A 125647-nucleotide genomic window follows, 5' to 3' on the forward strand; every position below is an offset into this window, starting at 1 on the left:
TTCAAGATCTTGTTTCTTTGCCCCAAATATTCGGGTTGCTACTTGGTGGGCGCTTCGTTAGTAAGCACTTTTGATCTAGCACTAACTTGTTCTGGCTGTATTGAGTTGAACTTAGTAACTAGGGTTTCCAATACTCAGGTTTTCTAGTAATCCGTAGATAACCAACCTTTCCTTGATTGTCTAGCTTTTGGGGAATTTTAGTATTTCCTGGTTTAGTAAAAATGACTGAATCTTTAGTCGATTAGACTAGTTTGATATTCAGACGTTCTCGTCTATTTTATAGTCCATGAGAGTTATTCTAGGGATAGGCCCACTGTATTTATTTCCCGTTATTTAAACCAGCCGAGATTATTCTCTCATTAGAGTGTTGAGTTAATTAACTCAGGCGTCCATCAAAGTAGTACACAAGTGAGACCTCCATCACCCAGGTCCCCCCCCCCCCCCCCTATGATTGTGGATTCGAATCCCGGTTCGCCCCGATTATGTTTCTAGGTTTGTCAGCACCACACCCGTCCTCGTGGGTTTCACCGAAGTGGTAAACGTCTGAGACCTGCATCACTTCGGGCTTTCCTCCCACATTAAGCTGACACGCCGTGATGTTACTGGAATACTGTTAAAATCGGCGTTAAACCCAACTCACTCACTCACTCTTACATCTGGAAGTAGAAATTTGCTGTGTATCTGCCTCGCAACACCTGTGAATTTTAAAATCCCTTTGATCTGCTTTGATATACATGTCAACGACAAGTGAGGTGAGGTGAAATGGGGTTTATTGCACTTATATAGCGACGTGCATGTACGTGTGTGTGTGTTTGTGTGTCTGCTTGTACTACGGACTGATGCCGATTTATAGTGCTAGCTCACTGAGATACCATGCCGCAGTTTAACATGAATACCCCACTCAGACACAGTATACTGACTCCGAGCCGACCAGTCCTTGTTTTAGCCCCTTAATGCCGAGCGCCAGACAGGGTAACAACAAGTACCATCTTTTAACATGTTTTGGTATGACGCGGTCGGGGACGCGCTCTCCGGGCGGACGCTCTACCACTAAACCACGGAGGCGGTCCAAAGACAAGAGAAGTTACGGTTCCTTCATAACGATAAACACTCGACATTCTCAAGGCCCGTTTGATTTGTGGTAATTCGTGGTAACGCAATCATCCTTGAGTTGTGCGTGCAATGTATCCGAGATTCAAACCCGATGTCACGGATTCAATTCAATAGTTGTCCACCTTGTCGTTGATTGATCGTGTATTTATGTTCAATATTAACTTCCGATAAGATTTACTTTTGCCTGATTAAATCTCTTGATTGACATTGTACTGTCAACACATACAGCAGATCACAGAACATGACAGCGACTTCACACCAACTGAACGAGACAAGATTTGGTTTGGTTTGTTGATTTACGCGGCACTCAGCAATATTCCAGCTATATGACGGCGGTCTGTAAATAATCGAGTCTAGACCAGACAATCCAGTGATTGACATCATGAACATCGATCCACGCAATTGGGATCGATGACATGCATCAACAAAGTCAGCGAGTCTGACCACCCGATCCCGTTAGTCGCCTTTTACGACAAGCATAGTTGCCTTTCACGGCAAGCATGGGTTGCTGAAGACCTATTCTACCCCGGATCTTCACGGGTCGAACGAGACAAGAGCATATTTAATTCAATATAATGAAACTATAGCTATCTTCAGATCAAAGATAAAAAAAAGACTGAAAAATTCTCATACGAAACAAAACTACTCTTGTGCAGATAGCCAACTGAATTAAACTGACGTCCAAAAGAAACTTTACCAACTGAAAATATAAATTTCAGACAAAGTATAATTTTTTCCGATGAAGTCTATCTAAAACACATAACCTAAATACAACAATAGTGTATGCACAAAATGTTAATCGTCTGTTACATGTTTGCGAGATAACACGCTTAAAGGTGAAAAACACGTGCACCACGGACAACTGCAAATGCACGTGCGGGTAAGGGTATAAAACGATTGCAACGGCAAGTCAGACATCCACAATAACAAAAAAACAAGAAGAATTGCGTCAAATCCCACGTGACCTCATCAGACGACTGACTTTTTTTTTGCGTCGAAGAGTTTTTGCGTGTATTGAGGCATTTGGTGGTCACACACGCTACTAATGACTTGTTATTGAACGTGAGCGAATGTTTATGTACTCTGCCTATTGTCCATGATTCTGAAAGCTCGAGTTTTGTACCACACCCAACTTTGGAGGGCTCTGACGTCATTCTCGGTCGCGGTATGATTGTCATTTTCAGTGTTGATTATGTTGATATATTGATCTTCTCAATACACTTTACTTCATGCAAGTATGTTTTGTTGTTTTTGAGCAAGAGTGATTTCAAACTCTGGTAAAGTTTCTTTTGGACGTCAGTTTATTTTGGATTGGAATGAATTAACCCCTGCCTTGTTAGTGTGGTTCAACCTGCGAGAACTATTTTTTATGATCGTGTGTTCTATGTAATAAAAAGATGCAGGTTAGGCTGACAAGCTTGCCTAATATTGTAGGTGACATGTTTAACATTGATCTACAACTACTTTTGTAAGACAATGCGGATCTTACCCATACTAATAGGGGCGGTTGGGTAGCCTAGTGGTTAAAGCGTTCGCTCGTCACGCCGAAGTGAGTGAGTGAGTATGGTTTTACGCCGCTTTTAGCAATATTCCAGCAATATCACGGCGGGGGACACCAGAAATGGGCTTCACACATTGTACCCATGTCGGGATTCGAACCCGGGTCTTCGGCGTGACGAGCGAACGCTTTAACCACTAGGCTACCCGACCGCCGCGTCACGCCGAAGACCCGGGTTCGTTTCCCGACATGGGTACAATGTGTGAAGCCCATTTCTGGTGTCCCCCGCCGTGATATTGCTGGAATATTGCTAAAAGCGGCGTAAAACCATACTCACTCACTCACTTCGGCGTGACGAGCGAACGCTTTAACCACTAGGCTACTCACTCAATCACTCATGGGTATTTGATAAGTGCTGGTGACAACCAGAGTAAGTGATTACATTCCTAATACCGCTCGTGGAATTGGTTACACTGTACCAACATATGGCTGTACCTATACCGGTGAGGTAGGATGCGATCACCTTTCATCACTATTTGGTAGTGACTCATTAACACATGCTTATGATACATTTGGTATCGTCCAATCGATTCAGCTTATTGCAGAGATTTCTTGTGGCTATGAAAAGGGTTTGTGTTGTGTATCAATACTTATCGTTGTGCAAACTCTTATTGAGTGTACTGTTATTTTGTGACGCTCTCGCGAGACTATTGTAGATGTGGCGAGAGTTGTTCCCCGAATAAATCAGTTGTGAAGTGCCCGCCCATTCGTGACCAAATCGTGTTATTCCGGGACAAGCCGAATAGCGACTCGTGTCCCTCTCGTGGCCATTTTTGCGACCGGGTTCCGGCTTAGCGCAAACGGGCATACCTAAAACAATTGTCAATTCGTTGCGTAATGGTTCACATATATTTCCCCAAATATTATATATATTTCAGATGCAATTTAAAGCACATCGGGACGTGCGGAATTATACAGTATGACTGAACACATTTAACTGTGTCTTGGGTATATCTTTAGATGCAAGACATATGTAAAATCAAAAATTATTTCTGAGAGATTCTTTGACGAAGTACTTGAAATCATACGCGCATTCTGATTGGTTTGTCGTATTTTCGCACATAACATTCATCGATAGGGGTACGAGTCTTCTTGCAGGTTACGGAAAGGGGCGAGTGGTGACGAATGGTGCCCGCCAACCGAGTTGTCATGCCTTCAACTCCGGGATAGATTTCCGTAAAGTTATGTTATTAATTTTGCAGCGGAATATAACAGATTGGACGGTGTGTTACCTACGTGTCGAGTACGGGTCATTTTCCCGAGGCAAGAGAGTCCACTAGCTTGTTTCCACCCTTGCCACATCAAGCCCACTTTCCTGTGTTAAATATGATTGGACTATCGCACATATCGATAGTCCAATCAGAGAACGTTTCACAAAATCAACATCCACGACTGATTCACCTTCGTATGAAAGTGATTTATCGCTGCCTGTCTTTGTTGACACGAATATGTCTTTTTCATCTTTTAAACTTCACAACGATTGCGATTGCCTATGTTTTTTTTGTCTCAGGGATGAAATCGCGAATGTTTTCGTTATCTGCTTTTCACGGGTGGGGCAGGATACGCTCACCATTTTGCGAACACCGGGTATTATCACTATTTGATAGTGATCTCAAACACATGCTCATCATATAATCGGAATCGTAAATCTCTTTCTTTTGAATATGGACATGGTTTTGTCGCTTTTATTTCAATTTTGAAAAAACCTTGCAACATTATCCATAAGATACTGGCGTTTTATGTGTGGACTTATTACATTGTATAACGCCCAATGCCACTATAACGAAATTAATTACATAGTTAATATAATTTATACAGATGTTTATCAAATATATGAAAAGATCTGACTATTTCTCCGCCAAGAGCTATATTTATCACATTCAGGAATTTGTGTGTTTTGCATTCCCGGTTTTGTATGGCAATACGATATGGCCAGCCTTAAATTACCGCCCCATCCCGAAACGCCCCATCCAAATCACGTGAGCAGCCAGGGGCTGTTAACTCCGGTTATTCCACCCGCTGCAGCCGAAAACATTCGACATTTTACTAGCGCTTTAATCATTTGCTGCTACAGACAATCACTTCGAATAAAATTACAACAGTCTCTTCAGCCTCATAACAATAATCATAAACAAATTTCTCCCATTTTGAATCAAATTGAAAACACACCCTCGTAAGTCACAGTGATGACATATTGTCTGAAGGTAGTGTCAACGCGCATGTTGACGGGGAATTAGCTCTTGGGGGAGTAAAGAACAAAATCGACATCACTGTCCCGGAACGCTTTATGCACAACATGTAAACAGTAAACAACAATTGCACAATGAGCGGAATACCTGTTCTGACAACACAAACACAGCAATGAGCGGACCTTCCAGCTCAGGCGTACAAGAGGTGAGCGGAGCTCCAGCTCACCTCAGGGCGTTTCCTACGAGCAGCATATCCTGCTCGAGGTCGTCCCTATGCCAGCACTCGGAATACCAAGCCTGACTAACAGCCAAGTAACAGTGTAATGGTAGCACATATATAGTAATGAACAACAATGGAAATACAATGACGTTGTTCTGGACATGGGACTTCTGGGGTTGACGAACCGACACAACTCAGGGGATGAACAATTAAGGCAATAAATGTCATACTATAAATAACAGTAATTAACGGGAAGTGATAAAGTAGCCCAGTTGGCTGTCAGTCAATATACATTGAAATGTTGGTGAGGAATAACAACGGGGATTAGCGCCTAAAACGTAATGACAATTAAGTTATGGAGACATGGCTACAGGGCAATTTGCCTTTGGAGTCAAATGTACTTCAGACAATGGTAGTAATAAATCAGTCGCTATGACAGTAGCATGTTCATACGACACAAATACGCGCATAACACAGAACAAGCTAGCCTCATCACTCCAAAGCTTTCCAATCTGTGTCAGCCTGGTTTTACCTTATATCCACACATTCCATCCCATTCGTGACCAAATCGTGTTATTCCGGGACAAGCCGAATAGCGACTCGTGCCCCTCTCGTGGCCATTTTTGCGACCGGGTTCCGGCTTAGCGCAAACGGGCATACCTAAAACAATTGTCAATTCGTTGCGTAATGGTTCACATATATTTCCCCAAATATTATAAGTATTTCAGATGCAATTTAAAGCACATCGGGACGTGCGGAATTATACAGTATGACTGAACACATTTAACTGTGTCTTGGGTATATTTTTAGATGCAAGACATATGTAAAATCAAAAATTATTTCTGAGAGATTCTTTGACGAAGTACTTGAAATCATACGCGCATTCTGATTGGTTTGTCGTATTTTCGCACATAACATTCATCGATAGGGGTACGAGTCTTCTTGCAGGTTACGGAAAGGGGCGAGTGGTGACGAATGATTCCATCCATCCAAGCTTCACTTCCGGCTGTCCTAGACTTTCCGAGTTGACACGCTGTGCTATAACTGAACAATTGCTCAAAGCAGCGTTAGACCAACTCACTGACTATATCCAATGCTTGGTTATATATCAAAACAAACAGCATGCATGCAGTACTTGCAAGTTTTGGATGAGCTTTCAATTTATGTACTGTTCAAGTTTGGAACGAATTACTTTTCTTCCTGTGTAAAAACATTTGCCTAATTCGCGTTTAATTTTAACACAGAAATGACAAAGAATTCATGACAGGTGGCAATGATTTATTATCGATATGAAATTGTGACATGCAAAACTGAGATGGCTGGCTGGATTAAGAATGAAAATTGCACAGTATATACATAAATGTTTCATCACCAGCATAAACAATCGTATATCACATAAACGTGCTTTGAAGACTGAAAAATATGAAAAATAATCAATTATGTTTAAGATTCACACATGTGGCGAATAACTTGATACGAATATCATTTCTTCATTTTGAATATGAGTTGAACGTGTGTATGAAGTCGTACCATGTAGTTATGTTTGATTTACTCATTTTTTAAAAAATATTTTCTCGTTCCAGAAATTGCACAACAATATTAAATGGGGTCAAATGATTTACACCTTTCTGAATTCCCTAGATATTAAAATGGTCGCCCCCAACACCCCCTTACACGGACATAAAATTACTCAAAATTGTCATTTGTCAAGCGATTAATACTGTAGTTTTTACCTGTGAAGTGCGTATTGAAGTGCCATTTTCTCATGTCTATTGCACGAGTAGGAGAAGCATTTACTTTTAAATGCCAAAACAGGTCGAATTATTTAGAGTAAATATTCACGTTTTGTATTGCTTATGTTAATCTTGATGTATAGCAGCCTTAAACATTTTTTCTTTCTATTTTAGATACTATTGCAGTAATATGGCTGAAATATATGCTGAATTGCATAATAATGGTACAGAAATAACGATTCAACAGGGTTACAAGGCAGCTTATGGTGACACCGATTGTTGACCATCAAACACTTTATAGTGATAAATAAAAACGTGTTTATGTCGCATAAACAACACAAAAACAATATAGACATACTCACATATAAACAACAAATCTTTCATCACTGCCAATGTGCATGCGATACCTTCATGGACAGGTAAGTTTAATTAGCAAGTATGCAATCAGTGCCTTCAGCACTTTCCTTGCACAAACATTTCAAAATTTCAAAACATACGTTTTTATGTATACTGACGGGCAAAAGAAAGTATGCACCCATGTTTGATGGTGGCTAAAAATGAACCCCCAAAAAGAAAATGGTTCCATTACGATGTATTTGATGCGGGTATCATAGTTGTGATTTGTTTGCACCATATAACGTTTTGATAACGTTCGTGATTTCTTTGGTCAAATCCAATTTTCAAGTGTATACTTCCATTTGCCCGGCAGTTTACATTTTAAATGCACACGTAAATAAAAAATTATACAATTCTGGAATGTCTAGTTTGATTGGAATTCACAAAACAGATTCTACAGAAGATGTTTTCACGGCACTTTCAACATTTGATAGTTGCATCCCTCCCATTTTCTTCCAGAGATTTCTTAAGATATTTGTATCCATACCAAAGATACTCAACTATATCGGTGTTATGAACACCGTGCTATTAAAAGCGTAGGAAGAGACCAATCAAACAGGCGATGGCGGATAATGGTGTCAAGTAAGATAGACCAGCGGCACCTGAAAATATTATCATTATATTTCAATACACAACACACAGCGGTAATATATTTGGAGACTCATTACAATTTGATTACAAGTTGATTGTATTCTACTGAGTGACCGAGTATGGCTTTATCACACTTTGAGCATAATTTCATTAATATCACAATCTCATTAAAATCAGATCTAAGTTCTAAGTAGCGATAGCGAGAACTAAGATCTGATTTAATGAGATTGTTAATATCACTGCGTGTCAGCCTGATGTTGGAGGAAAGGCCGAAGTAATGCTGGTCTGAGATATTTACGACTTTGATGGAACACCTCAGCTCGGTAATGGTACTTACAAACCTAGAAAAAAACATTACCAGGGCGAATCTCAGATTCAAACCCACGATCATGGGTTTGTGGTACGCTTAAGGGACGAAACCTTTAAAAAATTTAATCTCGTTGCCGTAGATTTCGCAACCCGTGCTCCATTTATTGATGCAAACAGGAAGTAAAACCATAATTTAAATGCATCTTCTAGTGTTTCTATAGCTTACCAGCGGGAAACTCTCTGAATGCAATGGTCGCTTTGCGAGAAACGACCTCCTTTTTGTCTGCGGAGAGATGACGATATTGTTCCTCAGTGAAAGCATTACCCTGGTTTGCGCTGAACCTGTTCATTTGGGTGGCGGTGAACGACTAAATAAATAGTAAAAGGTATGATTAAAAAGGTTTTATATTACAGAAACGTCTAACATTTTGAAAAAATCCGTTGTTGTAAGATATAGCATGTCTAGAAGTGTTTGTTTGTTTTTTGCTTAACGTCACATTTAGTAATATTCCAGCTATATAACGTCAACGTAAATACAGTAAACTACGGTTATAACGAACTCAAAGGGACTACTAATTTTAGTTCGTTATAACCGTAGTTCGTTATAAGTACATATACAGCATGTCGCGACCAAAAAGTAAGTTCGTTATATCCGTCAGTTCGTTATAAGCGTGTTCGTTATAACCGTAGTTTACTGTAATGGAGCCTGGACCGGACAGTCCAGTGACAGATAATGTGAGCAACGATCCACGCCGTCGGGGTATGATGACCTGATGGTAGGAAGTCACCGAGTCTGAATACCGGATCCATTACGACACCTTCAACAACCGACCCGTGAAGATCCGGGGTAGAATAGGTCTTCAGCAACCCATGCTTGCCGTAAAAGGCAACTATGCTTGTCGTAAGAGGCGGCTAACGGGATCGGGTGGTCAGGTTCGCTGACTTGGTTGATGCATGTCATCGATCCCAATTGCGTGGATCGATGCTCTTGATGTCAATCACTGGATTGTCTGGTCCAGACTCGATTATTGACAGACCGCCGTCATAAAGTTGGAATATTACTGAGTGCGGCGTTTAACAACAAACCAACCAACCAACCAACCTCCAAGTACCACCAAAGATTTCTGATGGCCTATTCTGATACGGAATCCCCACCAAGATGTTCTTCGATGGAAATTGCACAGCGACCTTACGCATTTACTAGATGTGTGTTATGATAGGGCGGACCAAGTTCACCTCTTTCGCGAACACCTGGTGTCACCCCTATAAGTATCCAATGATTTCTGATGGCAGGTGTCGAAACCATAAACTTTTCTGTGCCCTTCAGAAATAGTATTTCGTTTTCTAGGTTATTTTATGATATATTTAAAATATTAAATCGACCTCTTTGAGTTGTTGGAGTTTAAATGTTCATCTACCTGTATGACATCAACTGTGAGATGTGGAATGACTTCTGTGCTTATAACAGCAATCTGTTTGGCTCTCAGCATTCTTATCTGGTTTGCCTTCAGTCCACCTGTTGTCAAAGTGTAAATGTTACATTTCAAACATCTGGAGTGATATCATCCGAAGTTATGATATCGAAGGGAGGTTAAGCCCTTGTTTGTCTCCCGGGGTTAGTACAATATGTCAATTTCATGAATTTTTTTTTTAATCTATAAATTTCAGTGATTAAATGAGTTGGGTTTAACACCGATTTTAACATAATTCCAGTTATATCACGGCATGTCAGCTTAATGTGGGTGGAACGGCCGAAGTGATGCAGGTCCCGGACGTTTACCAATTTGGTGGAACCCATGAGCACGGGTATGGTGCTGACAAACCTAGAAACATAATCGGGGCGAACCGGGATTCGAACCCACAATCATAGGTTTCTGGCGTGACCAAGGGACGCAACTCTGCACTTCGAGCGCCTTAGACGACTGGGCTATGCATTTCAAAGAAGGAATCAATTAATAATATGCTCATCGTTGTCAAGAATCAGGTAATATGAAAAAGGATGATTTATTATGCACGATGGAAGTACAGGAAACCAGACATTTCAAAACTAGAAAAACATGTTTGGCATTTAGGCTTCGTATTTCGTGTCACAGGACAAACAAGTTTCCTTGAGAAGTCCTCGTCCAGAAATGGATACATTTTTATAACATTTCAGCAATAATGCCCTCTAACCTTTTTGCTATCTCATAGGATATAGGAATGATATATACATAAATACTATTGCCACATACCGATGACTATTCCCATATCGGAGATAACGGGTTCGTTCCAACTGCCTACATTTCCACCATAGATTGCTATCGTCTGTCTGGCATAGGCCCGCAGTTGATTTTGGTCACATGACCTCAATCCGCCAATCACATTTAGCGCACCTCTGAAAGTAGAATCCACATAGTTGAGTCTAATTAGTCACAAAATCAGAATCTGTTTTAATTTCAACCTTGATGTCCCAACTAGTTGTTTTGTTAATACTCTGTAACACCTTGTTTGTTTGTTGTTTAACGCCGCACTCAGCAGTATTTCAGCCATATGACGGCGGTCTGTAAATAATCGAGTCTGGACCAGACAATCATGTGATTGATATCATGATCATCGATCCACGCAATTGGGATCGACGACAGGCAAAAACAAAGTCAGCGAGCCTGACCACCCGATCCCGTTAGTCACCTCTTACGACAAGCATAGTCGCCTTTTACGGCAAGCATGGGTTGCTGAAGATCTATTCTACCCCGGATCTTCACGGGTCCTGCAACACGTACCTGATTGCCGAGGATGAGAACAGCAGGATATCTGAGGGCTCGGGGGCACAGATGAAGTTGCCGAGGGAGGTCATTTCTGCTGCTGAAACTCTGCTGATGTCATTAGCCTTGGAGTTGTTCAACCATCGGTAAAATCCAACCCTCAACTGAAAATAAACATTAACAGTTGTATTGGTGTCTACATTTCACAACTTATGAGATGCAATCAGTCATGCTCTTTCTATGAATATTTCAAAGAGCGGCCTGCGTCTCTTGCTCAAAATCTATTTGATCAGGGTTACAACATTCATTGCCTCCGTAAAGCTTTCAAAATGTTCTGTGTCAGACACGTACAGAACATTTCCAAATTTGATGCATCAGTGACAAAAATGATGTTCGATGCAATTCCCTAATTTGACTTGTACGATATGTGTTTTTTAGGTGTTCAATTGACTTGCATTTGCATGTGTTTGTGAAGGGTGCCACCGGTTGGGCAGGACACGTTCACCTTTTCATAAACACCTGGTATCATCACTATTAAATTTTAATAGGGAATCGTAGACACATGCTTATGAGAATAGTCGGAGAGTCCGCTTACAGTAGATATTTCATATCAGTATGGAAATGGTTTTATGTGGTATGAAGCATTACAGTTGTGTAATGTCACTGCTTCAGTGGCCTTGCGTTAACATGGATACAAGGATCAGGAATTATCAGTAGTTGCTGGTATGGTGTTCTAAACGAGTGCACCTCCTTGGCATGGAACAAATACCTGTTCTTGTGAAAAAAGGTGATGTTTTCCTGCGGACGCTATGGCATCGAGGGTGAACAGCTTGATCTGACTCAGCTCGGCTGGCGTGAGGGCGGCCAGGATGCTTCCCGCCTGTCTGACGATCTCTACGCTCCACGTTTTGGGGGGACCATGAACCTAGGGTGAGAAATGAGATTTTAATCCGGTGTCCAAGGGCGAGAAAGGAAGACAGCGATATGTAGAGCAATATGTCCTTTATGATAATCCATGATAATAATAGGTGAGGTGAAATGGGGTTTAACGTCGCGTCCAAGATTATTGCACTTATATAGCAGTGTGTGTGTGTGTGGCTGCTTGTACTAGACCGGACTGACGCCGATTTATAGTGCTAGCTCACTGAGATACCATGCCGAAGTTTAACATGAATACCCCACTCAGACACAGTATACTGACTCCGAGCCGAACAGTCCTTGTTTTAGCCCCTTAATGCTGAACGCCAGACAGGGTAACAACAAGTACCATCTTTTAACGTGTTTTGGTATGACGCGGTCGGGGATCGAACTCCGGACCTTCCGCTCTCCGGGCGGACGCTCTACCACTAGACCACGGAGGCGGCCTAGATGCTGGAAGATCACTTCACTTCTGGAAAATCACCAGCCTGACGCACAGGATCATCTAAACCATCTTTGCTGCATTTTTTTATTTTAATCTGTACATTAATAATAATAATAATAATCATAATCATAATCATCATCATCATCATCATCATCGTCATCATCATCATCTGTAAATAATGATAATGATAATAATATTAATCTGTAAATTAAAATTATAATAATCTGTAAAAATTAGTAATAATAATAATAATAATAACTGTGCATCTTCCGCAGGTATACGGATTACAGGGTGACAATGATTGAAATTAAAATGCTTTTGTGTTTGTGGGATATGAAACCCCGCTTTGTTTGTGCGCCTGGTGACAAGTGAGGCATGCATGATGCGGTGTTTACATATTTTGTCTTGTCCAGCAGAGTTGCGAGCTGAGGTTTCTCCCAACCGCTGATAGATCCCAGAGTCTGCAGACAGTTGGGGAACTCTGTCTGATCCATGGCGGAGAGAGTCGTCACGTCCAGGAAGGCAGCTTTCGACCCGAGGGTCTTAATCTGGTGGCAGGTGGGCCCAGCTGCCAAACATACATTGTAAGGAATGTTGATTTCTGACTTAAGCACAAACTCTTGATCTTATATATCATCACTATGAGTAACGCCATATGATTTAGACATGTGCTCTTTAACACTCTGCCGGACTTCAGGTAAAGTGAGTGAGTGAGTGAGTTGGGTTTAACGCCGCTTTTAACAGTATTCCAGTTATATCACGGCGTGTCAGCTTAATGTGGAAGGAATGCCCGAAGTGATGCAGGTCTCAGACGTTTACCACTTCGGTGATACCCACAAGCACGGGTATGGTGCTGACAAACCTAGAAACATAATCGGGGCGAACCGGGATTCGAACCCACAGTCATAGGTTTTTGGCGTGCCCAAGGGACGCAATTCTGCAAATAGATGAAGATTTGATGAATGATCTGTATCTGGAGCCGTAGAGAATATAACTAAATTTCCTCACTCAATTTGTAGTTCCTTCGTTTTCCAGTGGAATATCTCGGTTAACGTATCAATTAAACAGAATTTTAAATAATGATAAAAGCAGATTTTGAGTCAAATTTCATTTCAAAATATTAAATCCATGTCATTGCATATCAGTTTAATTTTCAGAACCCCACGCAGACTTTTTACGTTTATAGATCCCTTTAGACATGAATTGGATATGACTGACCAAGATTCATAATCAATGTAAAACGTGGAGTAGTCGCAACCAGCTGATCCTGAGATATGGGATTTAGTTAGATCACCTTATCAACCACGTTGCCGTTGTACTAAACAACCTTCGCGCTACGACTGTATGTTAAGGTATGTGAGTTACGATCACCTAAGCGCTACGACTGTCGTAAGTGTATGTTAAGGTAAGTGAGTTAATTTCACCTTAGCGCTAAGATCGCTTTGTACAACGGCACCCTGGTTCCACACTATTATAAGTAAACAATATCTTAATAAGTATACGCGTCTGATAATGGATCCAACCCACGACAGAGAATAATACGGTTGTGTTATCCAATTCACCAGATAATATATTATAACATAAACAAGAATATTCCCTTTCCGGGGACGTAATTTCCGCTAATGTGGATGTTATTTTCCCGAATTTACAGGAATCTGAAATTACAAAGTTCCTTGTCAACCTGTGCGTTCTACTGACTTACCAACGGCCCGTCTCCTCCTTGTCGCCACGTCGGAACTCAGGCTCTCCTGAATGAGCTGCACTACTCTCTTCTCTCCATCTGTTGTCATCATAGTCTCTTCCCTCATAAATCCCTGCCTCCTTCTCTCCATCCTGGCCTCGTCGTTGCGGTTCATGCCCTTGATCACAGCAGAGGCTGCAGCCGCCATCTCGGACTGAAAACAGAACCAGATGGATGGTACATATAGGGACGTTTATACGAAGTGCTTGATGTTAATACATACAAGGGGCGGTCGGGTAGCCTAGTGGTTAAAGCGTTCGCTCGTCACGCCGAAGACCCGGGTTCGATTCCCGACATGGGCACAATGTGTGAAGCCCATTTCTGGTGTCCCCCGCCGTGATATTGCTGGAATATTGCTAAAAGCGGCGTAAAACCATACTCACTCACTCACTCACTAATACATACAATACAGGAAACCCGAAGTGATGCAGGTCTTAGATGTTCACTGCGTTGGTGAAACCCACCTCGTTTGGTGCTGACAAACCTTGAAACATAATCAAGGTCATAGGTGCGCACCTCTAGATCTACACTGTGGACTGGGGCATCTAAGACTACTGGGCTTCCCTTGTTTAATACAGTAAACTACGGTTATAACGAACTCGAAGGGGCCACTAACTTTAGTTTGTTATAACCGTAGTTCGCATAAAAACAGCATAAATATGGCAAATAGTCGGGACCAAAAAATCAGTTCGTTATATCCGTCAGTTCGTTTTAAGCGTGTTCGTTATAAACGTACTTTACTGTATAGTGGAATCATGATGCATGGTCTGAATGGCTGAATGTAACGGAACTACGGCAGCCTTTTCAAAGACCTTGTCTTACCTTACAGATGGTCTTCAGCTTGTCTTCACTGAGGTGTTTCAGGAAAGGTCCCACCTGGGCCAGTCGCTCACGTTTGCAGTTCCAGGACCTGAAATCAGAAATGCATTGTTTCATTGTTTCTTTGTGCACCCCGACCCGTGAAGATTCCGGGGTAGATCAGGTCTTCACCAACCAATGCTTGCCGTAAAAGGTGACTATGCTAGTCGTAAAAGGCGACTAACGGGATCGGGTGGCCAGGCTCGCTGACTTGGTTGATGCATGTCATCGATCCCAATTGCGTGGATCGATGATCATGATATTAATCACTGGATTGTCTGGTCCAGACTCGCTTATTTACAGACCGCCGTCATATAGCTGGAATATTGCTGAGTGCGGCGTTAAACATCAAACCAACAACAATCTTTGTACTCCCTACCCTTCCTCCAAAACACACACACTCTACTACTGCTACCACATCCCCCAAACGACGGAAGAAAATGTTTAGACAACGCTCAGAATAGACAACGGAAATGTTTTTCGAGTACTTACGAGTCATGTTCCTCGACCTTGCTCATGATGGCCTCTGCCTGGAGCTTGGTGAGCGCTGCCCCGGAGAAGCTGCGAATGTTTCTCATCAGGGCAGAGCCTGGCAGCCTCCTGATGACCTTGTCTGGCATGCCCTGAAGAAGACCTCCAAGCTTCGCAACTTTCCTATCGTCCCATTCCGTCCCCATGTCCGTCATCTGCATGGGGGAACCACATTGTAAGGTTGGAGTCAACGGTGGTCGTTTTATTTTAATTGACATGGAACTTTCAATTTCTCAGCATACATATGCATTTAATAATGTGCCAACATCAACATTCCTTTTCAACAACTTCTTCTTCCACTTTTATCCACTCGTGTTGATATATTTGAGACCGAAAGACACTCGGGTGAGATGCTCTATTTCTCCACAATGCATTTTCGCATTTTCAGTTCTGTTTGGTGACATGTTTTGGGTGAGTGAGTGAGTCGGGTTTAACGCCGCTTTTAACAGTTTCCAGTCGGCGTGTCAGCTTATTGTGGGAGGAAAGCCTGACGTGATCCAGGTCTCAAACGTTTACCACTTCGGTAAAACCCACGAGCACGGGTATGGTGCTGACAAACCTAGAAAGATAACCGGAGCGAAACGGGATTCGAACCCACAATCAAAGGTTTCCGGCGTGCCCAAGGGACGCAACTCTGCACAGGCAATCGCGACGCCTTAGACGACTGGGCCACCACATGTTTTGGTCTGACTCTAGTATATGTTTTACTTCAAACACTTTCATATTTGTCAGTGTGCATATTTAACAAATGCCCTTGCAGGAACATATTTCTGAAGACCCAAAACGCATTTTGTTCAGGACATTTTGGAACAAATCAACGAACAAGTTTTTATGGTGAGCCTGGGGCAAAAACATTTTTCTTTTTTTTCTGGGACAAATGATTTAAAAGAAAATCCCAGGCCCCCTAGAATAACAAACGTCTATCCACATGGTACATACTCGGTATTCCTGAGTGTTTAGCATGGATTCTCCCTGCCCCATGAGGTATATGAGCTTCTCTCGGTTGATTTTAGACTTAGCGCCTCTGTTCATGGCCGTGAGGAAGGCCTCTCTGGCAGGCCGTGACATCTTGATCTTGTTGAACTGGGCTTCTGGTCTGGACAGATAGAATATCAAGGTTAGTATATATACATGTCGGAGTGAGTGAGTGAGGGGAAATATTCCAGCAATATCACGGCGATGGGTGTGCTTTGGGAAAGGCATGGGGCGAGCATGAGAATGGGGATGGGGAGTTGATGTTGGATGGGGAGTGGACACGGGCTTCATACATTGTATTCATTTTAAGACTCGAACCTGGGTGCTCGTCGTCGTGAGGCTACGTGAAGACAAATCTTTTAACATCATCAGGAACCCCTTATCATAATTTTCTGTCACTCTCAAGGGATGCAACTCTGCAAAGCGATTAATGGCGCCTCACACGACAGAGCTACCAAATGCCTTTTGTTTAATTTAGAATTAGTACAATGCTCTGTTATTATGCACATTCCACGTAAAAGACACACGTGTTAGACTTGACGAGTTTCACTCACAGGTACTGAAGGAAAGGTGCCACCTGCAACACGTCGGTTTCATCCATCTCCACAGTGTTGCGGTTGTCGAAGTTGAAGGCATTTCTAATCTTTACTGCCATGGCTTCAGACTGGGGAGAAAGAGGGAGTTGGTAAATCATATTTGTTTCTTTGTTGTTTAACGCCGCACTCAGCAATATTCCAGCTATATGAAGGTGGTCTGTAAATAATTTAGTCTGGACCAGACAATCCAGTGATTGACATCGTGAGCATCGATCCACGCAATTGGGATACGATGATATGCTTGAACCAGGTCAGCGAGTCTGACCACCCGATACCGTTAGTCGTCTCTTACAACAAGCAGAGTCGCTTTTTACGACAAGTGTGGGTTGCTGAAGACATATTCTACCCCGATCTTCACGAGTCTGGTAAATCACAGCCCGGATGTTTCACGGAAACTTCACCTTTCAGACAAACACCTCAGCTGAACACATATCGTGTTCTGTGATATGTTCATCAATGACCTTGTCATTGCAATTTAAGAAAACTTGGGCAAGTACGCATGAATAAAATTCTACCCGGTTTGTTGTCCTAACGCTGCATGCCGTGTTTATTTATAACTTAACCAACCTGTGACAGGGAGAGGTCGTCTTCGTGGTCGGCCAATTGGGCGGCGAGGTTGACGACGTTCATCTTGTCATCACGCATGTTGCTGATGTCTTCTTCGGACATACCTGTGACGATGCTGCCGAGTTCGTGCAAGTCGTCAACGTTTAGGCTGGGGTTGAATTCGCGTATCTTGTGGAACAGCGCGGAGGCCTGCGGGATGAAGATGCATATATATATATGAAGGGAAACCTGATTCTCCAAGCTACAGTCGTCTATATCGATGTTTTCACCATAGTCTAGTAGGAACATGTGTTCCCCATGCACCGAAACATATATTTTTTTAACTTACATTTTTGTAATTCTCATAGTGGCTAGTAAATGCATTTTGATGTTCGGCTAAATATTGTCCTATGATCTATATTGGCGGCCATATTGGATTTCTGACAAAACTATATAATCGGCATAACCTTTGAACCAGATATGGCACATTAACAAATGAGACCATTTTTGTGATTGATCTGAGCACAAGAAAGCGATTGATGGGTTTATTTTCATGATTAAAAAATGGTTTTAAAAAGTTGGGTTAATTATAACACGAAAAACTTGAAAAGTTCACTATACTCAAAGACTTGCAAATGTATATCTACATATATTCGAATTACCGAAATGTAGATGCAGAGACAAAGGGTAATCAGAGAACAGAATCAACGGCGACATTTATCACCTGATCAGGTTATAGCCATTGACCTCGTTCCACACAGCGAAGTTAGCGCTACGCCAGCCGTAAGTCTATGTTAAAGTATAGAAGTTACGATCGCTAAGATGTTTTTTGAGAAACGGGGATCAGGGTCCGTCCTTCGCACTAAGATGATTGTAAATCTCATATGTTGTCACGGAACTACGACAGTGCCAAGATCGCGTTCTTAGACGAGACCCAGTTGTGCCTTAACAAGGATATATCGTTCTTTACTAAAATCGCTTTGATGTCATTATTCATTGATGATGCAAAAGTATAATGTAGGAACCAACCAAGCTTCTTCTCCATTTGATGTTGCCGGCGCCGGCCAGGTGCATTTTGATGTCTTGTACGTCGGCTGTTTCAATGTCGTCCATGCTGAGGGCTTCAGCGAAATGAGGAAGAAGTAGGAGTTTGATAGGGAGCTTGTTCTTGTTGGTGGCCATTGCCTGAAGTGGAAAAATAAAATGTTAACATGGCAAAATGCAAAATCGAAATTGGAAATAGTGAATTTGTAAAAACGTGTGATTTCTGCTGGAGACAAAGTATTTTTTCGGGCACTTTTTCAAGACCTATAATTTTATTATTTATTGAATGGGGGAACCAAATATATCTTGGAGAAACCCTCACGACATACTACTTAGGACATACAGCAATGACGGTGGGGTTATGAGGCCAAATAATGTCCTTCCAGCATTTTCTCGTAATAATATTTTTCAAAAACTCCCTTCTCGGTTTTAAGTGATTGGTCCCTTATCCAGACAATTATTCCCCAGGCTAATTGTAGTGATGCATGACTATCGTGATTTAATACGTTTATAACTTTACACAACTGCACAGTGATAATATTTGGCCTACCTTTATGATGAACATCTTCCGTTTCCAGTCGTCCATGTCGACGTCGTCAAGGTCATCCAGAGTCTCGGCAACAACGCTGTCGGGTAAGTCATCAATGTCGTCGGCTCTCATTGCCTTGGCAAGCTTGCCAATCTGCCTGAAGTGGGCCGACGTGAAGTCTTTGAACTGTAACAATTAATGTAGACAGTTTAAAATGATAATTGTTACAATTACGCTTCATTCCGACATAATTATGATAAGTTTGAAATATTACAAAAATATATGATATTATTATTCAATACTCATTTACATTCAATTAATTTATTTTGAAACTACCAACCTCGGGAATACTCAGTTTTCCAAGAAGATCTCCAGCCTGCGGAAAAAGAAATCAAAATCTGTCATACTCTGTATGTCTATCATAAGAACATTTCAATGTTTAGTTTTTTTTTAAATGATTAATTAGTAGTATTTCTGATTCAGAGCAGGTTAACACTGATTTAGAGAGACATGGGTGACCCTGACATGGTGACCTCATTTTGTTTCTAGGGGTGTGTCAGCACCATACCCGTGCTCGTGGGGTTAACCAAAGTGGTAAACGTTTGAGACCTGCATCACTTCGGGCTCTCCTCCCACACCTTGCTGACACGCCTTGATATAACTATAAAAAGCCAGTGGCTCGTACCTCTGTGTCATCGAAGTCGATATCCTTGATGGCAGTCAGCGCCCCGTCTATAACTGTCGAAGGGAGATCATCGAAGAAGTCTCTTCCACACCCAGCCATGATAGGACCCAGCTTCAGCAGTTTCTCCTGGGTGATGTCGCGATCTTCATCCCAGTCCGGCAACTCGCGGAGCTTCCTGCAGATCGGATGAGCCTGGAACATCCCGTACGACTATGTGTGTGACTGTCTTTCTATCAAAATCGGCGGCATAGATAGTATTAAAATGTCATCAGTCAAGCAACAGTTAAAGTGTTAAACTCGTTAAATGAAGGCGCTTAATTATTTAAATATGTATGGGCTGAATCGAGTGAGATTCCCACAACAAACAAACGAACATATATATCTTGCAACTAGTTATGGTGTTAACCACTGTTTTATTGCTTGATATTGCTGCCATTCCTAAAAGACTAAAGAGTTCAAAATAATTGGCCAGTTGACCAATCAGTGAACGATATCAGATTATTGACATAGCCCGTGTAGCTCACCTGTATATAACTATTATATTTGATAGCATGCATTTTAATTCCTGAACATGTTCTCGTCACTATGTGGTTGAGATAATGCTAATGCGACGTCATATTCATTCATTCATTCACGCACGCATTCACGCACTCATTCACGCACTCACTCACTCACTCATGTGGCTCACCTCGTCGTACTCGAATTTAAGTTTGGACACGTCCGGCAGAGCTAGCAGGAGGGCGCCGGAGTCCAGACCACGGACCATGTTTTGGTCACTCTTCATGAATGGAAGCATTCTGGAAAATACATTCATTTAAATCATGCAAACTCTCTGAGACTTTAATAGGATAGGATGTAAACTCGGTAACTGCAGCCTGTTTTGGCACACATATCCCTTTCGTCAAGTCCAATCCTATGAACTATAATGCTGGTGTACATCATCTTTGGATAAAGTGAGTATGGTTTTACGCCGCTTTTAGCAATACTCCAGCAATATCACGGTGGGGGACATGTGAGGATTCGAACCCGGGTCTTCGGCGTGATGAGCCAAACGCTTTTACCACTAGGCTACCCCGACGCCCCCTTTGGATAAAGTATTTTCTATATTAGGCTTTAAAATGTAGTTGTTTTTTTAATCATAATCTGTACTCGATTAAAATCCCGGATATCGCTTGACTATTGCTTTAAGAGACGTAAAACACAAATCACTCACTATGTTTGAAAACAGAAAAAGAGCACATGTTATCCAGAGTGTACCACTTAGAGCCTTGGCTTACCTTCTGATGTCGACCCTTGTGTATTCTGATGGGTGTTTCTGAATTCCTTTCATCATCAAACGGCCAATAGTCAGACTCCTTGGATCATCGTCATCAATATCAAGGTCAACATCATCCAAGTTAGCTTCAGCGAGCTAGAAAAGTAAAATGCGACTGAAACATTCGTAACATCACAAGCAATCACATCTGGAGGCAACTGGGCTGAAACACCCGTAACATCCCTACCAGTGAGATACGAAGGCAACTGGGGCTGAAACACCCGTAACATCCCTATCAGTGAAATAGAAGTCAATTGGGGCTGAAACAGCCGTACCATCTCTGTCAGTGAGATATGGAGGCAACTGGGGCTGAAACATCCGCAACACCCTATCAGTGAGATATGGAGGCAACTGGGGCTGAAACAGCCGTAACATCCCTTTCAGTGAGATAGCGAGGCAACTGGGTCTGAAACATCCGCAACACCACAATTAATGCTTTTTTAAGAGGTTTTGACTTGGAGATGGTGGACGTCCCAAAATGATTTGTGAAAAACATTATTGTCCATCCTTTCAGAGGAAAATATACAACCGAAAAAATAGTCCGTCTCTTACAAAAAATCTAATCGATACTTCAAAAATATGTTGATATAGCCAGAAATACATTGAAGCAAGTAACGTGAAAGAAGCTAAATACTAGAAAACATAAAGGAGATTACATTTTCAGGCTTGATGTCATCGAGGTCCTCCGGGTCAAAGGCAGCCAGGCCGGCACCTACTCGAGCAATGTCTGCTGAGCTCATGCGACTTGGCACCCTCCATTTTGCTATCCTCTGCCTCAGCGCACCCTGCATGGCCGGACTTCCTTTATTCCGCATGACCAAGCGCCCAAGGTCTTGAAGGCTGGAAATCAATGTAACAGTTGATTAGTTGTCATTTCAAAATATTTATTGAACTGGACATGGAATAACTCGCATAGATTCAGAAACAATTGTTGCAGTTTTTGCGAGTATCAACATGTAACGTGGTTAAAAAATAATTACTTGTAACATGTGTCAAACACCTATCAGTACCGGAGGACTAGGCTCCGGCAAATTGGCAGTCCCTCAAACACCGCTCTTAATGTATGCTAGTTCAAATCCTATGATGTATATTAATCTAGCAGTAAATGATTACATAGAGGCAGTTTGACACATTGTATCAGTAACAAAATATAGAGTTATGAAAATGGACATCTGACTTCTGAGCAGAGTGCGCCGTTAAAGGAGGACTCTGCTTCGTGATCTGGTGTCCATTTTCGGTCCATGTCTTGATGTTGTAATTGGATACTTGTGTCAAACTGAGGCATTGTCTGTGTGTAATTGGGTAATCAACTGCAAGTGATATACACAATAAAAGTTGAATTTTGAAACGAATCAAACTTGCGAGCAATGCCATAATGCTACACAGCCGGGCAAATGAAAGTATACACTTCAAAATTGGATTTGACACAAAAAATTGCAAACGTTATCAGTTGCCGAAACACTACAAAGTTAAGGTTCAAAACACAACTATGCAACCCTTGCCCAATACAGGTTCACACAGTCGAACAACAATTTCTGTTTTTAGCCAACATCAAATATGAGTGTACTTTCTTTTGTCCGGCAGTTTACATGTTTGATTCTATGGAACGACGATCTGAAGATCAGGTATTAATCTGACAGAGCACGTTAGCAATGTAGATCTGTACACGCAAACCAATAGCTATTCGCTTAAAATCTTCCCAGAAAGATAAACATCGATACATTCGACCCCATTCAACTTCTCTGCCATATCAAATTTGCTATGTGCAGCAATGGAGTTGTAATATTAATTCATTGCATATACCTTTCCTAAATTAGAAGAAGATTTCAAGATTATTTAGAAAATGTCAGTATGTTAATTGGTAGTGTAATACTAGAGTAGGATTATTGCGCAGAACGGGATATATAGACCTGTGTTTTAAGGATTCTTATACTGGTAATCTGTTTTTGTTGGATGGTTTAGAGGAATACACCGGCATAACACAAGATGCAAAGAAAACCAGTTTGTCATTTCATGAGAATAGCTCTGAGGTATCAGTTATATATTACGTACCTGGACTCAAAGACGTTATCCGACAGACCCTCAATGACGTCATCGTCGAAAGTATCCGGTGCCAGTTTGAAAGCACGGTCAATGTCAGTTTTTGACCACTGGGCAAATGGACGCTTCTTCATGTGCTGCATCAGTAACATCTGATGTGGAAGATCAAGGTCGTCCTAAGAAAGAGAAAACAAACCTATATTCTGGACCTTTCAAAATAAAACAATAATACTCTCGTCACTAAGGAATTCCATTTATATGACATTATATGACCATTCAGTTACATTATTTGTCTGAAGCGATGAGGGGGCTAAGTCTGGGCTGTAGGGTGGGTGATTTAACTTACAGCCCAGACTTAGCCCCCAGTGACTATTTCCTGTTCCGGCAAATGAAATCTGCCCTACGTGGAAGACGCTTCCAGGATGACGAGGACACAGAGGCGTGGTTAGAGGGCCAATCTGCGGATTTCTATAAAAGTGGTATTAAAAGTTTGAAGGACAAATGGAATAAGTGTATGGAGGTGAATGGAGATTATATTGAAAAATAAAAGTGCAAAAGATATTCTGCGACTTGGTCTTGTATTGAAGTTGCAAAACTTATTGAACGCCCCTCGTATATTCGTGATGAATAAGTAGCCTATTTACAGTAAACCTGGACAGTAATAGCCGTACTTGGGAGTGAGGAAGCGCGATATAAGCTGAGCAGAAAAAGTAACTATACCTCTCAGTTGATTTGATCATATGTTTGATTTTCAACTGAAAATATCTTAAGTCAGTTGTATCTTAATAAAAAAATGAATGTTACTGGTGCTAAGTTAGCTTTCAAAAATGACTTCTATTATTAAAAACATAATTTGATTTAAAACTTTAAAAAATAATACACAACTGCTGAAAGGATTCTTTGATATCTATCTTCATTGTACCAATTTATTTTTACTCCAAATTAGCAAGCCACAGATTACTTAAAAAGAGTTGCAGGAATGAGTGAGAGTTAAATATACGTAATCAAAATTAACAAGATTTCTTTCAATTTTCAATTACAAACTTGGTATACTTCCTTTTGCCCCTCAGTTTAAATACCAAACGTCAACGCCAGAGAATAACAATTCTCGATTATCCGACGAAACGGATTCCTTTGGACGAAAAAGGCAAAAAAGCGCACGCAACTAACACAAACAAACATAAACAAGTATGTGTTGGGCTTCCTGACACCGCATAGCAAAACGTCTGCCATGCGACGTCGGCAAGTAAACCAAACGTCCAGATAAAAGTTTAAGGAAACTTACATCGTCATCGTCATCGTCATCGTCGTCATGCCGGCCATCATTGTTGATGTCATCCAGGGCCTCCACACAGTCCATTCCAACACTCATCAACTTTTGGAAGCTTCGGAGAGACTTCTTGGAGAACATACGACACATCTGGTGTTTGGTGTGGTTATCCAGCATAGGGGCGAAACACTCCAGGGTGAAGTCCTGCACAAAGGATAACACATAGTTCTGGATCACTTAGAATACGGACATAGTTACTTCTGCTGTGTGAAGGGGCGGTCGGGTAGCCTAGTGGTTAAAGCGTTCGCTCATTACGCCGAAGACCCGGGTTCGATTCCCGACATGGGTACATTGTTTGAAACCCATTTCTGGTGTCCCCCGCCGTGATATTGCTGGAATATTGCTAAAAGCGGTGTAAAACCATATTCAATCACTACTTATGCTGTCAATTCATGTAAATATCTCTATTCATGAGTTCACAGCGGAAGATGCAAACATATATTCATGAAATCCCAGAGATGGAGTTTCAGTCCTCAATTCCTTTTCTTGAATGGTCACTTCATGGTAGACCGCCTCCGTGGTCTAGTGGTAGAGCGTCCGCCCGGAGAGCGGAAGGTCAGGGGTTCGATCCCCGGCCGCGTCATACCAAAACACGTTAAAAATGGTACTTGTTGATACCCTGTCTGGCGTTCGGCATAAAGGGGCTAAACAAGGACTGGTCGGCTCGGAGTCAGGATACTGTGTATGAGTGGGGTATTCATGTTAAACCTCAGCAAGGTATCTCAGTGTGCTAGCATTATAAATCGGCATCAGTCCGGACTAGTACAAGCAGCCACACACGTCGCTATATCAGTGCAATAATCTTGGACGCGACGTTAAACCCAATTTCACCTCACCTCACCTCACCTCACCTCACCTCACCTCACCTCACCTCACTTCATGGTAATCTAATGTTTGGTACATCTAGTTAGCCTGGAACTTCATATTACGATAATGTTCATGGGCATGAATGGCAGTATCAATAATATCAATGGGGCTGCATTCAAGGGATAAATGTATTCTTACAGATGGAGATATTAATATTAAGTCATCAAAAAATGTGCTTAACTGTATGCAAATATTTGTGTCGATCCTTCGTTATGCACCAAGTAGTTTGGTAAGTAAATACATCGGATATTTTTATGAAAGAGAATTTATGGATGTCAACTTCTTTATTGTGAGGAACACGTTTCACATGATGAAGGAGTAAGCATGTATTCCGAAACGTTGTGTTCCTCATAATAAAGAAGTTGAAATCAATACATTCTCTTCCTTATGTGTATCACTTCTAAATGTCTTTCAAAGACCTGATATTTTTATGTTTTTACATAAATAGGTTGTTTTTTCTGACGACAAGTTAAAGGCGTGAGGCAAGTTTTAGAGTCCACGCAAGTGTTTGTATAAACAGGGTTTAAAGTTTGAGAATTGATTTGAACTTCTCACCGACATCTTCTCTATAATTTCACTGGGTTCTTCATCCGGGCCCTCCATGAAATCTTCTCCCGTATCAACGTTCTCTGTAATATCTGCGTCTGGTAAAAGGTCCGACATTTCGTCGGAGAATTCCTGAATCTTCTCCTGACTCTGGAAACACGGGTTGCTGGCGAAGGGTTGGGGAAGAGGGTCAGGGTCACCTTGACCTGAAAATTATAACTTGGTGAGTGAGATTGTTGGGTTTAACGAACAGGATTCAAGTTATTTCACGGCTCGATGTGAGAGGAAAATCTGAAGTGATGCAGGTCGTAGACGTATACCAATTTAGTAAAACGCACGAGCCCGGATTGGTAATTAAAGCCCAGACATAATCAAGGTAGGTTCGTCTTCATAGGTTTCTGGCATGTCTAAGGGACGTAACTCTGCACAGCACATTGTATAGCTTGAAACGACTGGGGTTCAGAGGATAGTAAGATAGATAGATAGATAGATAGATAGATAGATAGATAGATAGATAAATATTCCAGCTATATGACGGCGGTCTGTAAATAATTTAGTCTGGACCAGACAATCCAGGCTCGCTGACTTGGTTGATGCATGTCATCGTATTCCAATTGCGTGGATCGATGCTCATGATGTCACTCACTGGATTGTCTGGTTCAGACATGATTATTTACAGACCGCCGTCATATAGCTGGAATATTGCTGAACAAACAAACAAACAAACAAAAGTAGTAGTTGCAGTAGTAGTAGTAGTAGTGAGTGAGTGTGTGAGTATGGTTTTACGCCGCTTTTAGCAATATTCCAGCAATATCACGGCGGGGGACACCAGAAATGGGCTTCACACATTGTACCCATGTCGGGAATCGAACCAGGGTCTTCGGCGTGACGAGCGAACGCTTTAACCACTAGGCTACCCGACCGCCCCTAGTAGTAGTAGTAGTAGTAGTAGTAGTAGTAGTAGAAGTAGTAGTAGCAGTAGTAGTAGTAGTAGTAGTAGTAGTAGTAGTAGTAGTAGTAGTAGTAGTAGTAGAAGAAGAAGAACTAGCTGCATAAGTAGTTATAGCTTCAGTAGAAAAAGGTTATCAAAGCAGCATCAGTATCTACCTCTCGGATTAGCGTTCTGGGATCGTCTCAAGTTGGCCAGCTTTTGACCAAGGTTCCTGAACATGTTTTTAATCCCAGCTGATTCGGATCCCTGTTGGCCGTTGGGCCCGTCGAACATTTCCTCAAACCTGTCAGTTAACCTGTCCAGGCCGTTCCCTGTAAGTTCGGATCCTTCGGGGAAATTGCCTCCGGGGATATTCCAGGACCCATCTTTTCCATTTCCATTGTCACTTCCGGTGTTGTCGCCATCTTCCTTAGGGGATTGTGGGTCGTCTGGTTTGGCCTGCTGGTGGTCATGGTCGTGGTCATCGGCTATAACTGAGGATAACAATCATATGCATAATCATAAGTAGGGTGAGTGACTGAATGTAGTTTTAAAGCGTAGTGTAGTAATCGCACGAGAGCAGAGGTGTGTATTACAACTCAATTGTAGCATCACTACACGATGACGCACAATCTGTTATATTACCCGCTGGGAAAGCAACATTTATTCCAATTTTGACCACCCGATTCACAATAGGTCACCTCAACAATGTAAAATAGTGTACTAGTCACACGACTAGCGACCATTAAGTGGATTACAGCATTCTGATTGGTTTGTCGTATTTTCGCACATAACATTCATCGATAGGGGGAAGACTCTTCTTGCAGGTTACGGAAAGGGGCGAGTAGTGACGAATGAGTCACCAGGTGTTCACGAAAATGGTAAGAATGTCCTGCCCTACTGGTAACACCCACAATTCACACAATTTGCATAAAAAGTAAGTATTTATTGCTTGACCCCGCACAGCAGTACTCGTGCCATGCGACGGCGGCCTGTAAAACAAACCAGACAATCAAGTGATAGATTAAACAGAAAATCCAGTGACACGATACTGCATTACTGAGTTTGTTAAAAATAACAGAAGCGATATATTTAAGGGCAAGTAGAGTCAACCAAGCAACTTTACAGATTTTAATACTTTAGGGCATCTTTAATCACAAGTGTTTGACCAACATTAAATGTGAAAATCGGAAACAGTGTGAAAAAGACGATGAAGTGAACGATAATGCATTTACTGATTTTGTTGAAAAAAGGATATGATAATTTTGAATTACGACTTCTGTGTACAAGTGTAGAGATTCTGCTGATTATAGGTACAGAAAAACGTTTAATTATTATATACGTTTAGCAATACAGTGTGGGGCTGTTTTAATGTCTCGGCCCAAACTTTTCTTTTGTAGTTGACTGAACATAGATTAATGCTAGTGAGCTTATGATGAAACTCGGGGTCGACAGTCCACCAGCAGAAACATCCACTCAGTCCACGTACACTACAAATACCAACACTAATCACACTGAGTTCAATTTTTCATCTGATAAAACTATATCCGTCATTGTACATGCTACTTGCGAAAAACAACCATACTTTGTCAGCATCCTGTTTATAAGTATGTGACATGTACTTTTATGTTTCCATGACAACACAATGAATGCGCTATAAACATCCTACACAAAACATGACAGTTTCTTGGGCACGTTAAAGAACATATTGTTTTCTCCACGGCCGCAGTGTCGTGATGTCTTTAATGATGAGTTATTTAAATTTTGACAGAGTATAGGAGAAATATTTTAAAATATATTCACGATCATTGTGGTACATATAACTAAAAAATAAATCCACAAAACGTCCTTCATAGGCGGATCCCCGATAGATTTAAGTAATGGATCTAATTTTTGAATTCTAAACTTAACTTCTGTGGAGGGCTAAAATTTAAAAGGTATGTGTTGATTTCAGTCATAAACAAAATCACTTGTATCTCCATGTCATTGCGAGCCATATGTGGTGTGACCAAAAAAAGAGGGAATCTGTTTCGATTTTTTAAAACAAAAACCATCCCAGAGAGCATCCCCTTCAAGAATTGAATAGTACAAAGTATGAGCAACGAAACATACAAATGGAGCAGCGGTAATTAACTGATCAGTGCAATGTTGTCATCACTGAGTCAATCAATGTCGATTTCACCGTGAAATGTACAACTATGAATCAACCATGGCACATGACACCGTACGCTAATTACCTAATTACCTCAGTCACGGAAATACAGTCATTATCCGCCTGATCTACATACACGCCCAAGGGGTATTCCTCAGTGTTTCCACACCGACGTAGGGAACCTCATACACATGGCCATAACTCTTAGCAGTAGGTTATGTTCAATTACGCAATGGCGACATGAAAGACGTCATCTATGACCAATTGTATGAACAACAAAACCACCCTAAAATTACGCCAAATCCCTACAGAATAATACATGTTTTGTCTTAGCTTCAGGTAGTTTTAATTTTCCCCTTTTGACAAACAATATTTTCTTTAATATATATCGTCTTTCTCAATACCTCCACCCTCAGGACAATCAGCCCCACCCCGGGGATATGGCTCACTAACCGAAGTCATTGTTCTCCTCAACGCATTGGAGGTTACGACGTTTTAGGTTGCCATGGGAAACGTCAATCACGCCTGTCATAAATGACAGGCCATGATGGTCATAGACAAAGAACAGCGTATCAGCTGTTTATTCTAATTTTTGAAATTTTGAAGCGTGATGCTGTTTTTTATCTCAGGTAGCACACTGACTTTGCAAAATCGTTCAACTATCTGAATTCTACATAACCGTCCATACGTTTCGATGTATACTTATACAAACAAGATCGAGCATAAATATCATAATTTATTGTGCTCGTCTACTCTAGTCACCAAATTTGACATGAAAATGTTTCCTTTGGTACCTAAATAAAATCTTCGAAATTTGTTCTTTTTGTCATTAGCCGTGAAGGCGATAAGTCCCTTCTGCCACGATGAGTGAGTGAGTGAGTTGGATTTAACGCCGCTTTTAACATTATTCCAGTTAAATCACGGCGTGTCAGCTTAATGTGGGAGGAAAGCCCGAAGTGATGCAGGACTCAGACGTTTACCACTACGGTGAAACCCACAAGCACGAGTATGGTGCAGACAAACCTAGAAACATAATCGGGGCGAACCGGGATTCGAACCCTCAATCATAGGTTTCTGGCGTGCCCAAGGGACGAAACTCTGCACAGCGAATCGAGGCGCCTTAGACGACTGGGCCACCCGTGCCCCCACTGCCATGATGGACACAAGCAACCCTTATATCTCAAGCATTTGTGACAACCCAAGAACGCTTGTTTTTTCAGGATAAGACGAGTGACAGTTCTTAGGACATGGCGGACAACATAATCAGTTGTATTAGTAGCTGTACACCTAGCTACATATAACATCGCCCAATCAATAACATACTAAGCAATGTTATTAATCATATATGTAATCTCTCGGTACGTGTAATATTAGCTGTATAACCATGTCCTACCCAGTAGTTGATTACCAGCATCTCTACCAAAGATTAAAGATTAAAGACCACCTCCGTGGTCTAGTGGTAGAGAATCCGCCCGGAGAGCGGAAGGTCCGGGTTTCGATCCCCGGCCGCGTAATACCAAAAGACGTTAAAAGGGGCTAAAACAAGGACTGGTCGACTCGGAGTCAGTATAATGTGTCTGAGTGGGGTATTCATGTTAAACTGCGGCATGGTATCTCAGTGAGCTAGCACTATAAATCGGCATCAGTCCGCACTGGTAGAAGCAGCCACACAAACACACACACGTACATGCACGTCGCTGTATAAGTGCAATAATCTTGGATGCGACGTTAAACCCCATTTCACTTCACCTCACCTTAAAGATTAAAGAAGTTTAACTCAATATTTTCTTTGATGCTACAGCTTCTAAATGGGAATTTGTCAGTCATTATACTTGTATTAATATTCTTTAAGAATAATAAATAACATAAACCTATTTTCATTGTACGTAATCTGAAAATAGCACGATACAGGTTTAGTTTGGCGAATTGACCTTCAGTCATTGACATAGTTATTCTATCAATTTTTCTCGCAGTTGATGACTGCGATGAAAACATACAACACCCTAAAGATGTCTATATCGGATTAGTTGTAAACATGTCATGGAGCGTTCCTTGAAGCATGGCCACGTAATGAACATCTATCACGAGTTCAATCGAGGAGAATGTGTGATTGACAGATAATTAATCACTGTGTCCCGTGTCAACCATGTTTGGTATGCAGGCGTTCACGTGCTTTGAAATAAAACATGATAATAGAGATTTCTCACAAACAAAATAATTTGATGCTCAAAATGTATAGGCTTAACGGCTGACTGAAATATGATCAACGGTTACTGTGTATACTCTGGCCGTTTTGGGATAAATAATGGGGCTAGAAAAAAGTAGAAATTATGCATTTGTAAATAAATACTGTCCCAAAAAAATTATTATTTCGAAAATCAAAAGATGGAATGTTAGTATACATATATTATACATTATATGAAAAATAATTTCCTTATATAACTTTCGACGGTCCACTGCTTTCTCCAATTCAAAAGGTTAAATATGTGTATCTGGATTTAAATGCATAACCGTCTTTATTACGTTTAAATTGTCGCTTATTTCCATTCAAAATCCAGTCAAATGAAGCCCTTAGAGTCATATTACTATAAGACACAGTTAATGGCGACGCTGTAAAGCCAAACCTTGTAACGTAACGTAACGTTACGACTTAAGGTAATATGACATAAGGTAGCAATTACGATGCAAACAGTAAACGACCAGGGACATTATTGACGTCGTTGATCTACGTTGATTCTCAAAGTCATACGTTAGCATAATCAAAACAACATGGGGTGGCTTTGACATTAAGCACCATCTCGCCATTGGTTGAAATGCGTTGTTATAGTTGCCCAAGAAACAATGCGGAATGTTGGGATGGAGCCTCATGTCACTCGGTAGCGATCGTATTAAAACTGCAATGAACTTAATGTCTTTTTAATTACCTGACGGTTGTGTGAGTTTGGATATTCCTTGACTGCAGGAATTAACAAGGGGAAAATATCACTGAATGATGCGTTCATAAGAACCAAACAAATTAAAAAATAGGCCATTGCCTGGTATTGAACTTCTTTTGTACCCCAATCGAGTTCAGGTGAATGCCAATGAATGATACATGGAAGATAGGATGGGCGATTATACGTACATACATATCATACTAATAGCTCACAATACAAGTTACAGGTATACTTATCTTTAAGATGTACATAAATCACTATTGTTGATTACAAACATATCTATTTCAAATAATATAATTTCTTCATCGCCATGAGAAACTGTAATTTGGTGTACACATCCTCCGTGCGGATCGGTTTTATCTGTAATCGACAATTCGTGACTGTGAACGCCACCTCAAAACACGTTTTACTATAAACGTCTCTTTAAGGGAAACCCGTAATGCGGCTGGGGTCACCAAGCAGGAACTGAAGGCGATTGCAAAAGGTAAATGTGAAATTGAAATGATATATGTCAGTCATGAGTGATATATTTGTGAAACAGACATGACAGTGACAGGACATGTCTATCACGGGGAAGACTAGGGTATTGTACCTAACACGGGGAGACCTTCTTCGTTAAAGATTTTTATGCATATGTCCGACGTTTGCACGACACTCACTGTCCAGGCGGTATTTGTATGTGTCATAACTTCACGATCTTATTTACAAAACAAATATTGCTACCTACATTCATGACAATACTTGGCATAACGACAATATAGATAAGTTCTTTACACACTGTAAAGTTCTAAAGTTTTTAACTTTTATACAAATAAAAATATAAAGTGTATTACACATACTATCAACCTACAAAGTAACTACTAATTTAAAATATACATTTTGAAGATTATTAGTCTCAAGCAAACGTTAGACTATCGTGCCAGTTATGATAATGTTTCCTTTCAAGAAACAGGTTGTTACATAACAATGACCGTCACTCATCTTTGAGCGACAGGCACACTCGTAAACCAAAAAACAGCCCACTATTGTTTATTTCTTAGGCAATAGAAACGTGTAATGGGAGTTTGAAGCGCACAATGTTCTAAACATGACATCAAAAAAGATTATGTGTAATTGACATAATTACAACAATGAATGTATGTATTTGGGATTCACTACATAGATACCATTCAAATACATTGACGTGACATTGTCTGATATCAGTTTTATAAAATTGTCATCTAAAAATGAAAAGTGGTCACTTCAAAAAAGCTTTCCTGTTGCAATACATTCAACTCACACTCGTATTCACAATTTGCATTTTAGTCTCTTTAGAAAATCGTGTTCTGGATGATGAATGAAGATAATAACGCAGATACACTGTGTTGTGTTACATTTGAAACTGAAAATATGAAAAGACACTTACCATTATAGGCACCTAATAATATCACTATTACGAAAACCCTGTGAGACTTCATACTTGGAAACACTGTGTAAACTGAAGGATGACGACCCAAGAGCTGCACTCATATACGACCTGAATGTCCTATGGGTCATGTGACCGTTTGTCTACGCATGCGTGATGACTCAGGAAACGCTAACATCGTGACAGGTAGCCGAGTTTATGTCACTTCTCATTAATCACAACGAATGTGTCGTCTTTGTTGTCTAGTTCATTCATTCAGTTATCCATTTCATTGTTTACATCGTCAATATGTGCTCAGTGTAGTACATTAACATCCAAAACCTTTTAATTTTAGATTAATGAAATACCTTTTGCCTTATAAATGTTTACGTTAGCATATATACACATGCACAGTTTCTACTAAATAAATCTTTTATCTTTAATATAATCTTCCTGCTGTTAATCATACCGCAAAGGATGTCTATTATGTATCGCAAACATACATGTGAATTTTAATTTCATTTTAATATGAAACAGCGAAATAAATAAACCAATTGAAGAAATGTGTGTCTTTAGTTCCAAAGGGACAGTGTCTGGCGGAGAAATATGTGTATCAGATATTAGCAGCGCACTGTCTAACGTCATATTATGTTCCTATTAAAAGATAAGATCCTACATAACCTGACATACACATTCCTGTTATAAGCTAAGATCCTATAGAACTGGCATCACGCATTCCTATTGTAGATCAATATGGTGTTGAACCAGCATTATGCATTCCTATTACTACGTTTTCCTATTATAAGATAGGATCCTATATAACTAACATTACGCATTTCTATTATATCATAATATTCTATAGAACTAGCATCACGCATTCCTATTGTAGATCAGTATGATGTTGAACCAGCATTATGCATTCCTATTACAAGATAAGATCGTACAGAACCGGCATAACGGATTCCCATTGTAAGATAAGATCGTATAGAACTAGCATTACACCTTCCTACTTCGAGATAAGATATTATAGAACTGGAACCATGCATTCCTGTTATATAACAACATCATATAGAATTAGCATTACCTATTCCCATTATAAGTTCTTAGAGAACCATTTTTACGCATTCCTATCATAAAACAAGACCGTACAGAACCAGCATTGAACATTAATATTATATGACAAGATCCTGCAGAACTAACATTACGCAATCCCATTATGAGATAAAATCCTATAGATTTAGCATTACGCATTCCTATTATATGACAAGATCCTATAGAACGAGCATTACGTATTTCTATTATAAGATAGGATCCTATATAACTAACATTACGCATTTCTATTATATCATAATATTCTATAGAACTAGAATCACGCATTCCTATTAAATATATGACAAGATCCTATAGAACAAGCATTACGTATTTCTATTATAAGATAGGATCCTATATAACTAACATTACGCATTTCTATTATATCATAATATTCTATAGAACTAGAATCACGCATTCCTATTAAATATATGACAAGATCCTATAGAACAAGCATTACGTATTTCTATTATAAGATAGGATCCTATATAACTAACATTACGCATTCCCATTATGAGATAAAATCCTATAGATTTAGAATTACGCATTCCTATTATATGACAAGATCTTATAGAACGAGCATTACGTATTCCTATTATAAGATAGGATCCTATATAACTAACATTACGCATTTCTATTATATCATAATATTCTATAGAACTAGAATCACGCATTCCTATTAAATATATGACAAGATCCTATAGAACAAGCATTACGTATTTCTATTATAAGATAGGATCCTATATAACTAACATTACGCATTCCCATTATGAGATAAAATCCTATAGAACGAGCATTACGCATTCCTATTATATGACAAGCTCCTACAGAACAAGCATTACGTATTTCTATTATAACATAGGATCCTATATAACTAACATTACGCATTTCTATTATATCATAATATTCTATAGAACTAGCATCACGCATTCCTATTAATTATATGACAAGATCCTATAAAACAAGCATTACGTATTTCTATTATAAGATAGGATCCTATATAACTAACATTACGCATTCCCATTATGAGATAAAATCCTATAGACTTAGCATTACGCATTCCTATTATATGACAAGCTCCTACAGAACAAGCATTACGTATTTCTATTATAACATAGGATCCTATACGACTAACATTACGCATTTCTATTATAATATGATATTCTTTTGAACTAGCATCACGCATTCCTATTAATTATATGACAAGATCCTATAGAACAACCATTACGTATTTCTATTATAAGATAGGATTCTATATAACTAACATTACGCATTCCCATTATGAGATAAATTCTATAGATTTAGCATTACGAATTCCTGTTATATGACAAGATCCTATAGTATTAGCATTACTGATTCCTGAATCACCGATCAAGTTTACTGAACATGGCATTTGATGTCGAATCGCGTTATGTTTTACAAGTTTTGTATTCGGTCCCCGCTGTAGTAAATGTGAAGATATGTTGTGCTTCCTGTTTACTTAAAAATACATTCATCTTTTGATCAGCATCAGCAATATTCAAGCTATATGACGGCGGTCTGTAAATAATCGAGTCTGGACCAGACAATCCAGAGATTAACATCATGAGCATCGATCCACGCAGTTGGGATACGAAGGCATGCATCAACCAAGTCAGTGAGCCTGACCACCCGATCCCGTTAGTCGCCTCTTACGACAAGTATAGTCGCTTTTTATTGAACATGCAATGACTTTTCGGCACGAATTAAGGGCCGAGCGGCGAGAAACATGGTTTTGAATGTTGCACACGCATAAAATAATTCATATAAATTGATGTAACCCAGATAGGTGATACTCCAGCATAATGCTGTATCCTACATGTTCTAGCACAGATCAGAATGTCGACAATGACAGCACAGAAAGCGTACTGTACAAGCATATGGTCCATCCAAACGACACACTATTACCAACAAGAATATGTTTAATCGTTCAACGGTGTAGATAAAGCACGAGTCATGATCGTCGGTCTCTTGTTGGTTGTTACGCCTTTCACTTGGACTTCTTTCATCCGTCGTCAGTTCCATTTTCACACATGCGTATTTATAACACCATGTATTTTCATGCTGCTTTCCAAATTGTTTTCATCGTGCATGCATTGGTCTGACTGAGTTTCCATGGAAACTAGTCTGATAGACTTCCGATAATTGTTTGAATGCGACAAATACTCACTGAATAAGTTGCCATGGAAGCAAACATACCAACGTAAATGAATTATGGAGTTTACGATAAAATGGAAAATATGAGTCAAGTATTGACAAATAGATTAAATCTATGTCCTATACTTTTTAATTCAATTGTCCGATTTAGTTTTAATGCTTTATACGTCGAGCACGTGTCTTTCATAAAAAGGAATGTTAAGCGTCCTGCACAAGACATAATCTAAAATGCTTGAATAACGCCTTAGATAGACTCGTATCACAAACACTTCATACAGTTTATTGTCCGAGGTCTAACGTACATACTTTTGTATGTTTCAATGGTTCGCGTTTCTTTTGGCGATGAGTACATAATCATTATCATTAGGATGTTGGATGTTCGAACACATTTCTTTTGTCATTTTGCCACCCTTCTTGCTGATCTGTTCCTTTACGCATATGAATCGGAATTTCTGTTCGGATTGGCAAAATCAAAATAAGGGAATTTGGCCAAGAAGTTTAACGTAAGCTTTAAGTGTGAGCTGATATCGTTCAATCATGGTCAAACAGCCAACTTGTGTGATTAAGGTTATAACATTCAAGGCCTCAAGCAAAACTTTCGAAATTTTTATAGTGGACATGTGGAAATTTCCCATTATGACGCATCAGGAACAAAATGATTTCCGATGCCATTTCCTATTTTAACTTGTATGATTTTTGTAGTTTTTCAGGCGAACAATTGTTTTGCCTTTGCATCTGCTTGTGAAGGGCGTCACCGGCGTGGCAAGTTATTTTCATCTTTTCGCGAACACCTGGTATCATCACTATTTGGTAGTGATTCATAAACACGTGCTAAAAACACGTGTAGGAATCGTAAATGAACTCTGCTTTTGGTAGAGATTTCTTAATATTATTGAAATGTTTTATGTCGCTTTTATTAGTTCTTGGTATGTCCGATTAGCGAAGGGACTGTAAAGAATCGATTACCGCAGCATTACATCCGACCACGACGTCCAATTTTGCCCCTGAGGTCCAGGTTTCAGAACTGGAGGTTCGTTCACGTCACAGGTAAATCCAGGTATCATCTTGACTGTGTCGTTCAACGTTCTGCATTCGGTGGTGGGAGCGTATTGGTTAGGGATGGCATCACTGCACATAACAGGATCCCGTTAGTGGTCATCAATGGCAATTTGACAGGTGCACGTTACCGTGACGAAGTTATCCGTCCTCACGTCCTTCCGTTCCTTCCCATGGACGTCACATCACTTTACAGCTGGACAATGTACACTCTCACGCTGCAGACAAGGGACCGTCTGATGATTGTAATGATTAGTCCATGTAACATAAATAATGCTACCGTCAATACATGCTGACAAGGGGCCGTTTGATGATTGTAATGATTGGTCCATGTAACATAAATAATGATACCGTCAATAAATGCAGACAAGGGACCGTCTGATGATTGTAATGATTAGTCCATGTAACATAAATAATGCTACCGTCAATACAGCCAGACAGACAGACAGTTTATTCAGTAAGAAGGCCATAGGCCCATAATACAGACACTGGTTGATTGCATGAACTACGCATGCCAAGGAGGTGGTCGATTTAAGTTGCTCTTAGCCGTTGGACTTTATATAGATATAAACATGTGCTATATACAACATCAAAGTTTTCTGATGAAATAATTTCAGTAAAAGATGTTACGGTTTGAAACTTGATATACTGTTTAAGATACATATTTCTTAGGGCTGAATAACGCTCACATACAAGTAAAACATGAAATTCATCTTCAATAAAAGATATACCATTTTCTATACAATATTTACATAATCGTTCAGTGTATGGGACATTTGTGTATCTCCCCAAGTCAACTGCAAGTTTAAACTTGCTACATCTGAAACGAGTCATACATATTCTCAGATGTACTGGTATGGGGAGTGTAAGATATTTTTCTACATTTAACAGGGATTTTAAATGTTTATAATAATACATGCAGGCAAGGGACCGTCTGATGATTGTAATGATTAGTCCATGTAACATAAATAATGCTACCGTCATTAATATGCCGACAAGGGACCGTCTTATGATTGTAATGATTAGTCCATGTAACATAAATAATGCTACCGTCATTAATATGCCGACAAGGGACCGTCTTATGATTGTAATGATTAGTCCATGTAACATAAATAATGCTACCGTCAATACATGCTGACAAGGGACCGTCTGATGATTGTAATGATTAGTCCATGTAACATAAACAATGCTACCGTCAATACATGCTGACAAGGGACCGTCTGGTGATTGTAATGAATAGTCCATGTAATATAAATAATGCTACCGTCAATACATGCTGACAAGGGACCGTCTGATGATTGTAATGATTAGTCCATGTAACATAAATAATGCTACCGTCAATACATGCTGACAAGGGACCGTCTGGTGATTGTAATGAATAGTCCATGTAATATAAATAATGCTACCGTCAAAACATGCAGACAAGGTGCCGTCTGATGATTGTAATGATTAGTCCATGTAACATAAATAAAGGTACCGTCATTACATGCTGACAAGGGACCGTCTTATGAATGAAATGATAAGTAACGTAAATAATGTTACCGTCAGTACATTACGACAAGCTTGAGGACCGTCTGACGATTGGTAGTGAATAGTAACATAAGTAATGTTACTGTCGGTAGTTGTTAACAGTATTCACTGACGTCGTGCAGTGTCGTCTTTATGATGATAACATGTCTATTGTAACCAACATTTCGTGTCGAGGATCTCAATGCACGTAAGTTTGACATTTTACAAGGGCAACTCGCGGGGCGTAGTTTCACGTCTAATTCTGGTGAACGGTTATGGCTAATTAATCTTTGCAATTGATAAAAACAAGCTAGCATGATGAAGCATTTGCTTTCAGGTAGGCCTTGCGCTATGGCTAAAGGTCAAGGTTTTCACCCTTGCCTTTCGTTCATCTTGTGTTTCTCATACAAAGTTTAAAGGTCTAAGTATAATACCATAACTTAATCTAACTTCTTATGATGTTTACAGTACTATTTGAACCGCCTAAACTGTAAAAGTGAACAGTTGATCAAATTGATTTTTATCTATCCCGGATACAAGCAGGATTCAGAGAGATGAGTGTTGTACATATGATAAATCACATCACAATTTGGCGTCAATGTGGATTACCTGTGTCGTGAAAACTATCCGCGGGCTAACCTAGATCAGCACAGACTCCACAGAGCCATTAATCAAATACAGAACAATTGTGTACCATAACTCGGACTCAGACCAAAATCTAAGAAATACAAATTGTATCAAACAAATAATTATCATTGCCTAAACTTAGGTGTTTTTATAGTGAAATTAAAAAAAACCGTTTGTGACATAGAAGAATGTCAATACAAGTACGGCTGAAAATGGCATACATTTAAACTAAACTGACGGACAAAAGAAAGTATACACTTGAAAATTGGATTTGACCAAACATTACAAACGCTATCAAGACATTACTAGGTTGACAACAGTCGCTAAGACACTGCAAATTTAAGGTTCAAAACAGAACTATTCTACCCCAATCAAATACATAACCATTTCTTGCATGTTTTGCCTGACAGTTTAGTTACGCGAAAAGAGTAACACTAAGATCAGTCTAAAATTGTTTGTCGCACGTCAGTCAGTACCTGCAGGTCTTGAGGTCCGCATTATGAGCAGTTTCAAATCTTTCAAATGATTAACTGTTTCCATGGCAATATTCCCTTTTTACAGAACATCAGCTGTAAACAAGTAAACTAGATGATGTCAAGACTCAGCTTACTTCAGGTGTGTTATGTTTTATTTTGAAAACAGTCACAGGGGTCAAGCGTTGTCCATGCCAACCAAAGGTTGGTTGGTAGCAACTACCATTTTCTCACTTGACAGTTAAAAATGTGATTTCATCCGAGCACATGAAGCATGGTTTAGCAAGTTTTTAGCCCTTTTATTGAAACTAGATTTAACTTACACCATGCGCGTCAGGATTTCCGGACCTCAATCGTTATAGTATATATATTCGACACTCAATAACAAGTTCAATATTTCTATATTTTTGGTGTCATCTTGCGCGATAAAGACGGGTTATCGTTTTTCAGCGTAAAAACGACATTATTATTTTATAGCACAATTTTACCTTTAATAGGCTTATTTAGAATTTGTATCAATGTAATACCTTTGTATGAGGAACACATTCTGAGATATTTAACAAAACAAAAACTGTACGAATTGATGGTAGTTGGCCTCGTGAACAAATTTACTGTCCAGGTTGTTGGAATAATACTGTCTGGATAGTATGTATAAGAAAGTTACATTGATTTGAACACATTTAAACAGCAGTGATATCAAAACGGTGCTGATGAAAACATTGTAGGACGTTTTGTTAGTCCATGTATTCTCTTATAGTATTTCAACTGCCTTGTTTTGCCCGAAAATAGCTTTAAACGTTCTCATGTGGTTTAAGCAATAACGCACATTCGCTCTCTTGTTAAATAAAGCGACAAAAGACATTTCCATAATCATAAAACATATCTTCTAAAAGCAATGTCCCTTGTACCATTCCGACTATAATATATTACGTTTGTTTGTTTGTTGTTTAACGCCACACTCAGCAATATTCTAGCTAAATGGCGGCGGCCGATCATTGTTTATGAATCACTATCAAATAGTGATCATACGAGGTGTTCGCGAAAAGGTGAGCGTATCCTGCCCCACCGGTGTCATCCGTCGCAAACACATACAAAGGCATCACATCTGAAAAAAATCTTTTTTGTCGCTGATGCGTCAAATTTGGAAATGTCCTCCACCATAGAATTTTGTGAAAGCTTTGCTGGGGCCTAGAATGTTGTAACCTTGATCAAACTACTTTTGAGCAAACGTTGACTGTCCCTCTTCGTAGAATGAGCATGCTCGATGTTCGTCATTACTTGTGAAATGTAGACACCAAATGCTGGAGCTGCTCGACTATAGCTCGACATAAGTCGTCCCTCTTGTCATAGTGTTTTGTTGATAGTGGTTGTGACTGGTTTTTTTTGTCACCCTGAATCTCTATGCATAGATCTAAATATGAAACATATGAAGCAGGTTTACATGTCTCTTTTATTTCTATATCACCTGGGTAAATCACTTGTGTATTTCACCATTATTGAATGATGTTAGATCATCGACACACATCCCGGTTAGAATTGCCCTTCAGCAACCCTTGCTTGTTGTGAGAGGCGACTAACAGGATCGGGTGGTCAGGATCGCTGACTTGGTTGATGCATGTCATCGATATCGTATCAACGTAGTCAGTGTTAAACCGACCACCATCAACTCGTACATATTTTGATTTGTTAAATATCTCGGAATATATACATCATAGAAAGGTAATACATTGATACAAATCCTAAACTAGCCTAATAAATATACAATTGACATCATCGTGTGCTGGCATGAAGTAATTATGACGATTTTATGCTGGAAAGCACCTCGTTTTCGACTCGTCGCTATCGCGCCAGATGGAACCAAAAGTGAAGTAAGAAATATTGAACTTATTATTGAATGTCGTATTCAAATTATATTTGACGATTGTGGCCCGGAAGCCCTTCGGTATATGATGTGTGTTAGATTTAGTTCAAATTATTAAGTTAAAGGGTTAAATATTTGCATTTCCCCAAAATCACATTTATTACTTTCCAGCGAGGAAATGGTACCTGCCACCAACCAATATTCGGTTTGGCAAGGACAGCGCTTACCCCCTGTGACAATTTTCTCCAGATTTAATTTCAAAAGACAACCTTTTACCTTATTGTAACAAAGCATCGCGGTTTGAAACTAAGTCTAGCCTTTTCTCCTTTTTAAAGACTTAAAAAGAAATAACTTTCAACCTAGGAAGATAGTTTTATAGCTAAATGCGGTCTAACCTTGTGTTCCCATGTTTTTTCAGGTGAACAATTGACTTGCCTTTGCGTGTGTTTGTGACGGGTGCCACCAGTGGGGCAGGATACGCTCACCTTTTCGCGAACACCTGGTATCATAACTATTCGATAGCAATTCATAAACACATGCACATGATATAGTCGGAATTGTACAATCGACTCTGCTTTATGCAGAGATATCTATTGGATATAGAAAGGGTTTTGTCGCTTTATTTATGTGTCTTAATATACTATAACCATCACCAAGCTTTATTGTTTTGCAAACAGGATGTGGTGAATTCAACCAACAAAAAACGATATTGACCATGGTTGTTATCTCACTACTGAAACATAGGTCAGGAGCAAGGTCCTTGCTGGAGAAGTCTTTTGTAAATGTATCACTATTGCCTTACTATATTTCATATATAGTCACTGCACGTGGGGAATTTATGACGTCAATATATATACATGTACAGACGTGCTATTTGTCTGACGTCCACTTAATCATCATAGTTACTTATAAACAGGTGTATCTTACTAATGGAAATGTTGATGGACCTAACCGACACCGTGACCCCAAACGTCTTCCTTGGGATGTTTTGAATATTCTTCTGTATTCGGGCTAATATACAATTGTTGGGTACATATGCGTACATTTCAAATTTTGTTTTTCTGGAAATAGTATCACTTACAGGTTTCACTCATTTTTATTCCAATATATTTAAGTGTGTAAAAACAGTTATGCTGCTTATAGAAAAAAACAAGAATTATTGTAAATGTACGCATGTAACATACATCCCATAAATAATTGTCATTTGAAATAAATTCAATTAATTAAATGATTAAAACGGAGACTGATAAAAAAAATACGCGAGGACACAATTTCAATTGATGATTGAGCGCAGGAAAATAGAACACAGACCGACATATATATCTGACGTCATCATGTCCAGCTGTGGTCAACAAACACGCATGACCAGCTTGGGGAGTGTTCATCGTTGCCATGACAGATCACCTATCAGGGGAGAATGTAGTACCTCCATGTAATGACGTTGCTCTCCATCATCAAGCAGAGTCATCGTGATAGCATTCTCACGGCAATTTCGGTTGGAGTAACCGAGGCCACAGTGAGGTCAACACAATAATTCTTCCTTCCTCATCATGTCAACTGCGGCTGTGTTATAGAGATACATTACAATTGCATGCCCGTGGCGCGTTCGGTTGGTGTAACTAAGGCCATGGTGAGGCCAAAGCAGCCACGACAACTTTGTGTTCGTAATCGTTAATTGTTAAATGAATTTAATACCGTAGTTTCTGTGAGTGTGTCCGGTAAGTGGTTGTAATAAATGGTCGAGATTCGTTTCACGAAATGCTACTTAAGACTAATATTTCTTTGTTTACTTAATGCGTCATTGACACAGAGAAGCCGTCTGTTGACTAGTGACAATGTATGGGTGACGGTAGTCTGTCTTAGGGACCCTGATACAAATATATCAAATACAGCCCATGCAAGTCCATAATGTTTGGCAAGTCTAGATTACTGCAGTATCAGGCGAAAATGAACAGACTCTCAGGGCTCATTTTAATTATATTTTTATGAAGATAATTTAACAACTGTTTGTATTCTGTGCGATATGTTCATTTCAGAGACTAGATGTAAGTCTAGGGTGACGGGCACTGGTACTCTACATGATCCAGCTTTGCGGTGTGGGTGACAAGGCTGGGGTATTATACTCTCTGATTTTGAAGGTATCCACATTTTGACTGGGAGTATATATCGAGTTATCCATTTACCCAATGGGAGCGTCAAAATAACACAAAAATTGTAGTAGTATTCTGTCAGAAACATAATCGTTCAGAACGAAATATCGACTTTACCGTGTTCCACTTTAGTGCCATTAATTATAGTAATTCGTTGAATGTGTTGATTATGTATATTAGTTGTAATTCTGATGAAAATTAAGAAAACTGTGGACAAAAACGTATTTTTTTATATGTTTTGTTACTGCATCATTAGGTTTTGCAATGATCTTACATCATTAATAATGTGAAATAAAATATATATGTATTCATATATAATACATGAAAATATTTAATGTCAACGCCAGTGAATAACTAGTCTCTATTATCCATCCGCCAAAACAGAATTCATTGGGCGTATAAGACAAAACTGAAGTGAAAATGACATGAATGGATCACTGAACTTCCCTACCAACAGCATTTATTGCATGATAAATCTCTATGCAACACCGAACAAAACATTGCCTTCATAGTTTTTAATAAAAGCGTTTCCACAATGATTTTAAATTCTTTATATTATTAAAGTTAAAAAAAAGAGACTAAAACGTGAGCGATATTCATTATTCTGGGATATTATTTGATGAGAAACTTACGGAAGCCTTTTAGGGCCACTTGTGTTGTTGTTGTTTGTTTTGTTGTTGTTGTTGTTTGTTTTGTTTTTTTTGGGGGGGGGTCAAAAAAATTAAATTCAACAAAGTATCTTGAAATTTCAAATTTCAAGAGGGGGGATGGGTATGTTTCCCTGATTATGGGTCTTGTTTTGTCAGCACCATGGGTCGTTGGTTTCATCGAAGCGGTTAACGTCTGAGACCTGCATCACTTCGGGCTTTCCTCCCACATTAAGCTGACACGCCGTGATATGACTGGAATACTGTTAAAAGCGGCGTTAAACCAAACACACTCTCTCACTCAAATTTCAAGATGGTAAGTTGAAATTTCAAGATGCTGTGTTGAAATTTCAAGATAATGAGTTGAAGTTTCAAGTTAAATATCAACTTATTATCTTGATATTTCAAAAAAATTACCTTGAAATCAAATCCTTGAAATTTCAACTTAGTACAAATTACAACTAAGCATCTTGAAATTTCAAGATACTAAGTTAAAATGTCAGGATAATAAGTTGAAATTTCAACCTATTATCTTGAAATTTCAAGATTATCCTGAAATTTTATCTTAGTGTGTATCTTGAAATTTCACTTTCGTATCTTGAAATTTCAAGAAAAAAGATTTAAAAAACAAATGGCCCTAAAAGGCTTCCGTAGAAACGTCCCTCCCGCCAACAAGAAAAATGTACAGGGATGAATAATGCTATCCGGTTTATTTTCAGACAGCAGCGTCTTTAAATAGACAGGTACATATTGTTTATTGCCAGGAGTTCATTTCGTGTCACGCGCCGCGTCATAAAATGTCTATATTTAGACCTCTGACGTCACTGATTAGAAAGCGAAATGGAATGTTTTGTTAGTTCGTGATGTAGTCTGTTACTCTATTTAAATTGTTAACGGAACTGAATATTTATATCAATATGTACACTGTCGGATTCTGTCTGAAGTGTGTCAGAGCGCGATTCGTAACATGCACGCAAGGCTCGATAAGTCAAGAAATATACGTTTCATTTACACTGATGTCGCCTTGGCATATGCTTGGACATTTTAATCAAATTTATTCAGGGACGTATCGAAATTATTACGTTATTGCGAATCGATGAGACACGTTCTGTCAAATAGTCATATTCTGAAAGGGACAAAATCCGATAGGACTATTTGTTTGTTGTTCAACGTCGCACTCAGTAATATTGCAGAAGTATGACGGGGGCCTATAAATAATAGAATATGGACCCGACAAACCAGTGATTGATGTTGTGAGCAACGTCCGGATCCGAGGTCGGGGAAAGATGTCACTCAATCAAACAGATCACCGAGGATGACCCTTCCATCCATTAATATAAGTCGCCTGTTATAACCAGGCTACAAAGGAAGGTTGCGGAAGCCCTACTCCTATCAACAAATATGGCGTGTGAAAAAATATTTTACGGTAAACAAAAATGGCGTGTGAAAAAATATTTTATTTTTCAAATTGTAAAAAAATAATTACACTTTAAACAGAAGAATATCACAGACGTGCTTGTTTCGGTAAAGAGAATTGTAACTGTTATTCCGGATTCACTGTACAAATGGTGAAAAGTTATGCATGTATCACGCTCCTGAAGCCATGGTGCTTAAAGTTACCCGCCCTTCATCATACGGACGAACGCAATGGTAAGTTGATAATGCCTGCATTACTGGTAAAAAAGAGTGGACAAAAATATGTCCTTGTCGTTATTGACTGACAACTTTGTTCAAACATATATACAACATGGCATTATTGAAATATGAGATTTCACATACATCTCGTAAAGGTCACGAGAATCAGCCCCAGGGTCACGAGAATGTAGCTACAGCGACTGGAAATTCCTGCAAGACAAAAATCAACATTGAAAAGAAGATTAACTATTTAGTGGGTTATTGTACTTGGGTTAACCCGCTTTTAAACAGTGTTTGGGTGACTAGTATATCACGGCGTGTCAACTAGATGAGTGAGACGAGGTGAAATGGGGTTTAAAGTCGCGTCCAAGATTATTGAACTTATATAGCGACGAGCATGCACGTGTGTCACTAGATGTGCGAAGGAAGTGATGCAGGTCTGAGACGTTTACCACTCAGGTGTAACCCACGAGCACGGGGATGGTGCTGACAAACCTAGAAATAGAATCAGGATTAATCTAATTAAGTTGCGTTTAAGGCCGCATCGAACAGTAGTTCATTTATGTCACGTGTCAGCATGATGTGGGAGGAATGTCTTGGAACAGACTCCCCATGAACATTTTTGGCAAGCGCCTGTCCCGGGTATTCACACAAACCTTAACCGTTGCGGGGCTTCTCCAACAAGCAAGTTTTTGTTTGTTTTGTTTTTTAACGTGTACAGTTTTACGTCTCAGTAAGGCAATAATCCGCTGTCAACCTAATCACATTACTTGACGCACAGGCATCTTTCTTGTTTCATTGTATCAAGTGTTTTCACCTTTTCTTCCTGGCTAATATTTGTGTTTTTCAAAATGGAAATTCAAAACATTCAAGAACATTATAACCTCGTTAACTCGAAGTCCGGATCATCAAAACTATGTCGTGTTATCCGTAGTCTTACAAGTACACAGGCTGAGTCCATAAAAGATAGAAGATGTTGCCGAGACCGTAAAATAGTATAATATTGTATTAATCAATATCAGGAGTTAAAGAGTTTGAATTAATCTAAATTGTATTACTCGACATAAGCATCTTTTATTTATTTTAATTAGTATCAACCGTATTGAGCTGACAGAGTTCAAGGTATTTAACTTGCCTTATTCGATATACGGAGCTAAAACATTTCGAGTTACTTTTAATTGTATTATTCAATATTAGGAGCTAAAACATTTTCGTCAAATATGAAGTTTTTCCTAAACCTGAGCTTGTGCTCGGCACTAAGATACACTGACTCTCCATAACAGTCCATACCTCCGTCAAAGGGACTGGCGATCACACTGATATCCTCCTCTTGTAGGGAAGACCTGGAGTTCAAGGAAGACAACTGAGTGGGGCCCAACTGTGCCTTCTGTTCCTCAGTCACAACATTAGCCTGGTCGCTGCTCAACAGTTGAAGCTCACTGGCGTCAAACACCTAGGGCAGACAGATTATAATGTTAGGTTCCAAACTGTGATTTATTAAAAGTGGATTCGGGACTCTTATAAAGGCGGGGTTCAAATACTTAATTTCAGTGTTGGCATGGGCTGTTCAAATTCTCAATGTACAGTTCCGCATCCTCGATTATCCAGCATATATGTCGCCCTTCTATTAGATATATCATACCATGCAGATGTTATACACTGGATAATCGGGTATGCAATAATTGAAGTAAGGGTGGCCTCCAAATGGTATGTCAGCTTAACAACACTGAGCAAAGGAGATATTCATAGGTTGAAACCATATTGAGAATCAAACCCGATCTTCAGCTTTATCATATAATGGGTAGGTTTCTCGGCAGGATAAAGCCAACGGATAAAAACGATATCCGTTGGGGTCATATGCGGATAGAGATGCAAATATCAAAGGTCAAGTAGGGACTACTTTCACTGTTTATAAACAAACATGGCGTCGCCCTCGTCATTCGGCGATCGAGTCAGAATTAACCATCGGGAATCTGGATAAACTACAGTCTACAGTCTTCTACCGGAATAAGTCTATTTTACAGTGTCAGCCCATGCTGCAGTCTAACATGAATACCCCATTCATACGCAATATACTGAATCCGAGCCTATCAGTCCTTGTTTCAGCCCCTTAATGCCGAGCGCCAGGCAGGGTAACAACAAGTATCCTGATTAAACGTCCATGGTATGACGCGGTTGGGGATCGAACCCCGGACCTTTCGCTCTGTGCGGACGCTCTACCACCAGACCGCGGGCAGGTAAACATTGTATAAAACCAGTGCGAGTCTGCCTGCCTGGTCCTAGATTCATTCGTGAAGGTCACTAATCCATGTGACCCGTGATCCGGTCTTCAGATGCCCATGCTTGTCGTAAGAGGCGACTAACGGGAACGGATGGTCAGGCTCGCTGACTTGGTTGATGCATGACATCGTATGCGTGGATCGATGCTTATGATATCAATCACTGGATTTTCTAGTTCAGATTCGATTATTTACAGACCTACGTCATAGAGCTGGAATATTGCTGAGTGCGGCGTTAAAAAAACAAACAAACAAACAAACACTAATCCATGTACCACAATACAAAGTCTGGGGGGATCCAAGGGTTCCACAGATTGTATTTGATAAAATCCACAGGCGCTAACACATCATGAATAAGCACTTGTATGGAGACTCGAGACAGTCCGAGTAAATCTAATTCACATCATTCAAAACCCACGTAGTCCGCAAATCTAACCTCACAGCAAATGATGTCTACAACACGAAAGAATTTAAAAAACACACCAGATATTTTCATCAGACTTTAGATACACTGTCCTTAATTTAGTACCTAAATTTGACACTAGCCACTGATTACAACATCTAGGCCTACACCTTGAACGTTTCACAAAGCGACTGTAGCGCTAAGTCCGTGTTAAGTAAAAGAGTTACGATAGCTCTGGCGCTGCGACCGCATTGTGAACATGATCATGAAGTCCCCACTGGTTTATACGGAGGCCTTTAGGGCCATTTGTTGATAAGTTGAAATTTCAAGATACTAAGTTCTAATTTCAAGATACATACTAAGTTGAAATAAGACATTTTAAGATTATAACTTGATATTTCAACTTAGTGTCTTGAAATTTAAAGATAATGAGTTTAAATTTCAAGATTCTAAGTTTAAATTTCAAGAAACATAAGTTACAAATTCAAGATACTATTAACTTGAAAATTCAAGATACTATTAACTTGAAAATTCAAGATACTAACTTGAAATTTCAATATATCATCTTGAAATTTCAAGATCATTACCTTGAAATTTCAACTTAGTATGTATCTTGAAATTTAACGTTAGTATCTTGAAATTTCAACTTAGTATCTTTATGATATTTCAACTTAGTATCTTGACATTTCAAGTTAGTAGCTTGAAATTTCAGGAAAGAAATAATAAAACAAATGGTCTTTAAAGGCTTCCCTAGGTTAACGTACCTCGGCAAAAACTTCGGCCGGCATACTGTTGATCGCCTTTGGTTGTAAGTTGCTGATTTGCTCCGAGGTCAAGGTATTGAGCGACGTGGACGGTACCCCACCTGGAATCAGTCAGTGAATAATACACTAAGTGTACAGCTGCGTTATCTGATTTACTAATTTATTCAAGGTGCAATTTTGTTAAAATATCAATCACCATTTCGTTTTTGTAAATTCACCATTATCCAAAGCTTTGGTCCTTTTCAACGCCTGTGTAACCCCTTGTTGCTAGATTTATATGACACGACCAGAAACGTGTTGTTTATAAAGTGATGGTGATGTAAACGTGTGTTTAGTTGAGACGATTCCGTCTTTTGCTGCAAGACAAAAACTAGAAAAATGGTTCCTGAAATCGTTTGGACCCATTTTAACCCTACATGCACACTTGGTGTTGTACAAAATACAGACGTGTTGAAAAGAATAAAAGTCGGATTCTTATTCATTTGAACACATCAGATAACTTGCCAAATGATTTCTTTTTAGCCAACTCAATGAAAAAGGCAAAGCTCTAAACTGCTTTTTTCATGGAGTTGGCTAAAAAGAGTCCTTAATATCTATTCCCATCCTTCGCGATTGTGTTGTGTACTATGGAAGCGAAGTCACCCACTCGGCTCGTCTCAGTCCAACATTTAGGACCTCGGCTTACACTGGCATAATCCATATTGGAACACGTCTCGTGCACACGACACCTAATATGATATTCAAATTTTGTTCGTATTCGTTTGTCTTCAAATCAAAGTGCATATATGATATATTATAGAACAGAATAACCTGTTTCACCTTTGCGATGTATGCGGTGGGATCTGGCGTTACACTGTTTACTGATAACTCATGCAATATCACAACACCACTGCCGCAGGTATTGTGCAGGTAGCGGAATAAGCCGAGTGAATCCGGGTGTATACTCACCCATGCAGACACCCATAGCATCCACGACATACGGGTCAACGGACGCCCAGTCGTTGCCAACAGAGGCTGCGATCTTGGTGCCAAAAGCTTGGAGCTGCTCTTTGCTTAGACACGCAATGTGACAAAGGTCTTTGGCAGCTTTGCTGAATAGAAAATATACGCGATGAGAAAACATGTTCCTGTGAATATCAATCAATATGGCTATGACACTCAAGGCTTCTGGGATAACAGCGTATTTCTCGATTAGGTCTTCAGGACTAAAATCTGTTAAGTTTATTTACAACTTACGTGAATCTATCGATTTATCCTTATTTAATTTCCGCGAAAGTGCACACAAGAGCATAATATTAATTGAATGTGTTTGTCTGTTTGTTTGTTTGTTTGTTTGTTCAACGCCGCACTCAGCAATAACCCAGCTATATGACGGCGGTTTGTAAATAATCGAGTCTGGACCACGCAATTGGGATACGATGACATGCATCAACCAAGTCAGTGAGTCTGACTACCCGATCCCGTTAGTCGCCTCTTACGACAAGAACAGTCGCCTTTTACGACAAGCATGGGTTGCTGAACACCTGCTCTACCCCGGATGTAATTGAAAGTAGACATACTTAAAGTAAAAATAAAAATATTATATACTCCCCAGTCAACATTTCAATTTTTCTTTTAAATCGTCCTTCGGTTCCAAATAGACGTGGGGTGGTTGTTAATGCGTTCGCTCGTCTCGCCGAAGGCCCGGGTTCGCTTCCCATATGTGTGAAACGCATTTCTAATGTACCCGGCCCCGCCGGTATTGCTGGAATATTCCTACTAGCTACCAAGCCGGACCCCGTCCACAACCCCCGACCCCCGACCACCACCCACATTCAACAAGACACCCTGGCTTACTACGCCTCATCCTGGTTCAAAGCGTCGATCTGAGCAACAGTGTAGCCACACAGTAGGTTCCCCATCTTCGACAGCGTGCTAGCTGTCAACGTTGACGTATCACTGATGCTGTTGTCAGTCAGGTAGGAGCTGACTATATCCGTCCTCTATGCAGATCAAATGCTTTATTAAACGTATGGTTGTATACTAAGTTATACAGATATTATTTGTACTTTTGCAAAGTAACACAAACGTTTACACTCTTATAAACTGACGTCCAAAAGAAACTTTACCAACTGAAAATATAAATTCCAGACAAAGTTTACATTTTTTTCCGTTGAAATCTATCTAAAACACATAACCTAAATACAACAATAGTGTATGCAGAAAATGTTAATCGTCTGTTACATGTTTGCGAGATAACACGCGAAAAAGTGAAAAACACGTGCACCACGGACAACTGCAAATGCACGTGCGGGTAAGGGTATAAAACGATTGCAACGGCAAGTCAGGGACTCAGGGCTCATGGAATCAGGGCTTTCAGACCATACAGAGGACAGCTATTGACAGCGCAACATCGTCGTCTGCGATTGAGATTGGCCCGGACTGTACGACGTTGGCAACGACGTGACTGGCAGAGGGTTGTCTTCACTGACGAAAGTCGATTCTGTATGTTTAGGGCTGATGGAAGACAACTTGTTTTACCGCCGAATGGGTGAACGAACGGCGGCGTATTGCGTGCAGGAGGTCGTACCATATGGTGGAGGGAGTGTTATGGTGTGGGGAGGGATCTGTGGGCAGGAGAGGACACCGCTGGTCATCGTTGACGGAAACTTGACAGCTCAGCGTTAAATGGATAACATTCTTCGTCCAGTTGTCCTACCATTTCTCCAACAGCAGCCACGTGGTGTCATTTATCAGCATGACAACGCTAGAGCCCATACAGCCAGTATTGTCACTAACCTCCTTGCAGCCAACAACGTCAACGTCAACGTCCTGCCGTGGCCTGCACGCTCACCCGACATGTCCCCTTGGACTTGATGGATCATCGTGTTCGACAACGACCACACTCTCCAGCCAACCGGCAAGAACTGATCTTGGCCCTCCAAGACGAATGGCGTCAAATCCCACGTGACCTCATCAGACGACTGACTTTTTCTGTGCGTCGAAGAGTTTTTGCGTGTATTGAGGCATTCGGTGGTCACACACGCTACTAATGACTTGTTATTGAACGTGAGCGATTGTTTATGTGCTCTGCCTATTGTCCATGATTCTGAAAGCTCGAGTTTTGTACCACACCCAACTTTGGGGGGCTCTGACGTCATTCTCGGTCGCGGTATGATTGTCATTTTCAGTGTTGATTATGTTGATATATTGATCTTCTCAATACACTTTACATCATGCATGTATGTTTCGTTGTTTTTGAGCAAGAGTGATTTCAAACTCTGGTAAAGTTTCTTTTGGACGTCAGTTTATATACAAGCGGCAAAAGGTGACTGTGCTTCACATAAAGTGGGTTAAATGTTATGTTATTGCAAATAACAACATCATATTTGGTCATTCGTCGGATCAATGTTTTATCATAACAAATTCATTGACAAACCCATTCATGGTAACAGGAAACAGAGACACGCCCTAAAAAAAGGGTTCGTGAAACAACTCAATTGATAAAGTCAACATCGGGTGTAACCACCATTTGCGTTGATACAGGCCAGGCAGAGGCAGCGCAATGAAGACACCAGATGAAACAGCCTGGGATATGTTGTTCCAAATATCAACCAAGGATTGGTCCACCTGAGCTGACGTTAAAGGCTGGTTCAGGTCCTGTCGTAGACGTCGTTCCATCTTATTCCAGATATGTTCTATGTGGTAGATGACTGGGGTAACAGCCGGCCATGGCAGTGCAGTAATGTCACATCACGGGTATGATCCTGCTGCAAGGTGACATTACGTTCCTGCATTTCCACAAAAAGGTAGACACGGTCTCGAACGATGTCTCCCAGGCAGCGTGGGCCATTTAAATTGGCATTAACAATGATGAGTAACGTATGCCATGATGCCATCCAATACCATTACACTTCCACCACAACTGACAAGGTGAGGTGAGGTGAAATGGGGTTTAACGACGCGTCCAAGATTATTGCACTTATATAGCGACGTGTGTGTGTGTGTGTGTGTGTGTGTGTGGCTGCTTGTACTAGTCCGGACTGATGCCGATTTATAGTGCTAGCTCACTGATATACCATGCCGCAGTTTAAAATGAATACCCCACTCAGACACAGTATACTGACTCCGAGCCGACCAGTCCTTGTTTTAGCCCCTTAATGCCGAGCGCCAGGTAGGGTAACAACAAGTACCATCTTTTAACGTCTTTTGGTATGACGCGGTCGGGGATCGAACCCCGGACCTTCCGCTCTCCGGGCGGACGCTCTACCACTAGACCACGGAGGCGGTGCCCACAACTGACGATGTTTACACCATACTTAGCGTGCCTGAGGGTGACGTGTAAGAAAAAATGGGCAAAATTAGGGTCGGATGGTGTGCTCCCTCAACCGGTTGTGTGCGGTTCTGCCACTCATTGGTCTCAACCCAGGAATTGTTCTAGCTGTTAATGTGGCACTTGGGTATCGATTCCGTAGATGCACCAAAAGTATATATTTGTCTTGTTGACGTGACGTCACACCGGACAGTGGCAAGTCATGAGTGTACCTGCTGTACATAATATTCCCAAAGAGATGAAATTGTGTTTCGATGGACATTAAAATGTCTGGCATCTTCGTTTTGCGCCATTCCTGTTTGCATCATACAAACGGCGCGTGGACGTTATTTTCAGGAAGAGTTGACATTTTGTAAGCATTATTTATGGTTGAACAAAAGTGTTTTAATGAGCACCTGATTGCTGAACAATTATTTGTGCTGTTAACATTCAACAACCGCGTGTGTGAGTATCATGCTCCCAACAAAAACGCAAACATTCAAATTGTGCGCCGTAGATCACGTATGAATCACGGCATTATAGTCGAAGATGCATTTCATTTCAATTTGAGAATATTTTGATTGAGTTTTATACGAAGCAGTTACTTTTTTCCGCTTGTAGATAAAGTCATATCATATTTTATCAGAAAATAATTTTTCAATCATTATTCAATCAGTTCAAGAGTTCAGGACCACCCGATTCTTTCATATTACTATAGTTAATCTGTCATGGCCTTTAATTATTAATCAAAAGGATTGGTGGCTACACGCCTAACGTACGAATTCGGTCTTATTTTTTTAGTCTTCGTAATATAGATAGAATCATATTTTATTGCGATCCTTGTCAGAATATTTTAGCCTGGTTGGTAAGGTTGCTCCAGAGAGGGAAATGAGTATGCTCAATGCATGGCAACCTGACACACACCTCACTCTATTTTCTGGTTAACTTTGTGCTTCGGATTATTACCTTCGAAAGGTTGATGTGATTTATGGCAGCCATGGCTTGTTCGTTGAAGTTGATGGCCTCAATATCCGATGCAGGCAGAGCGTCGAGGAGCTTCCCGCATCCAGCAATATCCCCGTTCTCCCAGGTGGACGGGTCACCTAGACCATCAGCCTGGACACAGAACACAGCTCTGATCAGTCACATGTGATATTATACAATTTAAGACCTTTCAACAGGTCAATATCTGTTTTATGGACTCGAGAAAAACAATATTGGAAAGGTTACAAAAATGGTATATTCATATCTTTATTCTATCTCCCAGTATGCATTTCCTCTTTCTTTTTGATCCAATATGGAAACGTGCTTGAAAAAAGTGTCCAGCTTCTAAAGACCAAGTCACCCGAGCACATCCCAGCATCGCCATAGGCCCCACCAAAACAAATGGGTCACGCTTTGTAATCCCATGCCTAAAGCAACAGTGAGGGCTAAGGATTCGCGACTTGCGGTGATTTGGATGTTGAAGACCGAAGTCTCTACAGACAAGTTATCCACCCTCAGATCGGTTACTAAATCTGGGACCCCAACTAATAAAATACAATAAACTCAGGAGCTAAAATTCAAGGATTTATTCTGTATGTTCACAATACGTACTATGAAAAGAGAGGAGAGGGTACACGCATCGACTATCAGCGCTGTTGTGTAGTCGATAGCTGCTGTTCCAGGACCAAGAGACCAAACTGGTGAAGACAATGGACGCCTGTAGCGGATATTTCACGGAGATAGTGGGAAGCGAAGACCTATCTGACTTCCACAAACACTCTTCCATAATGGTGGAGAGGGTGCAGTTGCTGTGCAAGGCCATGGTAGAGGCGACGAATTGGGAGGTGACAGGAGGAGGCAATCTAGCATGGTAGAGCAAAGCCAAAATGATATCGTACTCCGGGAAACTTCCGTTGTGGCCGCCGTAGAATGTGGGATGATGAACCTCTTCCGGGAGCTCCAAATTGGTCTCCTCAAGGTAGATTCGGAGTGCTCGTACCAGACATAAAGAGATATCCGCAAGGTCAGCAGGGCTCAGGATGGACGCTAGTGACAGGATGGTAAACAAGCGATCTGGTGGTCCCGGAAGCTGATTTTGAGTGATATATTCCCAGCGAAGGCCCAGAAAAAACCTTCCCATTCTGAAGCCTCTCTAACCTTATTAACACCCAGAGCAGCAGTCGCAAGGGACAGGATAAAAATGGTCTTGCAGGAGATCAACTGAAAACCTTGTCAGCAAGCGGTTTATACTCTGCTGGTGTATGATGACGTTGAGATCCCAAGGAGGCGGGCATAAACGAGATGACTGGTCCGCCAACTTGTAGGACCGAATAAGGGACTGAAGCTCAGCAACTGTAGATATCTTCGATCAAGTTGCAGTAGCAATAACGGGTCGCAGCAAGATAGGTAGCCAAAGTAGACCCCTTTAGCTTGCGTGTAGAGCAGGTAAGAGATGATGGAGGTAGTCGGCGTTCTGTTGAGAAGCAGTGGAGGACTTGGTGATGTCACGAGCGCGACGGTAGGCCTCAAACGCTTTCCACTTGCGGTCATTGAGGGTCTCAGTAGAGGAACAGTGAGCCTCTGTGATGGTCTTGGCTACTCCCTTTGAATACCCTTTGCAGGTGTGGCGAACACAGAGATGGATAGTTTCGGGTGATGGGTGGAGCAGCTGGGAGCGAGGCTGAAGGAGTGTCCCGTAGTGGAAGACGGTAGAACCTTCTTTCTGTTAGTTGCATCAACGCGGTGAACCAACAGGGCATGACCAGGAGCAATGTTATGAGACTGGTGGATGCCACTTTCTGCAGGACCCGACGTAGAACAGCGGTGGAGGAAAAGGTGTAGGCGTTGACACCTTCCCACAGGTCATCAGAGCATCGTGGTCCCATGCTTGAGGATCTGAGATGGGAGCGATGAACCGGGAGAGCCTAGCATTGAACCTGTTTGTGAAAAGGTCTGGGCTTGGGTAAAGTTGGCATATCCAACGGAAGATCAACAGGTGGGGATGTCATTCCGTTGGTGATGGTCTGCTGGGTTGGGATAGTGAGTCTCCTATAACATTGGTGATCACATAAAATGTGTCTCGCTCGAACCTGAATGGGAGCCCATCTTGTTGATATACCCGATGGCCAATAGATTGTCCGACTTGATCATGAGATGGGACGCACGAAGGAGCTCTTCCCAATGTGACATGGCAGAATGACTTCTTCGAACTAGAGATTGTTGATATGGATATCTTCAACAGACCAGCACCCTGCCACCTGTAGATCGTGGAAGTGCGCTCCCCAGCCCAGGGTCAATGCATTGATGAAGAGATGTTGGGTCAGGAAGAACGGCAGCAAACAGACGCCGGCACAAACATTTGATGTTAATAGCCACCACCGAAGATGGTAACACTGAGGTATTGCCAGGGAGATTGGAACCTGGCAATCGACGCTCTGAATGTAGTGAGTTAAGAATCACTGGATTGGCCGAGGATGAAGTTGACCCCTCACAGTGAGGATTTGCCCGGATGTCAGAAGGCCAAGAAGTTGTTGCCATTGACGTAGAAGGAGCGGATCATCCAACGGCGTCTTCGACCATCTCCACTGTGGAGGAAGTCATCAAATGCTTTGGACAAAGGGTCAATAAATCGCCATCAAGTTCCATCATGTTCTTCCACAACAAAGCGAGCGCTCTGTAGCCAATTGTGTAATTGCCTGAAAGACTCAAAGCCTTGACGAGGTTAGTCACAATATGTGTCAAGGAGGGAGCGTGATGTTCGAGAAACTGGCGGAGGGAACGGCAAAGCAAGACAGACGATCATCAGCTTAAGTACTACATTGGAGCTGTAGTTTCTCCACGTTCCAATGAAGATCGGGGATCTCAAGACTCCCAGAAGACGAGGTTGGAGAGGGTTGATGATCCACATTGATACTAGCCGGTGCAGGATCAACATCTGGGGGAACAGAAACAGCCAAACTAAGAGGAACAGTTTGTGCAGGAGAATTATCAAGAGGGGATACCAACCATAGCCTGGAACGATTCTGCCAAGGTCACTGCCTACAGGAACGATTCTAGGTTCGGCGCCGGATTGTTAGCCTGGTCAGTAGGTAGCGTTGGGTAGCGGCTGTGTGGATGGAGGGAGTGTCACACGAGGGGTCGGCACAGACGAGGTTGGAGGAACATGAATCCGAAGCGGATAATGACAATCGGGACCGAATCAGAGAATGGCGAACCACATGAGTGACCGATGGTGACGAACATCTTTGAGAAGTAGAGGGAAGTCAAGGCGCGTTGCGGCGATGTCAATCAAAGGGTTGATCCCGATGATGAGAGCAGTAATAATCAGTGCATGAAGAATTTGAACCCTAGAACGTCGATCCCCAAATCGTCGATCCTGAGACAATCGATCCCGAAGTCAGTGATCTTTAGATGAGCAATCCTTAGGAGTCCAATCCTTAGAGTGCCGATCATGCAATCGACTCTTGAAAGTGTGAACCCGTTCTATTAGTACCAGTGGATGTCTTGATTGTCACCGTCGAGTGGAGCGCCAGTATATTTGGTTGAAGAGGAGCGATCGTCATCAACGTGTACATCGCGTGAATGAGCAGGAAATGAAAGCCGACTACAACCGGACGGTATAGGGGCACTGAAGGGGTCGATCGGAGACGTAGTCGAAGCAGGTTCGAACGAATCGACGGGGGAAAACACCATGCGAAAGTCAAAGGTACCTGGCAGTTTCCACGTAGACGTGAACCCGTACGTTACAGGGACGGACTGTTGATCCGGCATAGTAAAGAAGTCGTCGGTAATAAAACCACGGATATGGCAGGCAAGGCGGGTTACTGGGGTGGTTTCAATGTAACGAAGAAGGGGACAGCCGGCTTGGTTTTCGTCTTAGTTTCATAGCAGAAGCTTGTGCATGCGCGAGTCCTTTGATTTCGAGCGCCGGTTAATCTCTCTTCTATGGCACTTGTGTAAATACATGTTAAAGGAATTTTCCATCAGATGTTCACAAGCTTGTCAACACTGCACCGGCCACGGCAGTCACAACATAATTCGTAATCATCATCATCATCATCCCTCAGATTGTAACATAAATCTATACGATGTTGGAGGAGATCCAGGAAAAAACGAATTAAAAAGTATATTCTTTAAATTACTCAGTGCAGGTCTCCACTGTGTGGCGATGAGAAAGAGGATGACGTGGCAGGGGTAATTACGTGACCAGGTGGTGTCGGTGGCTAAATACGGGACTATAGTGCATGACCTATTTGTGTGGGTGGTGACCATGGTGATGTTGGGATGTGTTTGGGTGATTTGTTTTTTAGAAGCTGTAAACTTTGTTCAAACACGTTTCCATATAGGATCGAAAGAAGAAATGCATCGTAGGAGATTGCCCTATTCTCCATTATATAATAATATACAATTATAGACTTTTCAGGAGGCCAATACCTGTTTTTATGTACCCGAGAATAACAACACTGACCAATATTGGGAAAAGAGGGGGAAATTCTCCATTATATAATAACAGGTGTTCATTATATGCGTCTGACGGTTTGGTGTTCAACAAATTGATGATGGATGTGGTGATGACGAAGATACAGAACATGGCTGCTGAGGATATTGAAGAATACGAAATTGTTGCTGATGATGTTTAAATTAATGAGTTCAAAACGTCAACGGCAGAGAATAATCAATCTCGATCATCTCTCGAAACAGATTCCGTATGATGTAAAAGACAAAATAGTGGTGCAAATTACATGAATGGATCAGTGAAATTTATTGATGGCACCAGGGGATCGCGAAAAGAGATTTTCGTAAATAGAGGATAATATCTGAGTGTTCATGTCATACTATGTTTACGACTGTCTAAATTCCGGTATTTAGGCACGTGTGTCCTAAATATAGTATGGCATGAACACGAATATAATGTTCTATTTATTCCGAAAGAAGATGTCTTAATACAGAGACGAATTTTAGTGTTTACCTAAAAGGACAGCAAGTTACAACAGCAGCGGAACCACAATTTGTCCAATTACTTCAGTTATGACGTCGTCTCTAGTGTGACGTAATTCCGACCTCACGTCACAATGAGATTCAAATGACGTCAACAATGTCGTCCGGATGACGGAAACAACACACTGTTGTCTCGTGACGTGATATGACCCTAGGACACATTTGACTTTTATTAACCCCGATATGTTTTCCCACGTAGGTAATAAATGTATTTATCATGCCCAGTAAACTGGTACTATTTTGTGAGGCTTTGTTTACCGCTGTGAGTTTCCCTGCCAGCACAACGAGGACATCGTCGGAGAGTGAGACATTCTGGAATTCATCCAAACAGTCAACCAGGTCAGTAGGGGTCATATCCTGGACGCTGCTCTCAGTCAGGAAGCCCAACTGCCCTTGGAAGTCCTTTAGCACAGTGCATGTGCTGGTACTGGTGGCTGTAATATAACACACATGTCAGCACGGTGCAGGTACATCTTCCAAGGGAAAGGGAGTTAACTGACTGTAAAGGTCCAGTTTCCACCCTTGCCGAACTAGGCTGAAATTTCGTGGCTAGATCTTAGCGCCACCAGTGGCGATGTCTCTTCTTTGTCCCTCCTATTGGCCAATCAGATTCCACCTTCCATATCACTTGCATTAGCTTCAAACAAAATGGCGGTCCCAGTCAAGACGATCTGATCGATGATCCGGATCGTAATTTTATTGAAATGAGTCTTACCTCGCTCAAATCACTTAAGCCCCTTGGTTAAAACATGAAAAGATTTCGCAAATATCTGTCGATGACCAGTGGAGGGTACTAATGCTCTGCAAAACATGTTATCGATCAACATCTGCACGGCGGTCGCCATGTTGTTGTTACGCGAATTTGATTGGACGATGCATAGACTCGTTAGTCCAGCCAAAGTATATCTCCATAATTCCAGCCTAGTTCGGCAAGGGTGGAAACTGGACTTCAAAAGACCACGCATTCCTAACACACAATCTACGTTCACGGGTCTAAAGACCATGCATAACTAACAAACACAACACTCGACGGTCTTAAGACCATGTATAACTGACACCAACATTAACAGACTCACCGGCTCTCCTCTTCCTTACTCCTGGACTGACGGCCTTGGAATATAGGTACAACCCTAGTTTTTCCACGTTGCTCGCATACTCCTGTCTTTGACTTTTGCCTATTTCGTTCTCGTTAATCGTCGCCATTTCATCGAGAAAATTCGAGATCTTGAAGAATATGTTGTAGATCGTATAGATTACCATGTCTGTCTGGTCCTGGACAAACAAATCCATTCAGAATATAGTTACTGTAGCAAACACGTTACACAGAGATTATCATGATGATGAGGAACATGTTTACATGATAGTTAGCAATATTACAAAATACACTGCCGGACAAAAGAAAGTATACAGCCATGTTTGATGGTGGCTAAAAATTAAACAAACAAGAAATGGTTATTCCATAGTTATGTTTTTTATACAGACATCATAGTTGTATTTTGGACCTTAAATTTTCAGTGTTTTGGCGACTGTTTTCAGCCTAGTTACGCTTTGATAACGTTTGTATTGTTTTTGGTCAAATCCAGTTTTCAAGTGTATACTTTCTTTCCTCCGGTAGGTTACATCCAGGGAACCTAAACCAACTGAGTCTTAACCAGATAAACTAGTGGTTATTAGCACGAGCATTCATTCAGTTGCCGTACGAAATTACACAACAATCAGCCAAATCAGCCACTTTTTAACAAACCGAACCCAACTGCAATATATTACGCTGCTCTTAGCATTATTTCAGCAAAATCACGACGGGGACACAGGAAATTTGCTTCAAACATTGTACCCATGAGGGGAGTCGAACCCGGACTTCAGCGTCACGAGGGAACCAATACGCTACCCTATCGCCCTGGAGCTTAGGACATGCACATCCGTCAATAACACTTCTCAACGATACCATTGAGGGAATGTGGGTGGCAGGGGCTGATATTTCAGTTCTATCACGGGGTGTGGGTGTTGCTGGGGGTGTCAGATTAATGTGGCAGGCAAGCGTAAGTTCTTTACCGCTTTGGTGAAACCCACGAGAAAGAATCAGAATCAGATTCGAACCCGCGATCATCGAATTCTAGCACGCCAAATAAACGCACAGCGAATTGTGGTGTCATCGACTTACAATTGTCAAAGCATCGTTGATGATGTCGTCGGCAATATCAGGCAGGAAATGGCCTAAAGCCGTCATCATATCGGGTCTGTCGTACAAGCTGTAGCCGTTCCTGTTGAGATACAGAAGTCGTTATCATCAGAGTCAATTTTCGACCAGGTTCAAGTTATGACAAGTTTTCATTTGGTATGATATAAACAGTTACAATTCTGACACTACTGTATATTTATATTTTCACTGCCGATCAAAAACGAAAAAAACTTGTTTAACTAAATCTAACCCCAAAACCAACAACACCTTCTTCGAGTGAGTGAGGGAGTAAGGCTTACGCCGCATTTGTAGCAATATTCCAGCTACTTTGAGCAAATAAAACCAACAAAGGACTTCACAAACCTATAACTGTTTTCATTTCGTTACGTTAACAACAGTAAACTACGATTATAACGAACATGCTTATAACGAGCTGACGGATATAACGAACTGAAACTAGTGGTCCCTTTGAGTTCGTTTGAACCGTAGTTTACTGTATTCTGTTTTTTCACGCTGATGACACTTACTGTTGAAGATCCTGCTTAACCCTCCTGACAATGGCGGCCCTTGTTGGACTGTCGTAGTGAATGCACCGAGTGACCTCCGTCAGGTACTTGGACAGAGCTGAGGCGGTCAGCTTGGATGCCTGGCTGGAGTCAAGGCCACACCACATGTAGGGTCCAAACCTGTCCAAGTCCTCGTGTTTGTAGCTTAACGCGTAATCGATCCCCTAATAATATACACAGAATGTCACAAACAGATGTGTTTGCTTACCATGTGACACCTCACTGTGCTAGTAATATGATATGGCCTGCAAACAATCGAGTTTGGACCAGGTAATACCGTGATTGATATTATGAGCAACGTTCCACGCAGTTTTGGTACACAGTCAACAAAGACACTGATACACACCACTATTGCACTAGCATAGGTTGCTGGGGACCCGAATGTATCAACTCAATTTGTGTCTGATGGTTCTGCGAACGCGTGTTATATTCTTATTTGCCTGTAATATTGCGCCAGTGTAGGATTTGAGCCGCGGTGTCGGCGTGATCTTAATGAGCTGGAATCTTCAGAATCTAATCAATTGAAATTCAAGATAAATAAAGCATAATGTTAAACATATATGTTTCATACGTACGTCTACTTTAAGCATGACCTTGGTGAGTGACCTCATCTTGGCTGGACTGAGGAATTTGACGTACTCATACTTCTGGCCGATGACCCTGAGAACTGCTTTGAGGGAATTGAGGTTCAGTTTGCTGAGGTCGCTCACACTAGAAGTACACACAAGAATGCATAAATTACTATCACACACAGCGGAATGAGCATCACACTCAGCGGACTTACTATCACACCCAACGGAATGTGTATCACACCCAGCAGAATTAGTGTCACACCCAAAAGAATTAGTATCACACCCAGCGGAATCAGCATCACACCCAGCGAAATTATTATCACATCCAGCAGAATCAGTATCACACCCAGCAGAATTAGTATCACACCGAGCGGAACCAGCATCACACCCGGCAGAATTAGTGTCACACCCAGCAGAATTAGTATCACACCAAGCGGAATCAGTATCACACCAAGCGGAATTATTATCACAGGAGAAAGGAAGCGGCTTTTTAATTATGCAGCTTGGACAGTTATGTCACTGCAATTTAGCTAGATGTGTGAAACCCAGTTTGACGATCAAACACCAAGAATCATTGTGTCGTATCTTTGATCTGGGATGATAACAACTTACCTTGCACGTGCAAAATACATTCCGACTTCCTCGGCAAGCGCCGGCTCTATGCATACTCCCCGGCTGGCACTGTTATCAATGCCGAACACTCTCTTCAGCTTGTCAAGAATGATCTCAATCTGTCAACAGGTGTTGAGATATAATTTTGGCTTATGTTGCTCTGGGAAGTATCGAAGTAAATGGGAAGACTAAGGCAAATAGACCAAAATACACCTAACGTGTAGAATCAAATATGTGTCATCATCAATATTGTATCAACGCCTGACAATCTATCACATTATTTCAAAATATAAAAGAAATTATTGTCTGGCGTAAGACACAAATGGACGAATTCAACTTTATGTAGTTTCTAATATGTATGAAACCAATCATCGTTGGTTCGAATCCCAGATTCACCTGAATATGTGAGGTTTGTCAGCACCATACCCGTGCTAGTGGGTTTCACCTTTGGGCTAAACGTCAGGTCGGGCGTTTCCCCTGCATCACGCTGTGCACGCTGTGATATAACGGTTACTGTTTAAAGCGGTGTAAAACAACTGACTCACTCACATGTATTGGTTTGAGAAGATATTTTAGGCCCGTGATGGCCTGTGATTCCCTAACGCAAGTTAAACAAGACTGAAGAAAGGCAGTTTTGACACACAGACTGTCTTAGGCTGATGAGGTAAACCTATTCGATTACATAACAACTTTAAGGGAACCTTTTTCCCTGACATGGAAGATATGTGGTCCGCCATCTGATTCAAAGCTTTCATCAGTCCGTCGCCTTCCGGTAGATTAATGAAGTCCTCGGTAGATGCTCCTGCAGTGGGAACAATGCTTTGACATTACTGATCTGCATTGCCGGTCGAGCATTAGTGGTCAGCCATAATAGGTCAGACATTTCTTGTCGGGTCTTCCTGGTAAGACATTACCCTTGTTACAAATTATAACAAGAAAATCTCACCAATGTGTCTTATCCATGCTGTTTCTGTATTCTTAAAACGTGTCTTTAAAATGAGGAATGTGTAACTAGATTTAAGATATAATCATGTACATCACGTGACAAATATTAATATCCAATCTGCATCGTACTGGGCCTTGATGCCTAAATTACTGAATAAACTGTCTGTCTGTATTAACGTACGATAGATACAGCAAATGATGCCCTGGCTATTCTAGTTGTTTGGTGAAGTCAAGAGGCTAAAGATTCTATATATTTTATTTTAAATAGTAACGACTAACCAAGGGCAAATACCGCTGGCATTGCGGCGATTTTCTCGGAGCTGTACTCAATGTTGCCACTGGTGACACTCCCGTACGCTTCCGTCACCTTCTTCCACACCATGGCCGCCTGTAAAGGGAGATAATTCAAAAGGCGTGATTAGATACTTTTCGGATTTGGGTTAAAGGTATCCAACAAGCGCTCTTTCAAAGCGCTGATTGTTCCCCCAGCAACTTAGATTATTGTGCTATGTGTAATGTCAATTGGGGTTTCTACACAGGCGTCTTAACTGGAGGATATAAAACTAGTCGTGTGCACAAAGGGAATTACATTGTGACGTTTTGGGGTCACATGTTCCTTTAGGTCTTCCCAGCTCCTTTTGTGTATTATTGTTCCAATGTTGAACCTTGTCCCGATTTTGATCGTCCTTAATGTATCACAAGACATTATTTTGACGTAGAGGTCTCAAACTGTGTGAACGAGAGTAATGGATATCCTGTGTGATATAAATGAGGCAAAGGAAAGGTGAGGAGGCATTCAGACATTAACGAATATAATCGGGGAGTTCCGAATGTAAAAACATAAAGCAGACCTATTGTATTGTTATGGATATATACATATTAAACATCGTGTGGTTTCTGAATGCATGCAGCCTACATCCAAAATGGTGTACTACTGAGGGAAAATGTGTGTATTTTGGCGGTTTTCTTTCGCTGGGCTCGAATCGACGGGTTTTTTTGTGACAAAGTTATGAAGCCGTGTCGTTTTAGAAAGCTGACATTTGATTGGCTGAAAAACCCACGCATCCACTATTGACCTTTTATGAAAATGAAATCCTGACGCAGAAAGTATTGTATCGGAATGACAGATTCCAGATTGGATTCTAGACTGACTAAGGTGGTTTCGCTCTGTAAGAGTTGCGTTTATATTATTAATATAGAAAGAATATTAGCGGAGTACATGTTGTATCGTAAATATCATATATTAAAAATACAAATTGTATTTAGTCAATTTATCAGTTGTGTGATATTTACGATACAGAAACACACGCGGATAAACCCTTGATCACAAATCATTAATGTCATTCTTAAAATAATCCAAGTTAAAGACACTTTAGTTCAGAAATAACTTCGCAACCGCGTAAGAATACAAAGCCTGAGTGAACCGCTTCCAGTATGTCAAATGATTTGCTGGCATGTTTGTTTACATACGAACAAGGAAAGCTGTATCTAAACTAGAACGTTATGCAATAGTTCTTTTACCAAGTAGACATCACATTAATGTCAATCTCATTAAAATTAGATCTTAGTTCTCGCTACCACTAAACAAAGATCTGCGGACATTCCATTGTGGGTCATGTCAGAACGACCTTTCATCCAACCAATCAGAGCACCGCTTATCAGATCATGAAAGTGACAGTTGGAATGTGATTTTTTTTTATCGTGCAACCTCGAAAAAAACACACACAGGGTATTCCGAACGACAGTTATAGGCTTTATGTCTGTATTCATACAATCTAGACTGTCTATTAGCCATTCCAGAATGTTCTTTTGTTCAGTTTTTATTTTTTTAATCGAGTATATGTCAAAATATGTTTCGAAGCGTAATCGCCAGATTGAAAGTCGTGCCGTAAAGCTCGATTAAGCTACCTTCTGATTGGCTGTTGTCGTCTTCATAGTCATTCCACTGGTCGGTCACCGTTCGCGAAAGGTCGGTCTGACGTGACCCGAAATGGGATGTCCTCAGAACTCATTCGTGACCATTCGTGTTATTCCGGGTCAAACTTGTAGGTTACGGAAAGGGGCGAGTGGTGACGAATGCTCAGAACTTTGTTTCGCGGATGCGAGAGCTAAGATCTGATTTTAATGAGACTGCATTAATGTATAGATCCAACTGATGGAAGTCACTATTTTGGGACCTCATTTGCACATTTTTTTTATCGTGATATACATTTATTGATTGATATAACGCATCGATAACAATATCCATTACAGTAAACCACGGTTATAACGAACTCAAAAGGGGACCACTAATATTAGTTCGATATAACCGTAGTTCGTTATAAGCATATATAAGCATATGTACAGCAAATGGCCGGGACAAAAAAAATGTTCGTCATACCCGTCAGTTCGTTATAAACGTGTTCGTTATAAACGTAGTTTACTCTACATGATATATGACTATCACAATTACCACTAATAATGATAATCTTTTGTCAGTTTAGTGTACTTACCATTTCTGTGTCAACAGGCAATGAAGCCAATGACGTTATCTCGTCGAGCTTAATATCAGCTGGGCTGACGTCATCTATCGCCTTCATGAATGTGGAGCCGAACTGCTCGAGTACACTGCTCAGGGAGCCGCTTGCCTCTTTCATCTGCAAGAGGAGACGCATGGAGTATCTGCTCATACGTTATCAGCCATACTTAGTATCTCTATTTCTTTTTGAGTGTTCAACATATTTTTACTCCCTCGGGTCGAATCTCTTTGGTATGTATAAACCAATAATAACCAACTTTTAAATAAGTTTGCATAAAATGCTACTAACACGTCCCATTTTAATTCTGGAAACCCAAAAGTCCAGAAACTCTACGCTCTTTCCCCAGTCTCGGTTAAAGGTATTTACAAAATTAAACATGCCGTTTTCATGGGAACATACCAAGGAAGAAAAAATGAAAAAAAAATTGTTTAAAAACTCAATATTTAGACTATGTCGCCCATGGGCCTGCCCATGGGCCTGCCCATGGGCGAAGTCTGGCCCATGGGCAGGCCCATGGGCAGGCCCATGGGCGAGAATATGTTCCTTTACTTAAAACTCATGTTTTTGTTTCGCAAATACATTTAATGTATTCATTGAAGTATCATGACACAAAATTTAACTCATTTTAACTTAATTCAACGATTTTATAGCGATATTGAAATATTTCCCCCATGGGCGAGAAAAAGGTTTGGCCCATGGGCGAGAATATGTTCCTTTACTTAAAACTCATGATTTTGTTTCGCAAATACATTAAATGTATTTATTGAAGTATCATGACACAAAATTTAACTCATTTTAACTTAATTCAACGATTTTATAGCGATATTGAAATATTTCGCCCATGGGCGAGAAAAAGGTTTGGCCCATGGGTAGGCCCATGGGCAGGCCCATGGGCGAGAATATGTTCCTTTACTTAAAACTCATGTTTTTGTTTCGCAAATACATTTAATGTATTCATTCAAGTACCATGACACCAAATTTAACTCATTTTAACTTAATTCAACGATTTTATAGCGATATTGAAATATTTCGCCCATGGGCGAGAAAAGGTTTGGCCCATGGGCAGGCCAATGGGCGAGACCATGTTCCTTTACTTAAAACTCATGTTTTTGTTTCGCAAATACATTTAATGTATTCATTGAAGTATCATGACACCAAATTTAACTCATTTTAACTTAATTCAACTATTTTATAGCGATATTGAAATATTTCGCCCATGGGCGAGAAAAAGGTTTGGCCCATGGGTAGGCCCATGGGTAGGCCCATGGGCGAGAATATGTTCCTTTACTTAAAACTCATGTTTTTGTTTCGCAAATACATTTAATGTATTCATTCAAGTACCATGACACCAAATTTAACTCATTTTAACTTAATTCAACGATTTTATAGCGATATTGAAATATTTCGCCCATGGGCGAGAAAAGGTTTGGCCCATGGGCAGGCCCATGGGCGAGAACATGTTCCTTAACTTAAAACTCATGTTTTTGTTTCGCAAATACATTAAATGTATTTATTCAAGTATCATGACACAATATTTAACTAATTTTTACTTAATTCAACTATTTTACGGCGTTATTAAAATATTTCGCCCATGTTTTCGTCAGTCCCTTTCAAGCATCAACTAACTGTTTGCAAAGTATATTGTATCATGTGAAATATACTTTATATTATATCATTACATTACTATTTAAAAAGGGCATTTGGTTGGATGTTTCCTTTAGTTCTACAAATTTCACCTGTTTTACATATTGTAGCAATCTTTAATGAACCCGGCCTTACCTCTCAAAACGTTTTGACAGTTTATCATACGAATTCATGTGCGTGTACTCCAATTCATTGGAGTTGTTTTCCACAACATTAAATTTTAGTTAGTTTATATTTCATTTCCCGTTTTATGTCCCGTTGATACATCACACTGGGCAATTACGTGACACTAGGTATGCAATATACAGGTACGCGTGCGCGTATTTTAATGAAAAAAACTATTCGTCTTTTATTGCATAACGTTTGGCTGAATATCTTACATTCTAACGAAATCTCGAAATAATTATTTAATTACATGCGGTTTCGAACTGACCAGTGGGAATTATGTTTTAATGCGATTGAGGAAAACGTGAGTGAATATTGTGACACTAAAGCAACTTTTAACTGCATTGTCACTTTTGGTATGAAAATGGTAACAGTTCAGAAAAAACAACAGCCTTCTTATGATAATTCTCATTAGTAAGTTGTATCTAATTACAGTGTCGGCCTTATTTACAGGTGATTCTACAATACCTGCTCTCGGTCAATTACGATCTACCACACCACGCGTGAATAAACAGTTCTGCAGGTGTTGCGGTGGGCAAATACCTAGCCTGAAAATGTTTATTTTTTTTTAGGATACATGTTTTACAAATGTTCGTTGATATGTGGATATATTAAGCACAAAGACAAAAAAATGTTTATGAAAGATGAATTAGTGCCTTGATATATTCATCGAGATGTGTATCATCGTTTAATGGGGTCATTCAATAAACGTATGTTTGGAGGAGATATCAAAGGAGCCGCCCAATATACACAGTGTCGTCCGGTGAACTACCAACCCACCCTGTCCATTAGAGTTATGTAATCGGTACACAAATATATTTGATGCGGTGTCAGTGCGGAAGGAGTTTGAATTACGTCCGCCACTTGCCACAGAAATCCTCAAAGTATAGAAACAATAAACAAGGTCAATCCGTACTAATTACCTAGTGACGCACGTAACAACGACTGTCAATAGGGAAAATGGTGAAAACAAATTGAAATAGATTTTAATAAAACATTATTGTACTAAATAACTCGCAAAAGCGGTGCCTAAAATTGTTTGACCGTGTTATGTGTGTTGTAAACTGACGAATAGCAAGTAATTGTCATGCTGTACGCATGGTTCCATATGCAAATTCAGTTATACAACCGGTATGAAACTGAGAACTGAGATACCAAGTACAACCTGCATTCACACACGGAAGCAATATACTTGTGTGTATGCCCTCTCCTCTACAAAATCTATCACTAAAGTATCTGCATTGTAATAAATATAGTAATGATAAAACTTGGTAATTTGGTAGGTCTCCTACAGATATGATTTTCATTTTTTTTACACCTTTGATTGATACGGATTACGTACCTGTAGTCTAGTCACTGTCTCTAATGTATCTGCTTGTTAGAAATTTCAAATGTCTTGTTGTAGCACTGTTCCTAAAATACGGCAGTTTCTTTTATCGGGTATAAATAGTTGATTCGTCTTGTCACGCAGTCATTTTTACTTGATCGAATGATTTCCACAAAAAAATTACGGCAGAGAGTTTTGTATTTTATTATATTTTTAGAAGATTTTAGAAGATGCTTACATCACTGTATCTCAGAACGTAAAACTGATAACATTCAAACATGTAATTAGTACACAGTTAATTGTTACATATAATTTCCTGCATATTCCTTTTTGAACAAAAAGCCTACATGTATACTGATATCGGTGTCCACTGTTAAAAGGGTATTAGTGCAGTCAGCCATGGTAAATAGAGAGACAATAATAAGGTGATTAATTATAGTCTGTTGCAGAATATGCGGTATAAGTGTAGTCATTGATACATATACACATTACACATATACAGATGAAATACACGATATGATGCAGTGCAAGAACAAATTAAGATACGGTTTCTATTAAAAATGATTATACGATTTTGGATTTAATTAGCATGTTTAAATTTTCAGGCCAACACGGCTGAGATACAGCATCGGCATACTCAACTGGAGTTGTGTTCTGCCGGTCGTAAGTTCATTGTTTGACTGAGCACACTCGTGTCGGGGTTGCGCTATTTTCTTCTCTTTGTTGGCAGCCTGCCACCGGTCTGAATTTTGAGAAAGGTCTCAGCATGGGACTGTTAATTACTTCTTAATGATGTCTATAAGCTTACAGAATCAGAATCAGTTTATTCTCAGAAACCACAAAAGGTGGTACAAGAGCATATTACAATAAATAATTATGCATATGTACAAAAAGCAGACAAGATGGCAATTAATAACAACATGTGATTACCTAGCATTTTTAATACTAATGGACATTTTTACAATGAATCTCGATAATTTTTTTAGATCCTGTGTGTTTGTTGTTGATAAGAGTTTTACAAATTTTATAATATTTGGCCATTCAGTATAATATGGTGAGAGAAATGTTCGCCTCTCTCTTTTAAAATAATTACATCTGAATAAGTAGTGAAATTCATCAGCAATAGATGGGGAATTACATAATTTACAAGTTCTATTTTCCTTGGGAATATTTTTCCATCGACCAGTCTCATTAGGTAAATTATGATTACAGGTTCGAAATCGTAGTATTGGAATTGCTATTCGTTTTGGCAATAGAAGATATTTATCGAGAACCGGAGTGTCCTTTAAATGTTTATAGTATAAGCCTTTAGAACTAGAATTAACGTCACTTCTCCATTTCTGAAAAAAGTGATCTTTAAGTATTTGCTCTACTTCTGACACTAGCCACTTTGTTGTGCAGATTGACGGATTGTTAAATACATAAGATAATCCAATACTGTCTAATATATTCACAACACATCTAACCCAGGGATTTGTTGATGCAACAGTCTTGTTCCCGTTAATTGACAGATATTGATATAACAGCTGTGAAAGTTTATACACTCCAGTTTGGTATGTTAATTTGTGCCAGAAAGATATCATTCGTTTAGAAATTATTATTCTTAATGGTAGCCTACCTAATTCGCCATATATCATATAACGAGGAGTTGAATTTCTTAATCCTGTGATAAGTCTGAGGAATTTGAGGTGTATTCTTTCTATAATTTCTAAATTTTCAAAGCCCCAGATTTCTGAACCATAAGTTAATATTGGTAATACCATCGTATCAAAAGCTGATAATACACAGTCCAAAGGTAAATTTAAATTTCTTGATTTTTTTATCAGGCAAAACATTGCTTTCAAAGCATTATCACTGAGGGACTTAAGACTTGATACTAGTTTTCTATTCCTGTGAAGTACAATTCCTAAATACGTATAAGTGTCGACAATATCTAGAGTTTTATCAGAATAGTGGAATTTATGTTTCGAATTTTTCGATGGGCCACCACCGAAAATCACAATTTTTGTTTTATTTATATTTACATGTAATTTCCACTCTTCACAATATTCATTAAAAGTGTCCAAGGCTTTCTGTAAACCTTCTGGTGATTCATCAAATAATACAGCATCATCTGCATACAATAGAATTATGAATTGGATCCATACAATTAAGTCTTTATCTTGATCATAGTTGAGATTAACTCCTCCACACCCAGATGAAAGCAAAAAGATTTCCACGTCATTTATGAAAATTGAGAATAATAGAGGGGATAGGTTTTCTCCCTGTCTGACACCTATATTACAAGGAAAGTAACCTGACATTTTATCATCACACTGTATCAACGATTTAATATTTTTATACATATTTTGAACTAACGTAAGAAATCGACCTTTGATGCCAATAGTCTGCATTTTCCTCCACAATCCCACTCGCCAAACAGTGTCAAAAGCTTTAGTAAAGTCTATGAAAGCGCAGTATAATTTTTGTTTATTATTTTTTAAAATTTGCATAAGCGTATAAATTACAAATATATTGTCAGCAGTTGAGAAAGATTTCCTGAATCCTGCTTGGGCAGGTGTTAGAATATTATTTTTATCTAAGAATTTAGTTAAACGGTTGTTTAAAATTCTGGTGAATAGTTTTCCAAAGCAACTAAGGATAGTGATTGGCCTATACGAGTTAGGGTCAAGTGGGTCACCCTTTTTCTTGTAAATCGGTTTAATTATACCCACTAACCAAGGTTCTGGAAGTATACCCTTTTCAAATATCAGGTTAAATAGTTCAACTAACAAAGGGGTTAATAAATCAATACTATCAATAAAATAATCATTTTCTATAAAATCAATACCGGATGCTTTATTTCTCTTTAGTTCTCTTACTGCTATCATAACTTCATCAGGTGTGATATCTCCATTTAAAGTTTCACAGTCATATTGTGTATCCATAGTACACTCCTTCATTTCCGGGTCTTCTGAAGTTGTCTCATTGAGTGACTTAAAAAACTGGTAAAAATCTTCAATTTCAGGACAAATATTGTCATCTTTTTTATCTCCTTTTAACATTTTCCAAAACTCTTTTGGGGAGTGTTTGTGTTTTTCTCTTAACATTTTACCTAAGTTATCTTTATATTGTTTTATATGCTTATCCATACATTTCTTATAAGCCTTAGATTCATATTTTAACAGGCGTTTGTTATAAATAGAATTAAATCTTTTCAAGCGGCGTTTTGCTTTATAAAAACTTTTTCTAGCATTTATACATTCCTTTCCAAACCATGGTTTGTTCATCTTATATTTCTTACCGACACCCTGCCTCCGGGTCCCGAAGGCAGCGCGTGCAGCGTCTATCAGCACGTGCCCGGCCTCTTCAGTTATGTCATTGATCAGATGTGGGTCAGCTTGGCCTTGTCTAGCCACATGTGCTTTCCGAGTGAGAATGTTTACCTTTTCAGCATTTAAATGTTGTAGAAACCTGTTAGTTCTATCTATATTATAACGTTTTGGTCTGGGATGAGTATTGTGTACTGTATTTACTTCGGACTGGATACCTACAGTTTGTTCTTGGAGTACAGTGGTGGCTAAAGAAAAGGACACTGGGCAGTGCACATCTGAATACAGGGGTGAGAAGTCTAAAATGGCTAAGTCAGTAAACAGAGGTAAGCACAAGGGGGAGGCTATAACATAGTCAACTACACTAACATCATTACATGTTATTTTACCTACATTTTTATCCTGTCCCAGTCTACCATTACAGATGAATAAGTTAAGATTTTTACATATCTCTATTATTTTATTACCTGAATTATTAACCCTTGCATTATCTTGATTAGCCCTGGACTGTGGTATATTAAGTTTATCTAATAATTTATCAGGCTCAAGTTCATTACCCATATCATTTATATCAATATCAAATTCCTTGAGTACTTGCTTATTGAATATAGTATAATCACATAGCTGTTTAGTTCTTGCATTGAAGTCACCCATCAAAATAACATACTCACTCAAAGAGAGAAAATAAAGTAAATTCTTTTCAAATTCATTGAATGTCTCACTTGTAAAGTAATTTGAATTTTCCGGAGGTATATATACTGTTCCTAAAAACAGATCTTGTTTGGTGTTACAAAGTGTCTTTGATATTTTTATCCACAGTACATATTCACATTCGTCTTCTGTTATAACTGATATGTAATTTTCCAAATCACATCTTATTGCTACCCCCAAGCCACCTGAACGTCTAATTGCTCCATTCCTATGCTGAAAGTACAGTTTATAACCTGGTAATTGAAGATCATCTAGAGAATCAGTTTTGGTTTCCTGAAATCCTATGATATCCTTGTTTTTAATCAAATTGGTAAATTCTTGATATTCTAACCGCTTTCTGAGGCCACATACATTTAATGAAAGTAGTCTTAGATGATTGTGGTTACTTGCATAATAAACATTATCATTTTCATCGTCATCGTCATCATCACCATCACCATCATCTTCATCAACAATTTCACTGTTATCATCTATACATTCATTAAAAACATCAACATTATCAGCATCGACAGTCATGCCCTCATTTTCTTGTACATTATCAGCATCGACAGTCATGCCCTCATTTTCTTGTACATTATCAGCATCGACAATCATGCCCTCATTTTCTTGTACATTATCAGCATCGACAGTCATGCCCTCAATTTCTTGTACATTATCAGCATCGACAGTCATGCCCTCATTTTCTTGTACATTATCAGCATCGACAGTCATTCCCTCATTTTCTTGTACATTATCAGCATCAACAGTCATGCCCTCATTTTCTCGTACATTATCAGCATCAACAGTCATGCCCTCATTTTCTTGTACATTATCAACATCGACAGTCATGCCCTCATTTTCTCGTACATTATCAGCATCAACAGTCATGCCCTCATTTTCTTGTACATTATCAGCAAAGACAGTCATGCCCTCATTTTCTTGTACATTATCAGCATCGACAGTCATGCCCTCATTTTCTCGTACATTATCAGCATCAACAGTCATGCCCTTATTTTCTTGTACATTATCATCATCAACAGTCATTCCCTCATTTTCTTGTACATTATCAACATCGACAGTCATGCCCTCATTTTCTTGTACATTATCAGCATCGACAATCATGCCCTCATTTTCTTGTACATTATCAGCATCGACAGTCATGCCCTCGTTTTCTCGTACATTATCAGCATCAACAGTCATGCCCTTATTTTCTTGTACATTGGTGACAGTATGAACATTGTCACCAGTAGAGAGGATATCACTTAATTTACAAGCAAACTTATGTTTACTATCACTGATTGGGTAATAATTATAAGTGCGGTTATCAGTGCTGACATGACTATCAGTGGCCACACCCTCAATGTTGTTATTTGTGAGAGTATTGAGAAAAGTACATAAGGGATCATCCTTTTGGAATATAAAACTATTGTCAAACTTGTAGATGTTGGGTGCGGTTAGGACCAAACTTTTTCAGCTCAGAGTGTTAGTGGTCCTGGAACCCATAGTGTCAAACAGGTTCTGCACAAAACGTCCATCACATTCTACTGTTCAGCAACATTGTCACTGAATTTCAGAACTCTGGCATGATATAATAATCAAGGATTTCGAAGGTGAACGAGGGGAAAGGCAGACGCACGTGGATTTACCCTCAGGTTATTATTGTCTGGAGTTCACATTTTGGGGCATTTCATATACTAATTGAACAGAGTTCACCTGCACATGTCCACTTTAGTGATACAGACTGTAACCAAAAATGCAATGAGCCGTAGCTCTTAATCCCTTATAACAACGGTAACAACAACCAGGGTGAGGACACAGCAAGGTTAAACCGTGTCCAACAGACAAACTGAGGTGGCTATCTCCCATCAAGTCAGCTCTGTTTTTAAGCGCATAGTTATGTTTTTACATATTGAAATAAAAGGAATTTAAAAAATCATATTTAACAAACCTACACATTACCAAATACAAAACTTTATAACCCTTTCTAGACTTCGTTCCAATTAACCTGGATCATTCAACTCGCTCGCGAAGGTCGTATGCGACTTTAAAGTGAATACGTCTACAGTGTACAAGTAACTTTTAACTGTATCATATATACTCACGAGAAGCAATTATTTTCGTTCCTAATTCGAATGAGCACATTCTGAGGCTTAATCTGCAAAAGGACAGATAAAATATTTCTTTGTACAATGCAAACGATCGGACGTAGCGGCTGATAATAGAGACAATGATTTAATAATCTGCAATATATCAAGTGTTCTCGTTCAATCTATTGTACATATTGAAGTGATTGTAAAGTTTCAAGGAGTACTAAAATGTTGTGGTATTATGAATGTATTTAGAATATGAATAGCGAAAAACAGTCACCATATCGGATGTACATGTATAACTTGTCTTCCAACACCACGCTTGTGCCGAGGCCCATGGTCATAAAACTAATCGGTCCCATAAAAGGAGCAAATAGTTTCGCAGATACTTCTTGCTATGGTTCACTCCCAATTGTCAGACGACCTAATCATCAGTCAGACCAGTCAAGTGTGACCAGCGTACCTGTCTGGTTTTGGCTCCTAATTACTGAACTGCCCAATACTGTCATACTGTGGGCAGAGTAAGCGGCCTCGTTGAGTGATACAGACTAACCAGATTATGATTGTGTTTGTAAGTTGCGTTTAATCTGTGTCGGGTTGCAGTTGTTTTATTAGTCAAGACTAGGGGTAGTTTTTTCAATGAAACCTTTTAGCCGTTGAGTTTATTTTGCATTCATTTCATTAAATACATTGTTAGGTAGAATAATAACACGTTATATGGATTAAACATCTCCCTAATCTGAGTATAATCTCACATGTACTCTAAGTACCGTACTATATTACTTTGCGGAGACACTGAGTATAATTTTTAGGTGGCATTGTATGCTGTCTGATGACTTTATACAAATCCCTGCATTCAATAGACCCGTGAAGATCTTCAACAAACCATTCTTGGCGTAAAAGGGCGACAGCGCTTGTCGTAAGAAGCGACTACCGGGATCGGGTGGTCAGGCTCGCTGACTTGGTTGATGCATGTCATCGTATCCCAATTGCGTGGATCGATGCACATGATGTCAATCACTGGATTGTCTGGTCCAGACCCGATTATTTACAGACCGCCGTCATACAGCTGAAATATTGCTAAGTGTGGCGTTATACAACTAACAAACAAACAAAACACAAAAAGAGAAAGTGTTAGGTACTAAAACTTGCAATAGATATGCGTACGCTACGTACACACATGAGTCCCATTCGACAGTCTACAACACACGAATAACTGTCAAACAAGTTTGGGTACCCCTTCTGTTCAGGCAAGTTATTTAGTTCGATTAATTTTGTATTAAAATCCTTTTCAATTTGTTTTCATCCTTTGTCCCTATTCCATGCATGTTTATGTTGCTACATCTTATTGCTCATGTTTCCAAGTATTGTAAAACACTTTAATGTTTCTCCTTCTTAATCTAACGTTATAACATTTCCGGTCATTGCCATCATCTAATACACAAGAGATGATACCAAGACATATTTTGTTCCGTTTTATGGTCTATGCGATCTTACAATTGATTTTATTAGTCTTTAAATCTTATGTCTAGTAAATATTTTCACAAACAGGGCTGTTAACTGATATAAGGAATGTGACATCCAGTTGAGGACTGAATACGACGTACGTTAGTCTGGTAACGACATTTCTACAATAATTTGTTGAATAAACCGTTAATACGCCAGTTGTGACAGGGATGATGGTATGGTAGATGTAGCAGACATATTGACAGCCGTTGTTACGAGAGTCACTAGGTTATTAGTACGGCATTGGCCTTGTTGATTGGTACTATACTTTCTGTGGCCACTGGCGGACGTAATTCAAACTCCTTCCACACTGACATCGCACCAAATATATTTGTGTGCCGATTACATAACTCTTACTGACAGGGTAGGGTGGTAGTTCACGCGAAACGGACGACACTGTGTATATTGAGCGGCTCCTTTGATATCGCCTCACAACATACTTTTAATGAAAGACCAATTAAACGATGATACACATCAGGATCGCGGAGAAAATACAAGCATCGTTCGCGTTGAATATATATATCAAGGCACAAATTCATCTTTCATAAACTTTTTGTGTCTTGGTGCTTAATATATCCACATATCAACGAAAATATGTAATACATGTATCCACAAAAATATACATGTACAGGCTAGGTATTTGCCCACAGCAACACCTGCATAACTGTTTATTCACGCGTGGTGTGGCAGATTGTAATTGACTGACAACAAGTATTGTAGAATCACCTGTAAATAAGGCCGACACTGTAATTAGACACAACGTACTAATGAGAATATGAGAATTATCATAAGAAGGCTGTTACGTTTTTCTTAACTATTTCCATTTTCATACCAAAAGTGACAATGCAGTTAAAAGTTGCTTTAGTGTCACAATATTCACTCACGTTTTCCTCAATCGCATTGAAACATAATTCCTACTGGTCAGTTCGACACTGCTTGTAATTAAATAATTATTTCGAGATTTCGTTAGAATGTAAGATATTCAGCCAAACGTTATGCAATAAAAGACGAATAGTTTTTTTCATTAAAATACGCGCACGCGTACCTGTATATTGCATACCTAGTGTCACGTAATTGCCCAGTGTGATGTATCAACGGGACATAAAAAACGGGAAATGAAATAGAAACTAACTAAAATTTAATGTTGTGGAAAATAACTCCAATGAATTGGAGTACACGCACATGAATTCGTATGATAAACTGTCAAAACGTTTTGAGAGGTAAGGCCGGGTTCATTAAAGATCGCTACAAAAACATGAGTTTTGAGTAAAGGAACATGTTCTCGCCCATGGGCCTGCCCATGGGCCAAACCTTTTTCTCGCCCATGGGCGAAATATTTCAATATCGCTATAAAATAGTTCAATTAAGTTAAAATGAGTTAAATTTTGTGTCATGATACTTCAATAAATACATTTAATGTATTTGCGAAACAAAATCCTGAGTTTTAAGTAAAGGAACATATTCTCGCCCATGGGGCAAACCTTTTTCTCGCCCATGGGCGAAATATTTCAATATCGCTATAAAATCGTTGAATTAAGTTAAAATGAGTTAAATTTTGTGTCATGATACTTCAATAAATACATTAAATGTATTTGCGAAACAAAATCATGAGTTTTAAGTAAAGGAACATATTCTCGCCCATGGGCCTGCCCATGGGCCTACCCATGGGCCAAACCTTTTTCTCGCCCATGGGCGAAATATTTTAATATCGCTATAAAATAGTTGAATTAAGTTAAAATGAGTTAAATTTTGTGTCATGATACTTCAATAAATACATTTAATGTATTTGCGAAACAAAATCATGAGTTTTAAGTAAAGGAACATGTTCTCGCCCATGGGCCAAACCTTTTTCTCGCCCATGGGCGAAATATTTCAATATCGCTATAAAATCGTTGAATTAAGTTAAAATGAGTTAAATTTTGTGTCATGATACTTCAATAAATACATTTAATGTATTTGCGAAACAAAATCATGAGTTTTAAGTAAAGGAACATATTCTCGCCCATGGGCCAAACCTTTTTCTCGCCCATGGGCGAAATATTTCAATATCGCTATAAAATAGTTGAATTAAGTTAAAATGAGTTAAATTTTGTGTCATGACACTTCAATAAATACATTAAATGTATTTGCGAAACAAAAACATGAGTTTTAAGTAAAGGAACATATTCTCGCCCATGGGCCTGCCCATGGGCCTACCCATGGGCCAGACTTCGCCCATGGGCAGGCCCATGGGCCACACTTCGCCCATGGGCAGGCCCATGGGCGACATAATCTAAATATTGAGTTTTTAAACAATTTTTTTTTCATTTTTTCTTCCTTGGTATGTTCCCATGAAAACGGAATGTTTAATTTTGTAAATACCTTTAACCGAGACTGGGGAAAGAGCGTAGAGTTTCTGGACTTTTGGGTTTCCAGAATTAAAATGGGACGTGTTTACTTCAGGTTTCAATTTTGCATTATTCACAGCAGCAGAATTCATGTAGATGTGATGCTTGCATTCAATCGGCAAATACAGATCTGTAAAGAAATATAGGCGCTGAAAAGGTTGCTTTAGCATGAAACAAACCGTCAGCTTTGATGATTACAGGGCAAAGTTGCCCTAGCTTATTGTACCGGTACTGTATAAAATCGACCTTTTGTATTCAATTGTATTTTGTATTTTTGTTCTCAGCTGAGTCTGTCATACTTTCATGCAGAAACACAATAGACAAAGCCTACATCATACATTTGTGTACGTCAAAGTGTCGATATTTCTTATTTTGGGTAATATTTTGACTTAAACTCTACCTGAATTCTGCTTCACATGCTTTGGGGTGTTTTTGGTGGCTGAATGGTATCGAAATATATTTCGAGTTTGGCTTCGTAAACATTCAACAAAGGTAACATTGCTTCTATCTAAATCATACACCCCTTTAAGATATCACATCAAAATCTGAATTATGTTTTTCTTTAATGTAAAGATATGCTTTAGAGATAATGGTACATAGTGTTTGATCATCATATCTTATTAATGGTCCCCATTGAGTTTCCGTCATATAAAACTATACATTATTTTGTATATAAGGTACAAGGAGTGCATGTCAGAGTGTATGAGTGAGTGAGCTTTCAACAGTATTCCAGTTATATCGCGGCATGCCAGGTTAATGTGGGAGGAAAGCCCGAAGTGATGCAGGTCTCAGGCGTTTACCACTTCGGTGAAACCCACGAGCACGTTTTTTGTGCTGGCAAACCAAACATAATCGCGGCGAACCGGGATTCGAACCCACAATCATAGGTTTCTAGCGTGCCCAAGGGACGCAACTCTGCCCAGCGAATCGCGGCGCTTTGATGACTGGGCCGTCCGTGCCGCCGAATATCAGAGAGAGCCGGCTGCGAATTAACCTTCCTGCATGACAACGACGTTATGTAGAGGCAGATGCTCCCCCAACATCATGGCGAAGCCAAATAAGGCTACATGCGTTCTAAACTTCTTTACAACGACGTCATATAGAGCAAGGTGTTCACTAACCTTCCGGACAACGGCGTCACATACTAGAGTTTGGTGTTTCGTAACCTTCCTGACAACGACGTCATATAGAGCAAGGTTTTCACTAACCTACCGGGACAACGGCGTCACATACTAGAGTTTGGTGTTTCGTAACCTTCCTGACAACGACGTCATATAGAGCAAGGTGTTCACTAACCTTCCGGAAAACGGCGTCACATACTAGAGTTTGGTGTTTCGTAACCTTCCTGACAACGACGTCATATAGAGCAAGGTTTTCACTTACCTACCGGGACAACGGCGTCACATACTAGAGTTTGGTGTTTCGTAACCTTCCTGACAACGACGTCATATAGAGCAAGGTTTTCACTAACCTTCCGGACAACGGCGTCACATACTAGAGTTTGTTGTTTCGTAATCTTCCTAACAACGACGTTATATAGAGTTTGGTGTTTACAAACCTTCCAGACAAAGACGTCACAAGGAGCTTGATGTTTAAAGTTAATGTTAGTATGTCCATATTATAAGCATTTATGAAACAGATATTTCCCAAAATATTATTGTCATAACCCATGTTTAAGAAAATTGTATTCTCTGTTGTCATGCAATAAGCAATTGATGTTGGTTAATTGTGCAAAGTTTATGTACAACTCTCAATTTGTTTGACAAAACGCACATCTGTCTCAAAATTGATTTTTGTAATTAATTGTACGTGGGCAAATGGCCTTTCTTCTGAAATAAACTTTGAAACTTTGATGTTTAAAGTTCACTTACCTTCTTGACAAAGACGTCACAAGGAGCAGGGTGTTCACAAACCTTCCCGACATCGACGTCATATAGATTTAGGTGTTCATCAACCTTCCCGACAACCTTGTCACACTGAGTTTGGTGTTTACTCACCTTCCCGAGAACCTTGACTCATTAAGTTTAGTGTTTACTAACCTTCCAGACAACGGCGTCACATAGAGTTTGGTGTTTACTAATAATACCGACAACATTGTCACACTGAGTTTGGTGTTTACTAACCTTCCCGACAACGACGTCAGATAGAGTTTGGTGTTTACTAATATTACCGGCAACCTTGACTCATTTAGTTTGGTGTTTACTAACCTTCCAGACAACGACGTCACATGGAGTTTGGTGTTTACTAATATTACCGAAAACCTTGACTCATTAAGTTTGGTGTTTACTAACCTTCCCGACAACGACGTCAGATAGAGTTTGGTGTTTACTAATATTACCGACAACCTTGACTCATTGAGTTTGGTGTTTACTAACCTTCCCGACAATGACGTCACATAGAGTTTGGTGTTTACTAATATTACCGACAACCTTGACTCATTGAGTTTGGTGTTTACTAACCTTCCCGACAATGACGTCACATGGAGTTTGGTGTTTACTAATATTACCGACAACCTTGTCACACTGAGTTTGGTGTTTACTCACCTTACCGACAACCTTGACTCATTGAGTTTGGTGTTTACAAACCTTCCAGACAACGACGTCACATAGAGTTTGGTGTTTACTAATATTACCGACAACCTTGACTCATTGAGTTTGGTGTTTACAAACCTTCCCGACAATGACGTCACATGGAGTTTGGTGTTTACTAATATTACCGACAACCTTGACTCATTGAGTTTGGTGTTTACTAACCTTCCCGACAATGACGTCACATGGAGTTTGGTGTTTACTAATATTACCGACAACCTTGACTCTTTGAGTGTGGTGTTCACTCACCTTCCCGACAACGACGTCACAAAGTGCGGGATTCTTCTGGCATACCCCGGTCCTGTCAGCCACTTCCTGCAGGTAGACCGAGCACTCCATGAAGGCGGTCGCGGGGATGATATCGGCTTCTGTCTCCGTCACCACGACCAGAAAGCTCCCCAAAGACTCAATTTTGGTACAGTCCCAGGAATCAAACTGGAGACATAAACGTGTGTTATTTTAGGTAGCAAAGTAGTATCGAACATCTAGGTAGACGTTGTAATGTACCGTCACTTGAATGAAGAAGCAGTGTCGTGGAAGACAGCATATACAATTAGTTCACACGTCATATTGTATCACTGTAACAAATATACAGTAAACTACGGTTATAACGAACTCAAAGTGACTACTAATTTTAGTTCGTTATAACCGTAATTCGTTATAAGCGTGTTCGTTATAACCGTAGTTTACTGTATTTGTAAATGAGAGCGACAAAACCTTTACATATTCATAAGAAATCTCTACCAAAAGCAGAGTTGATAGTACGACTCCGACTGAATCATGAGCATGTGTTCATGAATCACTATCAAATAGTGATGATACCAGGTGTGAGCGAAAAGGTAAGCTTATCCTGCCCCACCGGTGGCACCCGTCACAAACACATGCAAAGGCAAGTCAATTGTTAACCTAAAACAACACGGGAAAATATGGTACAAGTGAAAATAGGGAATTGTATCGGACATAATTTTTGTCGCTGACGCCTCAAATAAGGAAATATCCTCCACTTGTCTACCATAAAAAAAATTAAAAGCTTTGAATGTTGTAACAAATCAGTCTGCACCGAAACTGAAGAAATCATAAAACTATGAAGCACAATTTTGTGTCTTTAATAATAATCATCGTAGCTAGTCAATACTGAGCGTGTGGTTTCAAAAGGTGCATATTTTCTTCTCAAAGTGTGTAAAAAGAAAGACATAGAAAAAATAAAATTAAAATAATTTTATGATTTGCAGCTATATTTTCTATGGTTTTGCATGTTTTGATATAAAACAAAAGAAGCGTTTCATACATAAACACATTATCTTATCTATTTCTTCCAGCACAGTATAAAGTGTATACATATACCCCGTGACCAGATAACATGCGGTGGTCAGTAGTACTCACCGGTGCTAATTTTATGATGTCTTTACACTTCTCCCTCAGTGACAATATCTGAAACATTATATACTAATTAGTGTAGTGTTTGTTCTGTGATAACACCATATAAAAATCGGATAAGTTAATAAGCTTGATGTACACGTGTTGAGATTCGCTTTCTTTTAACCTTTTCCATTTAGTAATGAAAACCCATCTCACAGAAATATAGCTTAGACTGGGCAAGTGAATTTGGTTAAAAGCCGCTTTAAACAGTATTCCAGTTACATTGCGTCGTGCCAGCTTGATGTGAGGAAAGCTCGAAATGGTGCAGGTCTTAGACGTTTACCACATTAGTAAAAACCCACGAGCACAGGGTATGGGGCTGACAAAACTAGAAACATAATCAGAGTGATTCTAAGACTCGAACCACGACCACAATTTTTTGGCTCGCCAAAGGGACGCAACTCTTGGACAGCTAGGCGACCAGTGTCCTTTGTTACTTAGAGCATGGCGTCTGGATTCACAGATGTACATTTAGCAAAAAGGTAAAAATGTACATATACCACCGGATAAGGGAAGCCCGTGTCTTTGAGAGACACCCAGTTGTCGCAGAACAGACTTGTAGGAATAGCCTCGAGAATGGACAGTCGCACTCCTCCCATAATGTCCCCGAACAGCGATAAGTGTTCCACATCCCATGTGAATCCTTGTGCCGCTACGTATAACTCAATCACAGGCGCGACCTGTTCAGTGAAAAAGCTTGCTTAATCACAAATATAACATACCGACACCATAAATCGGAAAGAACAATAAATAACGAAGCGTGGTTTATTTCACGATAAAACATTGTTCTATCATGGCGTCATTCATATAGATTCGAACATGCGCTCGCAACTTGTTGACGTCGTAAATTAGGCGACGTCATTTTGAGAGGGAGGTGTCTAGTGAGTTGTTCCCTATATAGATGTAGCTGGACAGCGCAGATGAACGCAATGGTCGAACGATCGCACCCTAAAGTGGGCGAGATATGACAATCGGTACTGGGAGAAAAGGTGCAGATAATCGACGTGACAATTGTGAAAATACCAAACCTAACCAAAATGGAGTTGTCCGACATTGCCGAAGGCTGGATTGTATTCGGGGAGTCATCACTATTTAAATACGGGTAAATGTTTTAAAGCTTGTACAAATAACTGATATCCTTGAAAAGGCTGTACAAATGTTGATATCTCACAGAAGAAATAAACGACGAGTGGGAGTTCTTTGTCGTACAATAAAACGCTGCAGGGAGTGGAAAATAAACCATGTTTTTTTCTCCCTGCAGTGTTTTATTGTCCGTTTCCTAATTGAATGAATGACACCGCGAGGCGATTATATCGCCACCTTTATCACAAAACTGTGAAATTATATTCTTATTGATTATTAAGCAAGTATATAATTAAAGCAAGTAAACCAAAATCCTCTTTTGCTTTCATGATTTGAAGAGTATTGATGTTCCATGACTCGCTAGACAGTCGAATCTTTTGTTATTTTTTTTCAATTGCAACAGAGACATAAAAGATTTCAAGCAATTTACTCCAAATATGACGGGGTAGCTGGTAATAGTAATTCCCCATTAGTGTGAGTGAGTGAGTTTGGTTTTACCCTGGTTTTAGAAATATTCCAGCAATATCACGGCGGGGGACACCAGAAATGGGCTTGACACATTGTACCCAAGTCGTTAATTGAACCCGGGTCTTCGGCGTGACGAGCGAACGCTTTAACCACAAGGCTACCCAACCGCCCCCACCGATGCAATAACATCAGTTTGAAATGGAAGAAGTAGTTGTGCTTTTTTCTTACCCTCAAATACATAAACCACATGTACGGTACCCTTATATGTCAAGTGGTGATTCTGTACACGCTGAGAGTGAGCCAGTGATAAAGTTTTAAGCCATATTGTCCATAAGTAGTTTTATCCTAATATTACAAATATCCACCTATCAATCTATATGCTCACAGTTACTTTGCATGATATGCACAACGGCTTACCCCGATTACAAGTGACCCGTGAAGATTCCGGGGTAGAATAGGTCTTCAGCAACCCATGCTTACCGTAAAGGGTGACTATGCTTGTTGTAAAAGGCGACTAATGGGATCGGGTGGTCAGGCTCGCTGACTTGGCTGATGCATGTCATCGATCCCAATTGCGTGGATCGATGCTCATGATATCAATCACTGGATTGTCTGGTCCAGACTCGATTATTTACAGACCGCCGTCGTATAGCTGGAATATTGCAGAGTGCGGCGTTAAACAACAAACCAACCAACCAACCAACCCGATTACAAGTTATGGAAGGGCCGAAGGGTGTCAGCGTTAATACAAGCAAGGTGCACTTTCACCCTTGTTTATACCAACTGTTCATAGTTAGGTATACTTACTTCTGCCTCAGATATTTTAAGAGGAGAACACACATCTTTGAGCTCAAAATAGATCTTCATCTCATCGTTGCTCAAACTGGCGAAGAATTTGTCGTCCATTGCAAATTTCAGATTCACACACACGAGTCTAATAATGAAAAGGAATTGAGTTAGAGACTGGGTATTGTTTTACTCCGCTTTAAGCAATAATTCAGCAATATCACGGCGGGGGACACCAAAAATGGGCTTCATACATTGTTCCCATGTTGGGAATCGAACCTGGGTGTTCGACGTGAGGAGCAAACGCTTTAACCAATGGGCTACCCCACCCCGAATTGAGTTACATATAAAGAAGGGCAATATTATTATACTCCTGAGATAAATAACACCGAGCAATTCCTGATATTGTTGTTCAAGAAAACCCCATTGGCTAATATAAGATTGATGTGTTGGTCCGTGACAGTTGTCCCCGGAGTGATTGGCGGAGGGAGGGACGGTGGGAAAAATATTACTTATCTGCAGGGGAAAAAATTTACACCCATGTCTGAAGGCGACTTAACATGAAACAAACAAGACATGTTTTTTCGATGCTGATGTATTAGATATGAGTACATATTTGTGTTTTTTACCGTTTCGGCGACTGTTTTCAGCCTTGTAACCTTTTGATAACGATTGTAATGTTTTGGTCAAATCCAGTTTTCAAGTGTATATTTCTTGTCCGGCAGTTATGACTTTTTTTTATAATGCAGCTAATGGGAATATTCCAACTCCTCTAAGTTGAGTGATCCCAAGCGAACCCGGTCTTCCGAGCTGTAACGTTACAAGGCTACTCCCCTCTCCTGACGGGGTGCATGTAACGTTGATGACTAAAGCATTACTTACAGAGTTTTTGTTTGGTCGTCCAGGGTTCCGGATGCCTCAAGCCAGTACGTCTCGACAAGCCAGGCCACCGCATTGAAGAACTTCGTCCGCATAATGTCAGTCTCATTGATGAACATAGCTATGTGGGCAGCCACCTGGAGGAAGGAGTGAGTGAGTTGTGTTTAACGCCGCTTTGAACAGTTCTATTCCAGTTATATCACGGCGTGTCAGCTTGATGCGGGAGGAAAGCCCGAATAGATGCAGGTTTACCACTTTGGTGAAACCTACAAGCACGGTGTTGGTGCTGACAAACCTAGAAAAATAATCGGGGCGAACCGGGATTCGAATCGACAATCATAGGTTTCCGGCGCGTCGAAGGGACGCAACTCTGCACACCGAATTGCGGCCCCTTAGACGAGCGTGCCCCCGCAACCTGGAGGAAACCATCAGAACACTTACTGAAAAACGACAAGTAACAGTTTTAGGTTACTTACTGAAAAACGACAAGTAACAGTTTTAGGTTACCTACTGAAAAACGACAAGTAACAGTTTTAGGTTACTTACTGAAAAACGATGAGTAACAGTTTTAGGTTACTTACTGAAAAACGACAAGTAACAGTTTTAGGTTACTTACTGAAAAACGACAAGTAACAGTTTTAGGTTACTTACTGAAAAACGATGAGTAACAGTTTTAGGTTACTTACTGAAAAACGACAAGTAACAGTTTTAGGTTACTTACTGAAAAACGACAAGTAACAGTTTTAGGTTACTTACTGAAAAACGATGAGTAACAGTTTTAGGTAACTTACTGAAAAACGACAAGTAACAGTTTTAGGTTACTTACTGAAAAACGACCAGCAACAGTTTTAGGTTACTTACTGAAAAACGATGAGTAACAGTTTTAGGTTACTTACTGAAAAACGACAAGTAACAGTTTTAGGTTACTTACTCAAAAACGATGAGTAACAGTTTTAGGTTACTTACTGAAAAACGACCAGTAACAGTTTTAGGTTACTTACTGAAAAACGATGAGTAACAGTTTTAGGTTACTCACTGAAAAAAGGACCATTAACAGTTTTAGGTTACTTACTGAAAAACGACCAGCAACAGTTTTAGGTTACTTACTGAAAAAACGACCATAAACAGTTTTAGGTTACTTACTCAAAAACGACCAGTAACAGTATAAGGTTACTTACTGAAAAAAGGACCATTAACAGTTTTAGGTTACTTACTGAAAAACGACCAGTAACAGTTTTAGGTTACTTACTGAAAAAAGGACCATTAACAGTTTTAGGTTACTTACTGAAAAACGACCAGTAACAGTTTTAGGTTACTTACTGGAAAAAGGACCATTAACAGTTTTAGGTTACTTACTGAAAAACGACCAGCAACAGTTTTAGGTTACTCACTGAAAAAAGGACCATTAACAGTTTTAGGTTACTTACTGAAAAACGACCAGCAACAGTTTTAGGTTACTTACTGAAAAAACGACCATAAACAGTTTTAGGTTACTTACTGAAAAAAGGGCCATTAACAGTTTTAGGTTACTTACTGAAAAACGACCAGCAACAGTTCTAGGTTACTTACTGAAAAAACGACCAGCAACAGTTTTAGGTTACTTACTGAAAAACGACCAGCAACAGTTTTAGGTTACTTACTGAAAAAAGGACCATTAACAGTTTTTTGTTACTTACTCAAAAACGACCAGTAACAGTATAAGGTTACTTACTGAAAAAAGGACCATTAACAGTTTTAGGTTACTTACTCCAAAACGACCAGTAACAGTTTTAGGTTACTTACTGAAAAAAGGACCATTAACAGTTTTAGGTTACTTACTCAAAAACGACCAGTAACAGTTCTAGGTTACTTACTGGAAAAAGGACCAGTAACAGTTTTAGGTTACTTACTGAAAAACGACCAGCAACAGTTTTAGGTTACTTACTGAAAAAAGGACCATTAACAGTTTTAGGTTACTTACTGAAAAACGACCAGCAACAGTTTTAGGTTACTTACTGAAAAAACGACCATAAACAGTTTTAGGTTACTTACTGAAAAAAGGGCCATTAACAGTTTTAGGTTACTTACTGAAAAACGACCAGCAACAGTTTTAGGTTACTTACTGAAAAAACGACCAGCAACAGTTTTAGGTTACTTACTGAAAAAAGGGCCATTAACAGTTTTAGGTTACTTACTGAAAAACGACCAGCAACAGTTTTAGGTTAGTTACTGAAAAAACGACCATTAACAGTTTTAGGTTACTTACTGAAAAACGACCAGCAACAGTTTTAGGTTACTTACTGGTGCCTCACTTCCCTGACATGACTGATTGAACGTGGCTGAGTGTATTGGGGTCGTAGCTATTCAGCCCCTGGGCAAATTTGGGTTCGAGGACAGGCTAAGTGGATCCTGATTACCAAAGGACGCAATTCTGCACAACGCATGCACACGCAGGGTCCAGGTGCATATTTTAGGGCGAAGTCGACGGTGGCCTTAAGTACTGAAGTAATATTTTGTTATACAGGAGTATATCGTCGGATGTAATGGAGATATTGTTTGAGTGGCATTTCTTGGCAGTCGTTTATTGCATAAGGACAATTTGTAACTTTAAACGTTTTCACTTAGCTTGACGTATATTTGTTGTAAACGATGGTCTAATAACCAAAGAAACGAAATAAATAACGGCCTATATAACATAGTGAAAGATTCATTCAGTCTTCACGAGATTACTTTGACAGGTTTTACTGTTACGAGTTGAAAATGAAAACTATTTTGAAATCAATAGAAGTAATTTATAAACCATAAGCAAACGGTACTATATAAAGACTTGAGCTCTGGAAACCAAGTTGGCTATTCGGACGGAAGGACAGCCGACGGTGACTGTTCGGATATCCTAGTTTTTGGTGTATGGGGTGCAATAAACAATAAGGCTAGCAACAAGCTGGGCTAATCCTACTTGTCTTGACAATAATACATACTGTTGACATGGGCATCTCGGCTAACAGTTGCTTCTCGGACAGGTAGATAATATACGGAGCGTACATCTGTAGCGTGTCGGCTGACCATGAGGACAGTGGCTGACCAACACAGCTTCGGATCCGTTCAGCAATTCGAATCTTCACTCCCCGGGTTATGTAGTTGTAGAAGTCATTGTGTACGAGACGTTCCATCTGGGTGCTACATATTTCAATTAAATAAAAAATAATTAAATTAAAATATCACGATATTGAATAAAGCCAAGAGCATATCAGCAATATCAATCGACGGGGATACAAAGCATGGCCTTCACATAAGGTGCCACTGGAAAGACGATCTTCAACCAAGAGCGCTTTAACAACGACAACAAGCTCACTGCAATCTTCGCTATGAGGCATGTAAAACTTTAGTGATCGACATTATCACTTTGGTTGGATCCATCGGCACGTGTTTGGTGCTGACCCTCGAACATCATGATCATGTCCAATTTGGTGTTCCTTTGAGTGAGTGAGTGAGTGAGGGAGTGAGTTGTGTTTTAACGCCGCTTTTAACAATATTCCAGTTATATTACGGCGTGTCAGCTTAATGTGGGAGGAAAGCCCGAAGTGATGCAGGTCTCAGACGTTTACCACTTCGGTGAAACCCACGAGCACGGGTATGGTGCTGACAAACCTAGAAACATAATCGGGGCGAACCGGGATTCGAACCCACAATCATAGGTTTCTGGCGTGCCCAAGGGACGCAACTCTAGATCTGCACAGCGAATTGCGGCGCCTTAGACGACTGGGCCACCCGTGCCCCCGGTGTTCCTTTGAATGTGTCATGAAAATGCTTTTGATCGATTCATTTGTATGCCTTTATATGTGTCATGTGTATACCTTTGGATGTGTTACGTATCTCCCTTTGAATGTGTCATGTATATGTCTTTGAATTTATTTTCCATGCCTTTGAAATAAATCCTAATTTTTCTTAAGTGTAATGGTTATGAGTGGGTGAGTGAGTGAGTGAGTGAGTTTGGTTTTACGCCGCTTTTAGCAATATTCCAGCAATATCACGGCGGGGGACACCAGAAATGGGCTTCACACATTGTACCCTTGTCGGGAATCGAACCCGGGTCTTCGGCGTGACGAGCGAACGCTTTAACCGCTAGGATACCCGACAGCCCCGTAATGGTTATGACTAAGGTATATATCATACTTATACCTTTGAAATGTGTTACGTATGTTCTTTGAAATATGTAATGTATATGTCTTTGAAATTCCATGTCTTTGCAATGTGACATTTAGATCCGACTCTATGTAATGATAGTCTGTTGTTTCACAAACTCAGTTCGGTTTGAATTTAAGAGTGCCAAGCAGAAGTTGAGGGAGCCCTTAACCAAGTAAACGACCGTTTTTTAATGAGTTTTCAACGTGGAAGCTTTTTTACTTGGCTCTGTCTCTACATATAAAAGGTTGTCCCAACGCACATTCGCCTGGGGAACGAGCGACGGAAGTGATAGGAGAGTTATCGCCCTTTGAGACACAACCATCGGCCATTACCTTTCACAAAACGCCGAGCTTTGAACAAGGTCCACATCCTTCTCCGTCAGAGCGTCGGGAACCAACGTCAGCAGCGGGATGTCCCAGTCTGACGGCAAGGGATACGCCTGTTTCAGTTTGTCCAACAGTGCTTTGGCCTTGTACCCTGGCATCCATCGGATAGTCTACAACCAAGGAATGCCATACATATATATGCCTCGCAATAGGAATAGTTATTTGCTTCTGTGGATTGCTCCTATGTTTAATTTCAGAAAGAGAAAAATACTTCTTGAAAACGATTTTGTAAATGATCATTTTGGTTTGATTTTACAAACAATAATGTGGTTTTATTTGCATTGTGAAAACTTGATGATGGGGTGAAGGTTAACGTTGCCTTGAACATCACGTCAGTCATACTTATCATGGCGTGTCAGTTTAACGTTGGAGGAAAGTCCGAAGTGACGGTATTTTACTACTTTACCGTTACATTTAGGAACAAGAACAGGATGCTCACCAAAGAAACTAAGGGATTCGAACCAAGACCCGGGATTCCTTGCACGGCTCAATAAACAGGCGCAAATTAGCACTTTGAATTGTGGGTACTCGAACCATCAGGCTACACGTGCTCCCGAAAGCTACATGACGTTCAGAAAGTAGTCTTTTCGTGAGTTATTTTGCCTTTTTATCTAAACTGAAGTACAAAAGAAAGTACACACCCCACTATTCTGACAGTAAAACAAGACAGGGCAAACTTTATTGTGATTGTAATGTTTAATGTCATTGTTGAGTCATTTTCAAACATGTTTAGAATGGATTTAAAGATTTGTGGCCACATAAAACTTTTCAGTTGACAATAACGTCCATAGGCTGTCACTCATCAAAAATCCACTTGTAGAAATGATGACAGTCCCAGGTATGAAGGCCATGCGAGTGGTCTCAGTACCTCGTATGACCCCCATTTGAGTTAATGCAAGCCAGGACACGCCTTCTCATGGAAAAGGTCAACCGTCGGATGACGTCATTAGGGATCCGCTGCCACTCTTCTCGCAGAGCCTGTTCCAGCTGTGGTATGGTGGTTGGTGGCTGTGCACGTCGTCGCAACTGTCTACCGAGATGGTCCCACAGGTGTTCAATGGGTGACAAGTCCGGAGAGCGTGACGGCCAAGGCAAAAGCTGAATGTTCTGACGGTTCAGGAAGTCCATAGTGAGTCTAGCGGTGTGTGGTCGGGCGTTATCTTGCTGAAAAAGAAACCCCTGCCTTTGCCCCTGCATGAAGGGGATCACCACCGGCTGTAACACTTGGTCCCTGTACCTCTGGGCTGTCAGGGTCTGGTGGAGAATGACCAAATCCGTCTTCTGTTCGCCGCAAATGCCTCCCCAAACCATAACGCTGCCTCCGCCAAAAGGATGAACTTGTTGGACACATGCTCCAGCCAGTCGCTCGCCTCTACGTCGGTAGACTCTCACTCTACCGTCAGCATGGTAGAGGTTGAATCGACTTTCATCGGTAAAGAGGACTCGTGACCAGTCACGACGTTGCCAGCGTCTGACTCTTCTTGCCCAGCGAAGACGGCTGATACGGTGTTGAGCGGTCAAGGTCATCCCACGGAATGGTCGATAAGCCCGGATACCGGCAGCTCGTAGTCGTCTCATGACTGTGTTCCTGCTGATGTGATGACCTTACGCTGTCGACGCTGTTGATGCCATGGTGAGGAACCTGTTGCGCAGGTGTAATGTGCGTATGTACCGGTCTTCTGCAGGGGTCGTCACTCTCGGTCTTCCTCTTCTTGGGCGGTCGGATGTCTGGCCAGTCTGGTTGACACGACGAAGGAGTCTGATAATGGTTTGCCTGGTGCAGGCAAGGGTCCTTGCGATGTGACTGTTCGACGCCCCCACTTGGGACATTCCCACGGCTCTCTCTCGCTCCGCTGCTGTTAAACGTGGCATTTGTCTTGTGTTTTTTTCGTTGAATGTGTAATGAACGATAGAATCCACTGCCTTTTATACTGTTTCTACGCATATTGCACGTGCAAATGGAGAAAATTGCCATTTTCACAATGTGTGCTTTTGTTGCCTATCATAATGTCAAGGTTACGTTTCTGCGATATGCTCTCAATGGTTTTGTTCATTACATTACGATAGCGCCAAAAATGTAACAACTTTTTCAACCATATGCGTAATATATGATATTTTAGGGGTGTGTACTTTCTTTTGTACTTCAGTGTATTTCTTTTGTGTACCGGTCGATATATTCTCACAGTTGTTTGTAGATAAATGCTACAATAATATTCCGGGTTACTGGTTTTCAATGTCAAAATAAAAACTTGCTAATCTAATCGTGCACCTTAAGTTATTTGACTTTTTCACTTTTTAACATAATTCGATGGTTGTAGATTTCCTTTTTCTAAATGTAACAATATGCAATGTGCGCAGTGCTAAATAGGGGTTCGCTGATCTTCTGGTCATTTAATGGTAAACCTTCTTTTATTATGTTTTATATCTACGATATATATTTATCGTGTACCAGGCGAAAACGTATCTAACGCTTTGTGACGTCACATGAGTTTGGTACAGAATAACCTACTAGCTACGAAGTAAAACTAACGGATTATCTGCCCAAAGCGAATTTATTTCAGCGTGGAACTTTCACCAATATTTCATGATGGAACGATATTTAATGATGGTTACATTACGGTAAACTACGTTTATAACAAACTGACCGATATAACGAACTTATGTTTTAGTCCCGGCCTTTTTTTGTATATATGCTTATAACGAACTACGGTTATTACGAAATAATATTAGTGGTCCCTTCGAGTTCGTTATAATCGTGGTTTACTGTACTTGTCTTTTGTTTCTTGGACAAGGTAATGAAAACATAATGATCAACAAAGCAAATCGGTACATGTATAATAGCTATGCGATAAATAGCAAAGAACTATGAAGTGAGTGAGTGAGTGAGTGAGTATGGTTTTACGCCGCTTTTAGCAATATTCCAGCAATATCACGGCGGGGGACACCAGAAATGGGCTTCACACATTGTACCCATGTCGGGAATCGAACCCGGGTCTTCGGCGTGACGAGCGAACGCTTTAACCACTAGGCTACCCGACCGCCCCAAGAAGAACTATGAAGAACCAAGCATATTTTATTTCACGATAAAAAATTGTTCTATCATGACGTCATTTCTGAAGATTGACGCTTGCTGATGACGTCGTAAACTGGGCGACGTTATTGTTTAGAGGGACGTCGCTGGTGAGTTGTTCCCATAGTTGTAGCTGGGCAACGCACATAAACGCAATGGCCGAACGATCGTATTCCAAAGTGGGAGAGAAATGACATTCAGCACTGGGAGAAAAGGTACCGATAATCGACGTGAGAATTGTGAGAATATGTTGTTGGAAACACCAAAGTTAAAAAACCCTGTCATAAAATGGACGTATCCGACATTGCCGAGGTCGGATTATATTCAGGGAGTCATCATTATTTTATGCAGGTAAATATTTTTTAAGCTTGTTGGTGAGGTGAAATGGGGTTTAACGTCGCGTCCAAGATTATTGCACTTATATAGCGACGTGCATGTTCGTGTGTTTGTTTGTGTGGCTGCTTGTACTAGTCCGGACTGATGCCGATTTATAGTGCTAGCTCACTGAGATACCATGCCGCAGTTTAACATGAATACCCCACTCAGACACAGTATACTGACTCCGAGCCGACCAGTCCTTGTTTTAGCCCCTTAATGCCGAGCGCCAGACAGGGTAACAACAAGTACCATCTTTTAACGTCTTTTGGTATGACGCGGTCGGGGATCGAACCCCGGACCTTCCGCTCTCCGGACGCTCTACCACTAGACCACAACCTCCTTTACAAGCTTAAAAAACCGCCTCCGTGGTCTAGTGGTAGAGCGTCCGCCCGGAGAGCGGAAGGTCCGGGGTTCGATCCCCGGCCGGTGAGCCACCCACGCCCATATTGCACGAACCTTCGGTTGCTCCCGTGTTGCCGTTACCAACATGATGCAACGTTACAGACAGGCAGGGCGGACCGCTGACAGGCCAAGAACAGGCAGACCCAGGGTGACCACGCCCCATGATGACCGGTACTTGCGTACCTTGCACCTCCGAAATCGCTTCCTGACAGTGACGTCATCGGCGACAAATGCCTTAGGTCACAGGGTTAGTCGACAGACAGTGGCCAGGAGACTCAGGGCTCATGGAATCAGGGCTTTTAGACCATACAGGGGACAGCTATTGACAGCGCAACATCGTCGTCTACGATTGAGATGGGCACGGACTGTACGACGTTGGCAACAACGTGACTGGCAGAGGGTTGTCTTCACTGACGAAAGTCGATTCTGTATGTTTAGGGCTGATGGAAGACAACGTGTTTACCGCCGAATTGGTGAACGAAGGCGGCGTGTTGCGTGCAGGAGGTCGTACCATATGGTGGAGGGAGTGTCATGGTGTGGGGAGGGATCTGTGGGCAGGAGAGGACACCGCTGGTCATCGTTGACGGAAACTTGACAGCTCAGCGTTACATGGATAACATTCTTCGTCCAGTTGTCCTACCATTTCTCCAACAGCAGCCACGTGGTGTCATTTATCAGCATGACAACGCTAGAGCCCATGCAACCAGAATTGTCACTAACTTCCTCGCAGCCAACAACGTCATAGTCCTGCCGTGGCCTGCACGCTCACCCCCATGGAACACCTCTGGGACTTGATAGATCGTCGTGTTCGACAACGACCACACTCTCCAGCCAACCGGTAAGAATTGATCTTGGCCCTCCAAGAAATGGCGTCAAATCCCACGTGACCTCATCAGACGACTGACTTTTTCTGTGCGCCGAAGAGTTTTTGCGTGTATTGAGGCATTTGGTGGTCACACACGCTACTAATGACTTGTTATTGAACGTGAGCGATTGTTTATGTACTCTGCCTATTGTCCATGATTCTGAAAGCTCGAGGGGGGGGGGGGGGGGGCTCTGACGTCATGCGTCACGTCACGGTATGATTGTCATTTTCAGTGTTGATTATGTTGATATATAGATCTTCTCAATACACTTTACTTCATGCATGTATGTTTTGTTGTTTTTGAGCAAGAGTGATTTCAAACTCTGGTAAAGTTCCTTTTGGACGTCAGTTTATATTGTTAAGGCTATTTCGCAAGACATCAGAGGAATTTCAGACACCACTGAGTGATACGCCGGATACCTCCTAGTTTTAATGACCTTACTGAAGGCACAATCACGACAACAAGCGCACACACTATAATAACGTTATATGAATAACAGATACGCCCAGTCGCCGGGACCTGGACGGTTGGCACAATGCTGTTGTTATCGCCTGTTGGTATTTACCGAAACCGACACCACAGCCAGCATTCGTGACAGTAGACACAGATGTTATCAAGGATCTTTTAAGCATGCCTGTCTATACGATCAACTTTGACGTTTTCGGGTGAATGGTTTAGTTATATGTTCACGAGGGCATTTCACCCCACGTCGACGTTCTTCATTACAAAGGTTTCACAATAGTGAAGCAAGACGTATGATAGTGTTTCTGAGGTGAAATGGGGTTTAACGTCGGGTCCAAAATTATTGGACTTATATAAGGACATGCATGCACGTGTGTGTGTGTGTGTGTGTGTTACTGCTTGTACTAGTCTGAACTAATGCAGGTTTTATAGTGCTAGCCCACTGAGATAGTTAAACATGAATACCCCACTCAGACACAGTATACTGACCCCGAGGCGACCAGTCTTAATGCCGAGCGCCAGGCAGGGTAACAACAAGTACCATCTTTAAACGTCTTTTGGTATGATGCTAGTGTTTGTACCAATACTGTTTCACAGAAACATTATATGCATTAAAGATACTACTGTGACTTAACTTCTTGTTATAAATTCTTGTTCCGTTTTTAGTTTGAATTTTATCTCTTATTCGTTTCGAGGTTTGGTTTGCTGTTAGCTTGCAATGTGTTTTTGCATTACTATAGTTTACAGCTATGGACAGAATCTTGAACAACTTGAAATTAACTCAACATGTTTATGTGGCTGGCATAATTAAAGACATTATGCAGGACATGAATACCTTTGTTTTCTTTTTGAGTGATTTATATATTACGAAAAGCTGACTGACCATCCACCACATACCCCAGAGATACCGCAATACTAGATTCCGGAAAGATGCGTTAAATTGCGCCGTCTTTCGTGTTCCAGGCTTAAGTGGGGTCATTGCTTTCAACAAGTTTGTTGAACTCACATGACTGGTCTATAGGTAAATGATAATCGTATCATGCAATTCAGCATTTCTTTCGCAATAGGCGGTAAGCTCAGTAACGTTAGCTAGGATAGTTCTCAAGACGTGTGGGGCAGGACATGCTTTCCCTTTTCGCAAACATTTAAAGTGATCCACTCATATAACTGTCGCCGTTATTTTGCCCTTTAGGTCCAATGGAATCAGTTTCCTCTTTGTTTGTTTGTTTGTTCGTTGTTTAACGCCTCACCTAGCAATATTCTAGCTATAAATAGTCTATAAATACTCGAGTCTGGACAAGACAATCCTGTGATTGACATCATGGGCATTGATCGACACAACTGGGATACGATGATATGCATCAACAAAGTCAGCGAGCCTGACCACCCGATCCCGTTAGTCGCCTCTTACGACAAGCATAGTCGCCTTTTACCAGGGGAGCCCCAAAACATCGGTTCAACACAAAATACACAACCAGAGACAGATGTACGTTTACGAGTATTGTTATATGGCAGTGTATTTTGTTGTTCAACAGTGATTGTGACTGCGTTACATTGATTCTGTTGAGATTCGGTAGACGCTCATTTCATAGTCTTTGGACAGTGATCAGTTGTCAAGAAGTTACTATATTTAGATACAAGTGTGGTGTTTAAACTTCCGGCCCGGTATACCGCGGACGGTGATAGTATGTTACCGAATCTTTTGTAATGTTCCAAGCTGTGAGGGCACTATATGGAACGTTCCAGTTGGTTCTACAATATACGGGAACAAGAGCGTGTTTACGTATCTCTGGCGCTTTTTCATCACATCGGAACCAGCTTTCATGTGAGGATTGCTCACCATCCCTGATTCCCTGATATATTATTTTCACTGACGTTTGCTATCACTACTTTGTATTTGATACTGACAACTTCCATATCATTATATATTGCCATTGAATATTGTACAACCACTCTATCGTGTACTGCCATTGAAATTGCTGTGCAGAAATTTGTGTTGATAAAGCTAGTTAATTTTGAAATACATTTGTTGATTTATACCACTTGTTAGTTGTTTGTTGGTTCCACTCTGGGTTCTTTTACGTACAGATTTCTGGGTTAACATATTGTTTTAATTTGGGAATCGACACGTAAAAGCGTGCATGTGCATAAATATATGCACAACTGTATGAATGCATAAAAACATTCACAAAGACGCACGATCGGGTTCCTTACCTCTCTTCCTTGTCTGGCCAAGGCAGCTACTCCAGCGCAGTACGCGCATCTGTCGAGATACTCTGAGAGGGTTTCCACGGTAACCAATGGCTCCTTCAACCTCGTACAGACGGCTGACAACATGTCCTGGTCCATCCGACTCATCAGATCACACATCAGGTTCCCCTGGTCACAATAATCACTTGAGTCAGTCGGATCTGACACACCCAGATACATTTGTTAAGTTTGTCGGTTTACATTATTCGCAAACTACGGTTGAGTGAGTGAGTTGTCTTTCACGCCGCTTTTAACAGTATTCCAGTTATATCACGGCGTGTCAGCTTAATGTGGGAGGAAAGCCCGAAGTGATGCAGGTCTCACTTCGGTGAAACCCACAAGCACGGGTATGGTGCTGACAAACCTAGAAACACAATCGGGGCGAACCGGGATTCGAACCCTTAATGATAGGTTTCTGGCGTGCCCAAGGGACGCAACTCTGCATAGCGAATCGCGGCGCCTTAGACGACTGGGCCACCCGTGCCCCCAAACTACGGTTGACCTCCATCGAACGAACGTCAGTAGCTTGGCTTTGAACAGTTTCAGTTGTATAGGGCATGCACGGTTGGCCAAGTCGTGTAAAGAGTTGTGTCCCTTGTGTACACCAGAAACCTATGATCCTGGTTTGTCAGCGTGCTCATGGGTTTAGCCAAATGGTAAACGTCTGAGACCTGCATCACACGAGGCAGCCGTCCAACATTTAGCTGACAAGCGGCGTTAAACCAAGCTCCCTCACTCAATCACTCAACTGGATATTGCCTGTTTTAATGTGGGAAGAAATCCCACCTATAACCGGGTATGGTACAGATTTGCACATGTTTCGGCAAACGCATGCTGGCTAAACTTGTTAAGCTTGCTGCGCAATGCAACAGTGGAACCAGTTTACTGACCTTCATAATGAGGTGGATGGACGGCTCCCACGTGTTTATGACGAACAGAAGCGAATAGTAATCAATGGTGTCCCACAGACTCCGGATATTGAGATATGTCTGACGTGACGTGACGTCTAGCTGGTCCCCGATGTAGACAAGACGGGTATGAATCTCCTCCACAGTGAACACACCGATATCATGGTCTAAAATGATAATATATATATATGTAACATCTTTAAAATTGATTTAGTTTGTGGTTGCAATAGTCCAGCTACATGACGGGGGCCTGTGATTAAGTGAATCTGGACGACCACTGCGGCTGATATTGTGAACACCAATCAACCAAGTCACCGAGTCTGACCACCTGATTCACTGAGTTGCTTCGCACGACCAGCGTGTCTGTACATTAAATATGGTTCATACAAGTCACTAATTTCTGCTCATCGCTGAGTCTAACCTGCGTGTAACGTTCACTTGATATTTAAAATACATAAGGTAAAAAAGCATGTATCATTTGTTCTTCGAAATCCCCCAATCATTATTCTATAATCAGGTTTTTGAAAGGCATTTAGAAGTGATACACACAAGGAAGAGAATATATGGATGTCAACTTCTTTATTATTTCGGAGTATATGCTTACTCAATCTTCATTCACCTGATTGAGGAGTAAGCATATACTCCGAAACGTTGTGTTCCTCATAATAAAGAAGTTGAAATCCATTTATTCTCTTTCTTATCATTCTATAATGTTTTTTATTACCAAATTCTAACGACCCGTCATATGAAATGCTTGATACGAGTTACTTAGAAGTTGATGGGTGACAAAGTAAAGATAATTTATGGCGACGTTTCGATATAGGTCCTAGATTGCTTGACAACGGCGCAAGGATCTATGCCGAGAAGTCACCTTTACGGCAAGGATCTATGCCGAGAAGTCACCTTTACGGCAAGGATCTATGCCGAGAAGTCACCTTTACGGCAAGGATCTATGCCGAGAAGTCGCCTTTACGGCAAGGATCTATGCCGAAAAGTCGCCTTTACGGCAAGGATCTATGCCGAAAAGTCGCCTTTACGGTAAATAAAAACGTTGCTCTCCATAAATTATCTCTACTTTGTGATCCGTTATATAACTACAAAAGTACACCCTGGAGGGAAAACACCCCATCTTGCAATCTAGAACAAAATAATCGCAAATTTGAATATTGTTCAAATTGTGATATAAGCATTGAAATTTACTTCAAAATTCATATTTGTAACAATACTGAGAAAAATGCGTTACTCGTCTGAAATGGCAAGATGGCTATCGACAAAACACGGGGCTACCTGTCACCACTTTAACCATTAATTACTTTGATTGCAAATTATTTTGCAGGTGTACAAAGGTGTAAAGAAGCATGTTATCTAAATCAGACACAGCCCAGATGCAATGACAAGCATGAATACTATGGACATAGCATAACTTTTGACACTTATGAAGGACTGGTTGGTTGGTTGGTTGTATAACGCCGCACTCAGCAATATTCCAGCTATATGACGGCGGTCTGTGAATAATCGAGTCCTCACCATAAATCCAGTGATTAATATCATGAGCATCGATCCACGTAACTGGGATCGATGACATGCATCAACCAAGTCAGCGAGCCTGACCACCCGATCCCGTTAGTCACCTCTTACGACAAGCATATAGTCGCCTTTTGCGGCAAGCACGGGTTGCTGAAGACTTATTCTACCCCGAATCTTCCCGGGTCATTGAGGCTATGTTGAAAGAGACATGAGTACTGTCTTTGGTTTGCAGAACTTTTACGATAATTACATACTTGAAGCAGGGTTACTGACTATCAAGCATAAATATCCAGTCAACACACAGTCACATGTTGATTCATATTGTGATAGTAACTCAATCTCCCTACCTGGACTAGCTATCAGTTGATCGTAGAACGTCCTCTGTTCATCTGTGGTAAGATAGCTTCTCACAGTGTTTACGTTCACTGGGTTGTTTTCAAGGAGTTTGTCTGACTGGGTGCCCGTCCCGTAGGCTGTACTGCATCGCAGCGTTGGGAGAGCCTTAAACCGGTTGTAGAAGGTAGTAGCTTGTATCAGTGTTCCTCTCATTTCACCGGCACATCGTCTGACCGCTGGAAGATTGTGTCAAGTTCTTATATTGGGGTGTAATATCTATTTATCTGATGGGATGTTATTTTATAATTTTCAGATTTATTTGCAAAAAGCGCTTCATATTTTCTTTTAATTTCTTTTGGATTACGTTTAAACGAACCGCAAACATGTTAAAGGTATGTTAAATGTGTCGTGATCGGAATGTATACTTATCCATAATATGTCTTTGGACAAACTTCCCATTACAAGATGGGTTTTTAAGATGGGATTTTGTGTGTGTGTGTGTGTGTGTGTGTGTGTGTGTGTGTGTGTGTGTGTGTGTGTGTGTGTGTGTGTGTGTGTGTGTGTGTGTGTGTATGTGTGTGTGTGTGTGTGTGTGTGTGTGTGTGTGTGTGTGTGTGTGTGTGTGTGTGTGTGCTTGTATTAGTCCGGACTGATGCCGACTGAGATACCATGCCGCAGTTTAACACGAATACCCCACTCAGACACATATATTGACTCCGAGCCGACCAGTCCTTGTTTTAGCCCCTTGCAGGGTAACAACAAGTACCATTTTATTACGTCTTTTGGTATGACGCGGCCGGGGATCGAACCCCGGGCGGACTCTACCACTGGACCACGGAGACGGTCTGTGGATATAGATGTAAAATGATTTTCAGTTATGAGCATCGATTTTTGAAATATTCACAAATATTCCGAACTAGTGGTATTGCTTCCAGTTTACATGCACCAATCTGGACTGAGGTAGTTGGGAGCAGAGCTGTTGATGTAGAACAGTAGTTCTCTCTTATGCAAGATCTAATGACACCGAGGCAGGTTTCCCCATACTCAATACCGTCTGATACAGCAGATGATGATAAGGGAAATTGACATGTTTAACAGGGTCCACTTGCACAAAGCGATCTCAGCGCTTAGACTTTCGTAAGCCCATGTTAAAGTATATATGTGAGTTACGATCATCTTAGCGCTAAGATCTCGTTTTAAAAATGGGTCCTGGTTGTCGTAACTGTGGTAACTAGGAGAATATTTCCTCATTGAGTGTCCAAAACATATTAATTGTGAAAGAAGAGGAGCTAGGACAGAACCCTGTGGTACCCCTTAATGAAGTGAAACTTTTACCGGTATAGTCGCCATCATCTCGATGGCCTCACTGCCGCCTATATTTTACAGCCTTAATTAGGTATAAGATGTTTTGATCTACAGTGTCAAATGAAGCTGCACTAAGATAACTAGAGTCATATAGTTGTCTCTTGCTCCAATGATCCAAAGACCCAAAGGCAGCAAGGAGAGGATTTGTGATCCCTTATCCTCTTTTCTACCGGGCATTCTTGTATCATCTCCTTTTCTTCTTTTTACAAGGGGCTACGGGTGACCCAGACGTGTCGACATCACGTTGAACACTTGCGGAAATTACTCTTGCTTTCTCATCTCATGATGATCGCGGTCAGGGGGTTCGAACCCGATTCCCTCGGACTATGATCTTTTAATTACTTTGTCAACACCTTACCCGTTCGCCTTGGTTTCACCAAAGTTGCAATCTCATTAAAATCAGATCTTAGTTCTCGCTACCGCTGAACAAACCCCTGAGGATATCCCATTACGGGTCACGTCAGAGCGACCTTGCGCGAACTTTGACCAACCAATGGAATGACCAATCAGAGGGCAGCTTTCTCGTGCTTTACGGCATTAATTTCAAATTGGCGACTACGCTTCGAAACATATTTTGATTCATTCTCGATTATAAATTTGAAACCTGAACAAAAACACATTCTGGAATGGCTAATAGATGGTCTAGATTGTATGGATTCAGTCGTTAAACCCGTAACTATCGTTCGGAATACCCCGTGTTAAAGTTTTCGAGGTTGCATGATTAGAAATCACATTCCGACTGTCACTTTCATTATTGGTAAGCGACGCTCTGATTAGTCGGATGAGAGGTCGTTCTGACGCGACCCCTAATGGGAAGTCTTCAGATCTTTGTTTAGCGGTAGCGAGAAATAAGGTCTGATTTTAATGAGATTGCCAAAGTCGTAAACGTCGAAGACCTGTATCACAGCGGGCCTTCGTCTCACATCACATCTGACACGCCGTGATATAAGTGAAATACTTTCAAGGCGGCGAATTTCTTGATCTTGACCGCGAAGACAGTTGCAAACTGAATTATATAGCTCAAGTTCATCAGTGTGATCTATAAGGTTTCCATCTGGCTTAATGCTATACAGATTAACGATTAGAGTCTACAGCTAGTAAAAGTTGTGTTTATTTTTTCCATGTCAGATGACTCTTTGCTTGAATAACTGGAGAGAGATCCAGAACAGTTTTTCCACTGTGCCGGGCAGTGACAGCTTTTGTTTGTCGGCACTGCATCATCTATTCATCGAGGTCATCATTTTTTTTCTTAATAGCAATCATTTTTTTAGGATGGCACACATACAGGCCCCACGCTCTACTGCCTGATACTCATTTTACGACTGGTATCTACTGGATATCCATTTTGCCCCGGTGTCCCTAGGAGGCTCTTAAACTGTAAATCTGTATTATACATTATACATTTTGTCACATATACATTTTTTCGAGACTGTATAATTCATTTGCATTTTATTTAATTAGTGGGTGCTTATCTTTGGACAATGATCAATGTCTTTCAAAACAAAGGTCGACACAATGGCGACGGGACGTTTCTCCGAAAAGTGAGTATATGCAATAGAGTGGGCGGGAAACTAGAGCCTACGACTTAAGCAAAAGATGGTGTACAGCACGAAATTTTGATCAAGTTACAAAGTTACAAATCTGGTGTCTAAATCACCAAAAACAATTAACAAATGGACAAGTTGACAATTAAGTTTGTAAATAAATATACTTGATAACGTAATTACACATATAAGTATATTGGTACAATTTGCACTCAGTTACATGGAATACTTTGAAGTAATTTGAAAATGTATTACATGGACACGTATACACGTAAAGGGCAAGGTAAGGATATCCGTCACTTGGATACGGGAAAGTATTGTAACGGTTTAGTTTAATCATATATGTATTTTATTCTCATGAAAAGGATTGGGCACAAGTTATCACAACTTAGAACGCCCTCTCCCATAGATTTACATGTATGCTTATTTACAGTTAATAAATCAAATGACAGAATGGAAAGAAAAGAGACAGAGAAACGTATGTACATTCACATTGTTCACTCAAACCTTTTTGTTTTCTTTATATATTTATGTATATTCCTAAAAACGCTTTCGTTCACATGGTTAGTTTCATTAATGTCATAGATAGCATTTCTTCATTTAATTTGTAGACTTAAAACTGAAAGAAAATATTTTTTTAGAATGCCTGTTACCTAAGAAGTCGGTAACGTTTAAAGCAACACGTTGTTACGGTAAATTCAAGGAACACACGTGCATATGATGTATACATGCAAATAGAAAATGTAAATATTTACCTAAGAGCAGTGAGACTGAAAGGAGAAAGCGAACCATCTTGCAGTGAATGGGTCACTTCTCTCACTGGAAGTGACTGCTTTTTGAGTCAATGACCAAGTACATATGACCAATTGTCGAGTGCCGTCGCTATACACAACAAATACAACGGGTTCATATTCCGCTGGCGTGTTGAATAATCTCCATGACGCCTGTCTTGTTAAGACTGTGTTGCTTACAGTATCGTGACTTGGCTTCAGAAGTCTTTCCGAACAATACATTTTGTGAACACGGGTGTACATTGTCTATGTCGTGCCATCTGTCGTGATCTTTGTAGTTATGTGGGGCGAGGCTATTAGGACGTAAATAAGGATCCCGGGAGAGTGCGGCATAGCGTGAGGGTTGAGATAGGAACCACATCGACGGTGACCGTGGTGCATGTCCACGTACAACTTAATGATATTGCGGTTTTGGTTTCTGTTGCAAATAGAACGTTCAAGTGAGTGAGTTTTGTTTTACGACACTTTGAGCAAAATTCCAGCAATATCACGGCGGGGGACACCAGAAATGGGCTTCACACATTGTCGGGAATCGAACCCGAGTTTTCGGCGTGACGAGCGAACGCTTTAACCACTAGGCTACCCGACCGCCCCTAGAACGGTCAAGAAGACCTGTGTAATTATAGAAATTGTGTCCACGATCCGGGATCAGTACAGTAAACATAATTTTGCTATCATTCATTTGATCTATACTTGTACACTTATTTCGTCAAGTCAGCTCAAATTGGTTGGTTTGGCTTTTTTCGTGATAAAATTGATTTCTATCATTGAATTTTATTTGAGTTTGTTTATTTGCTGTTTAACGCAACAATCGGCAATACTCTACTTATATGACGGTGGTCTGTAAATAATCGAGTCAGGACCAGATAATCCAGTGATTGACGTCATGAGCATCGATACACGCAATTGGGATACGAGCCTGACCACCCGATCCCGTGAGTCGCCTCTTACGACAAGCATGGGTTGCTGAAGACCAATTCTACCCCGGATCTTCACGGGTCCATTAAATTGTGCCAGATATAACAATGCACAAAATGTAACATGTTATAATGCATGTATATGCCACATACTTTTCATGATGATGCTTTAAGAAATAGCTAAGAGATGGGATCCGAATTATGTGAGCAGCATTAACAAAGTCTACATAGTTTCTGGAATCATACACATACACACAAATAAATCCCGGCGTTTCAGTAGAGAGAAAAAAGACTACGAAAATACGTTTATGCTAGCTATAACTAGGTGTGTGTTATCTTAAGGCTTTATGCTTGTCATATATACTCTGTACGTCACTTTCTTGATAACTGTGTTAGAACCTACACAAAAGCGTCGCTCCTTAATCAAATAGAGTAATTGTTCATTCATATATATTATCCTTACGTAGTAGTCCGACTTCTAAATGTCTCTCAAAGAAGTCACTCTTCCTAACCGTTAACGACGACCATTTTCTACGAGACAGCGAGTGAGCGAGTACGGATTTACGCCGCTTTTAGCAATATTACAGCAATATCACGTTGGGGGACACCAGAAATCCATTTTCAACGAAGCATTCATGACGCACTGAACATAAATTCATATGAACTTATTCTTAATAGACATGTGAAATAATTAGACATAATCGAAATTTCGAAAAAGTATTAAATAATTCAAATAATGAGAAAATACACGAAATTTATATTCCTAAAAATCTACCGCTGAAGTGACAACATCAGGCTTTCGTATGTGAAAAACATAGACTGAAAATAGCATTGACTCGAGGAAGGATTTACATTTTATGAGTGCTTCGAGAAGTTTTACATTTTGTTGTCGAAGCAGGTGAACAAAGTGATGTAAGACTTTGCTGTACACTGTATACTTGCTCAATACACATCCCGTGAAAACTACTTTGTCATAGATACACACATATTTCGCAGTACCGATCACAAATGCAATGGTCGATGTTTGAATCTCTGATTGTATGTGAACATATCCATACACTGAAACAAGAAAGAAACACAACGCAAATTCATTTAAGAAAATTGAAAAAACTCCCTTCGTCATGTCCAGGACTGTCATTGTAAAGCACGGCTTCGTTTGTGTACAGTGCAATGTCTGTTACAAGGGGCGTTCAAGTTTTGCAACTTCAATATAAGACCAAGTCGCAGAATAGCTTTTGCACTTTTACTTTTCAATATAATCTCCATTCATCTCAATACCCTTATTCCATTTGTCCTTCAAGCTTTTAATACCACTTTTATAGAAACCCGCAGATTGGCCCTCTAACCACGCCTCTGTGGCAGCCTTTAGGTCCTCGTCATCCTGGAAGCGTCTTCCACATAGGGCAGATTTCAGGAAATAGTCACTGGGTGGCTAAGTCTGGGCTGTAGGGCGGGTGATTTAACAATACAGCCAAGACTTAGCCCCCAGGACAGGTGAAGTTTCCGGGGTAGAATAGGTCTTCAGCAACCCATGCTTGCCGTAAAAGGCGACTATGCTTGTCGTAAAAGGCGACTAATGGGATCGGGTGGTCAGGCTCGCTGACTTGGTTGATGCATGTCATCGTTCCCAATTGCGTGGATCGATGATCATGCTATCAATCACTGGATTGTCTGGTCCAGACTCGATTATTTACAGACCGCCGTGACATAGCTGGAATATTGCTGAGTGCGGCGTTAAACAACCAACCATCCAACCAACAACTTAGCCCCCAGTGACTATTTCCTGTTCCGGCAAATGGATTCTGCTCTACGAGGAAGACGCTTCCAGGATGACGAGGACATAAAGGTTGCCACAGAGGCCTGGTTATGACATTATGAATCTGGAGTTCAAACTATACTGTCAGTGGCGCAAGCAGATGGTCTCACCTCACAACTAGTACTATGCTCGAAATGAACAAGTTTTAAAGGAAAATCAATCAATTTAGAATGCATGTAGGTATTTAAAATAGAAATTTGGGGATATCGATAATGTTCCGGTATTGCTAAACTATCTACAGTAACTAGACACCTGCATCACCCAGTGGTCATCGGTTGCCTTGTTGCCTTGATGTAACACATCTACCCCAGATGACCGGTTCTCGTGTTGCCTTGGTGTCCCACATCTACCCCAGATGACCGGTTGCCTTCACGTTGTTTCCTTGATATAACACATCTACCCCAGATGACCTGTTGCCTTGTTGCCTTGATATACAACATCTACCCAAGATGACCGTTGGTCGTGTTGCCTTGATATACAACATCTACCCAAGATGACCAATGGCCTTGTTTCCTTGATATACAACATCTACCCAAGATGACCAATGGCCTTGTTTCCTTGATATACAACATCTACCCAAGATGACCAATGGCCTTGTTTCCTTGATATACAACATCTACCCAAGATGACCAGTGGCCGTGTTGCCTTGATGTCCCACATCTACCCAGGATGACCGGTGGCCTTGTTGCCTTGATATACGTTATTTGGACGTTTTCAAACCATCGTTTTTCCGTCCAAAAAACGTCGTTATTTGACATCGGAATTTACTGGGAGAGAACGATATCATCAAGCTCCTCCCTTTCTTGATTCACACTGTCAATCAAGCAACAGCGTCTACCGGTATTTCTACTTCTCAAATTTCATTGGTCAGTTCTCGCGTGTTAGATTACAGGCCCCAACAAAAACTGAAATCAATCGTTCTGCGCATGCGGATTATTTAATGCCTTGTCCAGATTTTCCGTTCTGTGCATGCGCGATTTCGCGTATTGTTTCCTAGATTTAATGTCACCACTATTTGACAATGATTCATAAACACATTCCCGTGATAAGTTCGGAATCGTACAGTGACGCTTAAATTGATGGCACGGACTTGATCGGCTCGCATTTCCGATTAACTAATACAATGATAACGGTAATAATTTTAGTCAAAATAATTAGGAAAGCGCAAGGCTCAGGAGAATAGGAAAAGGATTATATGCTTACTTACTTACTTACTTACTTACTTACTTACTTACTTACTTACTTACTTTCGCAAGTTATATAATCGTCAAATACGCAAACGAATATCAACCGGTTTTTAACATTTATTTTTGTAGAATGTGATTTTGGTGTACATTGCCAGATATTATATGCATATATATTTTTCCGATATTGCTTATTTTAATGTTTATTAATAGTTTTAAAGTTCGTCCGCCTAATTGACGCGATTCCACTTTCTCATCTGTACATGACATTTAAGCATTATCCTGTTACTGTAAACAGATTAGTTTCAAATGCGTAGTCCCTAAAACTGTATAATTGTGATAGAATCAAGTAACTCCATTAAAATTGAAGAGGAGCCCCAGTGATATGGGAGATTCCGAGATGAACCTATTCTATGGATATCTTGGCTGCAAACCCAAACTGATCCAAACGGGACCGGAAAGCTTATTGTAAGCTCTATAGTCATATGGAAGTGGACCAGAATTATACAATCTGTTCCGCACGATTGTGTTACTTTTAAGTCAGGAAAAATGATTTAACACGTCCCATTTTAATTCTGGAAACCCAAAAGTCCAGAAACTCTACGGTCTTTACCCAGTCTCGGTCAAAGGTATTTACAAAAATAAGCATGCTGTTTTCATGGGAACATACTAAAGAAGAAAAAATGAAAACAAAAAGTTCCAAAACTCAATATTTACACCATCTCGCCCATGGGCCTGCGAAGATTGGCCAATGGGCAGGCCCATGGGCGAGAATATTTTCCTTTACACAAAACTCATGTTTTAGTTTCGCAAATATTTAACTTGTATTCCATCAAGTATCATACACAAAATTTAACTCATTTTAACTTAATTCAACGATTTTATAGCGATATTGAAATAGTTAGCCCATGGGCGAGAAAAAGGTTTGGCCCATGGGCGAGAATATTTTCCATTACACAAAACTTATGTGTTTGTTTCGCAAATATATTTTAATACATTCCTTCACGTATCATGACACAACATTTTACTCATTTTAACTTAATTCAACGATTTTATAGCGATATGAAATATTTCGCCCATGGGCGAGAAAAAGGCTTGGCCCATGGGCGAGAATATTTTCCTTTACACAAAACTCATGTTTTTGTTTCGCAAATACTTAACTTGTATTCCATCAAGTATCATACACAAAATTTAACTCATTTTAACTTAATTCATCGATTTTATAGCGATATTGAAATATTTCGCCCATGGGCGAGAAAAAGGCTTGGCCCATGGGCGAGAATATTTTCCATTACACAAAACTTATGTGTTTGTTTCGCAAATATATTTTAATACATTCCTTCACGTATCATGACACAAAATTTTACTCATTTTAACTTAATTCAACGATTTTATAGCGATATTGAAATATTTCGCCCATGGGCGAGAAAAAGGCTTGGCCCATGGGCGAGAATATTTTCCTTTACTCAAAACTCATGTTTTTGTTTCGCAAATACTTAACTTGTATTCCATCAAGTATCATACACAAAATTTAACTCATTTTAACTTAATTCAACGATTTTATAGCGATGTTGAAATATTTCGCCCATGGGCAAGCATATTTTCCTTTGCTCAACAGTTTTAGTTTCGCAAATACAATAAGGGATTATAACCATGACACATAATTCAACTCATTTTAACTTAATTCAACTAATTTTTGGCGTTATTAAAATATTTCGCCCATGTTTTCGTCAGTCTCTTTAAAGAATTAACTAATTGTTTACAAAGTATATTGTATCATGTAAAACACACTTTGTATTATATCATTACATTACTATTTTAAAAGGGCCTTTGGTTGGATGTTTCCTTTGCAGAAGTTTTACAAATTTCACCTTTTTTACATATTGCAACGATCTTTAATGAACCCGGCCTTATCTCTCAAAACGTTTTGACAGTTTATCATACAAATTCATGCGCGTGTACACCAATTCATTGGCGTTATTTTTCAACGAATTAAAGTTTAGTTTGTTTCTTTTTCACTTCCCATTTAAGTCTCGTTAACACATCACACTGGGAAATTAGTGACAATAGATATGCAATATACAGGTACACGTGCGCGTATTTTAATGGGGAAAAAAACCGATTCGTCTTTCACTGCATAACGTCTAGCTGAATATCTCACATTCTAACGAAATCTCGAAATAATTATTTCATTATATGGGGTGCGATGTTTACAGGTGATTGAGTGAATATTATGACACTAAAGCAACTTTTAAATGCATTGTCACTTTTGGTATGAAAATGGTAACAGTTCAGAAAAAAAAAAGCCTTCTTATGATAATTCTCATATTCTCATTAGTACGTTGTATCTAATTACAGTGTCGGCATTATTTACAGGTGATTCTACAATACCTGCTCTCGGTCAATTACGATCTACCACACCACGCATGAATAAACAGTTATGCAGGTGTTGCTGTGGGCAAATACCTAGCCTGTATATGTATATTTTTGTGTGGAAACATGTATTACATATTTTTCGTTGATATGTGGATATTATAAGCACAAAGACAAAAAAAAAAGTTCATGAAAGATGAATTTAGTGACTTGATATATTCAACGAGATGTGTATCATCGTTTAATGGGTCATTCAATAAAAGTATGTTTTGAGGAGATATCAAAGGAGCCGCCCAATATACACAGTGTCGTCCGGTGAACTACCACCCCACCCTGTCCGTAAGAGTTATGTAATCGGTACACAAATATAAGATAAGATAAGATAAGATAGTATTTTATTTGCGTGTCACGCAGTATAAAAATACATACATTCAAAGTACAAGACAAAATATATAATATACCACCCGGCCGGTTGGCCTATGAGACACGAGAGATAAAAAAAATAGCTCAGTTTTATATGAAGAGATTATGCTAGTATCGTTTAGTGAGATACTTGTGGATCAGAAGTGCACTACTTACAATGCAAGTTGAAATTTTCTTCTTTTATACATAGCAGTAGCAACTGCGGCTAGGGGAATAGCTAGACTGTCATTCTGCATAACATATATAAATTGGTCTTCTGGGGTTAAACTTCTTAGACAAGTATGTATTGGAGAAAACAAATGAGAAGAGTCATATCGTAGATCAGAGTAGAATTCACATTCTGTGAGGAAATGTACTTCGTGTTCGACACACTGGCGGTCAAATAACCTACCTACATAAACGGAGGTGTAGTGGTGTCTTTGGGCGGGAGTAGCGACCAACTTCAACCTCCAAAGGGAGACAACTGCAGCGTAGTTTTGCCAAGGTACTACGTTGCTGTCTGTCTAAAACAGAGCGGACATAGGTCGACGTATTTAGAGTATTCTTAAAGAGTCTGAAAGTCCTCAACTTATTCCCATGTTCATGACCAGTGTCATTCCATAAATCACGTGACCAACAATCGGCGTCTTTGCATCTCAAAGTGCGTGTGATTAAATGGAATTCACTAATAGAGAAATTAAACAAATCCATAGATGGAAGTTGTAGTGATATAAACATTGCGTTAACTGTCTTATCCCATGATTTGCGGAAGGTAAGAGACCAATTTCGAATCTGTGAAACAAGTCTAGATGGCGGAACAGAGTTTATCTTTCTCCAAAATCGGAAAACTTCTATTTTCTGTTTAGTAAGCTGAGCAGGCCAACCCATCTCGCCCCGGACAGCTAAATTTGAAGTATATTTACCCACCCCGAGAAAAAAACGACAAGCTTTATTTTGAACTGCGTTTATACAACTGAATTCTCGATTGCCAAAAATAACTGAGCCATATGATAAAATTGGTTGAACAAGATTATTGAATAGCGTATTATATACGTCATATGGCATTCCTCCAAATAGTTTAAATTTACTTATAATTACACCCAGAGCTCTACTCGCGGATTTGGCGATTTCTTTGGCTGTAGGATTCAAATTTAAGTGTTCTTCTAGCCATAAACCAAGATATTTGTATGATGAGCATATGTCAATGTTGTCATTGCCACACTGAAACTCAAATGATGTTCGTTTCACAGATGGTGGCCGGTAATGTACTACTTTAGTTTTGCTGGTATTAACTTTAATTCGCCATCTCTTACACCAATCAGCAACGCAGTGAAGCATTGATTGTAATGAATGCTCATTTGGCGCAATTAATGCTATGTCATCAGCATACATCAAAAGACTGAGAAGACTACCACCAACGTCTACACCGCAATATATTTGATGCGGTGTCAGTGTGGAAGGAGTTTGAATTACGTCCGCCACTGGCCACAGAGGTAATCCTCAAAGTATAAAAACAATCAACAAGGTCAATGCCGTACTAATTACCTAGTGACGCATGTAACAACGACTGTCAATCTGTCTGCTACAGCTACCATACCATCATCCCTGTCACAACTGGCATATCAACGGCTTATTCAAAATATTAATTGTAGAAACGTCGTTGATAGACTAACGTATGTCGCATACAGTCCTCATATTTGATTTAAAAAAAGAGTAAATACGTCAACTGGGAATTCAACTGGATGTTACCTTCCTTATATCAGCTAACAGCCCTGTTTGTGAAACTATGTACTAGACATAAATTTATAGACTAATAAAATCATTTGTAAGACCGCATAGACCATAAAACCGAATTAAATATGTCTGGGTATCATCTCTTGTGTATTAGATGATGGTAATGACCTGAAGTGTTTTAACGTTAGATTAAGAAGGAGAGACATTAAAGTGTTTTATAATACTTGGGAACATGAGCAATAAGATGTAGCAACATAAACATGCATGGAATGGAATAGGGAAAGTGGTGAAAACAAATTGAAAAGGATTTTAATACAAAATTATTGAATTAAATAACTTGCCTGAACACAAGGGGTACCCAAACTTGTTTGACAGTTATTCGGGTGTGGTAGACTGTCGAATGGGACTCATGTGTGCACGTAGGATACACATATCTATTGCAAGTTTTAGTACTCATACACTTTCTCTTTTTGTGTTAATATTTTCGTACATGATATTATTTCATTTTTATCTTTGGCTGCTCTGTTTATATATGTTGGAGTAGTTGTCTGTCCCTCATAAATTGACATTGCTGCCTCGGTATTGTATCTCTTGACTACAGGAGATCTACAACATGTAGCGGATCTAACTGCAATTCTTGTTTTAACCAAGTCCGGGTTTGACATTCCAGTAACTGGATTCAGGTCGATTGCGAGTATGCATACCTCGTCATTGTTGTGTATTCCTCAAAGTTTAGTTTGTTTATTAGTTGTTTAACGCCGCACAATATTTCAGCTATATGACGGCGGTCTGTAAATAATCGAGTCTGGACCAGACAATCCAGTGATTGACATCATGTGCATCGATCCACGCAATTGGGATACGGTGACATGCATCAACCAGGTCAGCGAACCTGATCACCCGATCACTGTAGTCGCCTCTTACGACAAGCGCTGTCGCCTTTTAAGCCAAGAATGGGTTGTTGAAGATCTGTTCTATCCCGGATCTTCACGGGTCCATTGACGCAGGGATTTGCGTAAAGTCATTCCGACAGCATACAATGCCTACTTAATGTCTCCTCAAAGTAATATAGTACGGTACTTAGAGTACATGTGAGATTATACTCAGGTTAGGGAGATGTTTAATCTATATAACGTGATATTATTCTACCTAACAATGTATTTAATGACATGAATGCAAAACAAACTCAACGGTTGAAAGGTTTCATTGAAAAAAATACCCCTGGTCTTGCCTAATAAAACAACTGCAACCCGACACAGATCAAACGCAACTTACAAACACAATCATAATCTGGTTAATCTCTATCACTCAGTATGACAGTATTGGGCAGCTCAGTAATTAGGAGGTAAGACCAGGCAGGTACACTGGTCACACTTGACTGGTCTGTCCGATGATTAGGTCGTCTGACAATTGGGAGTGAACCATAGCAAGTACAGCGGGATTATTGCTCCTTTTATAGGACCGATTAGTTTTATGACCACGGGCCTCGGCACAAGCGTGGTGCTGGAAGACAAGTTATACATGTACATCCCATATGGTGACTGTTTTTCGCTATTGATATTCTAAATTCATTCATAATACCACAACATTTAAGTACTCTTTGAAACTTTACAATCACTTCAATATGTACAATAGATTTAACGAGAACAAATGATATATTGCAGATTATTAAGTCATTGTCTCTTTTATCAGCCGCTACGTTTGTATCGTTTGCATTGTACAAAGAAATATTTTGTCTGTCCTTTTGCAGATTTAGCCCCAGAATGTGCTCATTCGAATTAGGAACGAAAATAATTGCTTATCATGAGTATATATGATACAGTTAAAAGTTACTTGTACAGAACTTTATTACGCCCAAGGCTACAAAAAGTAGCATGTTGAGGTTTAACAGGAGATGTGACGTATAATAGTGATGGCAGCTTTAATAGTTATTTAAATGTAGCCATTACTATTTTACAATATTTTGATAATTTTTTCAAGAAGATATTATTTTTACAATGAAACATCTGTTGAAGTTTAAACATAGATGGATGTACAATAAGGGTCTTTGGTATGTATAATTGTTTTACTTCTTTAAAATATTCACATTTAAAAATATAATGATATTCATCCGCAATGTCTTGGCTTTTACAAACAGTACACTTTCTATCTAATAAAGGGGTGTGATTCCATCTTCCACATTCAATCGGTAAATAATGGCAAGAGGTTCTGCAAAGTAGTAGTGGTATGTACACTCGTTTTGGTAAATTGCACAGATATGTTTCCAGTGAGATATTATCTTTATAATTGACTTTTTTTATATTGACTTTATAAAATTTTCCTTTACTTGAATTTGTGACATCAGGATTCCACCGTTGTATAAACTGATCTTCCAAACAAGTTCTAATCACACATGTAAGCCAATCAACTGATGAAAATGACTGATTTATCCAAACATTGTTATTACCTGTCATAACAAGAATATGTTTAACAAACTTTAGCCAATTTTGGTGTTGATTATTTACAGTGTAGTTATAATACAAATTTTTATACACAATTAATGAAAGTTTTGTGGCTTTTCCAGATAGCAATCTTCCCCAAAAAGTGATGATTCTTGTCATGACAGTAATATACAGAGGTTTTCGGCCTGTTTCGCCGTATATCATATATAAAGGTGTACTTTTCTTTACAGGAATTAGTTTTCTTAAAAAAGATAAATGTACATTTTCAATCATTGATAAATTTTCAAAACCCCATACTTCACATCCATATATTAAAATTGGTAGAACAATAGCATCAAATAGTTTTAACTGACAACTTATAGATAAGTTATAATATCTAGATTTTGTTAAGATAAAATGGACTGCCTTTGCTGCCTTCTCACACAGTTCTTTCTTGTTTACATTAAATGTACAGTTTTTATTAAATATAATACCTAAGTATTTGTATGATTTAACGTTTTCTAAATGTTTATTGCACAGAGAGAATTTGGTTTCGTAGTGTTTCTTGATTCCTCCAAAAATTATTACTTGGGACTTTTTTACGTTAATTTTCAATTTCCAGTGTTTACAGTATTGTGTGAATCCATCTAGTAGTTTCTGTAGGTCTTCCTTACAGTTTGCTATTAGTACTGTGTCATCGGCGTATAATAATGCAAAAAGAACTATTGATGTAGTTATAATTGATTCTTGGCAGTCATTATTAACAGTTATACCTTCACATTCTTGAGATATAAGAAAAGGTTCAAGGTCATTTAGGAAGATGGAGAAAAGAAGAGGTGATAAGTTCTCTCCCTGTCTGACACCTTTAGTACATGAGAACATTGGACTTGTTTCATCTTTGTTAGTCACACATGATTTAATTCCTTTATACATATTTAGGATAACTTGTAGACATTTACCGTGTATACCTTCTTTAATAAGTTTACCCGAAAGTCCAATTCTCCAAATATTGTCAAATGCTTTTTCAAAGTCAATAAAACAACAGAATAATTTTTGTTTTCGATTCTTCAAGATGTCTAATAGGCTATAAAGAGTAAATATGTGATCCATTGTCGAGTATCCCTTCCTAAATCCTGCTTGCACTTCTGATATAGCATCTATTGAGTTCAAAAATGTGGTAAGTCTGTTATTTAGAACCGAGGTGAATAGTTTACTCAGACAACTGACTAATGTAATGGGCCGGTAAATTTCTGGATTATTAATGTCTCCTTTGTTTTTGTAAATTGGTTTTATGATTCCTTTTAGCCATGTTGTTGGGAAATGTCCACTGTCAAGTATCTTGTTAAACAAAAGTTCATAAGTTTTAAGCATAATATGTTGTGTACTTGTGATATATTCATTTATAATGTTGTCTATTCCACTTGCCTTGTTGTGTTTCAGCTGTGATATAGCATGCAATATTTCAGGTGTTGTTATTGGCTGATTCAGAACAGTATCATGTGAGTCTGTATTAAAGTCAATGTTCGTATCTGTTTCAATCTCACTATTTTCATTCTGTGCCCTAAAATATTCAAAAAGCTCGTCAATAGGTGGTGATTTATCATTTCTTGTTCCACGTTTTAACAATTTCCAGAAAGATTTAGTGTCATGGTGTTGCAGATTATCTATCTTCTTTTGCAACACATCTCTATGGAGTCTACTATATTTGACAAGAGTCTTTTTATATGTTCTGCTTGCGTTTACGAGCCTCATTTTATTTTGTGTTGTTTTATCTTTATTAAAAAATGTCCTGGCCTTGTGGTACTTCCTTCGTGCTATTTTGCACTCTTTGCCAAACCATGGTTTAATTAATTTAACATGTTTTACAGTGTTCAATTCCCTGATGGTGTAAGTTCCAAATGTATCTTTAGCTGCCTTGATGAAAATTTCACTTAATTTATCCACAATGTCATTAAGGCTATTTTCTTTGTTTTCACCGAATCCTACCTCTATAAGTTGCTGGTTGATGTGATTGATTTCATCTGTGTTGACAGCAGCAGTATATTCCTGAGATAGTCTTTTGTTCCATTTCCTAGTTTTGATTTGAATGGGTGTGGTGTTGTGAGGTTCAGTGTCTATGGTTATTGGTGGTATGTTCAGTGTGAGAGAGATTGCACTATGTACATCTGAAAATAAGGGATCAAATTCATGTACTGTGAAATCTGATATGTACTGAATAGCATCATATGTTGAAATTGAGTAGTCCACCACACTTGTACCTTTGCATGTTACTTTTCCTATAGACTTATCACTTCCAATTCTTCCATTGTGAATAAATAAATTATTATTTTTACACAAACCCAAAAGTGTGTTACCATGATTGTTCACATGCCCAGTATCCATAGAGCACCTATCTTTTGTCATTCCATGTTCACTCAATATATGTTGATCTAGCATTTCTTCTAATAACTCATCCGGTATGTTTCTATATTGTGTGTCTGTATCATCAACATTAATAATATCTGACTTATTGTTAGTTCTTGCATTGAAATCACCAAGCATTACAATAATATTATCATTATTTCTATAATCAATTATATCATTTTCTAAGTTTGTGAAACATTCTGGTGTAAAGTAAGGTGATCCTTCAGGTGGTATATATGTAGTACCAAGCATGATATTCTTCTTGTATGGTTCAACGGTAACCCTGTCAACAATGTCATTCTTAATACACACTATAATCCCCCCTGAGCGTACTGAGTGACGTTGTGTCCTTGGGTAACTAAAGGATTTGTAATTAGGTAATTCTACAGTATCATAGCAATCAAGCTTACTCTCAGCAAAACACAAAATTTCAAATCGTTCAATAAATTCACAAAACTCCGGTGATAACAATTTTGACTTGAGTCCACATACATTTATAAAGAGACAGTTTACCTGTTGCGTTAAGATAACATCATTGCTAATCTGCAAATCACATTTGTGTCCCTCTTTGTTTACGTTGTTATAACGAGGAGTAGCAGCATATTCTCTATTTACATTTGTATGATGAGGTCCGGGTGCATGATCTCCTTGACTGTCCTAGTAGCGAGGGCTGTTTCCTTCAGGGTATACTCTTTCTCCATTAATAAATAGTTTGTCTCTGACAAGTTTAGCATTTTCCTGGTTCTGCCTGGCTCATCTGTAAATTGGTAAAAGAGTCTTACGACGTTCATTCCACTCTTTCGGTAGTTGCTCGTTCACACCATACCTTGTTCCTTTTAAGTTTGACGGTGCAGCAGCTCTCACAGTCTCTCGTTGTGGATAGTGGAGAAAACGCGCAATAACGGGGCGAATCCGGGAAGGACGATGTGGTCCGAGACGATGCACTCTTTCAAACACTATCTCCTCTTCCACCTTCAGTTTGTCTCTGATGAAGGTTCTCAGTTTCTCTTCTGTGTTCTCCTGATCCTCCTCTTCTATACAACTGAATAGCAGATTGTTTCTCATCCCCCTCCATTGTAGGTCCAACATTTCTCCCCTTGTATCATGCAAGTTATTGGATAGTGTATCAATACAGTGTATATTTTTTCCTATTTCCTCGTTAAGATACGCTGTTTCTAATGCTTGTTTCTTTTCTATTGCTTTTGTCAGGTCTTTTGTCTGCTGTTGTTCTTTTAGCACCTCATCATACTGTGCGCTCATAAAATCCACACTATCTTGGAGACGTTGAAGCTTGTTATCAGTATTCTCTATTTTCTGTCCCATTTGTGAAATTTTAGTGTTAATGTCATGCACTGCACTTTCCACCAGATCTAGTTTGTCAAATTTAGAGAGAACCAAGTTCATTTTACTTGTCAACTCAAGCAGTTGATTTGCCTGAGGTGTTAGATGACAAAACCCTTGGGGGGCCCCTTGACTATGTGTCGACATGTAGGGTAGGTAGTGTTGGGGTGGGGTCCACATCCCGTCATGGCTGGGGACCGATTGCACTGGCTGTGGTTGCGGTAGGTCCATATTTTGTCCAGATAACAAATTCAGACTCTCTGATATGACTCTACCCACATCACTCACTTCTGTGTCTTTGTTTACATTTTCAATGGCAGGTGTCGGAGATTTCGCGCACTTTGTTTTCGTTGTTTTAGTATTTTCACACTTTTTCTTACTTTTATTCGTCATCAAAGTTCTGTACGATTGTGTTAAATGTTCGTAAGACACTCACTGTCTGAAATACTGAGGTGGAGAGATCTTCATAACACTAGTATTCGACATGTTTTGTTCTTCAGTGATGATGTGTCAGCTGTTTGGCCGCCATCAGCAAGCTTGGTACACTGTAGATGTATTCACTTTAAAGTCGTATACGACACTATTGGTTCCAGGACCACTAACACTGGGAAGAGTGGCACTCTGAGCTGAAAAAAGTTTGGTCCTTACCGCCCCAACATCTACAAGTTTGTAAGCTTTTTTAAATCTTTAAGAAGAAATTAATAGTCCCATGCTGAGACCTTTCTCAAAACTCAGGCCGGTGGCAGGCTGCCAACAAAGAGAAGAAAATATCACAACCTCGACACAAGTGTGCTCAGTCAAACGATGAACTTACGACCGGCAGAAAACAACTCCAGTTGAGTATGCCGATGCTGTATCTCAACCGTGTTGGCCTGAAATATCAAACATGTTAATTAAACCCATAGTCGTATCATTCTTTTTAATAGAAACCGTATCCTAGTTTGTTCTTGCACTGTATCATATCGTGTATTTCATCTGTATATGTGTAATGTGTATATGTATAAATGACTACGCTTTTACCGCATATTCTGCAACAGACAATAATTAATCACCTTATTATTGTCTCTCCATTTACCATGGCTGACTGCACTAATACCCTTTTAACAGTGGACACCGATTTCAGTATACATGTAGCCTTTTTGTTTAAAGAAGAAAGAAGAAGAAAATTATTTTATTATAGTGCCACCTGGTGTTTAAAAACAGTAAAAAACATTACACGTATACATACGTATGATTTATAAAAACATCAGCCGACCCATGAAGGATCTATGAGGCACTTAACATCATTAAATTATCCATTATATAAATTGGCAAGAATAATACACAAACATAATCGAAAGTACACACACACGCACGCACGCACGCACCCACGCACGCACACACACACACACACATAAATATTACACGCATTTCATTTTCAATCACACATGCTGTTCACCACATCCACTCAATATCACGTGCGCGTACATCACATACAAACACTACCCACATACTCATCTATCACTCACAAAAACATACACATTATATACATCACTGCCCGGCACGTTGTCGCCGGAGAAACATTGACGTCACTGTTGCGGCCAGAGGTTTACACAAGCTGACACACTGCATAAGGAAGCGAAGTTGATCACAAGGGTGGAAACTCAGAAACTGTGAATTGGCAATGCAGGCTTTCCTCCATAGGTCGTAGCGAATATCAGAGAAAAGGGTACAGTTGATCAGGAAATGGGTCTCGTCTTCAACTTGATGTTCATCACAGAACTGACATATACGGTCATTAAGTGGGGTAATCGGTCGCCGGAATCTGCCGAGCTCAATTTCTAAAGGTAAAGTCGCACATCTCAATTTTGCAAGAACACTACGCTGTTGTCTGTTCAGAATATTCCGGACATAAGACTCGACGTGTGCGGATGCCTTGAATAGCCTGTAGGTCCGCAGTTTGTTCCCATTGGTTAATCCCCTGTCATTCCATAGATCCACCCACCAAGAGTCAGCGTCGGCGGCAATGATACGGTCCTTAAGAACTTTGAAATCATTTTCAGCAATATTATACATGTCCAGATTACTTGAATCAAACCTTTTCAGAATTTACCCATGATTTCCGGAAGCGTTTAGACCAGTTCACTATCACAGTAATCTTTCGATCAGATTCAAGAGATATTATTTTCTTCCACAGTCGTAATGTTTCTAAGTTTTGAAGAGTTATCGACGAAAGCCAGCCCATCTCGCCACGAACAGCTAGGTTGGGAGTTTTATTTCCGACGCCCAAGAAAAATCTGCAGGCGCGGTGTAAAACATTATTAATGCATCTAAATTCTCTTAAACCCCAGATCGCAGAGCCGTAAGATAAAATTGGTTGCACCAAATTACTGTACAATGTGTTGAAGACATCATACGCCATGCCTCCTACCGCTTTGAATTTACAAATGAGAACTCCCAAAGCTCTATTAGCCGACTTCGCAAGTTCCTTAGCACAATAATTTAGATCCAAGAGTTCTTGAAACCACAATCCCAAATATTTATAAGCGTGGGCAAAGCTGATCTTTTCCGTGCCAATAACAAACGACGCGCTCGACGTTCCACACCTGTTGGTCGGAAGTGAACCACCTTCGTCTTGTCGATGTTTATCAGCAGACGCCACTTAGAGCACCACCTTGCGACGACGTCCATCATACGTTGTAAACTGGCTTCGTTTGGAGCAATCAAAGCAATATCGTCTGCGTAGAGGAGTATACTTAGCATCGAGTCGCCAACACTGACGCCACACTGAAGAGAGTTAATTTCACTGGCCAGGTCGTTAATAAAAACTGCAAAGAGCGTAGGTGACAGGACACAACCTAGTCTCACCCCGGTGTTAACATTAAACAGGTCTGTTAAATATCCATTGACGCGGACTTGTCCTGTAGTGTTTTCATACATGGACGTAACAGCTTCATAGAATTTTCCGTCTATTCCTAGTTTACGGAGTTTGTACCATAGGCAGTCTCTGTTCACTTTGTCGAACGCTTTCATGGCATCTATAAAACAGACGAATGTGGATTGTTTGGACAGTTTTCTGTTATGCAAGGTTGAATACAGCGTTAATAAATGCTCTTGAGTACCTCTCTTTTTACGGATGCCATTCTGTTCCTCTGCCAAGACGTTGTTTTCTTCTAACCAACTGGAAAGTCTATTGTTAAGTATATCAGCGTAGATCTTGCATGGTACCGACAAAAGCGAAATACCTCGATAGCCTAACGGATCCCTGGGATCGTTATTCGGTTTCTTCAACGGCTGAATTATACTACGCTTCCACAGGTCAGGACAGGTTCTATTTTCAAAACGGTACCTGAATAGCTTCAGAAGAATCTCGATGCAACTTCCATTTTTAAGAGCTTCGGCTGGTATGGAGTCACAACCAGTGGCTTTTCCGAATTTTGTTCTTGACACTGCATTCTCGACTTCTACAGATGTAATCGGAGCGTTCAAACTGGATTTGTCGAAGACAGCATCGATGACTACGTTATTATGAAACAGTTCTTCAGAAATGTTCTTGAAATGTCTTTCATCAAACTTAGAGTTTGTGTCGGCTACAAACAGCTCGCTGTAGTTGACCTTCCACGTATTTAACACAACATGCTTGTCTGTAGATATGCTATCTCCGGAATGAACTTCCCATGGAATGCTGGTGTCCCTGTCGTTTGCCACTCCAATCTTCCCAATAGTTCTCCAGAAATCCCTTGAATTTTTACTGTTGTACTTATCAAGTAGTCGCTGGTAGCCCGGTAAGAGCGCTTAAGTTTCCGTAGTGTTCGGTCAAAAGATTTTCGCGCTGCTACAAATGATTTTTTCAAGTCTTTTTTTCGAACAGGCGATTTACATCTCAACCACTGGCGTTCAGCTGCGCACGACACGTCCCACAGCTCTTGTAGTTCTTGACACCAATAAGGCTTGTAAAACGATTTACCCTTGTTGTTTCTACACTTTCCTTGAAGGACCGACCCACCAACCGTTTTATCAAGTTCGTGATGCATGAAAGTTACAAATTCATAATAAGCTGCATTAACGTTGTTTTTATTGGACAATTCAGTCTCAATATTCTTTATTGCCTCATTAAGTCTATCGAGTGAGTCGGGATGGCGTAGAAAATATTCTGGTATCCTATCCTGCCTGTATCTTCGGGGCTGAGCTGGTAACTCGACTGTATCAGGGGGGTTGTTAACCGGACTGACAGTGGAGGGCAGTGATATTTGCCAAGTTAAAACAGAATGATCGGGGACAGCGTCGGGGACGTTTGTTGGGTTAATCAAGGATGACATACGAATAACATCAAAACACTGAAAATACGACAATTGTTCATGCGCAGCAACAACATAGTCAACCACTGACGCACCATTCTTTACATTCGTGAAATCCTGGTCACCCTTACGCCCGTTCAATACACACAAATTGCTTTCAGTCAAAAAATCCAAAAACAACGTCCCATAAGAATTCTCACCACTATCAATAGTCACTCTTTCCGGTATACAGTCCACACCCTCAATGAAATCCTGGTTCTTTCCTATTCTCGCATTGAAGTCTCCACACAAGCAGATGATTCCTTCATACATATAAAATTTTCTAATAATGTTTCAAAGAATCTTTCTCCATCATTCACACGGCTAGAACAAACAGGAGGGAGATAACAGACACACAAAATAATTTTAAAGTTAAAATCACACTTTGAAGTTAACCTA

At 40.0% G+C, this 125647-nt stretch overlaps 2 protein-coding genes across 2 annotated transcripts; both read right to left on the reverse strand.

Annotated features, from left to right (window-relative positions):
- Positions 1-6341: 6341 nt before the first annotated feature.
- Positions 6342-33371, reverse strand: LOC124132938. The gene is made up of 25 exons (XM_048400903.1): positions 33241-33371; positions 26924-27241; positions 25826-26022; positions 24359-24547; positions 23086-23249; positions 21690-21873; positions 20996-21129; positions 20407-20515; positions 19719-19910; positions 19374-19409; positions 19055-19219; positions 18490-18645; positions 17482-17670; positions 16873-16982; positions 16283-16439; positions 15305-15498; positions 14777-14864; positions 13916-14108; positions 12609-12781; positions 11620-11775; positions 10869-11014; positions 10341-10483; positions 9528-9625; positions 8336-8477; positions 6342-7811 (listed from the first exon to the last, which is right to left on the reverse strand). Exons 1-25 carry the CDS (start codon positions 33290-33292, stop codon positions 7738-7740), a joined length of 3759 nt encoding a protein of 1252 aa, XP_048256860.1. The 5' UTR covers positions 33293-33371; the 3' UTR covers positions 6342-7737.
- A 12877-nt stretch (positions 33372-46248) lies between these two features.
- LOC124132950 lies at positions 46249-106525 on the reverse strand. The gene is made up of 26 exons (XM_046497134.2): positions 106307-106525; positions 102654-102878; positions 100762-100946; positions 99836-100000; positions 92390-92553; positions 90851-91049; positions 87897-88030; positions 87036-87162; positions 85178-85357; positions 84642-84689; positions 83508-83693; positions 67527-67670; positions 65314-65422; positions 64791-64891; positions 64090-64208; positions 63481-63616; positions 62867-63069; positions 62322-62421; positions 61237-61432; positions 60419-60594; positions 55145-55294; positions 51724-51869; positions 50836-50978; positions 49888-49988; positions 47732-47894; positions 46249-46651 (listed from the first exon to the last, which is right to left on the reverse strand). The coding sequence occupies exons 1-26, from the start codon at positions 106341-106343 to the stop codon at positions 46578-46580; spliced, it is 3711 nt and encodes a 1236-aa protein (XP_046353090.2). The 5' UTR covers positions 106344-106525; the 3' UTR covers positions 46249-46577.
- Between the last annotated feature and the right edge of the window lie 19122 nt (positions 106526-125647).

This window comes from Haliotis rufescens, unplaced genomic scaffold (genome assembly GCF_023055435.1).
Source record: "Haliotis rufescens isolate VD_foot unplaced genomic scaffold, xgHalRufe1.0.p SCAF_20, whole genome shotgun sequence".
In the NCBI taxonomy this organism is placed as follows: Eukaryota; Metazoa; Mollusca; class Gastropoda; order Lepetellida; family Haliotidae; genus Haliotis; species Haliotis rufescens.

Bases quoted from the DNA above. Each gene is read 5' to 3' on its own strand.
- LOC124132938 (XM_048400903.1), bottom strand. From the start codon at position 33,292: ATGAAGTCTCACAGGGTTTTCGTAATAGTGATATTATTAGGTGCCTAT. The intron at 24,548-25,825 runs GTGAGAAGTTCA...TCCTTTGTGCAG, and splicing joins AAATTATAGAGAAGATGTCG to GACTTCACCCTGGAGTGTTT. The intron at 21,874-23,085 runs GTACGTAATATA...ATTGATTTCCAG, and splicing joins GATAACGTCTTTGAGTCCAG to CCTTCAAGACCTTGGGCGCT.
- LOC124132950 (XM_046497134.2), bottom strand. From the start codon at position 106,343: ATGGTTCGCTTTCTCCTTTCAGTCTCACTGCTCTTAG. The intron at 65,423-67,526 runs GTAAGTACACTA...CTCCCTTTACAG, and splicing joins TGCCTGTTGACACAGAAATG to GCGGCCATGGTGTGGAAGAA. The intron at 55,295-60,418 runs GTAAACAAAGCC...TTCTGTGTCCAG, and splicing joins TGGCAGGGAAACTCACAGCG to GCTGATGGTCTAGGTGACCC.